General features: G+C 36.4%; 1 protein-coding gene across 1 annotated transcript; it reads left to right on the plus strand.

Moving 5' to 3' along the window:
* The first annotated feature begins 30313 nt into the window (after positions 1-30313).
* Positions 30314-105186, plus strand: LOC138708533 (uncharacterized). Its single transcript, XM_069838648.1, has 3 exons — positions 30314-30707; positions 30786-32765; positions 105068-105186. Exons 1-3 carry the CDS (start codon positions 30434-30436, stop codon positions 105184-105186), a joined length of 2373 nt encoding a protein of 790 aa, XP_069694749.1. The 5' UTR covers positions 30314-30433.
* The last annotated feature ends 38993 nt before the right edge of the window (positions 105187-144179 follow it).

Raw genomic sequence — 144179 nt, forward strand, 5'->3', positions numbered from 1 at the left:
CAGTCTTCATTGAATTTACTTGTTGATAGACATATTTCGGCAAAAATCTCGAAACCTTGAAAACTGTAAATCGGCCTTTTCCAGCGTCACAATGAAACAGCATTCAATTAATTACGTATTTTAGAGATAGGCAGATGTTACTGCCAGCAACTGTGTTCTGTCGCAATTCAGGTCCTTCTCCGCAAGTCCAGCATTCTCGAATCTTCCCTCTTTTCCACCTTCCTCTTAGTCTCCGCATATGATCCATATATTTTAATGCTGTTTATCTTGTATATATCCTCTGCCCCGAACTTTTCTCCTGTTCACTATTCCTTCCAGTGCATTCTTCATTAGGCAATTTCTTCTCAGCCAGTGACCCAGGCAATTCCTTTTTCTCTTCCTGATCAGTTTCAGTATTATTTTTTATTCACCCATTCTTTCCAATACAGTTTCATTTCTTATTATGTCTGTCCATTTCACACGCGCCATCCTTCTCCATATCCATATTTCAAATGCTTCTGGTAGCTTCTCTTCACTTCGTCGTAATGTCCATGCTTCTGCACCATACAATGCAACACTCTACACAAAGCACTTCACTAGTCTCTTCCTTAGTTCTTTTTCAAGAGGTCCACAGAAGATGCTCCTTTTCCTATTAAAAGCTTTCTTTGCCATTGCTATTCTCCTTTTTACTTCCTGGCAGCAGCTCATGTTACTGCTTGTATAGTACACCCCAAGTATTTGAAGCTGTCCGCTTGTTCTACTGCCTTATTTAGAATTCGCATTTTTCCCTTCTTCATTTTTCTTCCGATAACCATGGTCTTCGTCTTATTTGCATTATTTTCTCTTAATCCCATACTTCTCATAGCTGTAATTTAGCTCCAGTAGCATGTATTAATATTATCTCCTCATTTTTGACAGTGCCACATCATCAGTAAATCGTATGTACCGTAGAAGAGGGCAAAGTCGATCAAAATTTTGCAATTTTTTAATGATATTGAGGTTATGCAATGGAGCGAAGTTCCTCAGAAAATAGCATTTTGTCGTCATATCCTTCACTTATGAAGACACGTTACAAGAATTGAATTACAATGTATAAAAAACTATTTTTTTATTTGACTTGTGATCGAAGTTATCTGCTTAAATAGGGTAAAGTCCATCACCATTGAATTTTTATTTTAAGATCGATTTTAAAATATTGCGGAATAAAGTCCATCACTGTTTATGTTTTTAAAAAACAAATTAAGTGTATTACATATATTTTATTTGTTATAAGGGGTGTAAAACAATAATAATCTTCAATATATGCCTATAGCGTTAAATAGTGTATCTTTTGTTACTGTGATCATACTATTCGATACAATTAGGCCTATAGGTCTCTATTGTACAATCGTGACTATGATTGCCAACTTATAAAACATAAAAACACATTTTAATACTTCACATACCAACAAACAAAGATTTAAGAACTCAAAATTTACATTGAAATAACCACCCTTCAATTATAATCTAAAATGCAATTCAACATTGCTTAGGTTTATATCAGATGTTATTTGAAATCTTCCCCTCCTCATGTCACTTTAGAAATTACGTTGTTCCCATAGTCAGGTACAGAGGGGTGTACAAAATATGTTCCTTTGGCAGTGCTTCTCTTACGCAAGAAATTCACCATAATTTCGTCTTCCTCTTTCTCCACTATCCCATCAATATAAGCTATACTAGGACACTTTTCTGTTCATAAGTGTTAGTTGAAGGTATTTTGGTGAATAATTTATTCTTCCTGCTGGTCCTATCTGTTTCGAGTAGGTCGATGGCATGATCGACTTAACCCTGCAAAGGTACAAGTTTTCTTAAAATAATAAGTTTCAATACATTTACGAACTGTAAAATTATTATTTCAGGATACAATCTCAACGAAAAGTAATTATATATACTTCTCGTCTCCTTTCACTGCTGACTATAATTTAGAGTTTGTAAGACTTTGTTTTCATTTAAGAGAAAAAGTTGAAAATAATAATTTTCACTTCAACGGTAATTACACAGTGTTCCCATTGTTGGCATTCGCAGGCTTTTTCTTGTCCTCTCGCTTACATTTACAATGTAAGCCAATGAAGTAGCATAACAAAATTTTAACAAGTAACTGAGAAAATATATAATTTTCAATAAAAATCTCAAATGATAGATTTTACACCCACTGATTGACTTTACCCACTTCTACGAATTCTCCTTTCTCCTATTATCACCCCTTCCATGTTCTAAAAACAGTTTTCACTAAATTCTCAAAGTTGATGTTGAGCAGGATATGTAGGTGCTAAAGGGCATCTTTGTCGTACTCTCTCCCTATTTCATTTCCCTCTAACATTTCTTCTTCTAGGAATAGCCTTGTTCTATTCCCCTTATTTTTTCACTCGTGTAATGCTAATTTAGTTATCGTTGTAGCAACCACTGACATTTTTCTCCGTGTTCACCATTAAATATCGCACGTCAAATCTTCCATAATCTAGCAAGTCACCAGCAGCTTCTAAGTTTCCTGTGATCTCTTGACAAAGATAAAAGGAAGACCGCGTAATACGAGAGAAACTAAAAATATCGTGCGTCAAAGTGGCGTCACGAGTGTCCCCAATCTAGCAAGAAAAAAAAAAATAAGATAACGATTGTATCGAAATTTGAAGAAACTGGTTGTGCTACGCATGTGAGGAAATGAGAGAGATCTATAGTGGCAATAGGTGTAATAGTTGCTAACGTTTTACATAAAACACAGAATACAATTTATGAGAAGGCGTCTAGAGATAAGCAATACAATTGGCCTCATGTCAACATGCCTCAACAGAAGTGAACGATCATCCAATTAGCACGGGGATTACGTGTATTAGCATGACGATCCATACATTTTCTCTCCCGAGTGTCCTGTTTTGCGAACAGATGTGTCCTTAGACTCTGTGAGGTTTCAGCTGCCCCCGAGACTCGAATCATGATAATAGAAAACGGTTCCGATCACCGCTCATAAGGTTCTGAGGACTTCTAGAGATCATTGAAACTTAAGAAAAGAAATTGAATCCTGTTAACAGTTCAGATATTCAGCAGTGGCGAAGCTCTTAGAAGGCTTTTGAGACTTACTCTACCCAGAAAATTTGAGTTATTATTCCTAGTAACAGTAGGCTTTAAAGATGTATCGCAACACTTGGTTGCACTCCGATCCTTCCATATATTAAGTTCACTGTTGGCAATCATTCCAGTATGGAGAGAGCTGTGCGAGCCGCGAGGCTTATAGCAAAATCCTACAAAGATTTGGCTACTACCATAGTCTAGTATATACAGTCACGATGCTTGAGTTGTGAGGGTGCTAGAACAATAGACTGTGTCGGTACTATTTCGAATTGTCTGAAATGAGGCGATCGTAGCGATCCTAGTGGTTAGCAACTATCTATGGATGCGTATTTACTACGTATTGAGCTTCGTGACTTTATATACTAGACTGTGCTACTACCTTCACTCGCAAGCTTCAGGGGGGGGGGGGCCGATGAGAGGATATCGATTCGCTACATCTCCGTACGAGACGAGGCTAGCCTTCCGTCACAATATTACGTCGCGCTATATTGGTGTTCTCTGAAAGCGCTGTGTTCTTGAGTTTAGTTTAATCAAAAGTGCCTGCGTTTGTGCGTTACATATTAATTTTGTGTAAAATGGCTCATACTGAGAGAACATTGAGGTCATTATTTGTAGAATTAAAAGAGAAACCGTTTTCAAGTTAGACGTATGAAACAAAATGTGCGTACAAAGATAGGAGATTGACCCCTTATTTGCATATTAAAATAGCGGATGGAGGGAGACAAAACATAAATTTTGAATTTCCATGGTATAAGAAATATTCTTGGCTAACAGGGTGCTCTGACAAGCGAACGTTCAACACTGGAAGGTTGGATAGGACCTTCAAATTTTGTACACTGAAACGTCACTTTTGTAACAAATTTTCTGCGATTTTTTTTTCGAAATCGATCTATAAGACAGTTAAATAGTATTTGGAATATTAGTAGTAGTTTGGTAGTTTGAAGCCCTGATGCTTTCGCTCGGAATAAGGCATGGCCTGTGTAGTACGATGTGTGTCGCGAGGCAATGGCGGGTAAGTACGAAGTCTGACATCGAACATATCATTGTACTGTAGCTATAGTGCTATATGTTTAATTTGACAGAAATCGAATACCATACTAGTCTAATTGTTTACGTGATGGAATCTTTCACCATATACACGAGCAATTACTAACTTGAATTAAATTATGTTAATCAATTAAAGAAAATCTCAAGTTACACTTGGAAATACAATAAAATCTCTCGTAACCGGCACCCAAATAACCGGCAATACCAAAGCTATGACACTTTCGGCTAGGCCAAATGGAAATTAAATCTGCCACAGTTTGCGTCGTCAGTTTTGCCACATTAGGAAGTTCGCACGAAATTTCATTTTCAGTGAATGTTCGAATCTAAAATTAGTGTATTATTTTTGTTGTGTGATGTGTTTTAATAAAGAAAATCAACACAGTTTTTATGTTTTAGTTATCTTCGGTCCGTCAGTGTTGCTACATTAAAAAGATCGTACGAACTTTCAATTTCAGTGAATATTCTAAGCTACAATTAGTATACTATTTGTGTTGTGTGATGTGTTTTAATAAAGAACATTGACACAGTTTTTATGTTTATTTAGTTATGTTCAGGCTGTCAGTGTTGCTACATTAGGAAGTTCGACACGAACTTTCATTTTCAGTGAATATTGGAACCTAGAATTAATGTATTATTTGTGTTGTGTGATGTGTTTTAATATGGAAAATTCACACAGTTTTTAAGTTTATTCAGTTATGGGCAAGTGATAGAGAAATAAACTTCACATGGTTGCAGTTTCAACATTTCGCACCATGAAATAAGTTACGAACTTTTTTTTGTTACTTATTCAGTTATCCGGAACTAGCCTGGTCCCTTTGGTGAGGTGAAGAGGGATTCTACTGTACTGATTACTTATTAGCTATTTATTTTTATGTTTCAAAGAGAGAGGGTTAGATGTTACATCGATGCATAATAATAAAGAAGGGATAGTGAAAAGTTTTAAAAACCTATATCGGTGGGCTTTATATTGTATTTGTGTACTTATTGTAAAATATAATGTTATAGGTTTAATTTGTGAGACCATTGAACATACCTTACCAATTTAATGTACTAATGAATTTGTTCAATTCCATGAAATCAGTTCATATTTTGTTCGTAATGATGAACCCTATCGAACTCTGCTTTTACAGACGTCGAATTGCAGCCTTGTTCTCCCTCTTCACTGTTAAACACGCTACACTCAAAATGCTCCGCAACTAATAGATTCACAGCGATATTCGGAACATTGTTTTAATAGTACCTTGCATATTATTGTCGCTTTTTTTTGGCACAACATCTTACACTAATACGACGTATGGCATATATGTTGACGTATATGTCCAATGTCCACTGCCACTATACTAGGAGCGCACTCAGCTGAGTGACTTTTTTGGCCGGGATTCCGCAGTTAAGTGCACAGTGCACAGTAATCTGTACAGACATATGCACTGCTAGCTATGAGAATATTATAGATATTATTATTGTGTGAAAAATTAATAAATCTATAATAAGCTATTATATTGTTTTATCTGTATTCTGTTTGGAAGTGAAAATGAATGGTCATCATCTTCTTGTGGGGTCACAAACAAATTTGATAGAAAAGCCTTTAAACGTCTGCTATATAATAATATACAAGTTAAGCAGATTTTTACAGCCTACTCAGTATTTACAACTTTGCTTCGCCATTGATATTCAATACCAAAAACGGAGGCACAATATGCTTATTGGTGCTGAAATGCTCTTCCCACAGGAACAAGACTTCAACCGCCAATTTTAAGACAGATTCCCTACTTTCCTTTAGATACTTTCATCTTTCGTTCTCATTGCATAATTGCTAGATTATCATTATGCTATCGCCTCGTCGGCCATAAATATTCTCTGTAGTTCAAAGAATGTACATATTATTATCCAGAAATCCTGTTCCCCTTCGTCCTACAGGCCCTAACAATCAGTAAACCCCCACCCCAACTTCCTACCACCAGAAGCTCACTCTCAGTGTTTGTTTTCTTTGTGACAAGGTCAACCGTCTTCATCTTCCCGGTTCTTCGTTCAAAGATATGAACGGCTGTGTTGCCAGACTTACTCGCAACTAAAATTATGACTTATGAGTGAGGCAGAAACATTAGTCCACATCTGTGGAGTAACAGTTAGCGCGTCTAGCCGCGAAACCAGGTGGCCCGGGTTCGATTCCCGGTCGGGACAAGTTACCTGGTTGAGGTTTTTTCCGGGGTTTTCCCTCAACCCAATATGAGCAAATGCTGGGTAACGTTCGGTGTTGGACCCCGGACTCATTTCACCGGCATTATCACCTTCATCTCATTCAGACGCTAAATAACCTAAGCTGTTGATAAAGCGTCGTAAAATAGCCTACTAAAATAAAATAAACAGAAACATTCCGTACATTGCTCCATCTTAAAGCCAATTTACATGGGGATAGTTTACAGGAGTCAAGTGCTTGAAGCAACTCGACTTTCCTTCGACTTTCCCCGTATGATATGGTCGAGACAGCCAAGTTGTGACTTGGCGTTCAAGCGGCATTTGAGTTGGCGACTCGTCAACTTTTATGTCCGCTTTCCCGCCACGTGACCAACTTGACTCCACCACTTTCCTCTTGTGAATGCTAACTTGTAGCAAGTAGCAACTTGCAAGCAGATATTGTGGATAGAGTGTGATTTTTTAAAATTAATAGCTAATTAATTTAGGTATCGAATTTGAGATTAATTTAACTTTCAAAACCACATTTTAACAATTACTAATTCTGCTTACAAATTACTGGGGTTTGTAATTCGAAATTATTCAAGCAACCACCTGTTTTTAGGTTAAGTCTACAGCTGGTTAGAAGCAAGTGAAATGTGCTACAATAATTTGGAATCCTCGTTGCAAAAACAGCGTTCATTCTATCGAGTTGATACAGAATAAATTCCTTTGATTCCTATATTATAAGATATTCAAAATACTTTGTCCATTCCATATCCCAACTACTTAGATTATTGAGATGAATTTTTGGTTTCCTTTGGTTTCCATACGTTCAATGACAGAAGAACGACTTACTCGATGATATTTCTCGGAAAATTGTGAACAAAAGTAATACCGATTCCGATGAAATACTCAAACTAATTCCAATTTATATCCCTCCAAATACAGTGGCAGTCAAAAAAAATAGAGCCATGTTGAAAGGTAGTGAAGTAACACACATAATAACAACATACAATTGTTTTATTAATGCAGTCATTTTGTATAATGTACAAGACAACATAAACTAAACGTAATGACCTTTATTTGCATTAATCTTTATAATAAAAAAAATATCTGTACTATGTACGTATAATGTACCAGGTCAAAATAAGAGAGCCACTTGCTACAAAATAGGAAAAACTATTCCAACATGTCTGAATTTAATATTTGGTTCGATATCCTTTACTCTTCAAAACAGCACGACATCTTTTACCCACAGAGTGTACTAACTTCTGACAAAGACCTATTGAAAGTGAGTACCAAGCATTTTGGATTGCTTCCCACAGTTGGTCCAGATTTGTGGCCTTTGAACGATCAATTCTTTTGTCAACAATTTCCCATAGATTTTCAATAGGATTTAGGTCAGGGCTCTGCGGTGGCCACTCCAATACACGAACATTTTCCGTTCTAAGGAAGTTTTTTACTACTCCAGCAGTATGTTTCGGATCGTTGTCATGCATGAATTGCCATACTAGTGGCATATTTTCTTCGGCATAAGGTAACATGTCAGCTTTCAAAATACCTTTATACATTGCCTTATCCTTTCTGCCATCGATGCGAAATATGGGACCGACACCGAACCATGAAAAGCATTCCCATGCCATAATGTTACCATCTCCATATTTGATAGTTTTTATGGTGAATTTATGATTGTTTTCCTGGTTTGGTGGCCACCTTACGTACATTTTCCCGTCAGAGGTGAATCTGTTAAACTTAGATTCGTCTGACCACAAAACATTATGACACCTACGATCATCTTTATCCTTGTGTCTCTTAGCAAATGCCAATCTCTTTTTGATATTTTGTTTGGACACATGAGGCTTGTGTTTGGCTAGTCGACCATTGAGTTTCTCAACACACAGCCGTCGTCTTACAGTCGATATTGATACATTCAGAGTTCAGACTGTTCTCATTTGATAATAACTCTTTCAACCGTGGTGCAGTTAAGAAAGGTTCCTTTTTAACTGCTCTAGCTATCAGCCGGTCTTGGCGCAGAGAACTTTTTCGTGGTCTTCCTCGTTTTTGGGCATCGCTTTAGTTTGTTTCGATCGTTTTATTGCGTTCTGTACGCGTTTACGGGAAACATTTAGTTGCTTTGCAATTTGATTCATACTGGTGCCATTTTGCCACAAACGAAACATAATACTGCGTTGATCTTCAGTTGTATGCTTTGTTCTCCCCCTCTGCATAAAAATATGTTCTGAGTTGAAAAATATACTTAATACACTGGATATAGCATGGATGCACGGTAATAAAAAATTGGCTATTCAAAAACACTAGTATATTTACATGACATTACGTAGCTCTATTTTTTTTTAACATTCTATGTTCACCTTTCTATCTTCTGTGCTGCCTCAGACACGCAACTATTATTCCAGGACGTCAGCGTGGTGTATAGATGTTTACTGCTACATGAACTAATAACAACTGCTGCGCAGAATTGTGTATGTACGGTAAAATTAGGTAGAGTCCGCCTCTTTATCTCCAAACGAGCATGGCTCTATTTTTTTGACTGCCACTGTATATACAGTATAGAATAAATTTGGTATTTAATATCTCTAGATCGAAAAAAAATATCACAACTTTTCCCTTGTTTTGGCCCTACAATAATTTATCATCAGTTTATAAAATTTCTTATGTTTTTGTTAATACTGAATAATTTTATTTATAAGCTACGTCTCTTTCATGTTTTCATTTTTTTAAATTCTATTGCTAATGAGTTGCATAGCCCATATCTATTTTATAACTGCTGCTCATGTGAATCATTATCAATAATAAATTATAAGTTAAATTGTTCATGTATATTTATGCGAAGAAGGTGCTTTGAGGGGCATCTAGCCTGTGTACTTTGCCATAAGTCGTAATAAATAAATAAGATATACAGTATATATATATATATATATATATATACACCTTATTGTAACATTTTTAGAATTGCATGAGATGTACGAACTTCCGTGGGATATAACATACAACACGAGAAATATTTCAATAATAATGAAAATTAAAATTACGTTGTTACGAAACTTAAATAACAAGGTGTCCTTAACATTAATGTAGAAGTGGTTCGCAAAAAATAAAATAAAAAAACAACTTGAAAACAGTGTGGGCCTACCTCCAAGCATACAACATTCAGCACGCATTTTTTACGTGTGGAACATGGTTTGAAGTTTTGTATCTCCGTGTGATCACAAATATGCCGTAAAGTTTAGAAGCTTCAAGCACTTGACTCCTGTAAACTATCCCCGTGTGAATCAGGTATATCACACGGGGAAAGTCGACTTGCTTCAAGCATTTGACTCATGTAAACTATCCCCGTGTGAATTGGCCTTAAGACGGCTGGGAGAGATCGTGCTGACCATACTTTACTACCCTACTGATGGGATGATCACTCAATTCTGTTGAGGCATGTGGACGTGACGCGCCAGCAGTCGGCCTTGGCCCTCCATGCGCTGTCACACCACGAATTAAATATGAAGGAAATACTGCTAAAGAAATATACTTTGTTGCGTCTTAAGGCTTGTAGTGACTGATGTTATCCAGAATTCACACATTTGAATTAGAGTTAGACGGTGGCTGTTAAAAATAATCTTGGATAAAGTGTAATAAATAATGTCTTATGAATTTTTTGTTTCAAAATACGCCAATCTTCTAGTTTTCTGAAAAATAGTGACCTTATTTTTATAACCGTTCCATGTTCTTCCTCCTGATGCGTACGTGAAGTAAATGCTCTTTTTCTCAAGCTTTAAACATAGAGTACGTAGCTCAGCCCTTGAGCCACACACCCCTTGGCTGCCGCGAACTGTTCTCTCTTTTGTTAACGCGTGTGTTACATAACATTGTGATAAGCACCCACTTACTGTAGGGATATAATTTGGTATGATTATAATTTGGTATGATTATAATGGGTATGATTATAAGTGATATGATTGTAAATGGTATTATTATAGTCTAATTGATATGATTGTAATTGGTATGATTATAAGTAGTATGACTGTAAAGCCTGTGTGATAAATCTTGTTTCACTGTGAAAAGAAAGAGACAGGAGATATGTCTTACTTCGTCTGTGTTGTTATGGCGATGGGGGGAGTAGAGCGATGCCGTCCATCCATCCAGTGACGGAAAGGACTAGTTGATACATTCTGTAGCACAAAATAAAATCAAATAAAATCTCTCTTCGTACTGTGGGGTTCCGTCACTGAGCTTGTCTTTCAAGAAACTGAGTAAACTGAGTTCCGGTAGTCTGTACAATAACAAGGTTTTGAAAGCAATCCTGAAAATTTACAACCCTCCTATAATCTCCACCCTCATTTGAAGGGACTTGGGTTTATTGCTACTGAGACAAGCTAAACCAAAGCAGGTATAATTGGTATGATTGGTACGATTGTAATTGGTATGATTATAATAGGTATGATTGTAATTGGTATGATTATAAGTGGTATGATTGTAATTAATCTTTAGAGTGACATTATTAATACTGTAATACTAAAATTTATTCTATCCTCATAGCTGTCCACACCTGTGGAGTAACGGCTAGCGCGTCTGGCCGCGAAACCAGGTGGCCCGGGTTTGATTCCCGGTCGGGGCAAGTTACCTGGTTGAGGTTTTTTCCGGAGTTTTCCCTCAACCCAATATGAGCAAATGCTGGGTAACTTTCGGTACTGGACCCCGGACTCATTTCACCAGCATTATCACCATCTCATTCAGACGCTAAATAACCTAAGATGTTGATGAAGCGTCGTAAAATAACCTACTAATTATCAATCAATCAATCCTCATATCTAGTACAGACCTGACCTAGGGATTATAGTTTGAGTCATGTATGTACTGGGGTTAATGACTAAAGATTATCTATCCAAAGTCCAACGGCAGGTCATCGCACCCCCACGGCGTGGGTACGCCATCGAGTAGACGCGAATTACGCGGACTTCAAAGGTCACCGTAGCGTCACTAACGCGAGTCTCGGCGCTGCGATCGTTGGAGGTCTCTCACCCATTATTATACTGTAGCTCTACAGTGAGCAAGAGTGTTGGGGAGGGCGACGAGTGGCCCAAGTGGCAGCGATTAATCATCATCATTCTCACGTCATCACTTGTACTACGCCTTGTATTCCAAGATTTATTAATAAACTTAAGTATTGGCAGCCCTTGGTTGTTTAAAGGACTTAGGTCTTTTACTAACCCACCTACAACGGACTCCAATAGAAGTTATTCCAATAAACTTCATCACAACATTTCAAATTCAAATTTCAAATTTCAAGTTTATTTACAATTTACAATTGAAATGAATACATATGTATGGATACCCGAAATGAGCATATGCTCGTGCTCGGGTACAGTCCAGTAGTCTACATAAATTTTACAGGGATCAAATAATAATGCTGATGATAAAAATAATAGTAACAACAACAATAATAATAATAATAATAATAATAATAATAATAATAATAATAATAATAATAATAACAATAGCATAATCGTGACAGAAATGATACAAAGATTGTAATACAAAATAATTCATTAATGATAATAATATTAATAATAATAATATTAAATATTAAAAATATTTACAATAATAAAATAAATACAAAGACGGATAAAATAAAATATAAAACCACTAGCGAGAGTTATCACAACTTTACAATTCAGAGTTTCAAAAAGATCCTGTAATTATATTAATTTATTTCGCTTGAAGTATTTTATGTTCTTACAATAAAATACTTTCAGTAATCATTATGGTTTTTTACGCAATTTCGTCCCTCATTGTCGACCACAAATTTCAGTGTATTGTGTGAATAGTGAAATCGGAAAGATGTTCAGTTTAATGAGACGTAAGTGACAGATGTTTAGAATTGAAGGGTTCAGAACCATAGTGGGCCAAGCGCCATTTACTAAAACCGTAGAAAAAAGGATTAAAATGAAGTTATTACCGTAATTCATTGGATACATATAGCAAGTAATATAAAGTATACACATTCAAACTACATGATACATAAATCTTCAATGAACTATGGTATTCACTTAACTTTAACCTTGCTTTCTCCGTTTTTAATAAATGGTGCTTGGCCCACTAAGGCTCTGAACCCTTCAATTACGCTTTAAATAATGTTTAACAATATTAATCATTTTGTACTTTTTAAAATTAATTTATTATTTTACCAGGCTCGTTTCACGGTCAGGCATATTAAAAAGAATTAAAAACCTAGTGTGAGAATAGGAAATTCATAATGCATCTTTTTGAGTATGTATTAAAATTGTAAAGAACAAGAATCTGTATTGCAGTTATTCGTTTATTATAGAGACATTTATGCAGAAACTGTAATAATCAGAGCAACCATTTTAGAATAAAAAGGAAGATGCCGAAGGACTCAAAATTTCACCACAAAGAAGAAGAGAATAGTAGTGTGATGTAGATCAAGTATAGAGATTAAGTATGAAGATTTGGTGAGTAGTGCAAATCACAAAATATTACTTTAATTTTTATTAGAATACTTCGAACAAAGTTAATAGTGAAATAGTATATTACGATACAAAGTTGGGAAGTGCTTTTTACAAAATCGAGGAGAAGTTTGAAGAACGAGCAGAGGGAACTTTTCAATTTCCGAGATTTTGTAATGCACTTCACAAACGTGTATTGTTACAATATTTTTTGCACGATTGTATTTTTAAAATTGCAGATACAATATATTTTGCATGATCAGCCTCATAGGCTAGTGGTCAGAGTGTCTGAATACAGTTCATGAGGTCCCGGATTCGATTTCCGGCTAGACCACAGAAATTTTTTCATGTGTTTGTCCATGGTCTGGAAATTAGGTTAGGCTTAGGTTTAAGACCTCTCCTGGCATTTCATAATCATCCTATCATAATATCATCAGGGCAGTGTAACTCCGCCTTCCAGGCGCCCCAGCCTCAGAAGTGGTTTACAAATAAGCCATTGCTAGGAGAGACCAGAAATGTCAAATGACAACGTGGTGGCATTGGTAAAAATATATTTTGCATTAAAAATTTAGGCAATATTATTGCAAAGCCTTCACAAAACTGCACTGTAATGGTAAGTAACAATAAGTGCATCGTAATGGGTTTATTTCAGTATACTTTTATGTTATGAAGAAAGGTTACTCTAGCAACAGGTTTCTGTGTTGAAATTCTAACTTTCAAGGCCTAACAACAATAGCTATAAATACAACAAAAAGTACGATCGTGCAAAAACTATTCATCCAGCTTCAAAGGCTATATTTTAGTGGTTAATTAAAAGGAAACGAGGAGACTAGGCACTTCTGATAGAGAGAATTAAATATGGACAGAAAGTTTAGGTACGAAAAGCTTAATTAGATAAAATGTGGAAAATTAAATTAAATTATGATTTATTTAACGACGCTCGGAACTGCAGAGGTTATATCAGCGTCGCCGGTATGCCGGAATTTTGTCCCGCAGGAGTTCTTTTACATGCAAGTAAATCTACTGATATGAGCCTGTCGCATTTAAACACACTTAAATACTATCGACCTGGGCCGGGATCGAACCCGCAATCTCGAGCACGGTAGACCAGCGCTATACCGACTACGCTACCCAGGCCGACGATAAATTGTGGATAAATGTGGGATACGCAATGTAAAAATTACATTACTCAACAAGGTTTTCATAACATGGACAAGAATAACCATTTTTATTTAATTACGAATATGGCATTGAAAAAGTTCCTACACGTCACATTTTTTCAGAAACTTATATTTTTTAGTTAGCGAATCGTATAAAAATGTGTTAAAACCTAGCCACTTTGAAAGAGGTTCTTTTCTTTAACATAGATCTTTTACACAATTATATATCATTTCCGTTCTTTTAAGGTACCATTTGAAACATACTTTCACTTTTGTGGATTGAATGAGTGTTACCCTTAGCGATGGTTTATTGTTTTATTACCCTTATTATGCAGCTGCACGGAGGGTAGGTCACATCTGGCTATAACTGACTAAGGGAAAGGAGGAAATACGGTCGCTGTTGTATTGCGAAACAAGAAATGAACAATTTAGCGATTAGTTCTGATTGTGGAAGTGTTGTGAGCGGTACTAGTTATTCTGTAATAGTGTTAAATGGATAGCAATCGTCGTTCCTGTAAAAATTTTCCAAATAGTTTCTACTATGTTTGTGGGGAATTAACTTTGAAATCACAATGTCAATAAATAACAGGCAATGTAAAAAAGGCATATTACTTGTATTTTGGCTATAAAGTGGGTGAACAAGACAAAAATTGGGCACCACACGTGTGTTGTGTAACATGTTACGTGAAGTTAACACAGTGGTTGCGGGGAAAAGATAACAACATGTCTTTTGCTGTTCCAATGATTTGGCGAAAGCCCACCAGCCTTCTGGATGATCGTTACGTCTGCATTATCAAACCACAGGGATTTTCATGGAAAACTAAAGATAAAATTGTGTATCCTAATTTCCCACCAGCCATAATACCCGTGCCACAATCTCCTGAACTTCCTGTCCCTATCCCTCCGCCCAGTGGGGAAGATTATGTCATTCCATAGGAACATGAATTATTAGAATCCTCAGACTACCCTTCAACTTCCGCTGATCCCACCTATATTCCCGAACATCATAGAACACCACATCTGATACGATAGGCAGAACTTAATGACCTAGTTAGGAATTCAGGTCTTTTCAAGCAACACGCTGAACTATTAGGTTCTAGATTACAAGAATGGGACTTATTAGCAAAAGATACCAATATTTCCGTGTTCAGAAAACGAAACGATAAACTGACTAGTTATTTTGCAATGGAAAATTCTGTTTGTGCCTGCAAAAATGTGAACAGGCTTATGGATGAATTAGATATTCAATATAATTCAGAAGAATGGAGACTGTTCATCTATTCATAAAAACTAAGCTTAAAAGCTGTTTTATTGCACAATGGGAGTACAAAACCTTCCATCAGTGACTCATTCAGTCACTATGAAAGAAACTTATGAAAACATGTCACTAATATTGAATGCAGTAAATTGTAATGAACATCGCTTGGCAATTTGTGGAGATTTGAAAGTAATAGATTTGTTGCTTGGATTACAAGGAGGGTTTACTAAGTTATGTTTTTTTATATTTGTGGGACAGTCGAGCAACAGCACAACATTATGTAGTGAAGACGTGGCCTATCAGACAAGGCTATATTCCTGGTGATCATAATATTAAATATCCTCCGCTAGTGGAACGTGAAAAAGTACTTCTTCCTCCACTGCATATAAAAATGAGAAAAATGCTAACCCCAAGGAATTACCAGCATAGAAATCTTTTGCATCAAAGGATTTTTAGGGAATCACAAGGCAGGAAATTATCGCCAATTTATAGAGACGTTACTAAGAAACTACAAAAAAAATGGCCTGCAATATGTCACTGAAGATCCACTTCTTACTTTCACATTTGGACTTCTTTCCTGAGAACTTGGGGACTGTAAGTGATGAGCAGGAAAAGCAATTTCACCAAGACATTGCTACAATGAAGCAACGGTATCAAGGAATATGGGATCCAGCGATGATGGGCGATTATTGCTAGTTTTTAAAAAGGAAAGATTCCAGTTCTCATAAGAGAAAAAAATGAAGATATCTTCTTATTTTTCTCTATTTTATTGCACGAAGAGTGGTTTTTATAAGTCTTAATACCTGGTCAGTTATTGATGTATCAGTTTTATCATATCTAAGGTACCCTTGGAAATTTTCACCCAAGAAATGAGAACAAAATATTTTTTAATAGGTCAAAAGCCTGATTTTTCAACGTATCAAGTAAGTATCTATAACACAAAAACGTGACGTCTTACGAACTTTTCATTGTCATTTTCGTGTTCAGCGCATGCAAATTAGTTAAGATCAGCCTATTTTGTTAATGTTATGGAAAAAAAGTTCAAATTTGTTGAGTAGTGTTATGGAAGAACAAAATCATTAGAAGTCCCAAGAATGTTTTTCTGGCTGTGGATTATCAATCGGGCATAAGATTCCAACTATTCGGGAACCTTGCTTTCTAATTTTGTATGCGTCAAGCAAATGCGGATTTGTTTCAAGAGTTTTAAGTTTTTACTGATAAAGAACTCTGATGATTACCATAACGAAATTGACAGTAAGAATAGGTTTGGAAAGTGTTTGGTCAGCAGCTCTTGCCAAACTTAGAACAAAGAAATGTAATTTTTTTAAACCAATGCCACCAGGTTTCAACATTTCTGGTATTCTCTCCTGGCAGCGGCTTAGTTGTAACCCAATTCTGAGGTTGGGGCGCCTGGAAAGCGGAGTTACATTACCCCCTTTTTATGGAAAAATTTGTGTGCTCTTACTGGGAATCGAACCCAGGACCTTATGAACTATAGCAGAAGCTCTGACCACTAGACCATGAAGCCGGTCAAGAAGTGTAATTGCAATGTATAATAATTCTTTCTATCACTGCAGAAAGAGAGAAACATTACATCAAAAGGTTCATTCAAAGAAGTTACTGAACAATGGCTTTAAAATATATGTATATATATATATATATATATATATATATATATATATATATATATATATATATATATATATTCTCTATTCCGTGAGCAGTTAAAAAATTGAGTTAACAATAATTCAGTCAGCACGAAAGCGATACAAGTGTAATGAATTTAGTATGAGAAGACTAGGGTATAAGAAATTTCAGGTTACTCCCATACACTACAAATTTAAATTCAATCGAGTTAATGTGAATATATAAATATATGTATATATATATATATATATATATATATATATATATATATATATATTCTATATTCCGTGAGCAGTTAAAAATTAAGTTAACAATAATTCACTCAGCACGAAAGCGATACAAGTGTAATGAATTTAGTATGAGAAGACTAGGGTGTGAGAAATTTCAGGTTACTCCCATACACTACGAATTAAATCCAATTGAGTTAATGTGGAAAAGCTACAGGGACACATTGCCGTCACAACATTCGCTTTAATGTCGAAGAAATTGAACGTTTAATAAATGCTGCTTTCTGAGTACTATAGTACGCAGTATTGGAGTCTACGTCAACAGCAGACCCGTGACTGTTAAATGCTGGCCCACAATACTGTAAACCGGGAATGGAAACGACAACGAGAATGGAAATATTATTAAAATTTTCAACATTTTCTGTTCTCGTTCTCGTTGTCGTTTCCGTTCCTGGTTTATTGTGAACCAGCCTTAAGTTAACAAACTGGATTTTTTTAAGCAGTTCATTTGCATCTTATCGGAGTTGCTGAATTTGTACGCAATAGGACAATAATTTTTTATGTTAAATTGGAATCGTTTCTTGAAATACTCAGACCGACATTGCTTCGTAACCATCTAAAAATATTCAAACTAATAATAATAATAATAATAATAATAATAATAATAATAATAATAATAATAATAATCTGTGTATATAATTTGAACTGGTAATGGAAATTACGGGAAAACGGCTGAACGGATTTTAATAAATGACCCCTCCCTCATTTTGAAGCTTGGAACCCAGAGTTTTTCAGAAAAATAGTAACTTTGAGTGAAGCGTTAGTTTTCCTACATAATTTTCCTATTTTCCAAAATTCATCTTCCGTTAGTTTTGAGAACTAATTGCATTCCAGAAAAAAAACACGCTGCAATAAACAATGCGCTATTACACAAAGGCCATGATCTGCAGGATTGCTGACATATTTAGAGTTCAAATTCAATTGGTTATTACAAACTTCAAGACCTACTAAAATAATTTACAGATTTGATTCTGCTGTGTGTAATTTTCTGAGTACAGCTGTGTATTGGATATTAAAATCTATAAAACTTGAGGTGGTTTGATGACATTATTACCATTAGAAATGAAATATTATTATAGTTAATAAAAAACACACACACACACACACACACACACACACACACACACACACACACACACACACACACACACACACACACACACACACACACACACACACACACACACACACACACACACACACACACACACACACACACACACACACACACACACACACACACACACACACACACACACACACACACACACACACACACACACACACACACACACACACACACACACACACACACACACACACACACACACACACACACACACACACACACACACACACACACACACACACACACACACACACACACACACACACACACACACACACACACACACACACACACACACACACACACACACACACACACACACACACACACACACACACACACACACACACACACACACACACACACACACACACACACACACACACACACACACACACACACACACACACACACACACACACACACACACACACACACACACACACACACACACACACACACACACACACACACACACACACACACACACACACACACACACACACACACACACACACACACACACACACACACACACACACACACACACACACACACACACACACACACACACACACACACACACACACACACACACACACACACACACACACACACACACACACACACACACACACACACACACACACACACACACACACACACACACACACACACACACACACACACACACACACACACACACACACACACACACACACACACACACACACACACACACACACACACACACACACACACACACACACACACACACACACACACACACACACACACACACACACACACACACACACACAACTTGCGTAAGATAATATTGTTATTAAAAGTCAAATTTTTTTATAGTTATTAATCAAGTGGAGTTGGGTCTTTTTATATACTTAATGGCGGTGTGGTGTAGATGCTTATATGTGTTATTCTCTTCAGTATTGGCTCGAGAGAGCGCAAAAATTACAGTTCCTAAGAAAAGACGGTATTAGAAGATCTTTTAGCAGGATAAAATGATTTTATCTCTACATGCAGCAGCTATACCAAGATGCTATGTCTATTGTTCAAAAGCTTAGCAAACCTGACTTTTTTAATCTTCACCTACAATCCACAATAACCTAAAATAGCTATTGCTTTACTCCCACATGAAAAACCCACTGATCATCCTGACATTGTTACTTGCGTTTTCGCGTTGAAACTCGAAAACTGAAGGCGGATAGGTTCAAGAAAAAGTTGTCGTACGCCGGACTCCTGGTCGTTTCGCTCTCCGACGTGTTGTCGAGGTGGGGAGGGGAAACGGGAGTGACGTGACAAGATGGCTGTGGTTTGTGGGTGGGGTGATACGAAACTGTGGTGAAGTTTAAAGGAAAGACTGTTTTTAAAGTAACATTGTTTATTACAGAAATAACAGTGAAAGTGTAACTATGGTTCCCTCCTAGTTCTGTGGTAGGGGGGGTAACGGGGGAGTCGTGATAGAAATTGATGGTTTAGAAATTCGTCCTGAGGCTTCGATGCGGGGAGAGTTATGATGGGTGATAGTAAAGTGCGACTTGAGTGAGAGGAAGGTAGGGGTAACGGGAGTGCCTGGGGAAAATCGGCTTGCTCTCAGGTGTGTTGTGGGGGGGGCAGGATAACGAGAGAGATGGAATGAGGTAGAAGGTTAGTTCTCTAGTTCGAAGGATCAACACAGCGTGCTGTGCGACTTACCGACTTCGAGAACAAGCTCCTGGCATCGGAGGATCAACACAGCGTACTGTGCGACTTACCGACTTCAGGAGCGGGGAAGGGTTACCTCTATCATCGACGGATCAACAGAGCGCACTCGCGACTTACCGACTCTAGAGGGGGGGGGGGACTGAGGAGATGGTTGTGTTTATTCGAACAAGCCGGGATAAGAGCTGGGAGTCGAAGTCAGGATGGTAAGAGATAAGGGTGGTCAGGGGAGAGAAGTGTGCGGGTTGGAGGTGGTGATGAGGCTTGTAGCGAGACTAGAAAATTTAGAATACGTAAGAAGTGAGGCTAGTGTAGGAAAGAATACAGGAGACAGGGGCGCAGCTTGGCTCCCTGTTCCCGGAGTGGTGGCCGTGTGCAGACACGTCCGAACAAAAGACAACCATAGCGTAGGCCTGGTTGGGAGACTGCTGTCAGTGACGGAGGTCGCGCTAGAGCTACCTCTTTGCCATCTGACGAACGAGTGACTGAAGTCGCGGAGATGCGTTATATTTATACCCCTCGGAACAATGGTGGTTGAGGACGCCATTGACGTCACAGTGCCTGGGGGTATTTCTATTGCCAACGTGACTCGTCGCCGCGCGATCTTTGCTTTCTCCCTCACAAGAGGGAAAAAAAAGCGAGCCAACCTGCTTTCTGAGAGAGAGAAAGCAGCGACTCTCATTTGCGCGGGTAGGTTTGAACCGTTTAAAGTAGGACGCACGGGCATCGAGAATTGATATACACAACAAAGTATTTGGCATAAAAAAAACTATTCAGAGGGAGTATGTTTCATTATTATGGAAGCAAATAACTTTCAAAAATGTCTGATATTTTTCATTTGAAATAAATCTGAAACATTTTTATTTGAACGTCTAACGAAGTTAGTTTGCAGCATTTGCTGCACAAACCATTAGTAATAATAATAGGCCTATTTCAATCAAACAAACATTACATATTACAGGATTTCATTTTCATATTTAATCTTTAAAAGTGAAATAATAATAGTAATAGTAGTAGTAGTAGTAATAATAATAGTAATAATAATAATAATAATAATAATAATAATAATAATAATAATAATAATAATAATGATAATAATAATAATAATAATAATAATAATAATAATGGTTTATTTAACCTGGCAGAGTTAAGGCCATACGGCCTTCTCTAACACTTAACCAGGAGTAAAACTGCATTACATAAAACACTACAAATTTATAAATTACATTAAAATTTTACACACAAAATTGAATATAATAATAATAATAATAATAATAATAATAATAATAATAATAATAATATAATGTAAACAAAAGTAAGTAGAAATCAGACATAATATAATATAGCATTATAATATATAATAAAATGTGAATAGCAGGTCAAAATAAATTAGACCTACAAAGTATAAAAATATAAGGCAATAATAATAATAATAATAATAATAATAATAATAATAACAACAATAATAATAATAACAAAAACAACAACAACAATAATAATAATAAAATAGTGAAGTACAAAGCTTACAATGAACACAATATTTTTAGGTACACACAGCAAGGAAAATTATGATTATATTTTGCTCAAGTTATCACATTATAGATATGCCATTATCGGAAAATATGAAAACAGAAAGATGAAATAAGTTATATATCACTGGAATATAAAAAGAAAAAAAAATGTGATTACGTGGAAACATGCAATACAACACTTATAATAAAATAAGTATATATAAATTTCAATCATAAGACACATCTGTTTGCAAATGTTTATTTGCTATATGGATATGGAATATATTAACGTTTTCGCCTTATTGGGCATCATCAGATATAATAAAATATGTAATCTGAACCTTGATCAAATTGAGCAAATAACAAATGAGCAATGTATTATACATGGTGTTGGATCTTCATGAGCTTTATGTATAAAACAATAAATAAAATTGGAGGATAATTAATTTCAATGTGATGCAAACTTTTAAACTTCAAAATTGAAATTGATTATGTATACATATAACTCATGTTACAGTATAAATACAAATTAATCAATTAGAATTATACGAATTATCAGTAATGTTAAAATAAATTATGAATAAAATAAATAAAATGAATATGTTAGCTTAAAAAGAATTAATTAAATTCACATTGTTCGCAGAATGAAATGTCTTAAGGTACTATATGCAATATTGATGTTGTGTTGTGACTGATGGATCTTATGTTGTCGATTGGTTGTGATTATACATGTAGAATTTCAATCGTGTACTGAAAAACAAAGGTGGGGAGAATCAAAGTTGTAATTCGTAATAGTTATACTTGATATAAGCATTAATTAATAGTCAAAATAGAGAAGATGTAAAGTTATTTATTTTAGAGATGAATGTAATGAATTGTTATAAGATTACTTACGTATACGTTCGCTTGTGATCTGAATGTTATCTGACATTGATGCAAATAGTGGTTGTTATTGATCATTTAGATCTAAAATATTCTTTCTGATATTAATAACATACAGATAAATATCATTGATGATTGCTGTGTGTGATCAAAGTTTATCAGGGGCTGTATATGTAAAGATGATTTCTATAAAAATAAGAAAATGTTGGTTTTACTATTATATCTCAATCTATTTAAACAGTTTTAAGAACGAGGGAAGAAATATGAGAATTATTAAGTAATTATTAAGAAGCAAAATGCAAATGTGGGAAATATTAAGAGTTTGTTATAATATTAATAACGGTTTTCGATTACTTACATATGTATATGTCTTGATGTTTGTAGAAGTGTGTTGGTGGTTTGAAGCGAACTAAAGACTGGGTGATCGTATGTGTTCAGCTGTGTAGTGGCGCAGTGATTTTAAAGGGAACTATTTGAACGGCGTATCATGAACGTTTGTGATGTGAATGGGTCTGCTTTAAATTGTGTAAAGCGGATTTCTAAAGTTTAGTAAGTTTTCATTAATTATATTTTATCTTTATTGAGATAATATGCAATGAAAAATTCTTCAGCTGTATTTATGAAATTATTATTATTGTAAGTTTTTAAGATACTTAATGTATTCTGACGTTGACCTAATTCGTGTCCTGTATTAATTAAGTGTGCCGCGTATTTTGATTTTTCTCTGTTGTTCTTAAAGTCATTGACATGTTCCTTATATCTGGTTTTTATGTTACGTTTAGTCTGGCCTATGTACTTCTTTTCGCATGTGTGACAATTGAGCATATATATATATATATATATATATATATATATATATATATATATATATACCTTTACTATTTAATTTATCTTTAGTGTTTATTGTATTATGGATATTGTTATTTAATTTATTATTTGTTTTAAATGCTATATTTTCTTTATTGGAAAAGTTTTTTTCATTTATTAGATATGTATTTGTTGTAGGTGAGTGTTGACCAAAATTTTGGTTTTTTATTGTTAGATCTTACTAAGGTCGTGGCTGTTTGTCGTTGTATGTTATTTTCTTTTTTCCGAATTAGTTTCGAATGAGAGTTTTACTGTATCCATTTTCGTTTGCGATGTCTAATATTCTTTGCACTTCTTTTTTTGTATTTGTTTTTGGATAAAGGTAATTGTGTTTATCTATTCGGATTATTTGTTATTTTCTCAATTTGATCAAGGTTCAGATTACATATTTTATTATATCTGATGATGCCCAATAAGGCGAAAACGTTAATATATTCCATATTCATATAGCAAATAAACATTTGCAAACAGATGTGTCTTATGATTGAAATTTATATATACTTATTTTATTATATTACTAGGCATATCTGAAAATATAAAATTAATTGTAAAAAAAAAAAATACAACACTTGTCATAATAGTAAGTTAGTTTGGCAACTCGTCATAAGATAGTTTTATAATTTGGATTTGAAAGATTTCAATGTTCGGCAGCCCTTGACTTCAGGCGGCAGAGAGTTCCAGTGACGAGAGGTAGAAACAGTGAAAGATGAGGAATACAGAGATGATGTGTGAAGTGGAATTTCTAGCGTGTTATCGGGCTGTGATCGACTATTAATATTATTATAGCGAGAGAGAGTATGAAAACGGGCGAATAAATAAGAGGGGGATGAAATGTGCATAATTCGATATAAGAGAGAAAGCGAGTGGAGATTTCTCCTCTCATGTAACCTAAGCTATGACTTCTCGAAAGAAAGTGCGATATGATCATAGTATCGAACATTAAAAATGAAGCAGGGATGCACGCGTTATGAACACGCTGTAGTTTCTGAGAGAAATCAATCCTGAGATCACCGAACAAAACGTCGCAATAATCGAAGTGAGGTAGAATGAGTGTCTGTACCAGCGTCTGTTTTAATTTAGGTGGGTAATGATACAACCTTTTTAGTGAATGGAGAATAGAGAATGCCTTCTTACATGTATATTTAATATGTGTATCCCAATTGAGATTAGATTCGAAAAGCACTCCGAGGTTTTTTACGGTACAGCTAAACGGGATGATTGTTTTATTCACTTTTACATTATTATTATTATTATTATTATTATTATTATTATTATTATTATTATTATACAGAAATAAGTGTCTCTGAACATAACTTTCTTTCGCAAACTAGCACTTCCGAACCGTTAAGCATATCGACCAGTTCGTACCCAGTTTAGCAACGCCGCGCAATGGTCTCACAAAACCACAAGCATCTGCTGTACAAGTGCGTAATGAAATGACGACACAAGTCTATAGAGCTCTTTATAACTTTGCACAATGCGTTGAAAGTGAAAAATCACTATACAAGGGATGTATGTCCAGCACTCTTGCGCATGCCTTCTGGCATCAGTGACACTGATACCAACACATTGCATTAAAAAGTCGCTGAAGATACGACTATGTCTCCATTTCTCACAATATGTCGCTAAATTTAAAAACCATTATGAGTATCTCTTCTGGTAATGATAAGTGTTAACGTCCGAAGCTAAATAACATGAAATGCAATTGATATTGCATGATGTTAGGGTCTAAATTAACCATTTCCCTAGGAGTGCAAGTTAATACAGTATCTCTGCTGAAATGAAGAGGTCGGGAGAAATGTTTTCAATGTGAAACAGCTCCAGATTCAGGTGCGTGGAGAGTAGGCTCAAGGCTGCCCTCCTTTGGAGTGATGAATTCAGGGGGTGGTCCGGGCGGGAATTTCTCCCGCCCTTGATTCCAGGATGTTCCGCCCGGAGATTTCAGACTTTGTTTTAAGAAAAAAAAATGTAGTTTGCACAATATGTATTTTACAATTTGATATGCATTTTCAGTAATTAAATAAATTCTATTATTTAATAGTAGATTTTCAGGTAGTTGTTTCCTTGGAAATAGGTGTTTTTATGCAGATTATTTTACACAATTCGCATAGCTGATTCTACTGGTCGATCTTCATTGGTTGAAATGTAAACCGTCTGAATTTTCAGACTTGATTGTTAACTGTTAACGAACTGTGTTTTTAGCGCAGTTTTCAGTGTTAGTTTTGTTAGGAAATATAATAGTTTTCTGTAGTAACATAATTATATAGTATGAGTACATAAATAGAAATATTTCAGTGTACGATGCCAAAACAACATACATTGTTAAAAGACGTAGCCTACTGAGGAGTCAATGGAAAGTGCATGCGTTGCATTTAATTCAGTGACTAAAACGGTTGGACGTGAAATGAAATATAAAAAAGATGGGAAACTAAATATAATTAGTTGTATTTCAGTCGTACTGGGGGTGATGCATTTTGTAAATTGTGCCAAATACATTTAAAAATGACTTCCAAGCTTTTAAAAATCAGGCGCGATATTCATATCAATGTCCTAAAATACTTCAGGAAACTACTGGAAGACGCTTTCACGTAATATAAATTGGTGAGTAGTTACTACTTGTATTAAATTTAGGTGGTTTATATAAATAACATTTTTAAGTTAATACCTATATTAACATTTAAACAAATATAAAATGAAAGCTTTATTTATTTTATTGGCTTCATTTTTCTATGTTGCCTTTCACATAGACTGCCTCTGTTCTTGTTAGGTAAAATGTTTTTTTGTTCCCCCCTCCCCTCGCAGTCGGTCTCACCTTCCACCAACCCAGGTATAGTATAAATATCCGGGGAAAAGTCTGAAAACCTGTCTCTCCGGAAGCAACATCACCACCACAACCATCATCATTTGGTAAGTCCAGCGCTTCACCAACCAAGACGATCGACGACTTAAACACACTTAAGACCATGGCACCGATCACTGCTAATAGAGCAGTAGTGATCACAAACGCTGACCCCGACCTACTGGACGCAGTGACTCCACGGAAACCTACAACGACCTTGACTATAAACTCCACCACGAGAGCCTACGTATTTTCCTCACGAGAAAACTTACGTCAGATGACATTAATGCATCCACGACAATTCGGGAAGCACGCCCGATACCAAACTCCACCAACCGCCACTCTCCTCGGACCTTGGGAATTACCAGGCCACCCATCCCATCCCTCCTCCACCCCACCCCACTCTCTATTGGACAGTGAATCTTCTTCTTCTTCTTCTTCTGAGGAAGAGGCAGAGGTTACTTCCAATCCACAAGAGGGGCTCTCAGAAGGGCCGACTCCAAAACCTAGAGCAGAGAGGTCTCCTGTCCCAAAACCCACAGCAGAGAAGTCTCCCAACGGACCACCTCCCAGCTCTGAGGCGTCGTCTCACGATTCCTCAGAAGGGAAGCGGTCGAACAGGCGCAAACCTATTCCCACAAATGTATCCGGTTCGACTCCGGCAAGCCCCACTTCTCCCACTCCCTCTAATACCGCACAAGGACCCAAGACAAGGACAGTACTGAAAATACTGAATCACACAAAAAACGGCAACAACCCACTACACATAGAGCGACTAATGAAACAGTACCGACTCGACATCCAAACCCCACGACAGTTCTGGGCACACACTACCAAGACAACAACACTCACATTCCCCACGATTGACGACGCGGAGAAGTTCGCTAGGGCAATTCCCCTGTACAACTTCGGCCCGTCCGCAGAAATCAACATTACGTCGCCCAGTGAAACAAGACAGAAACAGACCAGAAATAAAGAGATCAGTGTCGTCATGAAAAATGTCGACACGCTGATCTCTGAGGACGAACTAATGCAGATCCTGGCTGTAACACATCCAGGTATCACACGCATTAAGAGAATTATCTCCGCACAGACTGACAAACCCACCAACTTAGTTAGAATATTCACAAAAGACATCACCACAGCAGACAAGTTACTAGGAGGAATTAAACTCGCAGGACGGTACTACAGAGTAGAGCCATCACACGAGACAATCTTCCACCGACCGTGCCTTAATTGTGCACAATACGGCCATACAAGGACAAACTGCGACAAACCCAAGACTTGTTTTAAGTGCGGCAAGAATCCCGACCTTTGCAACCACAACCGCCTATCCCAGATTAGGTATTGCGCCACGTGCAACAGCGACACCCATTATACGGGCCAAGCTCGCTGTCCAAAATATCCCAGGACTAATCTCATAACCTCCACCGATCCCACGCATGTCCCCATAGACACCCACAAACCAATACCGCCACCTATACCCAAACCATCACAGTCCGTCTTCAAACCAACACTTCCCAAACCCGAATTGTCTTATGCGGATGCAGCTAAGACTATGACAACCAAGACAACCACTACAGACGATCCACAAACAGACAAAACAACCACGGAACAGCTGGTCGAGGGGGTTCTACGTTCTGCTATGCAGAAAATAGAATCCTACATTGACCGGCAACTAAACAGACTACAGGACGAAATAGTGACATTCACTATTTCCTTACTCACTACAGACACAAACCCCACGAAACGACACACGACACTTGCCACAGCCAACCAGGCAGCCAGACGGCTTCTACGGAAACGAGTAGCCCACCACTTTGTTGATAACAGGTTACGAGTCTCCCTAGCGCCACTACAAAAACGTGACTAGGACAGAACTGACCAGAGCACTGGACTCTCCACCTCTCATTAACATCTGCGGGGCATGGTGCTAACTTCACTTCATTCATTCACTCACAATTCAACTGATAGCGTGCACATTTTTCATATAATCATTTACAGGGGAAAATACACTACTGTTAGTTGAGAGGGCAAACGGCTTTTAGCTGGGAACCTCGATCTAAAGTTAGTGAATTGTTAGTCGGAAACCAATGGAGGCATGGGATGCTTACCCTGCCTGCCATTTTAAACATCATTCATTCTTTCTTCGTCCCCTTTCATTCGTTCGTTCGTGAATTCAGCATTCTGTTATTTGTCTATGTTCAGCACTGTTCCTTTGTACACCGCTTCTGTATTTCAGCGGCGTTAACTTTCCGTCCTGGCAACGGCCCTGGTTCGATTCTCGGTTAAGTCGTGATGGAATTTATTATTAGCTTCCAGAGAGCTTTTCTCTCATTTATTTCACCAAGACACTCAACTTCATTTCATCTATAATCTGAGTACAGTTAAAAGTAGGCTCGGGTGAAGTCTTGGGGGTAGTAGAAGTTGATATAGGAAGAGCTTGGGACTCCGAGCCCCTGGTCTTATTCGGTACTCGTATAGGGATAGGAACTGGTTCTTTCAGAGTTTAGGCAGAGTGACCCATCTGTCAGCATCAGATTCACGAATGCATTCCGAATCACTTATCCAACTGGAAGAATCACCACATATAGGGTGCAGATTGGGCGAATATGAGCCTAAATGCATAGATACATCTTAGGTCCGGCCCTCGAAAAACCAGCCAACCAGTCTTTCTTTGTAAAGTAGGATATACGATAATATTATGATGTGTATTTCTGTGTACTTATTATAAAGAAGGAAATGACTTAATAGATAATGAACTTAAATAGAGCTTGATAATTTGTACTGGAATAACTGCATCATTGTAAAAAATCCTGAATCAATCCAGCGATAATAGACATGAAAGGACACGTGTGAAGCAGTAATTAGGAGAGGGAGAGACCGATTTAACAGCGAAGTGATATCTCCATATTTCTATTACATGTATTCGCGGGGATGTTCTGGCGACTTCGTTAGAATTAGCTTCCTCACACAGGTGTTTCGTCACTTGTCAGCATCGGATAGATTTAGGGCCACCTTGAGCGGGGTTTCGTATAGAGACTCGATGAAGCATAAAACCCTAAAGTTAGACTGGACCCGTGGGAAAGATACTGCCAAGCTCGGGTTTTCCAAAGAACGGGTATTCTTGTGAGATATACAAACTAATTAGATGTTATGGGAAATCCAAAGTTTAAATTTAGAGATGACATATTTCGCGCCCAATAAGAAGAGATCTTGGTCCAGCTTATGAGGTCACTTTGGACCAATAGGGAATAGATTTTAGGCCAGTTAGTGACGTAGTTTTTAACCAATAGAATAGTTAGTTTTAGCGTAGGATAGGTTTTTATAAATAAGGGTGACGGGGAGCGGAGATAACGACTACTATTCCGCTTCGGAGCGGAGATCATCAAAACAACTTTACATCGTGTCGGCGGCCCTACATACAGGGCAGAATAACTACTTCGTTTGGTGTCGACAGGACTACTATTTCGCTTCGTGTCATAGTGTACTGGACAGAGTATTGAATTTGTAGTATCGGATAGAGCTTATTCAGAGCCGCCATAGAGTCGATACAAAAGGCGACCAACGATTGAATTATATGTCAGCCGGAAATACATATTCTAGGGTTTACCAAGTGGATACGACAATAAACTTATAGTTTTGAAGTGTACGCTGCCTTTTATTTAAGTAGCCGGCTTGGTATTATTCCCGACATCAACCTACACCACAACCGTACCTCGGCTACCCTGAGTGAATCTCACGCAACATCGAGACGCACCCACCCTCAAAATGGCGCCCAACGTGTGGTCACAATAACCACTCACCCTCAAATGGCGCCCAGCGTGGGGCCCCAACAACGATACCACCCACAAATGGCGCTTTCCAACGTGGGGCTCGAAGGAAGACAGCTGTTCCAGTGACCGGCCCCGGGTGCGAACACAGCACCAAACCACGAGGAGGACCGGACGGAGCAGTTCAGCCCTGCATAGCCGAGGAACGACGCTGGAAGGCGGGAACAGAACCAAGCCATCGCGACATCACGACAACACTAGAGAAGACAACACGGGGACCACCAGAGAAGGCGACTCGGAGAGGCTGTGGCAAGTATGAATAGAAGACGTATAAATGTGTATATATGTATATGATATTTTGGGGGAATAATTATAAAGTGTATATGTTTCAATTTCTGGTGTGATATTTTGGGTGTATATATATATGTATTTTTTTTTTTGTGTGTGATATTTTGGGGGAAAGAATGAAATAAATGTATTGCGTAATTTGTTGGAAGTGAGTCGAGTGCAAATACAGGCCTAGTTAGATTATTATTGGGAAAGCAAGCGTCGGATAGATGACAGAGTAGCATATAGATGATACTACGTAGCCATAGGAGTAAGGTAGTTAGGAAAATACGAGAAAGACGAGGAAATAGAAACAAGGGAACCATGGAGCAAAGGAAGGACGAGGAAATTATGGAAATTAGGGAGGAGGTCGAGAATAACGCAGGACAAGAAATAGAGGGAGAGCGAACGGTGGAAAAGCAACAGAGTAGAGACAGTGGCAAAGGGGAAATGACGCTAGAACAGTTATGGGAGCAGATGAGACAATTCATGGAAAATAAATTAGACAACAATTCAAGGGAAAGTAGAGAACAAATAAAACAAATGGAAACTAAATTAGAGAATAACTCAAGGGAAAGTAGAGAGCAGATTCTGAGGGAAGGTAGAGAACAAATAAAACAAATGGAAACTAAATTAGAAAATAACTCGAGGGAAAGTAAAGAACAAATAAAGCAAATGGAAAATAAATTAGACAGCAATTCAAGGGAAAGTAGAGAACAAATGAAACAAATGGAAACTAAACTAGAGAATAACTCGAGGGAAAGTAGAGAGCAGATTCTGAGGGAAAGTAGAGAACAAATAAAACAAATGGAAAATAGATTGGGGGAAAGTTCGAGAGAGATTAGAGATCATATTGCAAAATTAGCGGAAAGAGGAAACAAGATGGAGGACAAAATAGAGAAGCTAGAGGGAAAATTAACCGAGAATGGGATCGGAATGGAGAACCAATTGAAGATAGCTATGGATAGGATGTCAGAAAGTATGAAGGATTTAGAAGTTAGAGTTAGAGATAGCGCTACGAGAGAGAATAGCGATCTAAAATCAGCTGTCGAGGAAGCGATAGTGGAGAAGGTTCGAGAAATTCAGAATTCGGTAGAAGAGAAAATAGGTGAGATGGATCAGGAAGTGGACGGTCTCAAGCGAGCCATAAAGAATAAAGAAAGGGCGGATAACGAATGTTTGGAAGAATTAAGAAGTAAATTAAACTCAATAAACGACGTACTAAATGGGGGTAGTCCCGCAAATTTAAGCGGACATAGCAGCTCGGACCGTGCAGTTTCTAGACAAGAGGGCACAAGTGAGAGCCCGGCATCAGGTAGTAACATAAATGTAAGACATGTCAACAATAGTGTCAGTGAGGAGTGTCAGACCTCACGTGATGACGTGCGTAGTGAGTTGAAAAGTGTAAACGACAAGGCATATTTAGGCCGTCCCCAGTACCCCACTCACATTTTGAATGAGATTGGTTACCCTATTTTTGATGAGGTTGAATTTTCAAACCCACATAACTACATAAGTGAGCTAGAAACGTACTTTAGAGTAAGAGGGGTGCCGGATGACTTAAAAATGACTGTCGTACGAAAGAGCCTAAAGAGCCGACCACTCAACTGGGCGCTAGTGGCCCTAGGGGATAATGTCACTTATGAGGAATTCAGAGAAAAATTTTCGGAGAGATACTGGGGACAAAGACAACAACAAAGAATTAGGAAGGAAATTAATCAGAGCAGGTTTGACGCGGGAAGAGGCGTCTCTATGATAGATTATTTTCTTGAAATTGTTAAGAAAGGGAAAAGCCTCAATCCGCCAATACCGGATTCAGAGCTGATCCAAACTGTGATTTCGCAGTATCCCGAGAACATAAGATATAATCTGATCGTAGCAGGGCCCCGAGACTTCGGGGAAACAATAGATTTATTGACTGCGCTGGATGGTTCGGACGCTACGCACTATGAATGTAGTGGACAGGCAGATTATGAACATGGCAAAGGAAAGGGTTCAAGCCCCACCGACCAGAAAGCGGGGAAGGGGGCAAGTACGGCCTTTTCATCCCCAAGGACAGGAGCCCAAAATCAGAGTAACTGGGGTGGTGACAGGAGCCCCAACAATGCACATAGTAGGTACCATAATGGCCATAACGGAGGGAAAAGTCCCAACAGGGAGAGGAGTGACCCGCCCTTTGGGGGTCCTTACAATAATAGTAGGAATAACCAGAGTAGTCATAACAGGATGAGGAACGATCGAGGAGGTGTTGGTCCCGTGCGTAGGGTTAACCACATACGATGGTACACGGGAAGACAAGAAAATGGAAATAATAGGCTTAGAACCCAACCACACTGGCTTAGGAACAGAAATTACAGACAGGGATTCTGGCAGCCTAATTTTAGCAGGGGACCGCAAAATCGAGGTGATTGGAGGAGACAGGAGCAGGAGAGAGATAGGCGAGGCGTCCTACAAGAAATGGCCTCACAAGGGTGCAATAGGCCCCCTACACAGTGTAACGTGGGACAAAGCAGGAATAGAGACATGAACGGACGTCAGCAAAGTCCGGTCAGAATGAATATGGGCCGGGAGCCTATAAATTGTAGAAATAGAGACGAGGTAGCAGTGGAACCGACTGCATCGCACTCGGGAAACTGCTAGACAGAAGTCTCAAGGGTTCGGAGATTTCTGTAGCTAAGTGCAATAAGTCTCTATCAAAAGAATCCACCAACGCGGTAAGCGTAAAGAGACAGAGCGAGATTACTAACCCAGAGTTAGAAAATAATGGGACTTATGTATTGCCTTATATAGATGCTAAAATATTTGGGATAAAGTGTTGTGTGTTGTTGGACTCGGGCTCCACAAATAATGTATGCAGCTTGGAATTTTTTCAAAAGGTTAGGGATTCAGGAATAAAACTGCAAACGTTACCGATATGTTCACTGTACTGTGCAGGCGCCCTAAGCAAGAAGAAGGAAAAGGTAAAATATCAAGTATGGTTCGAGTTAGAGTGCGGAGACGTGAAATTAAATGCTATTTTTCTTGTGATACAAAGGTTGACTACCGACATCATTATTGGAGTAGAAAGCTTCTATGAATGGCTCGCGCTATTAGATTTTAGGGAAAACAGACTAGGGGTTACGGCAGGTAACGGCAGTGTAGGCCATGTCCCATTCAGTAGGGATAGCGCTAGATCGGAGTTAGATGAAAGAACCGCAGGAGAGATTGAATTACAGGAAGAGTTATTTTTTGTAGAGCACCTCAAAATTTGTAAGAATGTAATTATAGAGGTTAATCCGTGGGAAGGTAATGAGGTAACTAGGGGAGTGTGTCAAGTAGGCTGCGGAGAATGCGAGTTATGTATCGGCGAATTAGTCCAGGCGAGACAAATAGGACGTAATCTCATTAGCGGTAGGGCCAGATATTGTAATGAGATTTCGCTTGGCGATCTTAGGCAGGTAGTCGCGTCTAACAATAGGAAGACTGATACTTTCGAAATAGTAAGAGATAAAGTTAACCAGGCACACGGCCTGAGTGAGAGTGAAAGAAAACGCTTAATGGATGTTCTAGGTAGCCATTTAAATGTCTTTTCAGACGCGCCGGGTCTGTGTAGAGTGTATACACACAAAATTAAGGTGGTAGGAATGGAGGAATTTCGGCATAAATGTAGACCCATCCCCCTATCTTTAAGGGATCAGGCAGACGAAGTCATAAATGATATGTTAAAAGACGGAGTTATAGAAGTATCGGACTCGCCTTACGTAAATGCATTGTGCTGGGTTAGGAAGCCCAATGGAAGCTTAAGAGTAACGATCGATGCCCGACACGTTAACTCGTTTTCAGTTAAAGATAATTTCAGGACGGAGTCAGTGGACACTTTGTTAGGCCGTATCAGTGACTGTTCTATATTCACTAGTTTGGACTTGACCAGTTCGTATTGGCAGATTCCGCTGGACGAGGACTCGAGAAAATTCACAGCGTTCCTACATAACGGGAAAGTTTATCAGTATACCCGATGCCCATTCGGCATCGCGAGTTCTGGATCTGCGCTACTAAGAGCACTTGACATAATTTTTGGTGATTCGACGAAAGGTTTTCTGGCACAGTACATTGACGATTTTCTTATATATGGCAATAATGTGGATAGGCATATTAGGGATATTGATTTTGTACTTACTAAATTGAGAGAGGCTGGTATGACAGTCAAGCTGGGGAAAACAGCATTTTTTAAAGTTGAGACAGTTTTCCTGGGTTACGTAATTTCGTCTGACGGAATTAGACCGGACCAAGAGAGAATTCAGAGCATTTCGAGGATCCCGCCGCCGCGGAACCGGAAACAGGTTCGTAGGTATCTAGGTATCCTACAATACCAGAATCGGTTTCTCGTCAATTATGCTAAGCATGTAGCCCCACTCAGAGCATTGTTGAAGAAGGATACACCCTTCAGGTGGGGGTCGGCAGAGCAGGAAGCATTCGATCGAACGAAACTGCTTTTCGCCGACTCAATTCTGTTGGAAAGGCCTAACGACAGCCTACCTTTTCAGATTTATACGGATGCGTCTTCATATGGATATGGAGCAATTCTATGTCAGACAGATGAAGATAATAAGCGACATGTGATTGCCACAGCTTCTAGGGGACTGTCGCGTACCGAAAGCAACGCATCAATCACGGAACTAGAGATTTCTGCTGTGTACTTCGCACTACAGAAGTTCCGTCAGTATATCTTTAATAGGCAGACAATCATATTTACTGACCATGTAAGCCTAGCATTTCTGAGTAGATGCAAATTGACGAACTCTAGAATATCTAGATATGTGCACGAGATTTTGGCTCATGATGTGACGATTAGACATATTCCGGGGGCAGACAATATCTTTGGTGATTGTCTCTCTCGTTTGAATTCCAAATCGGGGCTACCGGAAACTATCACCGCCCCCGCGTACGAAATTGCCGTGATGAAAATTGATTCCACGAGGAATGGAGCTCTGACGGGAAAATTTCGGAAAATTGCAGATTTGCAGCAGGAGGATTCCACGATAAGGGCCTTAATGGACAAAGCTAGAGAAATCTCACAGGTGAAAGACGAAGTGTATGGATTGCGCTCTGGTATCTTGTATAAATTGCATGGTAGGGATATCCAGAAGTGGAAGATATACATACCTGCGAGTATGGAGAATGAACTTATAAACAACTTTCACCTATCTATGTGTCACTCTGGGAGTGATAGGATCATTTTAACTATGTCAGAATCATTGTATATTAAGCAACTGTCAAAGAAGGTTGGAAGGGTAATATCTCGTTGCGAGGTCTGCCAGAGGGCGAAACCTCTAAATGTAAGGTATGACAATGTACCACAAGTCATTATCAGGGGTAAAAAGAATGAACTTGTAGCAGTGGACGAACACGGTCCAATGCCCACATCGTCCTTCGGACACAGGTACATATTTGTTACGTACGATGTATTCACAAAATTTGTAAAGATTTACCCTTTAAGAAATATCTCTAGTAAATTGTGTGCTGACAAGCTGGTTAGAGACTACATACCGACTTACGGCCCGGTAACAGCGGTGCTCAGTGACAATGTGTCGGTACATAAATCGAAAGTGTTTTGCAAAAGGCTGGAAGATGCGGGCGTGAAACTATACAATTGCTCCGCATACTTTCCCAGCGGTAGTCCCTGCGAAAGAGCGCTTAGGGATATATCATTGTACCTCCGTATTCTGTGTCACCGAAACCATAAGGACTGGTTTAGGCAATGTGAGGTGATTGAGAGAGTCATGAACCACTCTATCAATCCAACGACCGGAATAGCTCCGATCAAACTTATGTTAGGGATCGATCCCGATCCTATGATAAAGAGCTTGCCGCAGGCAATACAGGAGGGTGAGCCTCCTAGTGCGGAACTACTATGTAAACTAGCTTTCGACCGAATCAGGAAAAAGGCTGAGTATAGACTCGGTAAAGTTAAAAGATATCGCCACAAATGGGAGCCCACACCCGGCGATTTGGTATTGCTAAGGGACGTGAAGTTATCTTCCGCCCTTAGAGGACGTTACTCACGCATGGAGCTACTGTACAAGGGGCCCTACGAAATTAAAAGTAAATACGGAGACCATACTTTCGAATTGGTAGAAAGGGGAAAAAGTAAACCTGTTGGTAGGTACCACAAGCAACTCTTGCGGCCTTTCAAACAGGAGAGGCTAGGAGGCAGGAATGAGAAAGAGTAGGGTGGTTAGTCTCACGCGTACAGCTAGGTGAACCTGTACAGGGCGGCTGGTACAACCAAGCACGCAGAGTGTGTAATTGATCAATTAATAAATAAATGTAAATATGTGAATGAATGGTATTGTACATATGTAAATGTGGATATAAATTGTACATTGTTGTGCTTATTGTGTGAGAGTTGTGTACATAGAAAGGCTTGTGAAGATATATGTAATATTTATTGTAATTGTTTGTAGTGACATTGTAATCTCACTGTATTGTAAATAATGTGTTACCGGCTGATCGCGTGGGGGAACTATGAGGCTAGTTATAGGCAGAAAGCGGGGACATCTCATAACATTGGAAACTCTTTCGGGAATTTCCAATGGTTACGTAGATGGGCATTTGAAGCAGTAATTAGGAGAGGGAGAGACCGATTTAACAGCGAAGTGATATCTCCATATTTCTATTACATGTATTCGCGGGGATGTTCTGGCGACTTCGTTAGAATTAGCTTCCTCACACAGGTGTTTCGTCACTTGTCAGCATCGGATAGATTTAGGGCCACCTTGAGCGGGGTTTCGTATAGAGACTCGATGAAGCATAAAACCCTAAAGTTAGACTGGACCCGTGGGAAAGATACTGCCAAGCTCGGGTTTTCCAAAGAACGGGTATTCTTGTGAGATATACAAACTAATTAGATGTTATGGGAAATCCAAAGTTTAAATTTAGAGATGACATATTTCGCGCCCAATAAGAAGAGATCTTGGTCCAGCTTATGAGGTCACTTTGGACCAATAGGGAATAGATTTTAGGCCAGTTAGTGACGTAGTTTTTAACCAATAGAATAGTTAGTTTTAGCGTAGGATAGGTTTTTATAAATAAGGGTGACGGGGAGCGGAGATAACGACTACTATTCCGCTTCGGAGCGGAGATCATCAAAACAACTTTACATCGTGTCGGCGGCCCTACATACAGGGCAGAATAACTACTTCGTTTGGTGTCGACAGGACTACTATTTCGCTTCGTGTCATAGTGTACTGGACAGAGTATTGAATTTGTAGTATCGGATAGAGCTTATTCAGAGCCGCCATAGAGTCGATACAAAAGGCGACCAACGATTGAATTATATGTCAGCCGGAAATACATATTCTAGGGTTTACCAAGTGGATACGACAATAAACTTATAGTTTTGAAGTGTACGCTGCCTTTTATTTAAGTAGCCGGCTTGGTATTATTCCCGACATCAACCTACACCACAACCGTACCTCGGCTACCCTGAGTGAATCTCACGCAACATCGAGACGCACCCACCCTCAAAATGGCGCCCAACGTGTGGTCACAATAACCACTCACCCTCAAATGGCGTCCAACGTGGGAACTCAATAACGACACTCACCCACACGTGCCATATCAAAAACAACTATATAAAGAGTAGAGTCTACTTAAATAAAAAATGTATACTGAAACACAACTTGGAATTTCTTCTGTTCTTTGAAGTCGAAGTACAATTACTAATATTAATACCGGTACAAACATATTTATGAAATTAAAAATTTTGATGTCTTACTTACTTACAAATGGCTTTTAAAGAACCCGAAGGTTCATTGCTGCCCTCACATAAGCCCGCCATAGATCCCTATCCTGTACAAGATTAATCCACTCTCTATCATCATATCCCACCTCCCTCAAATCCATTTTAATATTAACCTCCCATTTACGTCTCCGCCTCCCCAAAGGTCTATTTTCCTCCGGTCTCCCAACTAACACTCTATATACATTTCTGGGTTCGCGTATACGTGCTACATGCTCTGCCCATCTCAAACGTCTGGATTTAATGTTCCTAATAATGTCAGGTGAAGAATACAATGCATGCAGTTCTGCGTTGTGTAACTTTCTTCATTCTCCTGTAACTTCATCCCTCTTAGCCCCAAATATTTTCCTAAAAACCTTATTCTCAAACATCTTTAATCTCTGTTCCTCTCTCAAAGTGAGAGTCCAAGTTTCACAACCATACAGAACCGGTAATATAACTGTTTTATAAATTCTAACTTTCAGATTTTTTTGACAGCAGACTAGATGACAAAAACTTCTCAACCGAATAATAACAGGCATTTCCCATATTTATTCTGCGTTTAATTTCCTTCCGAGTGTCATTTATATTTGTTACTGTTGCTCCAAGATATTTGAATTTTTCCACCTCTTCGAAGGATAAATCTCCAATTTTTATATTTTCATTTCGTACAAAATTTTGATGTCTACTTTTCAGAAATATATTTAGGGAATAATTTTCTTCTTTCTGATTTTGCAATTGCAACCATTCACAAGGCCTCTAAGTCGCCAGTATCTGCTTAAAAAAACCTCAATCCTTTATATATATGAAGCGGTCAGTGGAATAAGGGCCGAAGTCCAAGTTTTGCCGAAAATAGTTTTTTGAGTGAAATTTACTCCTAAAGGCAAGGCGAATATTATACACTATTAAAATGACCGATATCCATGCCTGTTATTATATTACAGCGGCTTAAAAATTTCAATACATGGAACAAGGTCCGATGTCCGGGACTTCGGACATTATTGTATTGGCTGAGATACGAGTATGATTTGGAGAGTGTCTCATAGAGGCGCTGCAGGTGGAAAAGTGGATATCACAAGTGAATGGATTGAACTTGTTAAACGTCACTTCCAAGTTGTTGAAATGACACACACTATTTTTAAAGACTTTGTTGGGTATTTCACAAAGTTTTTCAAGAAAAGCGCATCTCAAAATGGTGAAGTATTTCAGGTATCAAAACACAAGATCTTCCCATAGCATCATTTGCACAAACACCAGGTAGAGGTCGTAAATTAATGAGCGCAATGGTCATGAGCATCTTCCGTCTCATTAAGAATAACGTGACTCCCAACCTCAATGGACCACAGCTGTATCACGGGCCGTTAAAAGTGCAAAGATCGTGATGTATCTATTCACTCATTCATTCGTAGTGTTCTGCCCAAGGGCAGGTCTTTCACTGCAAACCCAGCATTCTCTGGTCTTTCCTATTTTTTGCCTTCCTCTTTGTCTCTTCATATGACCCATAGATCTTAATGTCGTCTATCATCTGATATCATCTTCTGCCCCAAACTCTTCTCCCGTTCATCATTCCTTCCAGAGCATTCTTCTGAAGGCAGTTTTTTCTCAACCAGTGACCCAGCCAATTCCTTTTTCTCTTTCTGATCAGTTTCAGCATCATTCTTTCTTCACTCATTCTTTACAGCACAGCTTCGTTTCATATTCTCCCTATCCATTTCACATACTCCATCCTTTTCCATATCCAAATGCTTCTAGTTGCTTCTCTTGACTTCGTCGTAATGTCCATGTTTCTGCCCCATGCAATGCTACACTCCACACAAAGCACTTCACTAGTCTCTTCCTTAGTTCTTTCTCCAGAGGTCCGCAGAAGATGCTCCTTTTTCCATAAAAAGCTTCCTTTGCCATTGCTAATCTCCTTTTGACTTTTTGGCAACAGATCATGTTACTGCTTGTAGTACATCCCAAGTATCTGAAGTGGACACTTGCTCTACTGCCTCATTTAGAATTTGCAAGTTTACCTTCTTTACTTTTCTTCATATGACCATGGTCTTCGTCTTGTTTGCATTTATCTTCATCCCATAGTGCTCACAGCTATCATTTAGCTCCAGCAGCATATCCCTTAGTATCATCTTCTCTTCTGCTAACGACGCAATATCATCAGCAAATCTTATACCCTCTTATACACTTTATTCTTTTTCCTCCTATTTATGTATCTAAACTCCTGAAATATCTATGAGAGAATGCACAGCAGTACTTGCAGAGTATTAAGGGTGATTAAGGTAGCAGAACTCAGAATGTTGGCAGTGACTAAGGACAGAAGACAGTTGCTCATTACATTGAAATAGTTTCTTTATTGTAAGTATTTTTATTATTATTATTATTATTATTATTATTATTACTATTATTACTTACAATTATTATTATTATTATTATTATTATTATTATTATTATTATTATTATTATTATTATTATTATTATTGGTGTCATATTTTTTTCTAGACAATTAGCTCAAGTGATGTGTGTATTCTGAAAATACAACATATTCAATAAATTAAATTCACTATTTCAGATTACTGTGCTTGTCTTTTACACTTGCGTAGTAAAACAATGTAATAAGGACCGAAGTCCACCACTTATCATCCTATTTATTACCCATACTATTAAATTCATACGTGAGTGTTCATTATCAGTCAGAGTGGTGCACTATGAGCTACGACTGTGCAAATTTTTGTTAGTGTTGGTCTAATGATTTAGGAGATGTGATGTTTTTTTCGTCTCCTGAAAAATGTACTTCTCTGGACTTCAGTCCTTATAATCGATCTTCAAATCCCCTAGATTTAGCAACTTTCCCTCTCCCAGCTGGTTTCACTGAGCAGCGCACTGGTCAGTGTCGTTGCATCACTGCTCGTGGCCGCTCCATCCCTCGAGAGGAGCCTACAAAGCCTCGGTCGGTACAATACGCTGCTCGGGTGAACGATGGCCGTCACTCTACCGTGGACTGGCAGGTGTGGGCTCGGCACGCACGGTACAGTGTTCTTCACAATTTCCGCATCTCTTTGTCGCAACGCGCGTGCTTCTGTGGAGACCTTGGTGGTTGAGCAGCCATCGCCCCGAGCTCTGATATCTTATCTTCTCGATGCTACAACCAAGCCAGCCGGTTCACGGCTCATGTTTTCCCACGCAAGGCGGATTAGACGCCCGCGTTTTACTAAGGATTTCGGAATTTGACTTCGGACAGATTCTCTTATGAACAAGCAACTGCGCTGTACGTTCGCTTTGTACATGCTGATTCAAAAGGATTTGTTAATACTTTCGGAGTGCGTAGACCTACAGGATCCCACGGGAGCTCACGTCCAGCGCATCTAAAACGCATCCCTAAGGATACTTAAAACACTGTTTTATCGATACTACCGTACTTGAAGCATTGTACAATAAATATTTTCATACATCTTGATTACACAACTTTCAACACTGTATCACTTCGGAATATATATGATGAGACTTTTTTGTGTTAAATTTTAACGTACCTTGTTTACATGTTTCGACCTATTTATGGGTCATCTTCAGAACTGGTCGTTGTTGGTCTTGGCGCCTCTAGTTTCTCCTCACCCTCACAGGAAACTAGAGGCGCTAAGACCAACAACGACCAGTTCTGAAAATGACCCATAAATAGGTCGAAACATGTAAACAAGGTACGTTAAAATTTAACACAAGAAAGTCTCATCATACATATTCCGAAATATTTTCAGTTACATATTACACCAGCAAGCAATCTAAAAAGAAAAAAAATAATACTGCACTCATGTTAAAAAAATAGACTGACTTTCGATTAAAAGTACAGAATCTGATGCGTTACGTGCCAATTTTATAAATATAGAAATGCATATAGAGTGTTAGTTGGGAGGCCGGAGGGAAAAAAGACCTTTGGGGAGTTGGGGAGACCGAGACGTAGATGGGAGTGGAGAGGCCGAAGCGTAGATGGAAGGATAATATTAAAATTGATTTGAGGGAGGTGGGATATGATGCTTTGGGCTGGATTAATCTAGCTGAGGATAGGGACCGATGGCGGGCTTATGTTAGGGCGACAATGAATCTCGGATTCTCTAAAAGCCATTTGTAAGTATGTAAAAGTAACTTTGGAAACGATAGTAAAAATCAGCGAATAAAGACGAGTATTAAGGAAGTGACTAGTGAAGTGCTGTATGTGGAGTGTGGCATTGTGTGTGGCAGAAACATGTACATTACAACGAAGTGAAGAGAAATGACTAGAAGCATTTGAAATGTGGATATGGAGGAAGATGGAGCGTGTGAAATGGACAGACAGAATAAGAAACGAAACTGTGTTGGAAAGAATGGATGAAGAAAGAATGATGCTGAAACTGATCAGAAAGAGGAAAAGGAATTGACTGGGTCACTGGTTTAGAAGAAACTGCCTTCTGAAGGATGTACTGGAAGGAATGGTGAACGAGAGAAGAGTTCGGGGCAGAAGAAGATATCGGATGATAGACGACATTAAGATAATTATATAGGTCATATGAAGAGACAAAGAGAGGAGGCAGAAAATAGTAAAGCTTGAAGAATGCTGGGTTTGCAGTCAAAGACCTGACCTTGGGCAGAAAACTTTGAACGAATATATAAGTAGAGGAAGTGAACAGCTTCAAATACTAGGGGTGTACTATAAGCAGTAACATGAGTTCCAGCCAGGAAGTAAAAAGGAGGATAGCAATGGCTAAAGAAGCTTTTAATAGAAAAAAGGAGCATCTTCTGCCGACGTCTGGAAAAATAACTAAGGAAGAGACTAGTGAAGTGCTTTGTGTGGGCTGTGCCATTTGTCTGGGGCAGAAACATGGACGTTACAACGAAGTGAAGAGAAACGTATAGAAGCATTTGAAATATGGATATGGAGAAAATGGAGCGTGTGAAATGGACAAACAGAATAAGAAATTAAGTTGTGCTGGAAAGAGTGGGTGAAGAAAGAATGATGCTGAAACTGATTAGAAAAAGAAAAAAGAATTGGTTAGGTCACTGGCTGAGAAGAAACTGTCTACTGAAGGATGCGCTGGAAGAAATGGTGAACGGGAGAAAAGTTCGGAGCAGAAGAAGATATTAGATGATAGACGACATTAAGACATGTGGATCATATGCGGAGACTAATAGAAAGGCAGAAAATAGGAAAGATTGGAGAATGCTGTGAAAGATCTGCCCATGGACAGAACACTTAGGCCTATGTATGTATGAAAGACGAGTAAATCTTTTGGCTCAAAACTTGTTCTTTCTCTTGCAAAAAAGAAATGAGTTTCAGATATATTAGACAATGTCTAATATGTGTAAGCGAATGAAATGAGTTCTTTTTATATTATATAAGATATTCGGTTTTGTAGTTAACAAATTAGATCATATTATTTGGAAACTTTATGCACAATCAAATTACAAAACAATACTCAAGTTTTGATTACATTTCGAAAAGTTTTAATACAAAAATATATTTCTTCTATAATACGTATAAATATACTTAATTGAAAATTTTATTTAAACAATAACCACAAATCTGACTCTTAAATAAAACTATATTTCAAGCTTAAAAGTCAATCCTTTTAACTTCTCATAAAAACAATTTTTATATATACTTACAGCCTGAATTTCAGATCCTGCTCAATCTAAAAAATTACAAATTTTTCGTGTAGTCTATCGACTCGCAGTCTGTATTATTCTGTGCTTCTTTTAACCCGTAAGTGGTGAGGTATTTTTCTAGTCACGTAACTGGTGAGGTGGGTATTGCACTTACCCCAACCTAGAAACTTGTATCGTAGCACTCAGATAATCAAACTGAATTTTTTATTTATATAATCAAGTACTTTTATTTGTTTTAAATAGGTTTTCTTCAAAATTAGGGAAGCAGGCAGCATAATAAGCAATGAAAAAAAAAATATATATATATCTCCGCACATCCACCTGGCGCAGGTTTCTTTTCTTACAATGGCTGGTGTACTCACAGCCACCACCGCACCAATTACGGGTTAAAAGAGATGTGGTGGAACTACATGACATCAGCGTGTAACATGTACTACATAATACATATCCTACTTGTTTATTTTTGTCTCGTATCACGAGTAAATTTGGATTGAAGCTTTGATATTCTCACACACCAGACACTTAACTGACGTCTGATTTGCGTCGCGTTATTTCAAGATCAAATGAAACCGAGATATACTATAGAATAACTTTAGAAATGCACACGGCACATAGGCAGTGTGTGTATGTATATATATTTATATGTGATACGTTTCATAGACTACATTTCCATAATTACACTCAAACATTTCGCAGAAAATTGTCCACTCTGATTATATTCGTCAGACGACTCTTGGGATGCGTATCGCAGTGCTACTGCCAATATCTCAAAAGATATGAAAGTTTACGTAAGGTTGAGGATTATTGACAGGTAGGTTTCTTTGTTCAGGGTTTTGGTATGCTTTGCATGTACGCTGTTTGGTAGATAGGTAAATAGATTTACCGTCCACCATAGCAAAAAAAAGAGAAATAACTTCAACTTTCTCGCATAGTAGCTTACATTATCATAGTGGTACCATTGAATTACGTCATCATTGTGTGTGAAAATGTCGGACAAAGCCATCGGTCGGGCTGTAGTTCATAAGAAATGAAGATATTTGGGGTGGGTTGAGTGGATTTATAGTTTTCGCGTGTTTATTTTGAGATTATTTTCAATGATTTAAGTATTTCTTTCTCTCCCGTGTGTGGTGTTGAGCATATCGAATTTTCACCAAAATTTGGCCTAAATATCAGTATCTTTTCTAGCTATTTTCCTATGTTTTCTTCAGAACAGCCTCCTTGCTCTCCGTTATAGTCACCATATTACTTCATTGGATGTGAATTGGTCGTGCAACCCTTAGTTACTCGGACGAAGTATTTACATACGGTACGAGTAATACTCGTCGAATGGACTGCAGAGGAGGGCAAAATCTACGTCTATACTTATCCCTCTGCTCCCCAGCCCGCATCCTCTCGCCGCACACCCCCGCTAACGTACCTGTAAGATTGAGTATGCACAGCTCTATCATGGAATACCTTTGTCTTCTTACTGATGATTGTGATTGAGTTACAAAATTATTTTATGCCATTCTAGCATTACAAACAGGTTGTTACTACATCCAATATCGTTTGTAATTGGCTTATTATGGCATGCGCGCCAATAATAGCAATGACGTATATTCGCTAAGACGTAATACCGGAACGCTTGGGTCGGGATGCATGCAACTCGTCTGACTCTTGTTTACCGCTTCTACGCGCCGTGTAACAAGAAATGAAATGCAGGACACAAGGTAGCGTATCATTTATGCCAGAGATGGGCATCGTGCCTCACTTGAGAATTTGTGCCTCACTGACCTTCACAGAGCTTATCGCTCTGAGTGACATCATCTTCACAGTCCCCGTTCCTTCCTCACGTAGCTCCTAGGCGTGGGCAGGTTCTATATCAGTTTCATAAGCAATATCAGTGGTGGCATAATGGCATTATCAAAGCAGTGTGTACGCGTTAGAAAACGATTATTTCATGAGAAATAGGAGGAAGAGTTTTTTTTTGCTGTTTAGAAGGGGAGAACATACGATGTATGTTATGCTCGAAAATCCTATTAGGCTTTAATAAATTTAATATACAACGACAATACTCCTTATGTCATAAAGAACATGCTGAATTAGAAGATAAGACAAATTAAATGTTATTTTTCGTACTATTCCGAAGAAAATTTATGATCTTAACATTTGCATAATATACTAAATACGACATTATACCTTAAACACGCTGCATTAAAAGGTAGCCTACGAGGAATTAAATGTTGTTTGTACGTATTATTTCCAAAAGAAATTAAAAAAATATATATCAAATGTGCGTAGAAAACGAAATATGATTTTCTGAAATTATTTTAGATCGAGAACGTGCAAATCTATTAAGTAATCTTGAGAAACTCCAGAATATTCAAGAAAATAAACGTAGACGACGTGATGGAATATTATTGGCTAGTTACGCAATTTCTCGCCTGTGATTTAAATCAATTCAATGATGGAGAAATAGTAAATAGGTTTATGATTAAAGCTTCCGAATTAATTTGCCAAATTGAATAAAAGTTTTCGAGTATCTCACGTTAACCAAGCGCTTTCCTAACAATTCGCCACTGACCGCCTTAGCGATTACGATAAGGTGACGCAGGTCACAGCAGTTTATATTTCCCATCCTACTCTGCAGTCTCCTCTCCTAGTAAACAAACTATTTCAAATCGAGTGCCTCACGTAACCGAAAATTGTGCCCATGTATGATTTATGCCCTATAAAATCCCAAATATGCATGCATTCATGCACTATCAAACTATGAAACATGCACGATCCAGCGAAAAATACATTAAAATATGCACTTTCATTTTTGTTCCAAATTCGTTATTTCACTTCACTTTTTTGTACTGTCGGTGACTCAGGAGAAGACGAGAGCGGACGGAAGAGGAAGGGATGTGAACAGATAACGTACGACAACACGTCAATATTTGTAATGTAGTAAGCGGAAACATTAGGTCTCCTTCTGTTCAACTTAGCTTTAATTTCTATACGCATTGTTACTCATGTTTCCTGCACGAGTAATAACCTGGATACTGGGATGCTTATCTGAGCGATGTTTATAATAATCAACAGCGATAGTCAAGAAGGTCACATTCTTGCCCCTCGTCTTCTCCTGAGTAACGGACAGTACAGTTAACGACTAACAACATTTCTAAATTGATTTATTGCGAAAATCTTAACATTTTATTTAATGTTTTCTGTCATTTAGTTTTTTTTTTTCTTTTCCTTTGTCAATCCTGATTTCTGAAGCTAAAATAAGGGTCATAAATACGAGAAACTGAGGTGTCCACTTAAAATCATTAAAACATGCATTTAAACAGAATACAATGCGTCTTATATGCATGATTAAGCTAAAAAATTCCTTAAATATGCATTATTATGCATGTTTTTATCCCCAAAAAGGCCAAAACATGCAAATATGCACCGAAAAAGTATATAGATTTGGAACCAGAAAGTAATGAAATGGATAAGTACTAAGTTTGAGCTATGTCCTATGTTTCTATAAACATATGCAATGCATGAAATTCTCGTCTCTAGTCATGACTCATGCATGATCTGTTGCGAAGGGCGATGTGCTCGTGATTTTCTCCCCTGTCACAGTCCACCAAGTTTGGTCACACTGCTATAGGCTACTACTGCACTGACCTTGCTCCACCTCTCATCTATAAGGAGAATTCTGCAGCACTTCCTATTGATCTTTATTGATTTTTTGCTCGTTTAACAACGCTGTATCGACATCTCAAAAATGTTACATGACTGTGATCGTGAATGACTGTCCTAGACGAAAATGGAAGATGGAGATCTTAACTTGTCTTACAGAGAAAATAACTATGGCGGTGATTTGAGTACTGTAGTTCCTTCTCCTTTCCAAATATTTCTGAAGACAGAACTGTGTGTATTACTGGTATTTGAGCCGGATCATTAAATTAAAGGGAATAAATAAATTGATGTGATCAGCGGTCCTCCGCTGACTTGTTTAGGACGGATTTGTATAAGGGCACAATTCTTGAATATATACCATGGTGATGACGATGATGAAATAGAAGACTACCTTAGTTGTAGGAATATAATGGTCTTCAATGATATCATAACGAGATGAAACACCTACAGTTCTGTAATATAGGTTTTAAAATTTCACCGCAATGTAACTGTTATCAGTAGATGTTATTTTATTCGAAATATAAAAATTGGAGATTTATTCTTCGAAGAGGTGGAGGAATTCAGATATCTTGGAGCAACAGTAACAAATACAAATGATACTCGGGAGGAAATTAAGCGCAGAATATATATCGGAAATGTCTGTTATTATTCGGTTGAGAAGCTTTTGTCATCTAGTCTGCTATCAAAAAAATCTGAAAGTTAGAATTTATAAAACAGTTATATTTCCGGTTGTTCTGTATGGTAGTGAAACTTGGACTCTCACTTTGAGAGAGGAACAGAGATTAAGGATGTTTGAAAATAAGGTTCTTAAGAAAATATTTGGGGCTAAGAGGGATGAAGTTACAGGAGAATGGAGAAAGTTACACAACGCAGAACTGCACGCTTTGTATTCTACATCTGACATATAACTTACTTACTGGCTTTTAAGGAACCCGGAGGTTCATTGCCGCCCTCACATAAGGCCGCCATTGGTCCCTATCCTGAGCAAGATTAATCCAGTCTCTACCATCATATCCCACCTCTCTCAAATTCATTTTAATATTATATTCCCATCTACGTCTCAGCCTCCCCAAAGGTCTTTTTCCCTCCGGCCTCCCAATTAACACTCTATATGCATTTCTGGATTCGCCCATACGTGCTTCATCACCTGACATATAGAAACATTAAATCCAGACGTTTGAGATGGGCAGGGCATGTGGCACATATGGGCGAGTCCAGAAATGCTTATGGAGTGTTAGTTGGGAGGCCGGAGGGAAAAAGACCTTTAGGAATGCCGAGACGTAGATGGGAGGATAATTTTATAATGGATTTGAGGGAGATGGGATATGATGATGGAGACTGGATTAATCTCGCACAGGATAGGGACCGATGGCGAGCTTATGTGAGAGCGGCAATGAACCTTCGGGTTCCTTAAAACCCATTTGTAAGTAAGTAACTAAGATCTCATTTTATTGTCCTCAGACCATATCGTCAGCTTACTTCTGAAATCCCGTAAGTCCAGTTTTACCAAATGTTGAAATCTATGTAATTTTAAAAATGTATCTGCTGATAACACCTCCTGAATGTGCAAATGTTTCTATATTTTGTAAATAAAAAATGCATAACTGTTGTTAGCTGGAGTATGGAAAGGAAGTTTTTTGCTTACTTGTACAATTTCCTTAAATGCAGTTACGATGTTTTAAGAATAACCCAACGATAAGTTAACATAACATCACTTATCTAATGATGGATCTGTCACATTTTTGTTTTCCAGGTCTTGACAAAATGTTTACAATAAAACATTTATATTATTGATCTTATCTAATCCTAATGTTTTAAGTTTAAAAATTACACCTTTTAGCTTACATAACTAGTCCTTATTAGGCTATCATAAATATGCTTTTGTCTCAGCTTTCTCTTCTCATTTATTCTTTATTAAAATTACATAAAAATCATAAAAATGTTCACAATTTCTTCATATGTCTTTCTTTTTGCGATCTACATAATTTCCTATAAGTTACTTTAAATTTAGTTTAGAATTTACTCTTCAATATATATTTTCATTATCGTGTCATTTTCAGGACAAGGTAGGCCTAATATATGCATGATGTTCTGCTTTTATTAGCAGAACGGACATATATCCTTTTCTATGTTTCCTCTTCTGTTCCTTAATTTCAAATTTCCAATCTCTACCATGCTAAACTCGCCTGTTCTTCCCTGAAGTTAACTCTTACGTAGGCCTACTCTTCTTGTCCCCAAAGCATTTTCATTTCTCTGTAATCACTTAATGACCGCAATTCGTTTGAATCAGTGGTCGCCAACACTCGCTGAAATGTGTAAAAGGTAAGCGGAGCCATCCCGTGTGCCGCGTCGTGCAGCAGGAAGACGTAGAGAGCATACCCGCTAGCAGCTACGAATGCAGCATAGTGCAGTGTGTTCTCCGCGGGTAAGAAACGCTAGACCCAGGATGCTCTGTGCTGATGACCGCTGGTTTAAATTATTGAATATTTCGCGCCTCGCTGTCTTATTACTCCTCTCATTTATAATTTACGTATTAAATTTATGTTCATTGAATCGATTTCCTGCCATATACAATTTAGGCCTGATCTGCTTATATTTTATTCTGATTTCCTTAACCAAGTAGACTTTATTTTCGGCGCGTGTAGAAATCTTACACATTTTTCAGGATATCATTTTCCTCTTTCTCAATAATGTAACTTAAATATTTAATTTTCTTAATCAAAACAGTCCCCTTGCTATAGGCTAAGATCACTAGTTCTGGATCGGGCACTAATTGAGAATCAAACTGCTTGTACTGTCAGTTTCTCATGTTAGCGGCAGGTGTCTCGTGTTGTTCGTTTGGTAGCAATGGCAGCACTGTTTCTTGGAAGTTTGGAATGAGAGAAACCATACGTTATGACGCAGTAGTCTTTTTTTTTTTTCCAATTACTAGCAGAAATTTGAAGAGAAAATAAGATAAACGGATTTGAAAATCTGTAAATACTTATGTATATAATTCAGACCCTCCACATTTTCTGAAAAGAGGGTCATAGGTATATATTTTGCAGAGAAAAATAAGGACTTCACTTGAAGCTTTCAGTCTTACCTTGCGAGTAAGTTTTTTTTACACCTTGCAACGAGATAATTAGCAGGCTGGGATGCGCGCCAAATTTAAATGCACTCCTAGTATATATTCGTTTCGAAGTAAAATGTTGGGGTTTTAAGTATATATAAATGTCTTCATACGTTTTGAATATCATGCATCTCATTTGTCTGGAGAAACTCTAGTTTTAGCAAGAGAAAGTGATGTCTATTTTCTCATGTTTCTTCATGACACAACGCACATATTCCAGCACTTGAATGCTGATATTTTTGGGTCGCTCAAATAGTGTTTCTCTCAAGAAAGAATGCACCAAACTGATGCGTGAAAATAAGAAAAAATATCTAAATGATACGAGTTTTGCAATGTACTAACTCAAGCATGGCAAAAAGCAATTAGTCAACTCCAGACAATATTTTGAGTGGATTTCGAGGAAGTGGTGTCTGGCCTTTGGATCCTTCTGCAGTCAATGCTCATCGTTCGAAAAGCAGTAATGACTCCACTCTTGTTCATGCTAGACACAACGATGAGACACAACCGGATGCTCATCTAATGTAAGAGAAAGAGGAAACTCTCCTGTCTCGCCAGTGGTTCAGGTGATAAAAGAACGTTTTGCACCAGAAGAAGACAATACCAAACACTCAAGAAAAGTCACCATCACAAGATGTGTAACTTTACTTGATTTCTGTAGATAAATAGAGGAAAAATCAGAAAAAAGCGAGTTGGATACAATATAAAAGGTGCAATTTATGATACCATCAAACATGCCAAAATTTGTCAAATAAAGCTTGACCAAAAATGTTTCTGTATGTCAAATGTAAACAGTAGTGAACAATGAACTGCACAGTTTAATTACGTCACTCTAATTTTTTTGTAAATTGTTTCAAACATGTAAGTAATTTTGCTCTATAAAGCAAAATGCATTTTCCTTCAGTTTGCTTTAATAATTTGAAAATGTACCATCATGGAAATAATATCCAGAATTTTGATTCTCAATTAGTTCCGGTCACTAGTTGCGGATCACATTGCTTATCTCATCTGTAGAGTGTTATATTGTAATGCGTCTTACCTTTATATGATCCTTATGCTATTATGTATTAAAATATAAAAGAAAAATGTTTTTTGTTAACTCATCCTCAACTAGTGCCGGGGGTTTAGTTGTGGATCAAATGCTACTTTTTACTTTTTGAAGAACATTATGTACTGAATTGAAATTGTTGTAAATGTAAACGACCTTAAACTATTGTAGAGAGGTCAATTAATAAATTGTAGGTAAAACTCGTACACTCTGCCATTCCCATCTCCGCAATTGGCCTATATGCTTAGGTAGATCCAGAACTAGTGATCTTATCCTAGTCCTCATAAACATTTCAAGTATGGCCGTCATATTTGAGGAGTTCCATGTAATATATATATATATATATATATATATATATATATATATATATTTTTTCACAGAATATTCCGTAATGTAATAATTTGTTAAGAAATATATATATATATATTTTAAATTTCATTACTTTTTTATTTTTTTATTTACCAGATATTTTATAAGATTAAATGCGCTATTTATATGAAGTTCGATACATATGTTCTAAAATCCTGTATTTGAAATTAAAATGTAAAGCAATTACTGCTTAAATTAATATGATTATTCATGCACTCCGTGGAGTTTGCCTAAAGCCGATACTTGGTTTCTTTCTACAGATATCCTAAAAAACGTGAAATCCCGTAATATGAAATCAGCGCGATGTCACGTAGACAATGTATTGACATGAGCAAACTTTCATGCCCTTATCCGCTTATGAACGCAAGACCTTGACTTTTACAAAAATTAAAGCTGCACGCCTTATCCGTTATGTAGTAGCAATTGAATGTTTATTGATTCAACAAATTGAAATAAAACGCTGCAACAGTTTCAGTTGAAAGTAAACTATTTTAGTTAATTATCTCTTATTAAATTTTACGATTTGCTAACACACCGTGACCAGGGAGTTCCTTTCAAAGTCTTTACAAGTGTGAAGAAGGCTGTTGAAGGTACTGTAGATGATGATGGTATTAGTGGTGATAATAGTATTGTAATTGCGTAATTATTATTAAAATAGAAATTATTATCCAATCCAATACGTGGTGCTAACTGCCCAGGAAGGGCCAAGGCCGACCCCTCATGTTTACATGCAGAAATGAACATCATCCAACCAGAGCGGGGGTATCGTGTGGTCAGAACGATGATTCTCCATTCGTTACAGCTCGTCTTCGTAACCGGATTTTGCTACGTATCGCAGCTCCCCGAATATATCACGATGCTGGGTGGGTATATCCTATGCAGGGTGTAAGGGGTATAAGTGCCGTCCTTTTCACAGTCGTCGGGGACGGTCTACAGGATCAAAAAATGTCCATGCAACATAGGGTCAAAACTTGATAGTTTTCCCAGAAAAAGAAATATTTTTTCTTATTTTATTTGCGTTATACTGCTTATATCGTTATTAAAATTACGAAAACAATTATATCAGTAGGTATATCTAGCAAAGAGTTAATATTAGATTAAATAAATATTTGTGTGTTCTATTACGTTTTCGTGAAATTAAATAAAAGTGTATGCTTAAATTTGTTAATATTCTGGCGTGAGAGACGTGGCAACGTGTTCAGCAGGCAGTAGGCCTACTCTGCACAGACGTAAGTACAAGTCAGCTGAGTTCAAGCTCCTGTCCATAGGTATATTGCCGAGGGGATGACAGTTCAGTACAGGGTATTCAATAAATAACTTACAATGTCATTGACAGTTTAGAAATATCATATGTTATTAATTTAATGGAGAAAGTTGTCATAATTCAAGTGATACGAGAAGGATGTACCGTCAACGTTTTCCTCAAAGAAGTTTACCTAATCGGCGAACTTTTGTAGCAGTTTCTCAACAATTTTTAGAAGCTAGGAGTCTCTTACCCCGTTTCGAAAATCACACAACCAGAAATTTGTTTAAAAATGGTACTGCTTTACGGAAGCGGATTAAAATTTCGCATTAGAGAAAAGTTCATGTGATTTTGTACAGAAAACTATTTTTGTTCATTTTTAGACGTACACTAAAAAATGGAGCAATTGTTGGTACATAAAATGTAAATTTACTACAATGTTCTATTAAAGAGATTGAGAGTTTGTATTTGCTGCTCGTTTTATATAAACAGTATTATCATGGTCGCTCCTGCATTAGAACAGAGCATCTGTACTTGTACTTGTATGTCTGTATCCGCTTGAGTTATACTTTGTACTTATAAACCCACTCCTTCTTATCCAGCAACGTTGCAAAACGTCTAATATTGTAAACTTTAATAATTAGTTAAATATTGCAATTAGAAAAAAAATTGTAAGGACTTTTTCTCTTTCTTATGACATGAATAATCATCAGTTAATATAATAGCACTTATATCCCTTACTCTCTGTATATTGGCTGAAATTTCATGAGAAAATGCGTTCCCCGTGAGGATTGGAACTAGCTCGCATTCCGTAACGGCAATCCTAGGTATGATTCCTTAAACCACGACGCAACGGCGCTGGACAGAAATGATTATAATTTTCTGGAATATTAAACATTTATTGCATAGTAACAGTAGGTATATTCATAGTCTGTCTCTTGGCCTTGGGATAAACTCATATTTGAACCTTTTCTTAGAAGTGACACATGCCTGTGATAAGAGGCCCATACGAATCGGGATCACCACGTAAGACCACTTAGTGTGCGGACCAATGACATACCTCAGGCAGGATTCGAAACCATGGTTTCCATACAGCATAATACGTAGTCAGCCAGCATTTAAATTATATAAATGCTTTCTAACACTTTTTCTTTTATACCACTTTCATTTTTCTATGTGGGAAAACATTCAGTGCCGTACACAGCTTTGCAGGTCCCGAGGCAGGAGTAAGGCGAAGCCCTTCTACTAAAATAGCTCCTCAAATTTCCATTTTCCCAAAATATTTTCCACCTGAAAATTGTGTTTTCAAAATTAAAATATTAATGCCTCTAGGTGAAATTAAATAACTTTACTCACATTACAAATATATTTTACTTTATTACAATTAAATAAAGTAGATTAAAAAAATGCACAAAAGAAATCATTTTATTTCATCTGCAAACTTCTTCCTTTTCCGTTTCACTTCTTTTCTCTTCATTTTCTGGATGCTGATGAGACCATGTTTTGAATCCCATACCTCCAAAGACAGCTTCGCATTCTTGTAATTTTCCTGGCCGCTGTTCTCTTAACTGCTTTAACTTTAGATACAATTTGAACTGTCCTCACGGCCCCCCTTCGAGGGCTCGGGCCGCAGGAAAATTGTCCCCCCTATCCTTCCGCCCTGTTTGCGGTATGTTAACACTCAATTTTACCTAGTTGGGATTTTTTCCGGGGTTTTCCCTCAACCAATTGAAGCAGAATTGCTGGGTAATTTTCGGCGTTTGACCTCGGACTCATTTCGGCATCATTAATTCACATATCATCATCATCATCATCATCATCATCATCATCATCATCATCATCGTCATCATCATCTATACAATAGCCCGGGTTAAGTTCACGTTTCGGCGTGCTGTACTTGCACAAGAGCGCGGCCGTTTGGCTACCCAATCATTCACAAGAATAGAAGTGGTAAACACAATAAGCCTCAGGCTGCAGTGTAAATTTTCGGGTCTCTCCTTCGTACACGAGAAAAAAAATACTGGGTTGTTCTGTTGAAGTACAAGATGTGCAGAATGAACAAAAAGCTGCTATTCAATACGTGGAAATTTCTCTTTTGTAAGACGCATCGATATAAGAAAAGTACAATCCACAGGTAGATATTGATGCTGGTTGATTTGTTTTCAATCACAAAGATAGTTTTGAAATTCTGGGCGACACATAAGCTTGCTTTGTTTTTGGGGTGGATTTTGGTTGCTGTCTTGTTTTATTTTTAAATATTTCAGCAGCATCTCTTCTACCTTCTTGTCTTAAAGAATTTCGAGAGACATAACTTAGTTCCTCCATAATATGTTACTCCAAGAGTTTTCCTGATTTTCTCTGCCTGCTCCTCTTCGAAGATTTCATGAAGGATTTGCGGGGTCGACCTCTTCTTGTACCGGAACGAGATGTTGGGACATCAGTTGACTAAATTTGAAATGTAATGTAGTCACAGTCTACTATATACAGTCACGAAGCTTAATACTTACTAAATATGCAAACATAGACAGTTGAAATATGCATCCATAGATAGTTGCTCACCACCAGGATCGCTACTATCGCATCATCACAGACTCTTTTCCTAGCAGACCATAAAATGTATTGTACTTTCGATATCGTGTTCTTTTGAAAAAATTAATACCTTCCTTCCACTATTGAAATATGAAATACATAAGGTTTATATATTATTTTCATAAAATATATATTATATTCTATAAACTCACCTTCCTGGATCTTTCGGAAGAAGGATAACTCTAACCTATTTTTCTTACAATTTATAGTACTACAAACGTCTCCTTGTCCCATATTATAATTCAAATTATTGTATTTTAGCCATTTACATTTATTACAACAGATAACGAACATTTCACAGTTTACATAGCTTTTCACAAAAATGCGAAATACGGCACAGTCAATGCTTTTTCAATCTAGACCAGGGGCCCGTTTCACAATCCTTACAAATTACAAATTAACAATTTACAAATAACAAGTAAAAGATTAGAAATGCTTGTAAATTGTGTTTCACAATGCTATCTTATTAGTTTGTAAAGTTTGACGAACTTTTCAAAATCAGCTAAAGAAATTTACAAATACGCATTATTGGTTACACAATATCGCCAACGACAGTTTACAAAAATCGCTAAGGAGCAGAGCTTAAAGTCGCTGTATTTTAACTACTATCGATACAAGTGTTTATATTTTGTACTAAAGTAGATTATTCTAAGTATGCTGATTCATATTTCACCAACAGAAAATATAAAGTATTGTTGAAGAAAATTAAAGTATTTAGATTTTTATATATTGGCGACAATGGAATTTCATGTGATGTGATTGGTCGAGTATACCAATACGTCTATTACTTAAATGACCAAAGTTAGCACCAAATTCAGTCAAATAAGTAAATAACAGATTTAGTCCACGTACGAATATGCAATTGATAAAATAATTACGATGTCTAACTACAAAATCAGGTTCATTTTTGTGTTGATCCATCAGTATTAATTAATGTTGCATCCATAATCTCAGAAGCATCCCAACAGCAGCATAAAAATTCTGTGCTATAGTAAATAACATTTTGGTGATCAAAAACCTGATCCGAATTAACTCTTAACAACATCAACTACCCTGTGGGCACATTTGCACCCTGATATCTTAGAAATTCCGTGCTTATCTGCTAACGCACAGAACTGACAGCTACTATGCAACCAATGCAAAACAATACAGTTCTCGCTTTGAGGTTAGGGCATCACTTTTCGCTTTTGGATGCTGGATATGATGTCCCATATCTTGTAGGAGAGATTCCAGCGAAACAGGACTCGAAACAACTTCAGAATACCGCATAAGTAGTGTCGTTATTGGATTACTGAATTATTTATTTTTGGTGCAGGGAACTTCTTTTTTAAGTGCGAGTATTTATTAAATACAGTCTTCGTATATAAATACTTACGGGGTATTCTGAAGTATAGCGCGGGACTCATTCGAAACCTTTAATTAAATTCATACAATGATATGAACGTGTTATTAATTCTTGGCCGGACAATTTTACGTTCGTTTGATTAGGCCTAAATTCAATATCTTCGTCTGAGTCATTAGAACTCCTTAATAACATCAAAACTGCGTTAGTTTAATTCTTAATATTATCCAGTTACTCAAAAATTAATTTAATAAGTACAGTATTTCTTTATTGCATTTATTCATAATTTGTTGCAATATCAAACTTTACAAATCTCAGAGGTATTGTAGAAAATGTGCTAAATTTACAAGTAAAGTTTACACGTTTGTAAAATTACCCTTCATTGTGAAACAGAATACTTGTAAAGTAAGCAAAATTTAATTTGTAAAGATTTGATTTCCTTTGTAAAGTTCAACATTACAAACAAAGATTGTGAAACAGAAGTTTACAATTTACAAGCGAAGTTTACAATGTACAAAGCTTGCAAACATTGTGAAACAGGCCCCAGGCCGTAATGTTTGTTCAGGTTTTCTATTTCAGTGTGTGGAGCTCAGTGAAATATTATATTATAACTTTATTGCTTATCATTCCTAAGTTTTATTTAGTGTAATGTGTCCATAAGTTCCGTTTACTTCTTGTTGCATAATATGTTGCAGAAATAATTACAAAACTGTGTTATTTTAATGTGAAGAATTTTACATGTTAATATAATTTGTTCGCGTCAACATTTCAAGTTTAGAATGGAAGCTATTTTGAGGTTTAATAAAAAAGAATTTATATTGTGATTTCAATTTAGCACATCTACCTTCCTTAATTTTAGACAAAACATTTACCATACCACTCCTATGAAATTAGTGTACGTAAAATTGTGTTACCTCATCTCTTAAGTAGTAGATAAATACAATAATTCAGTATTCAATTTTAGTATTAAAATACAGACAAATTGAATGTCCGAGGTATCATACATGACATTATGCTTAATTATAAAGTATGATTGCGAATTTAGGAATATAAGTTAAATATAGTAAACATAACCTATAATTTTCATATGAATGGCAAGGCATTGGAGATCATTAAATTTAGACAGAAAGGGACAACTGGTACAGTAAACATAACCTATAATTTCAACATATCTAAATATCCGTGCGGTGCAATTGAAAATTATTGAATCGTGCATAAATGAATGTACAAGAATTTCGCAGTATTTAATCGAAATAAAGGCAGGTATTACACATAAGAACAACGTAATTTTCAAACCATAAATAATATTACATCTTAACTCGCAAGTAAATTATGTCTGAAGTATCTCATAATCATTGTTTTAAATTTTATTAATGGAATTACACTACATTTTAGAGAAACATATGTTACTGTTTATGCATTCCAACTAATTTATATGGTTGAAACGCCGCCCTTCGTGATCGGGTTAAGCGAGTTACATGATCTGCCTTACGGCCTGTATTAGATCACGATGGCTGTGGCACAGTCTATTGTTCCTAGTACTCACAGCGCTCCAAGCGGCTAGCAACTATCGCGAGATTTGCAAAAAATCATCCCAAGTTTCGTGACTGTATATAGTAGACTGTGATGTAGTGTTTAAGCTACTGTAAATTATTTTTAATTACTTTGTTACTGTTCTGTTTACTTTACACAACCTCCTTTTTAAACTTAATAAACAATTCAGAAGCTAAGATTTAAACCTTACTTTTGATGATCTAGTGGGTCTGGAAGAGGTTAGGGAGTTTTTTGTGATATTAAATATAGAGCTTTCGTTGTATCTGTCGTGCTGAGTATTTTATTCTGTAAATATCTGTCAAAGGCCTTGAACAGATGTGAATGAAACCTATACCACCAATTACACGAATCATTATACTAATCAAAATAGCTTAGTAGTAATACGTGCAATTGCGTATATTTTTTATAACTGAAGTTAAAATTTGGAGTCTCTCGAAAATAAGTATTTTTAAATGCTACTGTAAAGAGCCTTGTATATAAATAATATAACTTAGTTGTGATAAATGTTATTTTATAAATATAAAATGCATACATTCATTTTCATTTTCCATTATAAGTTGTCCGAAAATACCGGCACAAAACTGCGTAACATAGCGAAGAAGCACTGCTGTTTAGCAGCAACTAGGCCGCGCTTGATTCACAGTAAAACTTTCCCTCACTTTGTTTGGAGAGAATATACACAGAAAGAGAGATAGACCGGTTTCCATAGACCTTTTATATAGCTTAGTTTTATAACAACGTGTTTTGATAATCAATTCATTTGTTATCAATGGTGAAAATTGTATTTTTGAGGCCATAAAATGCTCATTTGGACCACTATGCGACGTATGGATGGATGAACCGTCGGATGGATGGACGGACAGACATATAGAGAGATAGATGGATGGGTGAACATTGTTTGGGCGAAGCTATGTGGGTAGGAGTATGGGTAAATTACTAAATAAAAAAATCCATAATATATTCGTACCTTCAACATTTTAATCGATTTAAGTCGATAGATCGGCATTTTATCACAAAAGTGAAATTTACTGTATCCTCGTGTATAATCGCGTAAATGAGTTACAAAGTAACCTATAGGTACTTACAATAAATTAAATGGAAGTGAATTATGGTATGTAATTTAATGCCTGCCTTCTGGAGTGGCTAAGAATCCTTGCCAGTCGGATTTTTTTTTGTTTTAGAGTCTAACGTAATCACCACCACCACCACTACCACCACCACCACCACCACCACCACCACCACCACCACCACCTGAGCTCTAGTTCCGGTCGCATGAAGATGTAACTTGTTCGATTGAGCACTTTTTCCGATTAAACTACCTGTAAGCTAAGCCTGGTTATCAATCTACTGTGACCAAAAGTGCAGCAACAGTCCGTGTACTTACAAGTTATAACTAATACGAGGCAAAGTATGAAATTTCTTATTGTAAATCATTTCTGCTAGCGTATGGGAACAAGAATTTTCACGATACTGTGTAGAATGTAATTAACGACGAAAAAATGTATAGTCCATAATGTTTTGATAAAAGTTCGTATTCAATAAAAATCTTCATATACTTCAAATTATCAACGATTTCTCCCTTCCGTTAGTATTTCTGTAACTAGCCTACCACCGAACTGCTCTTTCCAGATATTATATGGCGACAGCAGAGGGACAGGAAAAACTTGAAAAGCCCAAGCCACCCTTTCCACCAACATTCCGGGATTCCCAAGGCAAGTGAAGTCTCCAGATTCCCCTGTAGAGTCATTGGACTCGTAACATCAGTGAATTTGAGAAGCCAAAACGAAATAAGTGGTTCCTATTTCACCTTTGCTCATTCTTTCGAATCCAGTAAGTCTTTTCAGTGTTGCCATGTCTAAACTTACGTACATATAAATTGACTTTCTAAACGGAATTCAACCATCGACTTTCCTGTTGACTTAATTTGTCCTCTTTCTCCAATTTCATGTTTTTTATCGAATAAAAATATTAAATGATAGAAGATATAATCTTCTGCCAGATTATTTTGTGTCCGGTGTTGAGTCCAGCGAATGTAAGAACTATGACTTCTTTTTCTCTCCACTGCAAAAAATTGAGTTACGTAGTCCTTGCATTCAGGTAACTATTCGATGGTGCTGAAAAGCTGCTGAATATGCAAGTTTATTGTTTTTTATTTGGCAGCATATTAAATATAGGAAAAACTATTTATCTCTAAACATTTATTTTGTAAATAATTATGTAAACCTGCCACAAATTGGTTAGGAAGGAAAAATCTGGCGTTGAAATATTTAAAATTTTCTCTACTTATAACAAAAAACAGAAGGAAAGGAGAAGAAGAAGAAAAGAGATTGTTTATCTACAGAAAATTAAAATATTAACAATATTTCGAGCAAAATTATAATTTTACTGTTTCAAGAGTTTATGTTTTTACTACACACTAAAAATATTTTCCAATATAACTATTGAAAACATGATAGGATTCCCAACAAAGCCGTAAAAGTGAATCACGAATACAGTCAGGACAAGGGAGTTATTGTACTACTGATGTCAATAATATGAAGGCTGGGGAGTTGCTAGACGAGCTCTGTATCGACCCAAAGGGAAACGAGACCTGCGAAGACCATAAAAAAGGTGGAGGAAACTGTAATGTAGAAATGGGCTGTAGAGCGTAAACCATGAAGCATGGGAAATAAGAAAAAAAAAATGGTCGACGCAGTCATTGAATTCGCTCCCTTGTAATTATGTTTACCGCTATCATAATTCTATATTGCATCGCAACCAAGATTAGTGTATCAATCCAATTCATGTGTGCTACACTGAACTATCGACTGAAAACATTTGATGGATAACGTGTACAAGAAACGATCCTGACAATATGTAACTATTTTCTGGCATGGAATTCGAAATCTCATTGATATAGTCACAAACGAATAATATCACTATATTTTGTTCCAATTATCAATCATGTCATAAAATAGCCTATTGCGTATTGCTACAATGTAGCCCCGTAGAAACGTGGAGAAAAATGAGGCTTTTCATTCTTCGATTACTGCACTGACTGGACTTGATTATGGTAGGCGAGCTCGGAGGATGGCGTTCTACCCTTAACCTAGACTTTAAAACTTTCATTCCAGCAACACACCCCATTTCACATTACCTTTTCTATTATACAGGGTATTAAAACGTATACAATATTTTTTGGAGAAACCGGGCTTATTACGCTAATCTTCCACTGTTTAAAAATCAGTTGTTATCAAGGATGACAAAGATTAAAGTTTATAAAACATTAGTTCGACCTGTAGTTACCTTTGGTTCAGAGATATGAACATATACAAAGAAAGAAGAGAACTCCTTAAGAAGTTTTGAACGGAAGATTCTACGTAGAATCTTTGGCCCAGTCAATGATCATCAAGGATGGAGGATACGCTCAACAATGAACTTCTTAACCTGATAGGAGGTCAAGATGTAAAATTTATAAAAGCTCAAAGACTGAGATGGCTGGGACATGTAAACAGGATGAGTGTACTTCTATTAAAATGTTAAAGGGGAGATTATATAACAGGAGGAGAAAGGGTAGACAAAAGTTGAGGTGGATGGATGGCGTATCCAAAGATCTTGAAATTATGGGAGTGAGAGGATGGACTAACATGGTGAAGGACAGAATAAGAGGGAAGGCTGGTGTTAAGGAGGCCAAAACCCACCCTTGGTTGTAGCGCTACTGATGATGATGATGATGATGATGATGATGATGATAGTATGCATCAAAACAAGAAAAAAATGTCTAATAAACATGGGTCCTACAACACATACTTTCTGGGATCTGAACAGTCGTTCATAGGAGGTGCTCAATGTGACGTCCATTTATGACAATGCATTTTTATACCCTACAATACAGCAGGCTACCAGATAATCATACCATAGTTGACACCCCTGGCATGGAATACTGATACGTCACAAGGAATACTGAAAACAAAAGTTTGGTTGGGGATATGAGCGGGGTTCAGCAAAGATGGTGTTGTGAATTTTCGTAATCAGCATGTGTAAGCTGATGAAAATTCCCATGCAGTTCAAGAAATAATGCATCAGCACCGATTCTCAATCAACGTATGGGCAGACGTTCTTAGCGATAGATTAAGGGCCATACGTGCTGCCACAGAGATTAACTGGGGCTCGTTATCAGACTTTCTTATTAACGTATTGCCTATCTTACTGGAGAATGTGCCATGTCAGCAAAGACTACAGATGGGTTCATGCATGATGGCACACCAGCACATTTTCTCCACAATGAGCGTAAACACCTGACACTGACATTTCGGGACCGCTGGATTGATTGGGGAGGACCCACACCTTGACCTGCTCTTTCCTCAAATCTAAACCCCTTAGACTTTTGGTTATCAAGAACAACAAGGTCAATTTCAAAGAGTGCGTGATTACTTACACTGAAGGGCAGAGGAATGCATTGCCATGAATGGACGTCATATTGAGCACCTCCTATTAACAAATGTTCAGATCTCAGAAAGTATGTGTTGTAGGACTCATATTTATTAGACATTTTTTCTTGTTTTGATGGATACTAGCACCTCCTAAAATATTGGACGCTTTTTCTAACACTCTGTATAACTTCATAAAAATAAATAATATACAAAATGACCTATGAGCTTCCGGTGATATCAAGTGAAGATGGTCAGCCAAATGTACTGCTTTGTCTGTGAAATTCTCACGCCCATAGATCAGTAAATAATCTGGAGATATCTAGGAATCCTCTGGAGGTGGTCTGTGCATCTTGTGACTTACTGATCTATGACTTTTTTCTGAGACTGAAAATTCATAATTAAACTTATGTTACCTTATCTATTTCATCCCGCAGAATTATAAGCTAATATTTCATATCGTAACAGTTGTCAAATGATAATCGTCCATTCCATCCGTGATTAAGAAAATCATCTCGACAAGAAATGTCTGTTACTGTTAGCCAGCGCTAAGCATCCTGTAGTACATACAATATGAACATCCACGAGTTGAAAACAGGTAGAACGAATAAATGTCCATTCAATTAAAATTAGAGATGAACTGGAAATGCCTTGTATCCTAGGAAAAAAAATAGAGAATTATGCAAAGGGATGGTGTGAACATATACTTAGGATGGGAAGAACGCGTCTACCACGAATAATAAGTAAATATAAACCAAGAGTGAAGAGAGAAGAAGTTACAGGAGAATGGAGAAAGTTACGTAACGCAAAACTGCATGTATTTTATTCTTCACTTGACATAATTAGGAACATTAAATCCAGATGTTTTAGATGGGCAGGGTAAGTAGCATGTACGAGCGAATCTAGAAATGCATATAGAGTGTTAGTTGGGAGGCCGAAGGGAATAAGACCTTTGGGGAGGCCGAGACGTAGATGGGAGGATAATATAAAATGGATGTGGGGGACGTGAGATATGTAGGTAGAGACTGGATTAATCTTGCTCAGAATAAAGACCGATGGTGGGCTTACGTGAGGGCGGCAATGAACCTCCGGGTTCCTTAAAAGGCAAAAGTAAGTAAATTTTCCGCCTCCTTGGTCTTGAGGTAACGTGCTGGACTCCTGATCAAGGTGGCCTGGGTTCGATTCCCGGTCGTGAAGTCAGGGGGATTTAATTCGGACCTCTTCACGGGAACTGGTTGTCTGTCCATTGTCCCAGTGTGTGTGGTGTCTCGCAGTCTCCCTGACCCAGTAAACGGGGGAGTCCTGTAGTGTGTGCAGCGTGTGTTCAGTAGAGTTGTGGGTCTAGGCACAATAAGCCTCAGGCTGCGGTGCCGAAATTAGTTAAAAAAAAGTACGGTAAGTAAATTAGTTAATAGACAAGAGAGATTAAAATTAAATGCTGTATTATAGTAGTAGTTAATAATTATTGCAAAGGATTATGGAACTATTTAAACTGGCAATATCAACTCAATGCCATTAGGCTATTTGTCAGATTCAGGAATTCACTCCAGCAGCCGAAGTAACTCGTCGACAGGTGTGTTTGCCTACTGATTCGAAGCTACGCTCGGGCATGGTTTCGATTCCCACTTGAGCTGATTACCTCGTTTGGATTTTTCTGAAATTTTCCCCAACTGTTAAGCGAATGTCATATAATCTATGGCGTTTCCTCGGCTAAGTCTCGTCATATTTAATGTCGTTATCATCAATTCCATCGACGCTAAAGGATCGACTAGTTAATACAGCGTCGTTAAATAACCAACTAAAAAAATCCCTATCCTAAGGAAATCATAATATAGCCTAAGATATAAAGAAATGAAGTATCTCAGATCGCTACTCTCAATTAAAGTCCTGAGAATGATAAGTGGATGAAGACCAAGGCAGTAGTTTTGAGATAATCGAGAAAACTATTTTCATTATTTTCTTTCATCATTCAGTAAATCGTGACCTTGGTTTGACAAGGTTCTAACTATGAAAGAGTAATGGAACGGAGAAAAATTCTCTCCGGCGCCGGGATTTGAACCCGGGTTTTCAGCTCTACGTGCTAATGCTTTATCCACTAAGCCACACCGGATACAACCCCGACGTCGGAGAGAATTGTCTCTGATTGAGTTCCAACTCTTAAGTTCCCTCTAGTGGCCGCCCTCTGCACTACGTCATAGATGTCTATGAACATAGGACCGAAGACCACACATGTGCTGAGGTGCACTCGTTATGGGTGACTAGTTGGCCGGGATCTGTCGGAATAAGCGCCGTCTTAAATCACTTCGTGATTTACGCATATCATATATTATTTCAATGTACCGAAGTACATGTGATATTTCCATGCAGATATTCTGCGTCATCATACGATGAAAGAATAATGGAACGGAGAAAAATTCCCTCCGGCGCCGGGATTTGAACCCGGGTTTTCAGCTCTACGTGCTGATGCTTTATCCACTAAGCCGTCGTATCCCGGCCAACTAGTCACTCATAACGAGTGCACCTCAGCACATGTGTGGACTTCGGTCCTATGTTCATAGACATCTATGACGTAGTGCAGAGGGCGGCCACTAGAGGGAACCCAAGAGTTGGAACTCAATCAGAGACAATTCTCTCCGACGTCGGGGTTGTATCCGGTGTGGCTTAGTGGATAAAGCATCAGCACGTAGAGCTGAAAACCCGGGTTCAAATCCCGGCGCCGGAGAGAATTTTTCTCCGTTCCATTACTCTTTCATCGTATGATGACGCAGAATATCTGCATGGAAATATCACATGTACTTCGGTACATTGAAATAATATAAGGTTCTAACTGCTTTTTCCATACTTTTGAGATACAGAGATTCAAAGTTTCAATTTATTGCAATATGAACATTTAGTTTTTTATACATAGGAGAAATGTTACGTATGGCATCTTAAAGCACTGAATTTATAATTGCATACTTTCATAGCCTAATTTGACCACTTATTCATTTCATTTAGAATATTTAATTTTACAGTTAGAACTATGTCCTTCCATAATGAATTTTCAGGGTGAGACAAGGCTCTAAGTGCTGATAGAAGTTTGTCAAACTATATTTATATTCATTACTTAAAACATTATTATTCGTTATATAAAACATTTAAACTTTGAAAAAACTTGTTCTCTTTTAATTTATAATTGGGTAACAAATTGACATCAAGTAAATTACAGAAATTAAAATTATACTTTGTGAAAACAATCAAATTTTTCTTATATCACCCTTGTGAAAGGCCAGTCTCACTTGATGTTATGTGGGGAGGATGTGTACTTCGAATTTTGCATTTCCTTGACTGCGAATTAGACACTACTTTCCGTACGTTCTTTTTTTTTTTTTTTTTTTGTATTTTATTCGTTATTTCTGAAATTAATAGTTACATAATATGAAATTTTTGTTGTTATCAGGCCTACTATAACTTAAATGCCGCTTGTATTATTTAAATGTATTTATATATTTTATGTTGTTTATATTATATTTTTAAATTTAAAAAAATAATTACACAATTTTAAAATTACTGGCTTAAGAAAGAGTTTGTTGGAAGTGAAGGTAGTCATCAAATGTAGTCTATTATTAAGAAATAAAAAATGCATATTTTAAGTAATGGCGATGTGTAAGTGTTATGAACACCTGAAAAAATGGCTAAGTGGAAAACGAAAGGATTGAATATAAAAATCATCTCACGTATTGTTTGGCTCCCCTATACTGTATACCGTACGCAAAACTTTTTTCATTGTGTAAATCTTTGTCCATCGAAATGCTCTTATTGGCATTATAACTATGTGAAATAGTACGTCACCTAATTGAAATTTTCTGAGATGTTGAAAATGTATTACTGAAGTCAAGTCTTCTTTCCAAACGCTCCCTGTCTGTCCTTTCCTTCCTCTTCATTAAAAAAAACACTTCAATTTTAATTAACTTTGTGGTCAACTTCACTCTGTTTCCTTCTCATTTAGACCTTTATTTTGTCTCATTTCAGGCACATGACGGTAAGCAGATAATTTAATGGTAAATAAACCATATTCTTTGAAAGGAAATTCACTGTAAAATTATAAATTCTTCAATGCAGAGTCTTAATTTGTAATAGCTTATCAAACCTCATAAATTGTAGATCACATGTTACGAATGAGGTTAGGTTCATTTCATTACATATAATAATTACGTTCTTGGGGTTGTTTCTTCATAATCTTCATTATCAGATGAAGTAGGAGGAATGTAATAATCAGGGTAATAATCACGGAACATATCGTCAGAACTTTGATATCCCACTTTCATTGTGCTGATAGCTGTTTATTATATAAAAAAATACCGGTATACTGATATTTTTGTTTTCAATTAATTATCAATAATCTGAACACATTACTCATATACTTATCAATATGCCATGAAAATTACAAATAAAATATGATATCATGTTTAGCTGTGCATAACACGAATTAAATTCCTGGACCTTTGCTTGCAGTTAGAAATTTGTCAAAATAAATACTTTCAAAAGTTGTCAGATATAACATTGCCACATTGCTCGTTCATTCATTTTTCAACAAATCGTGCTGAAATGTATTTATAAGCTAGACAGTATTATAAAGAGTGATTACAAATGAAAAACACATTTTTGCCAATTTTGTTAGTTAGAACCTTGTCAAACCAAGGCCACGAAATGTCTTAATAGTCAGCGAAACTTGTCGGATATTTTTTAGCAATGTACACCATTAAAGTAAATGTTAATTGAATCTCCAATGAATTATTAATAAAAAATGACAATGGAGTTATCCAGTTCTCACTCTCAATCAAAATTCTGAATTTCTTTCTATACAAGATGACAAAAATGTGAACTTAAAACTCTATCTACCTTAATAACTTTACTTAAAATGTGTTTTAGCATAAAGAAAATAATCATTTCATGTGATTGTAGTAAAAATTTAATTAAGTCCCTTTATATTATTTTTAACAAAAATATAAGCAATAAACGTATCCAGTTCTCACCACTCAAAGAAAAAACTCAAATTACTTCAAGACAACATGTGTATATAAATATAAGTACTATTAACAAAATATTAATGTGTGCTGTCAGGAAACACATCATATTCATATGCTAGTATTGTCACTCTGAGTCCATATCTGTGACCGCTTCTTTACTATCCCCATCTACTTCATGAATATGATCATACCACTGCTTATACATTGGAAGAATGAACTTCTCAGGCTTCAAAATATCACCCAGTTTTTTCTTACTTATTGGCAATGGCGAAACATACAGATTTCCAGCTAAATCCAGATTAATTTCATCCACATGCACTCCTTCCTTCATAGCAACGAAAGTATCAGAAATGAGCAAGTTGTGTGTCACCCTGAGAGTGAGAACAGGAAAAGTCTGATCTTTGTCCACTTCGCCTTCTCAACAGAAGTAAAAATCTAAAAATTGGTAATATTCAGAGCTGTCTAGTTCTCTTTGTATAAAGTATTGGACTACCATTTCATACCATTAGATGGAGTAAGAGCTATAGTTTCGTTTCGCATTAAAATCTCAATTTCATAAAAAATGGTCTTTATCCACTTATCACTCTCAGGTCTTCAACTTAATCTTATTTTGGCGAAAACGTAATACGGCGAACGCCAGTAGAGGAAGTTATCCCCACCCACATGAAATGTGCATTCGACACAACACTAGCCTATCACGTAGAGTGTGTGGTGAGCTAGTAGGGGAAAAGTGGAAAGGGGTCGTGGGCGGAGCTTAGCGTTCGCCGTATTGCGTTTTTACCCTTATTTGGTACAGTATCCCTTACTTAAGCAATAAATAGCCTATTTGCTATCAAATGATAAGTCGATAATCAAATTAATATTTTTTAAATTTAAAAAATCCATTTACTAGCGTATTGTTTTGAACGACAAAGTGATAAAAAATTCTAGAGCTAAAATGATGTTTTCCTTAGCTTCTCCTAAAAACGCTTTAACATTTACTTGAGAGAAAGCTAATAAATATATACATTTATATTTTCCTATTTGCAAAATTAGTCTTCTAATAAATATCATAGCATAAGCTGCAGCGTACCACGTTGGATGAGACGAATCTGTTTGTTTCTTTCATTTGAAAGTATTTCCCCCAAAATATTATCCACGCCTTGTCAATATAAAAGAACATTTCACCTAACACCTTCATTCAACTGCCGTCTCTTCGCCTTTGCTACTGTTATGAAGCTTGTAGTCTTAGTAGAATCAGACTAGTGCAAGCACAATAATCCAACAACCTGTAGTGCAGCCTGAGCCGAAAGCAGATGGTGTTACGAAAATATATAATACTACTGTAGTTGAATTCCATATTGTGATTCATACTTAACAATTTCGAAGAATTCTTATTCGTTTTTCGACTTCAGTATCGCCTGTAATTCTTTCTGTCCATTGCTCGCGGAGCAGTCCTGCAGGTTATACAAGAATTAATGTTTCTCGCGTTATGGAGGACAAATATCTCGATAATGCAACAGGAAGAGTTTTCTGAAAAACTTACATCATATCACGAGCAAATCTTCATAAAGGTCTTTCTCAAATATAGGGAACTAATATCATAATAATTCTTTTTATTTCCGTCAGAAAATTACGCCTACTTTTTTAATTAAGAACCGAGGGAACGGAAAGAAACAGTTGAGAGTTTGTCATATTCCGAAGATTTTTCTAAAGGACAGATTATAAAGAAGCGACCTTCCCAGTTTATCACTGTTAAATTTTTCATATGTAACAATTTTAAGGGACACGCAGTAGCGTCACGGTTAAGGCGTTGCGCTGCAAGCCGGAAGGTCGCGAATTCCATTCTCGTAATCTGTGACGCGACATCCCATGAAGGGCCAGGGTCTACCAGCCGGCTACTGGCCTCACGTTCACATGTCTCATCAGAGGTAAGTGATCCAACCAGTGCGGAGATATCGTGTGGTTAGTACGATGATCCCCCAACCGTCATAGCTAGTTTTCGTAATCGGATTTTGCTACCAATCGCAGCTTCCCAAATTCATCATGATGCTGGGTGGACACAAGTCCCATACACAGGCCAAAATGTCGTGAGAAAATTCCTTTCGCTTGAGGACTCGAACCAGCGCGCATTCCGCAATGCAAGTCCTAGACATGATGTCTTATATATATATATATATATATATATATATATATATATATATATATATATATATATAGTAGATTTATTTCTGTTGGCAGAATTAAGGCCATAAAGCCTTCCCTTCCACTCAGCCAGTAGACCACAAATCTGCGGCGCGGGGTCCATTCCGGAGATCCATCCTTCGAAGAGGTGGAAAAATTCAAATATCTTGGAGCAATAGTAACAAATATATATGACACTCGAGAGGAAATTAAATATAGAATAAATATGGAAAATGTCTGTTATTATTCGGTTGAGAAGCTTTTGCCATCTAGTCTGCTGTCAAAAAATCTGAAAATTAGAATTTATAAAACAGTTATATTATCGGTTGTTCTGTATGGTTGTGAAACTTGAACTCTCACTTTGAGAGAGGAACAGAGATTAGGAGTGTTTGAGAATAAGGTGCTTAGGAAAATATTTGGGCTAAGAGGGATGAAGTTACAGGAAAATGGAGAAAGTTACATAACACAGCACTGCACGCATTGTATTCTTCAGCTAACATAATTAGGAAGATTAAATCCAGACGTTTGAGATGGGCAGGGCATATAGCACGTATGGGCGAATCCAGATGTGCATATAGAGTGTTAGTTAGGAGATCGGAGGGAAAAAGACCTTTGGGGAGGCCGAGACGTAGATGGGAGGATAATATAAAAATGGATTTGAGGGAGGTGAGATATGATGACAGAGATTGGATTAATCTTGTACAGGATAGGGTCCGATGGCGGGCTTATGTGAGGGCGGCAATGAACCTGCGGGTTCCTTAAAAGCCATTTGTAAGTAACTTGTAATTCTCACAAACAGATGATACGCCGGAAGTGACTTTTTCGATGTCTGGCAAGATGAAAACGTAACATCACAGTGCACTCTCTTTTTTTTTTTAATGTAAAAGTCAAAGTGATAGTAAATGAAAGATTAGTAGTACATGAAACGAACACTGTACCTCCGGAATACGTAGCCAGTATGGCGATTTCCACCAGTCCTCGACTGTTGTTTGCAAAGCTATAACATTTTCAACATATTAATGGCGGCACTTGCTTCTCAACTGTTTCAGTCTCAGCTCAGCAAATTCTGTCACGTCCTGGCCATGCAGCACCCATCCGTCTGCACGAGCCTTTGTATTGTAAAACAAGTAAAAATTATCGTCCCCTCATTTGTGTCATTCAACTCGCCGACTGATACCGCCACTCCCCCGATACAGAGTGAAGCAGTTAGTCTGACTCCAAGGCGCTAGCAACCAAGCCTATTCACCTTGGTGACGTAACGATTACAACCTTGCGGAATGTTGCCACGTTGAGTGCGGAGATTCAGAAGATTTTAGAGAATATTTTTTTCTACACTCTACCGTCTAACTACAGTAGTCCCTATGCCTTTGCTTTTAGGAAGGGAATAAGCTGCATACCAGTTAAGCTGCAACATATAGTCCGGATCAGCTGACTTAATACCCTACGGGTGAAACCTAACCATTTTCCCTCCATTACTACATAAGCTAGTGGATTATGGTGATTTTCTAGTTTGTAGGTTGAATTTTGTTTTGCCAACTTCGTTTCGAATTTCGGTATTGAGAAATACTACAACTGGTAGTGATTTTATAACTGTTATTTTGGCAGCAGTGACACAAGTTGTCGGTAGTTTAAATTCTGAAAATTCAAATTGTTCTAGATTTCTGGGTGGATTACTGGAAGCTAATGAAATATGAACATACTAATAATATCAGTATTAATATTAACACATAATAGTTGTTGTATGTGTTTCTTTGTGTTGTGGTTACAATTCAAGATTATAGTGAGGTAGGCTAAGTGTAAATAAATATATTTCGTGTGATACAGGCCTTGGGTAATCGACAGAAATACCATTTCATATTTTAATCAATTTCTTACGTGTTCAGATTTTTATTACAATAATGGAGTAAATATTCTAAAACATTCAATTCAACGTGGCATTCGTTTTCGGAATTCGTACTAATCATTTCACGCGATCAAATAAAATAAATTTTTAGGTTAGGTCTCGTGAATCGTAAACTGTTTAATCAAAGCAATGAATTTCATATTGTAAGCAAAATACATTTTAATACTAGATCAAACAGTAATCTACTAACTACTAACATAATGTGCGAGACGTGCAGAAGGAAAATATAGTTACTCTTTCACAAATTAATTATTGAACCATTTATAAAACACCTCCCCAACAATAAAGATGAGGTGTGATAAATAAGCAAGTCATCGTTATTATTAATATTATATTATTATTATTATTATTATTATTATTATTATTATTATTATTATTATTATTATTATTATTGTACATGGCATTCAGATTTTACCATCTTTTGGTAATATCTAGTATCAGTTGGCAACACTAAAGAGGCGGCTAAATTAGCCTTTTAGGAATTACTATTACGTGATCCTCACTATGCAATAGAAATACGAAGTACAGTATGATGATGCTTACAGTACATCCCTAAATTTTTTAAGCTGTCTACTTGTTCTACCGTCTCATTTCGAATTTGCACGTTTTACTTCTTAATTTTTCTTCCGATAACCATGGTCTTTGTCTTATTTGCTTTTGTCTTCATCCCATACTGCTCACAGCTGTCATTTAGCTCCAGTAGCATATCCCTTAGTATCATCTCCTCTTCTGCTAACAACGCCATATCATAATTTTCATTCATTCATAAATTTTTGCCCAAGGGCAGGTCCTTCACTTCAAACACAGCATTCTCCAATCTTTCCTATTTTCCGCCTTCTTAGTCCCCGCAGACGATCCACATATCTTAATGTTGTCTATCATCTCATATCTTCTTCGCCCCGAACTTTTCTCCCGTTCACCATTCCTTTCAGTGCACCCTTCAGTAGGCAGTTTCGGTATAGTCAGTGACCCAGCCAGTTTATTTTCAATAATTTTACCTTTATCCACTCTTTCTTGTTTTTTTCTATTATTTCACATGCCCCATTCTTCTCCATATCCACATTTCAAATGTTTCTCTTCACTTCGTCATAATGTCCATGTTTCTGCCCCATACAGTGCCACTCTCTACACAAAGCACTTCAATAGTCTCTTCGTTAGTTCTTTTTTCCATAAGTTCGCAGAATATGCTCCTTTTTCTATTAAAAGCTTCCTTTGCCATTGCTATCCTCCATTTCTTTTCCTAGCAACAGCACATGCTTATAGTACAACTCGAATATTTGAAGCTGTCTACTCGTTCTACTGTCTCATTTGGAATTCGCACGTTTTCCTTCTTTATTTTTCTTCCGGTAACCATGGCCTTCGTCTTATTTGCGTTTGTCTTCATCCCATACTGCTCACAGATGTCATTTAGCTTCAGTAGAATATTGCTTAATATCATTTCCTCTTGTGCTAACAACGCCATTTCATCATTATCATCAGAATGAAGAGATGATGATGATGATGATAATAATAATAATAATAATAATAATAATAATAATAATAATAATAATAATAATCGACTTCAAGATTTTCAACATTACTGACACACTGCCGTCATCTGTTCTTCTGTTTACTGCGATTTCTTTCAAATTAATGGAAGGACTTTTTGTCTTATTCATTCTCTGCAAGTTCATTTATGCAGGAATGATGCATATAAAACGATTTTTGGTACCGGTGCATTAAATATATTTTTATTTGAAATAGAAAAACATAATGATGATTCAGCACTAATCAAATATACATAGAACTAAGTTTATCTAAATATATTCTTTTTTATTTTTTTAAAGTAAAGTAACGAGGAAGAAACAATATTTAAATATAAATTAAATATTATATACATAATTATTTGCTCATTCAGTTCTAATTTTGACACCTCTGGTCATATAACTAAACATGAAGTGAAGACAGTGTTCATTCTCAGACGATCAATGGTCACTAGTTGTGTTCTTCGCTTTACATGTACAGAAACTTCAGATTCAGGAAGTCGTAAATTTGACTATTTAAAGGAATGAAAAGAGATACGGTGGAAATGTTTTCCTATACTAGAAATATAAAAACCGTGGAATTTATTTCACTAGTAGGTCTATCCCAAAACATTTACATGACTTTTATCTTTCAATGTTTTAGAAAATCCCGATATTAAAGAAATAAAAGCCATGGAAATGCTCTGCGATGCTATAAAAATAAAAACCATGCAAATCTTTTACGATACCAGGAACAGGAAATATGAAAACTATGGAAATGTTTTGCGACACTAGAGAAATAAAAACCATGGAAACGTTTTGTGATACTACAAAAAAAAGCTATGGAAATATTTTGCGATGCTATGAAAACGAAAACTATGAAAGTATTTCGAAATATTAGAAAGATTAAAAAGACCATGGAAATGTTTTGCGATACTCTAAAAATAGAAACCATGGAAACGTTTCGCTGTAATATAAAAATGAAAACCTTGGAAATATTTTGCGATACTATACAAATAAAAGCCATGGAAACTTTTACAATACTATCAAAATAAAAGAATGGAAACGTTTTGCGATATTATCAAAATAAAACCATGGCAATGTTTTGCTATACTATAAAATTAAAAGCTATGGAAACGTTTTGCTATAGTCTAAAAATAAAAATCATGGAAATGTGTTGCAATACTATATAAAATAAAAGCCATGGAAGATTTTTACTATACTATAAAAGTAAAATTCACGAAAATTATTTGCTATAGACTTACTTTAAAATAAAAACCATGGAAATGTTTCGTTATACTTCAAAAATGAAAACCATGGAAATATTTTGCGATAGACCTACTATAAAAATAAAGACCATGGAAACGTTTCGCTATAATGTAAAAATGTTTATTTATTTATTGTTTATTTATTTATTTACTTATTTACAAATTATTCTAATGACAGGTACATAGATAACTTATCTTTGATCTAATCACATCCTCAAGATTAAAATAATAAAACTGGATACAATTTAAAATTAAATCCGAAAAATTAACTAAACAGAATCCTTAAAGAACTAAGAACTAAGCAGAGGCATGAGGTTTCTGCTTCCAATATCTGACACATTCTGTCAGTGATTTTAGAGCTGGGCAGCGTTGGAGAGGATCCCTATTCATTGTTTCTTGAACGTCGCAACGGGTGCAGGTTGGATTTTGATAAATACCAAAGCGGTGGAGATGCTGCGTCAAGCAGGCAGTCCAGTTGTAAGGCGGAAATGCGCGATTGCCAATCTTCTTGGTCTGTTAGATCTTGATAGAAGATCCCTTCTCCAGTGTTTATGTTTTTTCTTCAATGTCATGGGAGTGGATATTGTGGGCAACTTCTTTGACAGTTGTCAAAAAAAAAAAAGTAGCCGCACTCGTGAACAGCGAATATTTTCTAAGTCCACTTCGGGTCACGGCGAGTTACACGATGCATGTGCTTGTAGAAGTTGTTTCGAAGCTATGGAATTATTTCCTACATGCGTCTCGTAGAGCAGCGGTAGAGGACTTGCTTAATGATTCGAAGGTTGTGGGTTCGGCCCTTCTTCAAAATTTCATCTTATTTTTTAATCGTTCTTTAGCGATATAAATAATATTCAAATTATCATTTATATTCTGTTATCGTTCTTTATCGATATCAAGTTATTTATATTTTGTTATCGTTCTTTTAGCGATATAAATAATATTCAAGTTATAATTTTTTGTATTCTGTTATCGTTCTTTAGAGATATAAATAATATTCAAGTCATCATTTGTATTCTGTTATCGTTCTTTAACGATATGAATAACATTCACGTTTTTTTTTTATAATCTGTTATCGTTCTTTAGAGATATAAATAATATTCAACTTATCATTTATATTCTGTTTTTCGTTTTTTAGCGTTATAAATAATATTCAAGTTATTTATATTGTTATTTTTCTATCACGATATAAATAATCTGTATTTTATGAAAGTAATTATTATAATACAAATAACCATTTTTCTTTGTAAAATAGGTTATTTTCTTTAAACAACTAAATATATATTATATAATATCTTATATTAATTAAATAAACCGATATTTAGCATTTATATTCTATTATCGTTCTTTAGTGATACTGTATAAATAATATTAAAGTTATTTATATTGTTATCGTTCTTTAGTGATAGTCTATAAATAATATTCAAGTTATTTATATTGTTATCGTTCTTTAGCGACATAAATAATATTCAAGTTATAATTTATATTCAGTTATCGTTCTTTAGCGATATAAATAACATAAATTTAATATTAGGTTTGAGACAATACAGTTGCATATTACTGGTGTTAGTTTTTCTTTCTATATTATTACATTATACTATTTTGAACCACAATAAAATGAAAAGGAGTAACGAGGAATCGAGCCTGAGACGTCGACATCTAAATTCCGACGTTCTTCCGCTGAGCTACGAGGGCACAAGAGTGAAACACTTGCGGAAAAATAGGCCCAATACCCCTCCAAGATTTTCTGATGATTTGTAGAAGCTAGTCCAGGATGCGAGGGGGCAAAGGCTAATTGGGACTTCCCGGTCTCTGATAGGGTCTAACATCCTGATATAACTAATATTTAACCCTTGCGGTGAATTTCGGTGAAGTCAGAAGGCCCAGTTAGTCAAATCCACTCTCCTAATCTCCACGCTTGGGCCCCCTGGGATCTAATAAGATGCGAAAGAGACAGTGGTGTGCGGAAAGCAACGGGAAGTTACCGCATTTATCCTTCCCAAGAAAAACTGAAAACATGGACAAAGGAACTTTTAATAGGAAAAGGAGCATCTTTTGCAGACCTCTGGAAAAGAACTAAGGAAAAGACTAGTGAAGTGCTTTGTGCGGAGTATGGCATTGTGTGGGGAAGAAACATGGACATTACGACGAAATGTAGAGAAACGAATAGAAGCATTTTAAATGTGGATGTGGAGAAGAACGGAGCGTGTGAAGTGGACAGAGAGAATAAGAAATTAAGTTGTGTTGGATAAAGAGGGTGAAGGAAGAATGATGCTGAAACTGATTAGAAAGAGATAAAGGAATTGGTTGGGTCTCTGGTTGAGAAGAATAATAGACAACATTAGGATATGTGGATCATATGCTGAGAGTAAAAGGAAGGCAGAAAATGGGAAAGATTGGAGAATGCTGGTTTTGCAATGAAAGACCTGCCCATGGGCAGAACACTTGTGTATGTATGTCCAGAATGCCTGCAATGTCGTGTCTAAGAACAGTCGCTATTTGCAAAGACTAGTCGATTCCATGCCCACTCGACTGCAAGATGTGATCGAGATAACTGGAAGATAGACTAAATATTGAATCGTGGTTTTTTGTTTTCTTTTTGAACGCTTCATTGTTTGAATGTTCTAAGCCAGACGCCAGTAAGTTTGTTTCATTTATGCCACGAAATATATTTTTGTTGAGAATAAAATCTTTTTTCTTTCCATTTGCAGTCACAATGTTATAATGAAAAGGCATGGCATAATAGTCTACATTAATTACTAAAACAATCGTAAAAGAGAAAGGAGCAATTATGTATATTTTGTCTCTCTGTCTTAAAGACGAAACAAAAAAGAACATAAAAAGAACGAGATTGTATTCGAACGCAGGACCTCACGAATGAGAATACGCAACGCTACGATTACGCGAAATACTTTAATTACAATTGTGGATATCAGGCAACGTGGTCCAACAACATGTAACATCGCCTGTCTCCGAATTGTAGCGAAGATATCCGAAGGGAACTTAGGTTCAAGAGAGCTGCAGCTTTTTCTTTTGACAACTGTACAATTTTATTGTCTGGAAGGATATTCATTTAGGAGATGTTTGCACAATTTTAGCATTTTTTTTTTTTTGCCAAAGCATCGGCCTGTTCATTGCCAAATAGGTGTCCGGGGACCCACAGTAGTATCACGATTTTGTGTTTTGCTCGTAATAGTTGTATGGCATTTTGATAGTCTTGGATTGATGAAGACTCGGGATCTGAGGAACCTACAGATTCTAAGGCTGCACAGGATGACAACATTCTTGAATTTAGTTTGATGGCATATCAATTGAGTTAAGGCTACCCTGATAGCTTCAATTTCACCGTCATAAGCTGACTTATGGGTGCCTACTGCTGTATAGAAAGCAAAGATATCGTTGTATACACCGGCACCAACATTAATATCATCCTTCATTTTGGATCCGTCTATATAGACACGAAGCCAATCAGTTTCTGGATAATTGAGGTCAATATTTTCAAGAGCCAGGGATCTTAATATATCTATTCGTGTTTCTTCTTACAAACACCATCTTCCAAATCTACGGAGAATAAGATGGTGTCAGAAAGTATTGATTTAAAAAATTGTGGAGGAGGTTCTGGAGTATTAAAGGTCTGATATGTTCCCCTCAATTCTATGATTTTTTGTATAAATCCATGCTATGTTTTCAACCTTCTTTCGACATTATGATAGTATTCCCAGAATTGATCTCTTGGAATTCTCAACAGCTTTTCGTATAGAATTAGTGCCTTCTCTTCAATTAATTTCTGAATTTTATTGTTTTAAGACCTGTCAAGAGGAACATGGCATTAATTGGAGTGGTTTTGCACTTGATCGATTTTATCTAATACTGTCTCCGAAGCTGTTATTAGGGATTCACAACAGCACAATATTTGAGGTAGTATATACATTTTGAATACCGATTGTAGTATAGTGCGGTCGCAACCCCATTTTGAACCTGCAATTCGTTTAATTCTATTTAATCGTTTGGATTATGAGGATATAATTTTTACTGCCTGGTGAGAGCATTTTGTCTCCTATCAGAGGTTACTTCTAAATACATAAATGAAGTGGAATATCTTTGCATCTTAGGTTAGGGTGTATGAGTTTGATGACTTAAAAGAATAGCTTTGGAACTTAGTTTTAGTCATATTTGCGTTCATATTATTGTGGTTACACCATTGTTCCGGGATGCTGAGTGCTGTGTTAAGAATGTTAGTGGTTTCTGGCTCAGCTTTTCTTTTGGGTGTTTCGGTGTAAAAAACTAAATCATCCGCATACAATAGGCATTTTATTTTGGGTTAAAATATTTGAGGATACGAGGGATGAAGTTACAGGAGAATGGAGAAAGTTACATAATGCTAACCTGCATGCATTTTATTCTTCACCTGACATAATTAGGAACATTAAATCCAGACGTTTGAGATGGGCATGTAGCATGTATGGGCGGATCCAGAATGGCACATAGAGTGTTAGTTGGGAGGCCGGAGGGAATAAGACCTTTGCGAAGGCCGAGACGTAGATGGGAGGGTAACATTAAAATCGATTTGAGGGAGGTGGGATACGTTGGTAGAGACTGGATTAATCTTGCTCACGATAGGGAACGATGGCGGGCTTATGTGAGGGCACCAATGAACCTTCGGGTTCCTTAAACACCATAAGTAATAATAGATTTTAATTCCTGAATTAAATCGTTTATGTATATATTGAGCAAAACGCAGCTTAACACTGCACCTTGAGGAACGCCAGTTTGCAATAAATTACTTCTCGAAAGGGAGGATCCAAAACGGACTTTACATGAACGTTGATCAATGAAAGCCCTTAATCATTGAAGCATGTTAGAGTTAATGTCTAATTGAGCAAGTTTTCATATCAGTTCTTATCTCCAAACTGAGTAATATGCAGTTCTAAAATCAATAAGCATCCTTTATGTTCTGACTAAATTTAGTAACTTGTTGAACAGTCGTGTTGATAAGCTAATAATTTGTTAAATTCAATATACCAGTTCGAACTTTGAGAGACTATGCGTTATCAATTGCTATGATGTCGGCACGTTTGATGGAGCCAGTGGATGAAATACAATGTAGTTCTTCATAAACGTCAAACTTTCCAGACTTTTTGAGACATTCAGCAATTCAATTTCTAACCCAGTGATGTCGATTGTTCCGCAACAGTTTCCCTTTTCTGCAGAAACCAAGAACATGAGGAAGGGTTTCGTACTCATTGTAATGACGGGAACGGGATTCTTGGCACTACGTACTACGATGACAATTCAATTTATTTTTATAGCGTTAGTCCATTGAGAGGTGGAAAGACCTTTTTGTGTTGAAATCCAGGAATTTAATTTTGACCATTCTGAAAAATGCGAAATACCTTTACCACGGTGGTTAAGTTTTTCCATTCTTCAAACTGTTGATTTCTTCCGTAGATTTCGCACATTAGGCTGTTCCTCAGAAGGGAAACCAAGGTGTTGTATATTGGCTTTTATTTCTTGTGCGAAATATCTTGTAGTCGCAAGAAGAGGATCACCAATGGAATCTAACAGGTTGCATACATTAATATGTTGCTTTCATAATGCCCAGACCACTTGTTTGAAATCTCTCAAATACGGTTTACTCTATATAGGGCGCATAATGGGCCAAAGCGCGACTAAGTGTACAGATCGGTTCAGGAACCAGTCCCAGTAAAAATCAAACCAAGCCAAGCCTGATACAGTTCTACTAAAATCGAAGGAGAATATGGAGGTCAAACAATTAGTCCAAAGTTTTTTTTTAATCTTCATATTTGTAGGATTGATGTGTCAATAAGAAGTTCATATTTTTGTTATTTACTTCCTGAAAATAGTCAAATTCGGGCACGTTACTGTATAATCGTCTTTCCTTTGAAGAAAATGGAAAATAAACAGAATTGATGAAGTACTTAAATGTGACGTTACAAGAATTGAAATATGAAATTCAGAAAGAGAAAACGCGATGCCAAGTTAGAAACTGTAGACAAGTCGCATATACTGGAAACATGACTATGGCTGGATGCAGATGATTATCGGGAGTTGGCTTCATTTAATCCCAATGATTGTGCAATTAAATGAACATGAAGAGCACTTTTCCGCGTTTAAAATTGCAATTGTCGGAATATCGTTTACATTGCATTACCGTAGTACAAATCCAATAATTTTATAACCTAAAATCATAGAGACTGCAGGTTATTCACAATGAAAAAGTTAATACTTCCTATTGCACTTTGCCAGTAGTTATGAGTACACATCCTGAGAAAAAGTATCCGAGTCTCGCCAAGGGAAATCGAGACTTTTAACTCATCCTTTATTTTATATTTAATTTGTATAGTCAAATAATATGCGGCGGAAAGCAAAAAGGCATACATTTAAATTGTTAGTCTGTTATGGCCTTAGCAGTAGGCTACTATAAAATAAGTAGGCCTACAAGCAGGATCCAAGTGGCAGAAACATTTTCCTTGCGAAGGTTTAAAACCGTTAAAAGGTTACTTATTCTCCTGAGTCCTGACAGTATAGTATACAGGATTATGATATAAGATGTATGTGCAAAGACCCGAAGTATAGTATAATGTACCTGCATTTGTACCCTAACTATAAGCTGCAGAATTTTTTCAACATTTTTTCTCCGATCAGTGACATTTTTTTTCTTCGGAAGTGTAGAATTATATTGAACTTTAAAAATAAAACAACAAATGTCCCAGGACTCAGGAGGATAGGATTGGCAAATGGGTACGGGTGGATTTTAATAGACTGTGGAATGCTTGGCATACCTTAACAAACAGAAATAGAATGAATTTAATAAATTTGGTATATCTTAACAAACAGACGTAGAATGAATTTAATATGGTGCGAAATACAGGCACAGTAGTAGTATATTACTCATAGATTAAAGTAATGACCTTAAGCAATTAAATAATCTAGAATTCTGTTATTTTGCTTGTATTGTTGGTAATTCAGTGAAATATTCTTTAGCCGCCTATTTACTCTGGTGTAATGCGTTCTCTGTGGATCCTTTATCCTCCTCCCTGCATCCAATTCTAGGAACATCTGGTGAACATTTTCCTGCTCCTTTTTAATTGCCCTTAAGAGTGAATATAAAGATGGGTGATATTTTCCCATCATAACAGCAAAGCGATTATGCCAGCCTTCCACAAGGTTATTAGTTCTTGGTTGATTGTTAACTACAGCAAGATAATGGTTCCAAAGTTGTGGAGGGTGTCGAGGTTCAACGGCCCTCCTCCTGCCACGTGCTGGTCTTCCTTTGACATGAGTGACATCGAAGTTTCTTGATTGTTTATATGAGGCTTAATTTTTATTAGAATTTTTCTAAAATAAATAGATAAGCGTTCATTTTTTCGTTTGGCTGCCTGCCGCTTTCCGAACCTATACTGCTGCTGCTGCTGCTACTGCTTCTGTTGCTGCTACTAATAATAGTAGCCTACATGCATACACGGCTGGCCACTAATAGCTACTTAGCTGGAATTCTAGTCATTAAAGCTAAAATAATAAATGTGTGTGTATATATATATATATATATATATATATATATATATATATATATATATATAGTGGAATTACTAGTTGACATCATGGTATGCCAAATTTATTGTATACCAAATTTTTGTGAATGAAAATGTAGTATGTCAAGTAAACGTATTCCAAATATGTTTCACAGTTTTGAGTAGCCTATGCCAAATGTCCGTATGCCTATTTTCGTAAGCCAAGTGACTTGCCAAGAAGTAAAAATCTGCACAGTTATATCATTTCTGACCTGTAATATTAAACTGTCAACAAAACACAAAGCAGAAAAAAAAAATATTTTTACAGCACAGGGCAAACGGCCACAGAGATGGATCCTGCTTTAAACGAATACAACGTAAACAACAAAAGAAATTAATATCAAAACTTGAGGCAATATTCTGTCGACCATTGAAAATATTTCTACTCTGTCTCTTCCTTGGTCTTGATTTAATAATAATAATAATAATAATAATAATAATAATAATAATAATAATAATAATAATAATAATAATAATAATAATAATAATAAGTTAGAATAGGCGTCGGCTTATGAAATTTATTGGGAGTGCTAACTCAGAATAGAAAAATCACAATCAAGTTTAATACAAATTTATATTGAAACTGTTGAAAGTCTCTCTTCATTACAACAAACGACATTGTTAATTGGTTAACATAAAAACACTATTCATAATTTGTTTAATCAATAATTATTTCATTATTAACAACACTACCATTTTTCATGAGGATTAATAAAATCTTAACATGTTACACCACAGAAGGGTGGCTCTTCTGCGAATTACGTTTTCATAGCAAAATGTCTGCCTGCGAACTTCGTTTCTAGTGATGAACTCATTTGCTATTTCATCCAAATCTAAATCCAGAGCTTCCTATCTGTAAGAATGAATGATAGCTACATCATTCATTCACTGTAGACCTAGTATAGGATTTAAGTCTATGAAGAGAGGAGAATGATCGCTCAGCAGTAGAGGTGGACACTGGTATTGTAAGAACTAGTCTGAACTTAAGCAAGTTCTGGTAGCATGTCACGAAGAAAAGTTTCTTTCCGAAGGAGATCAAAAACAGTCTGAAAATCTGTGATGTGGCGCAGTTTTGATCTTCCAATATCTAATAAAATGTCCCTGTGTAAACGTAGCCTCTCCTTGCCCAAATCATCTCCATAAAATGAGAGAACTTCTTCTAGTTCCATATCACCGTCATTAAAACCAGCAATTAGAAAATTCTCAATCTTAACAAGAAAATCTGCAGTAAAAGTGTCAGTACGATCATCCAAACAGTTCACAATATTGTCAACAACTTCGTAAAACTCATTACAATACAAATCTTCAGGAGATGAATGAACATGTGACATGGATCCAGTGTCCAAATGTTGAGGTAGCTGCCGGTTACGTGGGAGTTGTGGCTCGGGCAATCCCGTTGTTGATTTATAATATGTTACTTCACTCCAGAATGTGTAAATTCTTAACGTAAGGAAGATTATATTATGGAACGCTTTCTTGAAAGACAAGGTTCTACTTTGTAATGCAGTATTGGCAACATCAACATGGCTAAATACCTTCACAAGTAAGCTTAGGTAATAAAAACAATTAAACAACTGCAACTGTACTAAAAAAACAGTTCACTTTTGCACCAACATCTGATCTTTGTATCATTAGTTAGGATAGTTGTGTGAACTGGGAAGTCTGTATATGGTATAAATAATATTGGGTGCCGAGCACCCCCAGTAATTATTTTGGGGGCGCTCAAAATACAAAGCACCCCCGAAGTCGGCGCCTATGATGTCAGATAATCTTTAGGCTCAACTCATACGACCGACAACTTTGCAGTTATTTTGCATTTTGCGTGTGGTTGTGCTGTCGGCGGAACCGACCACACGCAGACTTCTTGAAGTCCATATCGACCACAGATTACCACACCACTAGCTTGCTATTTGCGAAGAAAGCGTCTATCGTTTCCAAGGATACGGTGTCGGCGGCGAGTGATTGGCGTGTGGTGGGCGTGTCGCACGTGTGAGTTGCGCTCGACCAACGACAGCTACAATTCTGCAGTTGTGCTGTGGGTGATACCGACGTCTCACGACCACAGATTTCGACAATGACTTCAATTTGTGGTCCGTGTGAGTTAGCATCATCTGTTTCCATATAATTCAATACTAAATCCTGACCACCCACAGCACAACCACACATAACTGCAAAATAATCGCTAAGTTGTCGGCCGTGTGAGTTGAGTCTTATTCAACACAAATGTGTGCAACTTTCAACCATTTTTTATTTTTTGGAGTCCTGCCGCGGGATCTTTCAGAGTGAGGGTAATTATGGAATATGATGAATGATGACAATGGTGAGATGATAATGATGAAATTAAAGATGAAAACCACGAGAAAAACCACTCGCGCCCGCTTTGTCCACTACAAATTTCTTTGTGGTAAATAACTTAGGCGGGATCGAACGCTTTCTAACTTGGACTATTCGACCCATCACCGTAACATTCCATACTTCTTTGCCTCAACATTAAACATCTTATGCCTTCCGTCGTCGAGTCTTTGACATTCACTATTGAAACAGTTATTACATTGTGTTAGGGGAATTTTTGGAAGCTTTAATAAATTCTTAACACTTCAAAACTTGCAGTCATGTCAAATTTTATTTTTTATTTTCCTTTAACTAAGTAAACATCCTTAAAACCAACAATGCTCCTTAAACTCTAAACCTTTGATTAAACCAACATCATAGTATTTAAAAAAGGACAGCCCATATATATAAAATTACATCTGTTTAAACAATATTAAATTTACAATAAATATTAATTTAACAATAACAATAGAAGTAGAACTCATTCCCTTTAAAATATTTTTTAATAGGCCTACATATCTAAATTCAGTTAGCTCATAATCCTGATATTCTATCAGAACCAATCTTAATATCTACTATTCGTTTCAGCCTAGCGAAAACCAAGATAGCACAACCAATCTTCCAATCATAGGTTGAAATTATATCACCAAACCCGAACACCAAACCCACTCTTTAATCCCACCAGCTCTAGTCAGACATCGACTGCCTCCGCGCGCACCATCGGGCTGGCGGCCAAGGAACATGGATATCACATCGAAAGTCTTTTTTTTTAAACACACAAACTCCAAGATCATAAAGCAAGACCACTCATACATATGATTATGTTCTGGCGGATTACAAAGACAAACCACTCAGACATAGCGTTACACTATCTTGACTTCGATTCTCCAACATTCAGGAAGGTCAGAAGCTTGTTTTCTCTGACCACAGACGTCGACTAGTTCTGCTAAGCTTTGATAGTGAAGACTAACCGTCAGCATAGGTTCCATCACTCGAAGGCTTCCTGGGCACTCAATGGTACTTTCAGAGGAAGCGTTATCTCCCTACCAAGTCAATCTCGGCATCCTTTTCTTTTTTCTTAAGCCCTACAACATTACAATTGTTCCTTCTCTCCCACTTACACCGAACCCTAAGCCAAATATTCTAGATATTTACCTATTTTTTACGTGGTTATTTAACGACGCTGTATCAACTACGAGGTTATTTAGCGTCGATGGGATTTGTGATAACGAGATGGTATTTGACGAGATGAGGTCGAGGATTCGCCGTAGATTACCTGACATTTGCCTTACGGTTGGGGAAAACCTCGGAAAAACCCAACCAGGTAATCAGCCCAAGCGGGAATCGAACCCGCGCCCGAACGCAACTCCAGATCGGCAGGCAAGCGCCTTGGCCGACAGAGCTACGCCGGTGGCTTTCTAGATATCTACCTATTTCCACCACGGCACTCCAACCACAGTTTTTCCTATCACGCGAACTAGTGAGAAACCATTTACCATATTATTTTAATGATACTTCATTCAATAAGATTCGTCTAATTACCCTGAAGATTGGAAGGATATTGTATCCCTTCTATCCACCTAGACGCCAGAGGGGCGCACCGACAGGATCACGCCAACTAAGTAAAATTTTTGTTGCCAATAATGCATAAATTGACTCTAACCTCACATGATCTCATCATGGACTTCTGAAAATAACTGTAATCAAGCTCAAGGATTATTTTTTTATATTCCTTGTACGTAATTTATAATGACCCGATTTTTAATGGCGTTTTATTTTGGTACTTATATCTATTTTTCAATTAACCTCTGTATCCTGCGACTGCTGTTACGAAGCGTATTTCTGTCTCATCAAGTATTCTAGCCTAAAAGTTGAGCTTCGCATAATGACACTGAAAGAGCAATTACTTCACTACATTTTGATACATGTTTTTCTTGGTATTTCCATAACACTATATTTTGTTTTAGCTCAATATCTTTTTAGACTGCGATTTCTATGTTCCTTTCACGTCCAGCGCTATAACCTAAGTAAATAAAATTCTTCAGATGTTAAATTGTTCTGTTATCGAGGACAGTTATTTTATTTTTACATTGAAAAAGAATTAGTTTTGTTTCTGAAAATTAAACATTTTTTTCATATACTCTAGCAATACAGTGTATCATATTTTATGAGAATGAATCCGCCATGTAGGCAGATTTTCCTCTAGGACGTCTCTCATTTCGTATATGCATAAATTTAATCAAGAGAGGCCGACTTTCGTCTTCGATCCTACAAATCTCTTGAGGGACGGGCTTAAGCGCAAATCCGATGCGCGCAAAAGACTAGAAGCGTTGATCCGTCTGCACTCGGTATCGAGGATTTCGGCTTTGTCTAAGGATTTGATGGCGCGGCGAGCGGGCGGTCGGATGGACATACAAATTTAAGAACGAACACTCCAGGCTTCCTGGGTTGCTATCAAGTTCGTACGTCTGCTGATGGTCTCCGTCAACACTAAACAGTGAATCCTTTTGTGCAAGTTTGTGTTATTATTATCATTATCAATTTATCATTATCTCATTGTTGTTGATAGGTATCATTATCACTAGAGTCCGGATGTTTAGGCATTTATTTTGGTTAAAATAGGCAGGCATATAGGCACTAAAATAGTAAAAATAGGCAGTTAAATAGGCATTTATTATTCATGAAAACAGACAAAAAAAGACAAATACTTAATAAACTATCCCATGCGGTACTCACTTTCCTTGGTTAAATGCCTTTTTAAGTTGTCAACTGTCATAGTGAGCCGCCTGTCAGAGAGAACGTTTTTCATGGTGGAAAAAGATATCTCTACTTTCTTTCAGAGATCAGGAAATACCGACTGTGTGTCTCAAAAAGAGGGGTGTGAGAAGGGATTAGAGACTTCAAAGTACGCGTGACTTGTGGGTGCAAGCGACAATAGTAACGGGACCTAGAGACTTGCTTTTAATACTTCCCTCATCCCCTTTCTTTCGCTGGTAAACCCCGAAGTGACCTGAGCACTGAAGGTTATACTGTTCAAATATCTTTGTTAAGTGACATAAAAAATGGAATCGGTAGGGGAGAAAAATTTAAGACTTCTACGAAACATATGCAGGCCTATTGCTGGAGAATAAGATTCTCAGCAAATATTTGTGTGAGGTGAATATAGGCTATATTTTTAATTTGTAGAACCGTTCTTTTTTGTTTTTTGATATAATTTATGTGCGGTTTATTTTAAATGCATTAAAAATAGGCTATAGAAAATGCACAATAACGACGTAAAAAGGCTAAAAAAGCCATTTAACCTTAAAATAGGCAACGGGAGTTAAAATAGGCAAAAAAGGCAAAATAAAAATTGGGCCTATCGTCCCCAAATGTGTGAAAACGTGTTTATCTCTAATAGATCTTTCATACCTACACTTAGTTTAAAAGAGGCATTTTGCCTAACATCCGGGCTCTAATTATCACCATTAACATCTCGGCTTAGGCTATTTGGCCGGTTTCGTTTTAAGGAAATTTAAAAAATTGTTCTCTTTATCTTTCCTTGGATCGGCTCACTCCTATTCTACCATTAGGTTTAGACTGTACTTAAATATTTGTAGAGGGAGACGGTTCGATTCCATTCTTTGTATGTGATTGTGCCATTGTAATCTATATGTATCTATAATTTCAACAATGTTTTGTATTTGTAATTCTGCACGAATATCTCCATTCTTTTTATGATCTAACAAACTGCATCCTGCAGGTAGTTGTAATGATTTAATTTCAGCTTTCTTGACAAGTAAAATTTATTAATTGTGCATCGAGAATCTGTTCTAGGTTGTGTTTAGCTACCCCAGGAAAAGATGCACAGCGTAGTTTTCTGCAATAACACTTGTCGAAGGATATGAGTAGTTCTAAATGATACTAGGCTGTATTGTACAGTAGTACTTGTCTGTTTTAATAATTTTGACTTTGTCATTGTAACTAAAAGCTAAACTTGTAAATGACATAACATCAATTTTCATACACCATGTTTGGCTTACTTCTATTACTTGTTACACGATAATAGCAACACCAATCAACTGTATCACTTCCTATCTTCTTCTTCTTCTTCTTATTCTTCTTCTTCTTCTTCTTCGGCTTTTTCCCACTTATAGGTTCGCCGTCTTCAGTTTCCATATATATCTATCGTTCCAATCTCCTTCTTCCAAATTCCTGTCGTCCATTATTGCTCTGACATGGGTTTTCCATTTCAATTTTGGTCTGCCACGTTTATTTTTTCCTGGGAGTGACCATTGATATATATTTTTTGGCCATCTTTCGTTGCCCATTCTTTGTACATGTCCATACCATTTCAGAGATTGATTTTCTATTATCTTAACAACAGATGTGGCGACGTTCATTTCTTTCCAAAGGAGTTCATTTCTAATTTTATCCTGTCTTGTTTTTTGAAGACTTCTCCTAAGATAGTCGAATTCAACTGCTCTAATTTTGTTTTTTTTTGTAGTTCTGTCATGGACCAAGTTTCAGTTCCGTATGATAAAATATTCTGTATTATACTCTTGTAGATTTTAATTTTAGTTTCTTTTGTAATATTTTTATTCCAGATTATTCCATGTAAAATCTTGGTAGTATTTTTTGCCAAAGCAATTTTATTTTGAATGTCTCTCTCACATGTACCTATATTTGTGATTATTGATCCAAGATATTTAAAGGATTCACATTTTAAAATTTTTCCTGTTTCAAGTATGAGGTCACCCACATCTTTTCCTAAACACATATATTCTGTTTTCTGTAGATTTATGTTTAGTCCCCATTTTCTATATTCTTCCATTAGTTTATTTACCATATATATCATATCATCTTCATCCCCCGCAAATATCACCTGGTCATCGGCGAATAATAATGAATGTAGTGTTTTATCTTCTATAGGAATACCCATTTCAGAGCATTTGTTGTACCGGTACCATAGGTTAAGAGCCTGATCTATATAAATATTAAAAAGAACTGGTGATAAACTGCATCCTTGCTTAAGGCCTTTATTCAGTCTGATTTCCTCCATCAATTTGTTCTGTATTTTTATTTTGGCTTTTGTATTACTATACATTTTCCTAACAATATTAATCCATTTATCATGTATATTCATATTTCTCATTGCCGTCCATGATAATTGTCGAGGAACATTATCATGTGCCTTTTCTAAATCAATGAAAGTCTATTACTCTATAGAATAAACGGTTGGGCAATAGCCAACAAAATGAAAATAAATTCTCTAAAGAGCAAAGCCATCAGCTTTACAAGGAAAAGAAATAAAATAGTCGCATCGTATACGTTAGGGGGTGAAACCATTCCGGAAGTTAACAAATGTAAATACCTCGGAATAACATTTAGCAGCGATCTGCGCTGGGGGGAACACGTTACAGACACAGCGGGAAAGGCATGGAGAGCGTTATACTTTGTGATGAGGGTAGTAAGAAAAGGTTCTGATAAATCCAAAGAGATTGCATATAAATCACTAGTACGTCCAGTAATGGAATATGGTGCTGCATGTTGGGATCCTTACAGATTAGAACATATTAAGACACTGGAAAAGATTAAAAAACGGGCTCTTAAGTGTTGTCAGAAAAATTCACCATTAAAATGGGACACACTCACGGACAGGAGAACGCGAATTCGATTATGCGCACTGTTCAAAACATACAGCGGTGAGCCTGCCTGGAGAGAAATAAAAAATAGGTTGCAGCCGCCAAATTACTCTTCAAGGAACGACCACTCATATAAACTGAGGGAAAGAAGGCAGAGGACGGACACTGGAAAGTTTTCTTTTCTCAATCGTACTATCAGGGACTGGAATGCTTTACCTGCAGACTTACTAAAGGCTATACCAACAACCAAAAATGCATTTAAAAATAGGCTTAAGGACCTTACTAATATACGGTAAATATACACAGTATTTAAAGGGTGTAAATTATATGTTGTTATTGAAGTGTTGTATCAGTGAAGAATTATGTTGTGTCAGTGAAGTGTGTTGTATCAGTGAAGAAGTATGTCGTGTCAGTGAAGTGTGCTGTGTAAGTGAAACGTGTTCCTGTCAGTGAAGCTTTATAGTTTATAGTGGCAGTGCAAAGAATTTGAACAGTGAAATGTTTTTGAAGTGTTAGTGAAATCAGGGTAGAATCAGTGAAATGTGTCGTAGTTCCAGTGCAGTGAGTGAGTTGACAGCGAAATGAGTGTAATGTTGGAAGGTACTTGTGCAGATATGAACATATACTCGTGGGTTTTAGTTCGATCTTAGTTTTAAGATACAAACTAGAATATTTCAAATGTTATTTTAAGTGATCGTTTCATTTAATTTAGTACATTCCCTGTTGTTGTTGTTATTATATTATTATTATTGATTATTAGTATTATTATTAATTGCATTTTTAATTAATAAGTTTATTATTGTCATTATTGAGTGTAATTAGTTACCACTGCCACCGGGTATATACCCATTGCAGTGTGAATAAATACATACATACATACATACATACATACATACATACATACATACATACATACATACATACATATGTAGTTCTCCATTTTTTAATATGATCTTCTCTTGTAATTGCCTAATACAGAATATATTATCAATACTTGACCTTCCACATCGAAATCCACTTTGTTCCTCTCTTAATCGGCCTAGTGTCTCTTTGAGTTTAAAGTTTATGATTTTGCTAAAAATCCTTGCTGTTGAAGCTAAAACACATACCTCTATAGTTGGAGCGCAGTTTTTTATCACCTTTCTTAAAAATAGGGGTAATATATGATATATTCCAATCTTCTGTAATATCTCCAGTTTCAATTTTTGTAAAAAGTTTAGTTAAAAAATTACCAATATTTCTCCACCATATTTTAAAAGTTCAGTCTGAATATTTCCTGGTCCTGGTGCTCTCCCATTTTTAGCTTCTTTCGAAGCTCTTCTTACATCATCTTCTCTTATTTCCGGAGTGTCAATTTTGTCTTCTACATCTACATCTTGTAATTGAAACTCATTTCTATTTTCTTGAAGTAGATCTTTATAGTGTTGTATCCATTCTGCTGGCCTTATTAACTGAATATTTGTTTTCTTTCTTTCTGATTACCTGACATTTTGTAGTACTCTCCAAGCTTCTGTAGATCTAGCATATCCAATCGAATGGTCTACAGTATATTTGAACATACATTATCCCAGTATTTATTTTTTGATTTTCTTACTTCTGCCTTTGTTTTATGTTTCAAGGCAACATATTCAGTGTATGACGTTATTGAGTGATCTGATAGCCATTTCATTCTGGCTTTCTTTTTTTCTTCTACTAGTCTACCGATATCCTGATTAAACCATTCATTGTTTTTTTTATAATTTAAATCTTCTGTTCCAAGTGCTTCTAAGGCTGCTGAATGTATGCTTTCCTTTAGATGATGATACATTTCTGATGCCGTATTCTTTAAATTTAAATTAAGTTTTTGTTTTAACCTTGCTTGGAAAAGATGTTTTATACTCTCGTCATAGAGTAAGTTCACTTTATATTTCGGTTCATTCATATGGGTTAGATTTATAGTGTCTTCCTTTACTGCCATAGTATTTTGTTTCTTTCTACTTGTTAAAATGAATTTTCCTAAGAGCATATAATGATCGCTTCCACACTCTGGTTTTCTATATACTCTGACATCTCTCACGCTCATATCTCGTTTTTGTTTCACAATTATATAATCAATTATTGATTTTTGTTCTTTTTTTTTGTTGGTTGTTCCCATGTAAACTTATGTATTTCTCGACGTTGGAAGAAACTATTCATTATCATATATCCATGTTGTTTACATAAAGTTATTAGTCTGTCTCCATTATCGTTTTCCACTTTTTCTCCAAATGGTCCAATCACTTCATCTTTCATTCTACTTCGTACTCTACTATTGAAGTCTCCTGTTATTATGACTTCCTGATGTTTCTTTATTTTTTCCCAAAGTTTCTGATAGTTTATCGAAAAATTAATTTTTTTTCTGTAACTGGTGTGTCTTAATTTATTGCGTATACTCCTATTATTATAAGCTCTATCTCAAAAAGTTTGAGATTTAACTTCATAATTCGCTCATCAATTTCCTCCCAAGGTACTATATTTTTTACCCATTTATTTTTTATCAACAGTAATCTCACTAGACGTTTTGATTTATCTAGAGAAAATCAAAACTCGAGTGGGATTTAATTGACTATTACACGATTAGAAGAAAGTATATAAAGATTCGAAGTAACGAAGTACTCCAATACAATAAAATATTAATTGACTTACGAAAATACAACTGTCTTCAAATGTATTATTGTACCATCTAAACATTACAAATATTACGCTAGATGCATGCTAGATGGCAGTAGTGAGCAATGCCCTCTCGTCGAGAAGTTTTCGATCTATTATACACGATGGCAATGTTACAAGTCAAGAGGGCTATGTTGATTCAGTTTCATTTTTATTAAAATGCAACATTCCACTTCAATTATCCGAATCCCAGTAATCAACGTCACTTGACAGATAATATTAAACAATCTCTGATACGTGACTATCCATAATATCATATAGCAGAAGCTATAACATAACCTACTGTAACTAATATACACAAGTGTTAGAAAAGTTTTAATTAACGACGATGACATAAAAAATAAACATGAATAATTTTAAAAGGAATAATTATTGAATGTACAGTTTTCAAATTTGAATGTGGTTGGTGGTTCAATTGATGTTATATTGGACGTGTGCGTAATAGAAGTGGAACTCGTTGATTTAGGCCTACATGGTGTATTCAACTTATTCAGAATTTCCGAATGAATAATTTTAAAAGGAATAATTATTGAATGTACAATTTTCAAATTTGAATGTGGTTGGTGGTTCAATTGATGTTATATTGGACGTGTGCGTAATAGAAGTGGAACTCGTTGATTTAGGCCTACATGGTGTATTCAACTTATTCAGGATTTCCGAATGGTGCTCTTCATTTATTTGTAAATCGGATTTCAGAAGATGCATAGGTATGATCAGTGATTTTTATTAATTCTTGTTCTTGAATGCCAATGCGAGTCATATTTGAAACTGTTGTGCATCGACTGGAGTGGTTTGTAATTTTATATATATATATATATATATATATATATATATATATATATATATTTTGACGTTCAGACCAGCGCAGTTTCAAATGTTGGTAAACAAAGAAACAAATGCTAGGGACGCGATAAAATTAAACAAATGCTAGGGACGCGATAAAATTGTGCGATAAGCAGCCATGATTGGTTAAAATACGTCCTTTCGTAGCGTTTTATTGGTCAAAAGTAGTATGACGTAGTAAGAGTGTAATAGTCAAAATAAACACTCCTTTTTTTTTGCTCTACTACTTTTTGGAACTCCACTCCAAATATGTGTATAGTTTCCTAATTTTTCTTGTCCTTTCCCTTTCTTTTTTGTTTCCGAGAGCACCATTATATCTCCATTCATTGCTGTAATTTCTCCTATTACTTCTTGTTCTTTAGTATTCAGGCCCTGAACATTCCACGTTCCGATAGACAAAGTCTGTTTTCGTAGCCTAGGTCTGTTATAATTAAATCCTCCTACTGATGCATATTATTACTGAAGTACGTAGCGGTAAGATTTTTTTATAGGGCCAGGTTGCCAGCCTGACGCCAAATCCCCATACATGGAGGACCTGGGTTTTCTTTTAGGGTTTGCTCCCTTAGCCGACACTTCCTATCTAGACCTAAATTAATTGTTACAGTATTTATTTGTTATTTTCTTACTAGCAGTGCCAGTTGAAAATCAACGGAAAATTCACAAAATAATACGTAACACGACATTCCGTGTTATGGTCATTTTATGAAATGGAAAAACATAAGCGACTTCTCCCATTACAGCTGAAAAGATCAATATAATTTCTTTCATAAATTGGGTTACATTATGTGAAGGCTTTCGTATTCTATTCTTTATTTTATATTGCACATCTGTGCAGAAAGAATCACTTTTTAACCCAATATTGAATATTGTGATCAAACATCGCCCATGAAAAGCCATTTACAAATTTCATCTTGGATGACTCTACAATACAGATAAGTAGCTAAAACCCACGCCGAAACGTGGCGAGAAATCAAGACCAACTGTATAGAGAAGTTTGTAAATAATAATTCCAGCGAAAATACGCCCCTTTCATTCGCTAATTTTGTTTTGGTACAAGGGAAACAATTTTTTTTATTCAGAAGAAATACTGGCCTATATTTGCCGATTAAACGCATTACTCATTTTTAAGGGCGAAAGAAACTGACCATGCAACTCCCATATCTCCTGGCTTAGTAGCCTCATAAATGGTGACTTGTTAGTATCATTTGTGAGGTACAGACCTGTCTTCGGACAGTTCACTAAACAGCTCATTTTAACTTGATATTTTGTAACATCTACTAGGCTAGCCAAAATCTTTGGTCCAGGGGTAATTATTCGGAATACATTGATAGTCGTCTTCACTGATCTTCACTGTTTCTCCTCTCTTTTGATTTGAGGCTCGACACGGCACAATCACTAATGCTGGAACAGATTGCTTACCTGTAGCGTTCACCTTTTTAAATTATTCTTTTACATGAGATAAATAACACTCTAGCATATTGAATACATTACCTCATAAGGCCAGAATATAAAGGCGGTTCCTTACACTACCGATATGTTTTCGCTTAAGTTCTTACACAAATGCAATATCTTCAACTTAAAGTACTTCAGAGTAGGCAATATTCGAAGTAAAAATTCCTTTGTGATCCTTATTGTTTTTATACCTAATGTAAGTTCCTGGAAGGTTGGAATTATACTTCAGTAAAGAGAAAGAGGCCTCCAAAGAATAAAAAACATAACAATTCGAGAAGATATGACATAAACAAACTTGTATTTAAGCGGGTGTACACTTCGCGGCAAAAAGAATGGGCCGCCGACAATTTATAATTTATAGAAACATAATATTGTGCTTGCTTGTCTCGTCAAAGTAGTAGTTCACCAGATTACACATAATACAATTAAAAAGTTTAAATTTAACTGGTTAAATTTCCAACTTATTTAATATTTAGGATTTACCTTGTTTGACTAGTTTCGAAGTCTTGTGCTTCATTGTTCAAAGCCTAGTGGAGATCCTGCGCTATCTTCTGGTTTCCTGTTGTGGTGGGATGTGTTCATGATTGTGTCGAAAAGGGTGTGTGTTTTGAAATTAAGTTGAGTGTTCAGGATGCGGGTGTGTTTATAAATTTCATGTTGTTCTAGGGTGTCAAGTTTCTGGTTTTTTGGCTGGATGAGTAGTATTTTCATGTCGTCTGTGTTACTGTAGCTGTGGTTGGAGTTTGTGATGTGTTCTGCGTAGGTTGAATTGTTGTGTAGTTTGATTATGGCTGTGATAACCAAACTACACAAGAATTCAAAGATGGTTTATGAGGATGCCTGATGTCGACCTTTTCAAAACCACCTGATATATATCCGACTGAAAATTTGTGAGCTGGAGTCAAACCTACGCTCTACTTTGTCAGGACGACCACTCGTTCGGACAGCTGACGAATTGTGGAACAGAGATGCGTGGGAGGAGGTGGCCGCGAATGTAAACATGTTCCATAACCTTGTGGACTCCCTACACCACAAAATGAGGGCAGTTGTTGACGAAGGTGGTTTGTGGATGAGATATTATTCTCGTTCCATAATGTCTGGCAAGAGAAGTAAACATTGCCGGAGTAGGAGACTAGTATAATTGCTATTCAACTAATGGCAGGGATCACATTCCATGCTCGACTTGACGTTGGGCGTTCTGAACCATTCTACCTCTGCCCAACTTAATGTGAGTTAAGAGAAAACAAATTGACTAGACCTAGAGCATTAATGAGAGATCTGTGATACAGTGTCGCGGAGCTATGAGGATCCGCGTGCGCGCAAGAAGCGGTATAAGTATCAACGATTTTCAAGTCATTATATTTCGTAAACGAGAAAAAAGCGAAACGAACGACTATCACTATGTTTCTTAACGAACGAAAATTATCTTAAACATGCATTTTCATTAAATTCAAGCTACACGACCTGCAACGGTTCTCTATGACGCACTATTTTCGAAAAACAGAGCGGGACAGAAGTAGAAATTTTAATCTCTTGGGACATTCATTCATTCATTCATTCATAGTGTTCTGCCCATGCGCAGATCTTTCACTGCAAAACCAGCATTCTTCAATCTTTCCTATTGTCGCCTTTCTGTTAATCTTCGCACACGATCCATATATCTTAATGTTGTCTACCATCTGATATCTTCTTATATATATATATATATATATATATATATATATATATATATATATATATATAATCGAATACGAGGTTGGTTCAAAAAGCAAGGTAAGAGGAGCTTTCAGGGACAAACTATTACACAGGTAGATGTTACTGAAACACAGTAGTAGGTCACTGATATGCTTTACTTTCCAATATAGTCGCCATGCTTATCCAAACACTTGTTCAAATGGTAGACCAAGGCGTCGATGCCGGCATAGGAGAAATCTGCGTAAAGTTCCTGAAGTCACGTCATGACGGCTTGTTGAGCCGCCGTATTGTTGAATCGCTTACCACCCAGGTACTTCTTTAACGGTCAGAAGAGATGGAAATCACTGGGTACCAGGTCGGGGTTGTAGGGAGGATGGTTCAGACCTCCAACCGGAAGAGAAGTTTAGCACCGTACACCTCAACAATTTGATGAGGTGTTCTTCTGACGCAAAAACCGGATCATACTATGCAATTCCACGTTTGACCAAGTTTCCGTGCGGCAACCATGTTACAACTGATATTGCAATGGTGTGACCATAGAGTTAGTATAATATAGGGAGCGCATATAGCTGCGCAGAAGGATACTGAAGGGTATCAACATCGAAACACGGACGTCACGTGACTTTGGGACGAACACAGCCGATTTCTGTTGACTGACATAGACGCGTAAAGATCTTTCATAGGAAATACTGTGATTTTTTTTTTTCGATGTAGCACAATAAGTATAAATATTACGTTGTTCCTATTATACCTAGGTATAATGAAATTCACTGATTGCTTGTCTAAACTTCTGCTATTCGTTCGAAAATATATTAGTTATTATTTATTAAACTTAATGCTCATACACTTGGACTTGGTATAAGACCTCTGGTCTGTTTACTTCCCGATTTAATTCACCTTCAAAGTTTTTCATGTCGCTGCATTATTTATATGGTGACAGTTCATCGTAATATTAGTCGTCGTGTAAAACACATGCTGGTGAAGAATTAATGGAAAGGAGAACGTGACCTGATGTATCATTATAAGGAGGGGAATAAATTGAACAGTTATGCGTGTTGCATACAACAACAACAATAATAATAATAATAATAATAATAATAATAATAATAATAATAATAATAATATCGAATATATTAGTCGCCCGTCTAGAATCAAATCAAACTGCACTTTATCAAAAAATCTGATCTTTCAGGAAAGATGAAGAAAAACTAGTGCAGTTAGACTCCAAACGGTGATGTTACTACTAAAATTAAGGTAAATAAATTTCAATTTGACTCTGAATGAGCAGTTTATCACATTCCCTGCAAAAGTTTGCACTGAAACATGTCTTAATCACATATTTCATGATTTGGAGAAAGCAATACAAAGTTCTTAACTTCACTTTCTCTTCCCATCAAACCCTAACTATGAACAGATATTTACCAAATTTTTTCAAACTATTTTCACTTAAAGTTTCGCATTATTTCTTATATGCCATTCTGTTGTTTAGTTTCAGAATTTTCTTTTTTATAAACAGTAAACGATTTTCTGAAATTTTGAGCATTCTTTACATTTATTTTTATATTGGTATGGACTTCTACAAACTGTAAAATTTGAGATTGTATGTCATGTTATTAATTCGATACCTACTGATTATTTTGTCGTAAACAAAATCAAAGTAGAGGATTTATCGACATATTGAAAAAATCGTGAATGTAATATTGAATTTACTAGTCCATTTTTGTCTCAACTGGAAAGCAGCCTTAACCTTGTTCTTAATATATAAAAAAATGGCTAATATTGAACACTCCTGAGTAACTTGTAACATCAATATGATTTTAGGACTAAAAAACATTTGGGATTACTTGAGAAGGGGAAAATTCATTAAGGAAATACATTCGTACAAAACAAAAATGCACGTAGAATACATCACCCAGTCTAGGGAATGAAACTCAGTTTTGTTGGTTTAAATGTAAATGTTATTTTTTGTATTTGGTTTACAAATGGAAGGGGTCTATGCTCAGTAATGTCCATTTTGAACTTAGAAATTACAAGAATTAAAGAAAAGCTGGGACCAAGTAAGATTAACTACAGAAAACTCATAAAAATCTTCAGAACTTCAAGAAAAAATCAGCAATATTTTAGAAAAGTATCAAGGAAGAAAAAAAGAAATCCTAGAATAAATTTCTAAAATACTATAAAAACTACAAAAATTAAGAATAAATAATGATGATAAATCATTTAGTATATGTGAGAATTAGAATCTGTCTTTAATATGACATTTACAAGCGAAGTTACGTGTGTGCGATGCTTAAGAAAGGAACGATATAATATTTCCTCCTTTCATGTATTTTTCTTTGCATCCATAGCAACAGCAGTAGTTCGCCAGCACTGTGGCTATAATCGGTTCATAATAACTTATTATCTTACTTTGAATATATTTCATTAATGAATCACAATCAAGATCCCACGTATGAAAACATCACAGAATCGTCTGCAGCATTCCAGTCACGTGACTTACGTGTTCAATGTTGATACCCTGCGCTCTCTATCTATACTAACTCTATGGGTGTAACGCAACATATACGCCATCTATGGCTACGTGATATAACTGTGGTTTGCTGCCGCAGCCCTGGCGGAAAATTATAAAAAGAGGGGGAATATATCACCCGTGAGAGCTCTTCCTACTTACTTTTTGAATCACCTTCGTATTTCCAACAATTTTTATGATGATACGTACATATCAAGACAACAAAATATATTCAGCTTCCACTACACTGTAAGCAGTACCAAACTGACGGAGACATGTGTGAGCGAAAGCATTGCTTAACACAGCAAATCGAAAGTTTAAGCTCTATTCACATTATACGTCACATCAACGTCGCGTCACGGACCAGCAGCGTTGCATCAAAACATTGTACAACGCGTTTTATATGGTAACGTTCACATATACAGGCAACGTCACGGACCATAAACGTCACGGACCGTCTGGGATTCTCGTGGAGAATGTTTTGACGTGACGTGGACGGTTTTTTCTGCTAGATAGCTAGACTCTAGCAGCACCGTTACACATTAACATGTCGTAGCTGCTATGAGAGACAATCAATTGTACCGTACTGTAATTTTTAGGATTCATATATAAATGTCTAAGGAAAGCATAGAAAAAAAATTTGGAATCAAAATCTTTTTTAGACAGTGAGAAAAAAATTACTAACTTCGAAGTCACCCATTCAAAATAGACATTGACACTCTCAAAAGTGATAAGCGTCAAACTTTTCACGTTACATAGGGAGACAAAGAGCGAGAGAAATGTTTAGAAAGAATGAAAATTACTTTTAAAAGTGGCTGATATTCAAAACCTGTACCGGTTTGCGAGTTACGGCGAGTTTAATGAGGGGTTTTGCGTGGCGGAATTTCTTATGCAGAGCGACAACTTTTATCTGTTAGAACTGCGGATTCTCATAGAAATTATCGCTCTGATTCGAAATTTGTATTCAAAATATTTCCATTGCTTAAGGTTTTCGAGTTAATCGTGAGTTTTGAAATGTAATTAAAATATTCTTAGTACCGTATATAAGTAAAACCTATGTTGATTAAACACTAGTATGGCATAATTTGAAATTGAGAAAAAAGAAAAGAAATAATTTATTATTGTATTACTGTCATTATTATTATTATTATTATTATTATTATTATTATTATTATTATTATTACTTACCTACAAATGGCTTTTAAGGAACGCGCAGGTTCATTGCCGCCCTCACATAAGCCCGCCATCAGTCCCTATCCTGTGCAAGATTAATGTAGTCTCTATCATCATATCCCACCTCCCTCAAATCCATTTTAATATTATCCTCCCATCTACGTCTCGGCCTCCCCAAAGGTCTTTTTCCCTCCGGCCTCCCAACTAACAATCTATATGCATTTCTGGATTCGCCCATAAGTGTTACATGCCCTGCCCATCTCAAACGTCTGGATTTAATGTTCCTAATTATGACAGGTGAAGAATACAATGCGTGCAGTTCTGTGTTGTGTAACTTTCTCCATTCTCCTGTAACTTCATCCCTTTTAGCCCCAAATATATTTCTAAGAACCTTATTCTCAAACACCCTTAACCTCTGTTCCTATCTCAAAGTGAGAGTCCAAGTTTTAGAACCATAAAGAACAACCGGTAATATAATTGTTTTATAAAATCTAAATTTAAGATTTTTTGACAGCAGACTAAATGATAAATCTTCTTAACCGAATAATAACACGCATTTCCCATATTTATTCTGAGTCTAATTTCCTCACGAGTGTCATTTATATTTGTTACTGTTGCTCCAAGATATTTGAATTTTTCCACCTCTTCGAAGGATAAACCATTATTATTATTATTATTATTATTATTATTTTGAAAATAATTTTAAATCAGAGCAATGATTTCTATGAGAATCCGCAGTTCTAACAGATAAAAGTTGTCGCTCTGCATAAGAAAGTCCGCCACGCAAACTCCCGCATTAAACTCGCCGAAACTCGCAAACCGATACAGGTTTTGAATATCTTACTTACTTACTTACTTACAAATGGCTTTTAAGGAACCCGAAGGTTCATTGCCGCCCTCACATAAGCCCGCCATCGGTCCCTATCCTGTGCAAGATTAATCCAATCTCTATCATCATATCCCACCTCCCTCAAATCCATTTTAATATTATCCTCCCATCTACGTCTCGGCCTCCCCAAAGGTCTTTTTCCCTCCGGTCTCCCAACTAACACTCTATATGCATTTCTGGATTCGCCCATACGTGCTACATGCCCTGCCCATCTCAAACGTCTGGATTTAATGTTCCTAATTATGTCAGGTGTGTTTTGAATATCAGCCACTTTTAAAAGTAATTTCCATTCCATCTAAACATTTCTCTCGCTTTGAACCCACATCTAACGTGAAAAATAAAGTTAGTCGCTTATCAACTTTCGATATGTCAATGCCTATTTTGAACGAGTGACTTCGAAGTTAGTATTTTTTTTTCTCACTATCCATAAAAGATTTTGATTCCAATTTTTTTCTATGCTTTCCTTAGACATTTAGGCCTATATATGAATCCTAAAAATTACAGTGCAATTGATTGTCTCTCATAGGAGCTACGACATTGTTTGAGAGCAATGACTACTTCTCTATTCTTGATGACGCATGCAAACTCACGGTCACTTGCCGTTAAGTGTGAATAAGTTTGCATTGGACGTGACGGTGACGGTGATGGTTCGTGACGTTGATGTTCCGTATAATGTGAATCGAGCTTAAGAGGCGTTGTATTATCTATAGGCCTATTGGTTGTGCTTTAAATATGGAAATGAGTTAAAGAAATAATTCTATACAATTCAGACAATAATATGGCAAAAAAAGTGAAGAAAAGGACAAAGTACTCAGGTATCGAGGTCGGGAACTCGTTATTGGTCGTAAATTCGAGTTCTAACCTAATTGAGACTCTTCGAAAAATTGTATTAATGCATTACATTAACTAAACAGGCTGCAGACCTTAACTTTAGCTGCCAATAACTCGAGTTCTTACCTAATTGAGACTCTTCGAAAAATTGTATTAACGCATTACATTAACTAAACAGGCTGCAGACCTTAACTTTAGCTGCCAATAACTCGAGTTCTTACCTAATTGAGACTCTTCGAAAAATTGTATTAACGCATTACATTAACTAAACAGGCTGCAGACCTTAACTTTAGCTGCCAATAACTCGAGTTCTTACCTAATTGAGACTCTTCGAAAAATTGTATTAATGCATTACATTAACTAAACAGGCTGCAGATCTTAACTTTAGCTGCCAATAACTCGGCAAACTTTCAGTGTTCTTTAATTTGTTTATTTTTACAACATAAACTTTAATTTGATACAGTATCAGTGGTCTCAAAAGTGTATTCTCTTAAGGCAGCGGTGACCAAAACTCGAGCTGCAGTGATTACATGCGACAGACAGCCTATGAAGTAAGGAGACGGAGGATAGGTACTTGGCATGAAAACTACAACCAGTGGTGGTTCCTATCTTGATCAATCCTGCGGATAAAAATCTCAAGCTTTGCTTTATCAATAGTGTCACTGCTGTCATCAAGAGCCAGTGAATAATATACGATTTTTCCTGCTTCTTTTTTTAAACTTCCTCTTGAATATAATCAGAAATTTTCTAAATTCTTCTCTCGATACTTGGTCGAGAAATTCGTAGTTTTTCAAAATTAAAAACTTCTTATGGACAAGTTACTTAAGCTAGCCTATTTTAATCATTACTATTTTGAGAAATTCTGTTCTATTAAAAGGCTTTAGAGCACAAGATATTTCAATCCCCCTTTACTCCATTAGGTAGCTGACTTCCTTAAATTTATTTATCTCATTTTTCTCTTCTTAGCTATGATTTAAGACATGTCAATTCCTGGCGTTTAACAGTTCGTTGGCACATAATATTGAATCAGTCTTTCTAAAATATAATTTTTAAATTAATAACTAATAAATAGTTCCCTCGTATTAAAGATTAAGAAGATTAAAATTGAGAGAAAACCTAATAATTTTATCCTTCTAGGGAGAAGATCTAAAAATATCAATATTCATGGACGTTCAGAAGAATTATAGAAACACACATTTAGTGGTTAGTAATAATAATAATAATAATAATAATAATAATAATAATAACAATAATAATAATAATACATTATTCAGCGTGGCAATTAATGAACCGTTGAGCAAAGTAACATATTACATTTTGTCCGACGGAACAACAAAAAAGTTCTCATTTTTTACGAAACCGCCTCTTATTGCTTGTAGAGACAGAGTTTGTAGAGCGACACGATACCGCCACTGCTTGTCTTCAGTACGTGAATGATACACACAGTAATGTACAGGAAATTCCTCGTACCAGTTTGAAAGTCTGTGATTGCACGATGTAATCACGACACCCGTTTTGGTCACCGCTGTCTTAAGGAAATCAAATGATCGGTTAACTCTGCTTATTTTGCATTTTACATAAGTTTTCCTAGACTGTAATCCTTCGATAGAAGAGAGAGGCGAAACACACCTTCCATTCTTTATGCTTTTCTTTTTTTTCGTTCATAATTTAACAAGGGAAGCATTAACCCGGCATGGACCTGAATGCGCCTGTCGTATAACAAAATTAATAGTTCTATAGTTGATGTAACAGTATCACTGAATCGCAAATGAGAATCAGCAGGTTGGTGGAATAAGGATGGTGAAGGAATCCGAATAGTTCGGAGAACCCTGATCAAAACCACTTTGTGTACCACAATTCCGACAGGGTTGGGCTGGGATCGAACCTCTGTCCATTCAGAGAGAAACCAACAGCTGACTGAGCTACAGATGATTATTGCAGGCTTACTATGTCTGTATGCTGTAAACTACTTGGTTCCCGACAGACATAAATTACTCAGAGGTTTGGAATATTCTAGAAGAGACGGGTCGAACCAAGCGTGCGGATATCCCAGATATGTCCAATAGGATCTGCGGTCCATGCACCAGTTGTACTCCCAGTTGTGCTAATGCGTTTCGAATATGTTCTTACAGAATTAAATGTAATAAATACATGAACTTATTCTGTTACAATATTTTTAATTTAAAAAAAAAATATATGACTAACACACCTTCATACTTTGCTTATTTTCATTCTATAATCAAATGTGAATTAATATCCTGGGGCAATTCATCTGAAGCTAAACATATTTCTGCTTCACAAAAGAAATCCCTAAGAATGACAGGTTTTTTTTTCCCCCCAAAATTTACAAAAAAATATTGGCCTTCCCTTTTCAATATTCTGTTTCCTTGATATGTTTTATGTTAAAAATAAAGATTAATTTGATTAGCTACTAATCAGAACATTGATAATTGTAATAAAAGACACAAATCTGATCTCATATACTCTCTGTAATTTCAGCTGTTGTAAGAAAGGAGTTCATTATTCATATATTAGAGTCTTCAATGGACTGTCTAATTGGGTCCTATCATAAAGCTTTGAAGGGACAAGAGAAAAAGTTTAGAACAGAATTAACATAATTTCTCCATACTCATGCCGTCTACTCAACTGATAAATGTTGTTTATTTTTGTATAATGAATTTTTTTAGTTCGTTATTTAAATATGCTGTAGTGGGCTCCTGGGGCTTATCACGCTACTCGTGTGCGGATGGGACTCGGCTGTATCTGGAGGTGAGGCAAAATGGCTCACCTGTCAGCGTTGAATTCACTAATGCCACTCAGGCCACTTGAACTTGGACAATCATCGTATATATATGGCGCACAGTGGACTGAAGTGTGCCTGTGTACGGATCCGTCCCGGATCAAGCCCTCGTAAAGCCAAGGCAAGCTTACTATAATATGTCTTTACCGCTTTAATAGTGCGGCCGTAATTCAGAGCATAGTGCAGCCGAAAAGATTAGGTGAATAGAGAAAAGCCATGATCCTATCGGTAATTGAACCCTCAACCCATCGGCTTCCAGCTTAACGCCTCAACCGCGTATTACTATAGTTTGACAACTTCAAGTGAAACCCCGTAAAACACGCCAACTTCTGAAATCTCTCTTTCTTTCTTCTCTCTCCCTCGCTCTTCGTCATTCAGTCACCAATCACCACGTAAATATCTGAGAGGCATCGCGACCAGTAGAAGAACCACCACAATAACGGATTCTTCATTTTTGCCTCGACTGTCGGCTAGGAAGGTTCCATTATGCTAGTATTGCAGGCAACTAGTCAATCTTTTAATGCTTTTGTTAGCAGGTTTGACAAACTGTGAGTGGACCTGCAAGTACATAGTGCATAGTGCTCTCTCCCTTCCCCCGTGCTTTCTCACTTGCTCCTCCGCAAGACGCCAGCGCTCACGTATACTCTATTTTATTTCAAGGAGTGCATTTCGGTGGTTCCTTTGAATACCCACTTACAGATTTATGACTTCCTACATAATTACCTCTGACAATTCCATCCTGTCCCCTCGTCCCAACATTGCACAGTTGCCACAATCCTGGTGACCCTCGACAGGATTCTTGGAATTCGGAAAAGACGCGGCAACTCTGCCTCCACGTGGATTTGACGGGAGTCTGTCAATTCTTCTGAACGAGGATTGTGATTGGTTACTGACAGGAGGAGACAAGATTTCCGTCACAGTAAGAAAGACATTTATTTATGACAACCAATTAGTAGGGGACAGTAGAAGTCTGTCGGCAAAGTCCTTTCTATGAAACTGCACTCCTTGAAATAAAATACAGTATAGTACCTCGGTCAGGGTTTCAGTTCGATTTGTCAATCTATACTTGTTAACCTCTCGATTTCGAAAACTAACCTTGAACCTAGATTCCCCCCCCCCTCTCTCTCTCGTTCACACATCGTACCGTCATGGCAAGTCTAATGCTCTCCTATTGAGGCAGTCCTATTACCCCGGCTACCTTTCGCAATAATCCTACCGGATTTTAAAGGGAAAATTTTTCATCGAAAAAGGACAAAAAAGGGAAAGTTATAGCCAAAAAAGAAAAGGACTTGAAAAAGGACTATATTACTCCCCAAAACACACTTCAGCACATTCATGGATATACATGGCACACACAATCTTACATTTATCTCTTCACAACATAAGGAAAGTGTTGTATTTGATATGGTCAAAAAAAGACTATATTACTCCCTCAAAAGGGTGCTATTTTAATTGAAAAAGGGCTCTTAAAAGCATTAAATATAAAGCACAAGGCACTGATAACATAAGCATAGTCTTTATCAATAAGTTAGTCGATGTCGTGCTACCTGTAATAACCCATATTCAATTCTTCAATTATCACGTCTGTTTATCCGCAAGTCTGGAAAACTGCTTTGGTTCGCCCACTTCCTAAAGTAAATTCACCTACTTCTGCAAAAGACTATAGGCCAATCTCCACTCTTCCTGTTTTATCTAAAGCCCTGGAATGTATCATTCATAAGCAGTTGTCAGACTACCTAATAGAATTTAATCTTTTAGACCATTTACAATCAGGATTCAGAAATGGTCATAGCACTTCTACTGCTTTGTTGAATGTTACTGAGGACATACGCGTAGCCATGGATACACGACAGGCTACTGTACTAGTTTTATTGGACTATAGCAAAGCCTTTGATTCTGTTGACTTCGATCTACTATTGACTAAACTACAAACGCTACATCTTTCTGATAGTGCTATCACCTGGATGTTCTCCTACCTTACTGGCCGCCAGCAGCGTGTCATATCTAAGAACCGTTTGTCATCCTGGCGTACTGTAGACACAGGAGTTCCTCAGTGATCAGTATTAGGCCCCTTGCTCTTCTCTATTTATATAAATGGAATTTCTAAATCATTTAAGCACTGCAGATATCAAACATATGCAGACGACGTTCAATTATATAGTTCAGCTCGTCCTGATGCACTAAATGATAGCATTAATAGTCTTAATGAAGGTCTAGATTCCATCTCTTCCTGGTCTCAATAATTTGGGCTTAACCTAAAAGCATGTAAATCACAGGCTATTCTGTTCGCGAACCGTAGATTAATTCCTGAAGTCATCGACCTGAATATTCCACCTGTGAAACTGAATAAAACAATCATCCCGTTTAGCTCTACCGTAAAAAATCTCGGAGTGCACTTCGAATCTAATCTCAATTGGGATACGCATATTAAATATACATGTAAGAAGGCATTCTTTATTCTCCATTCACTAAAAATAATGTATCATTATCCATCTAAATTAAAACAGACGGTAGTACAGACACTCATTCTACCTCACTTCGATTATTGCGACGTTTTGTTCAGTGATCTCAGGATTGATTCCACTCAGAAACTACAGGGTGTTCATAACGCGTGCGTCCGCTTCATTTGTAATGTTCGATACTATGATCATATGTCACCTTCTTTCGAGAAGTTATCATGGCTTAGGTTACATGAGAGTAGAAATCTACACTCACTTTCTTTCTTATTTCGAATTATGCACACTTCATCCCCCTATTATTTATTCGCTCGTTTTCATACTCTCTCTCGCTATCATAATATTAATTCTCGATCACAACGCGATAATACGCTAGAAATTCCACTTCACACATCATCTCTGTATTCCTTATCTTTCACTGTTGCTACCTCTCGTCACTGGAACTCTCTGCCGCCTGAAGTCAAGGGCTGCCGAACATTGAAATCGTCCACACCTGTGGAGTAACGGTCAGCGCGCCTGGCTGCGAAACCAGGTGGCCCGGATTCGAATCCCGGTCGGGGCAAGTTACCTGGTTGAGGTTTTTTCCGGGTTTTCCCTCAACCCAATACGAGCAAATACTGGGTAACTTTCGGTGCTGGACCCCGGACTCATTTCACAGGCATTATCACCTTCATATCATTCAGACGCTAAATAACCTAGATGTTGATACAGCGTCGTAAAATAACCCAATAAAAAAACATTGAAATCTTTCAAATCCAAGTTAGAAAATTATCTTATGACGAGTTGCCAAACTAACTTACTATTATGACAAGTGTTGTATTGCATGTTTCCACGTATTCACATTTTTTTTTTAATGTTCTAGTGATATTTAACTTATTTTATATTTCTGTTTTCATATTTTCGATAATAGTACTGTATAACTATAATGTGATAAGTTGAGCTATATATAATCATAATTTTCCTTACTGTGTGTACTTAAAAATATTGTATTCATTGTATGCTTTGTACTGCACTATTTTATTACTATTATTATTATTATTATTATTATTATTATTATTATTATTATTATTATTATTATCATCATCATCATTATTATTATTACTATTCTTATTTTTATCATCATCATTATTATTGTTATTATTATTATTATTATTATTATTATCATCATCAATAATTGTCTTATTTTTTATACTTTGTATGTCTCATTTATTTTGACCTGCTGTTCACATTTTATTATGATTTTTTCTTTCTTTCTGTATGTTATATATTATGTCTGATTTCTACTTACATGTTGTTTGCATTTTATTATTATTATCTTATTCAGTTTTGTGTGTAAACTTGTAGTGTATTTTGTAAATTTGTAGTGTTTTTTTGTATCGCAGTTTTACTCCTGGTTGAGTGTTAGAGAAGGCCGTATGGCCTTAACTCTGCCAGGTTAAATAAATTATTATTATTATTATTATTATTATTATTATTATTATTATTATTATTATTATTATTACTTCAGCACATTCATGGATACACATAGCACACACAGTCTTACATTTATCTCTTATAAGGAAAGTGTTGTATTTGATATAGTCAAAAAAGGACTTCAAAAAAGACTATATTACTCCCTCAAAAAGTGTGCTATTTTAATTGAAAAAATACTTCAGCACATTCATGGATACACATAGCACACACAAGCTTATATTTATCGCTTCACAACATAAGGAAAGTGTTGTATTTGATATAGTCAAAAAAGGACTTCAAAAAGGACTATACTACTCCCTCAAAAGGGTGCTACTTTAATTGAAAAAACATTTCAGCACATTCATGGATACACATAGCACACACAATCTTACATTTATCTCTTCACAACATAAGGAAAAGTGTAGTATTTGATCACATTCAACATTTCAATATGGCTCAATATGATTCTGCCTTTTTGAATGCAGTATGTCTTTATAAACAGAAAATGACCGCTTAACATCAACTGAAACCAGAGGTGAAAAATTTCTTTTTCTCCTGAACTCTATATCAATACACTTTATTAGTTTTTCAATGTCTGGAATCAGAAAAAGAACGATATTTATTTCGCTTGCTCAAAAAGTTATAGGCCTATCGGAAAACATATAGAAATATTATGTAAATGTTAGCGATATTGTGTCAAAAAAAGGACCAAAATAAGAGATGTCTTAAAAAAAACGGAAAAAAAGGAATATGGACTAAAAAAGGGGAAAAAGGGAAGTCAAAACCACATACTTTGGTCAGTGGAAGATAGTTTTGAACATAGTAATTAATTATTTCATGTTTCGTTTTGAAATAAAAAAAGGGATTCCCTTTAAAATCCGGTCTCTAGTTATAACTTTCTGGTTTCTCCACGTCGAAGTCTCAGGACAAGTATCAAAATTACAAATTTCTACTGTGGCATTCCTGTTTCCTCTACCCAAAAAACCAGAGGAAAATATTTACAGTACAATATATTCTTACCAATAGTTATCTCATAACAATCTTCGTTTCCTTGATAACCATAATTATAACATCAACCCCTGCTTTAAAGCTTCGGCCCTCATGTCCGCTATCCTTTTCCCCCCCTCTCCACCTCGACGACAGCCAGAGGGACACAACGGAGATCGGCGCAGAACATTGTGTGTGTGCGTGTGCGTGCGTGCGTGTCTGCTTACGCATGTACAGCCTATATTAAGATGTGGTTCAGTCACTTGAAATTAAAAAAAAAAAAAAAAAGAAATCGTAAGGGCTTCAACGAGTTTTCATACTTGTTTCCATTTTGACTTTTGGAACCTTCGAAATAATATTTTTTCTTTCTTTCAGTGGTTGAGACTTTGGTTACAAAATTATTCTTCTCAAATATTCTTCCAATTGAAGACTAAATGTGTAAGGTAATACACTTTACTCTTCCATTTGGTGTGAAGAATCTATGACAAAAGAATTGTGCAAATGCTATACAGTTTTCTATCCTGCATTCCCAATTAGCAATCAACCCGACAGAATTAGACTACAATAAACATTAAAAAAGATAATTCTGGCTTTTTGAAGAGTTATTGTAATATCAATAGTATAACAAACCAAATTAAACTTATAATACATGTCCAACAAACATCACATCTGATGAGCGGTTAAAATTGCAACTTGTTCAAACGTAATATTCACTTCACATTACGCATTATATAAAATATATACCGTATATATGTATATACGTAGACACACATAATTTTCAGTAGGTAATGATAAATTGTATTACTATACGAATTTTAATTTATATACTTCACAATCAAAGCAAATTAGCTTTTTTGTAGCGGTTACTTCAATTTTGTTCGTCAATGCACAATGTAAACAGTCCTAATGAACGTTTTCAATTAAAAGTAAGTTGTATTAATCAAGTCTCAAAACAAATTAATAACAATTTTATTATGTTTCATATGGCGTGTCTCAGTGACTTCCACGTTTCCGGTAGAAGTATTCTAATTCATTTTGTTTCCCCACGATATGAAATCAATAGTATTTAGCTGAGTGTAATATCATTATTATAAATTATTGCAATGGTTTGCCGCAGACATGTGGTATCTAATGCGCTTCCCACCGGTTTAGTCCTGAAAGAAACCAAGGTAGGAAATAATACTGTACTTGATTCACCTTTTGTTCATTGCTTTCGCAGCATTCTCTTCTGTTCACTTAATATTAATTTTCATCGGTTTTAGTCGATAACGAGTTAATATGTAGGCATGATTGGAAGGTACCTAACTTTTAATACGAGTGTAAAATTTTAGTGTAATTTCAAGAAAGCTGGATTCTTTTATAGCTCTAAGAAAGTCTTGTTATATGATTATGTCCACGGAGAAAGAGGATTTTAAAAATAAGCACAGCTTCTACCAAAAGTTTAAGGACATCCCTTAAAAACAGATATTTCCCTTTTATCTTTATATTTATGTCAAAATCCCTGATATTTATACGGAGACCAAATTCCTATGAAAAATTAAGATTTTGCTGCAAACCCAATCTCTCTATCTTTAAAACTGTAGATTATATAACAACTTTTCTGTTATTAAAACTTATTGAAAAATTACACTTTGTGTAGGAAAAAATTAATTACCCCAGAATGGATATCCTTAGATCAATTAATTTAGATATATTATCTCAAGTCATTTTTCCACATCACAATAATCGGCTACTTCACGTCCATACTTACTGAATTTTGACCCATTTCTTTTAAAGAAGAAATCCAATCTTTCCATACTTGTAGCAAACTGCAAAGCTGCTTACTAAAAATGGAGAGAATAAATTGATTTACCAACGTTACCAACTCCCAATTTTATGATCAGGGTTGCCAACTCCCAGAAAATTCTAACCCGAAGATAAATTAAATTATGCTTCATTTAATGTCGCTCGCAACTGCCGAGGTTATATCAGCGTCGCCGGTTGTGCCGGAATTTTGTCCCGCAGGAGTTCTTTGACATGCCACTAAGTCTAGTGACATGAGCCTGTCACATTTAAGCACACTTAAATGCCATCGACCTGGGCCGGGATCGAACCCGCAATCTCGGACACAGAAGGCCAGAGCTGTACCAACTGCGCCTCTCAGGGCGATTCTAACCCGAAGAAATTATTTACTACTAAGATTTATTACAATCATCCGTCCTCAAGTGAGGTTGACCACTGGGATCCGGAATTAACAAACAGAAAAGATAAAGGGAAATGAAACGAGCAAAATAATGATTCGATTTGTACATTAAAACAAAAATTTACGTGTTAACATATAGATGATAGTGTAGAATATGAAGAGAGGCCTTCAGAATTTCCATTACAATCTTCTGAACCTCATAAAAGGGAATTTGAAAGGATTTAAGGATATTACATGTAAATTTTGGTAAACAGCACCTCGCTCCAAATAGTAAGCCTGTAACATCCCAGTTGTAAAGCGAAATGCCATATTTTTCACTGAGGTATGGAAGACAAGGTACATATTTAGCTCGCTTGTCATCACTTATCTGCAGTGCTTGATTTGTGTCTCGTTCAAAGCAAATCGTAGGGTCTAAGACCTTCGCTTTCTGGGTTCTTCTATTGATGGCAATTATATCGACTCTTCTATGAGAATCATCTTCAGACACACAATGAATCTCCTCATGTACTTCCCATCCTCTGTTTCTTAGCAGGTTGGCAATTGCTGTACGGGCACGATGGTGTCTGTTGTTACGCAGTAGCTCTCCCTACTTAGAGAACCCCAGTACGTGGCCAAGTGTTTCAGTCTCGCTGCAGCCGGGATGGCGACAACGGGTAGTACTGAAGGTTCTTCCTGGGACAGATCTCACTGCGGTGACGTTGCAAGACATCTTGATGGCATTGATGTATTCCGAGGACGAAAGACACTTTTTAGAGGAGATCCAGGAGTTGGCTTTGGGGCATTCTTCAAATGTACAAACACCTTTGCCTTTATGTGGGAGCTGGCACCATGACTGGAATGATTGTTTTCTGAGAACGTCTCTGAGATGTTTTCCTTTAGTTCGAGGAGTGACGCTGTTTGGAGCAATCTTCAGGCGCGTGAGAGATGTTTTCTTCTCCTCTTCTAGATTTCTCATGTGATGTAGATGTGCATCATTCACGTGTTCCAGTCGCCTACAGATGTTATAGTGTTGAAAACTGGCTTCCCATTCAGCTCTCAGAATTCCAAGACCTCTTACGTTATTCGATGCATACAGCATGGCATTCGGAGTGTCATCTGGGAGGGACAATATTTCCTTGATTACACTTCTGATAATTTTATCAATATTTTTCAAAAGAAATTTCAGGAAGTTGGCTGAGTGGAGCGCATTGCAAGGGATAAACAAGACTTGACCATATATATTTGTTAATAATTTTCATTTTTTTGGTCTGGTTTTAACAATATGCATCGGACGAGATTATTGAGGTCACGTGACAAATTAGTTATAATTTTCTTTTTATCTAACTTTACTTCGTCATTAAAGTAAACACCCAGGTATTTGATGCTTTCTGACTTGTTCTTCAAACTTTGAATAACAGACCCACGTAATGATGTAAGTTCTCCTGGCGACAGTTTTCCTTTTTTAATTATAATACATATACTTTTGTTGGGATTAATTTCAAGGCCTATTTCTGCTAGCTTACTCTGTGCCAGATTGTTAAGTTCAATGCTGATCTCTCGTCTTTTCCGATTAAAGCCAAATCATCTGCAAATACAAATGCCTTACACAAGGCAGGTCAATGTTAACAGCATAACCGTACTGCTTACTGATGTCATAATCCGTCAGATTTTCTAGTACATAATCTAATGCCAAATTGAATAATATAGGTGACAATGGAGAACCTTGCGGAACACCACGCTTTATTCTGTTTGGTTTACTTTTAAATACATTTGTTTCTATTTGTAGTGTGTTTTCTATTAACAAGGATTTAATTATGCAGTATAATTTTTTTGGAATATTTGATGTTAAATGTTATGTTTTATTTAACGACGCTCGCAACTGCAGAGGTTATATCAGCGTCGCCGGATGTACCGGAATTTTGTCCCGCAGGAGTTCTTTTACATGCCAGTAAATCTACTGACATGAGCCTGTCGCATTTAAGCACACTTAAATGCCATCGACCTGGCCCGGGATCGAACCCGCAACCTTGGGCATAGAAGGCCAGCGCTATACCAACTTGCCAACCAGGTCGACGGGGAATATTTGATTTCCTAAGAGCTCGTAAAATGTGTTCATGTCCAATCGAATCAAAAGCTTTCGAAACGTCCAAAAATACAATGCAGCAATTATTCTTTTCCAACTTAGCAGATTTAATACATTCATTAACTAGAGAAGCATTAATGTGTGTTCCTGGCAAGTTTACAAATCCTCTTTGTTGAGAATTTAGGATAACGTAAGAACGAAGTTTTGAATCAAAAACTCGTTCAATAATTCTTCTAATTACTGAAAAGATTGAAATAGGTCTCCACTCCTTGATGTCATTAACATCTCCTCCTTTGTGTATTAAAATTGTTCGTGCGAACCTCAGTGATTTAGGAACATAGTTAAAATGGAGAATAGTATTCACGAATAATGATAGAAACCTCTCAGTTTTTAAATGTCTTAAGACACGAACAGTTATTTTATCCGGACCTGGGGATGTGTCTGCTTTAATTTTGTATAAAGCTTTATGAATATCATCTACACTCACTATTATGTCTTCTGGAACATTTTCACTGTTTATATCACCATGAAGGGGAGAGTTGTCGTTTGCTGTACTAAATACATTTTGAAAATGTTCAGTTATTATATTTAAAGGGATTTTACAAATTTCCTTTTTATTTAAATTATTCAAAATTTGTCGAGCTACTTTACGCCTCTGATTGTCAAAATTGTATTGAGTGAGTTCATATTCATACTTCTGTTTATTGAGAGCTCTTTGCCGTTTGGATTTTCTATTTGGGTTTGCCGATAATTTATAACTATGCTTGCTTATGTTCTTACTTACTTTGCGAGCTTTGTAATATTTAACTGCAGGATGTTGCGGTCCAGGCAGATCATAAATTTCATTTGCAATAAAGTCAAAAACATCCTGTGACAGTGTTTCAAAATCTTCAATGTTCCCTTCGGACTTTAATTTAATAATTTGTTCTTCCCATTCAGATATAGGATTTGATCGATAGTAGATGAGTTCTCTGCGAAGGCTTCGTCATTATGCAGGTTTCCAGTAGACTCAAGGAGTGTATGGTCTGATACAGAATTAGGATTCGAATGCTGATTCGTAACTGGTGCGTTTTGTATAAGAGGAATATTTGTAGTAGTATTATTTTGATCAGGTTGGCTGGAAGTCGACGGAGAATTTAGTTGGGAGCTGGTTGAAGAATAATGTTCAACTATTTTACTTCTTCGATATTCAGGATATGCTTTTCCTAAATGTATGTGAACACCTGCAGTAGATTTACATATCTTCTTACACACAGGGCATTCAGCAGCAACTACATTTATATTTTCATTAGAGCACATGGAATCACAAAATTATAAAGCATTTATATATTATTCGTATCCGAACTACTAACTGTAGCAAATAAGTCTTGAATGATGACTTCATACACATTAATTGTGTAGAATGAGTAGATAATATTGATTTAGAATCAGTAGTCTAATAATAAATAATTTTCCAATAGTGTATAAGTATGTAGTTATTTCCAAATAATGGATGGTAACCAGGCACAATCAACAACCGATGAAATAGATACAAACTTGATGTCTTCACAGTTATTATAATCCTGTATCACAAAAATTAAAATTCACTTTCCTAACACTCGTACATGAACACGAACATAATATTTAAACAAAATAGTAAATATATTTGTGAAGCACTTAGCCAATATTCCCAAAATATAACTTATAAGAAGGATCACAATACTTCCTTCTCTAGGTCTCCTATATACAATAATAATATATTAATAATATAATATTAATACTATACTAATATATAATAGGCCCCTAATTAATATATTAATAATTTTAATTTTAATTAGGATATTGGTAACAATGTATATACTAAGACAAAAAAAAGAGTTACTAAATATTAAATATCCTGAAAAGACACAATGTACTTTATTCCTTAATTGTTTTTTTTTTTTTTTTTCAGAAAACTGAACAATATGACAGACATTCGACAATAACAAATGTAAATTGCTTATCTGCCTCATTTAAAAGACTTTTGCATAAATACTTTAATTTTAGAGATGTTGTTTTTCTAGTTGAAATGCCATGCTTTAGTAACGTAATACAATAACTGTACAATAAGCTAAGTTAGTAGTTAAAAGTAAAGCAATAAACCAAACCACAATGTCTATTACAATATATAGTGAAACCTCTATAACTTGGACACGTATGATTCAATAAAAAAATAATCGAACCTAGCGGGGTGTCCAAGGTAGAGGAAATTGCTGTACATAATGTTAACGAACTACAGTATTCAAATACTTTGTCATTTATTTCGTCATTAACAGTTTTACGAATTCTTTTTCTTTTCCCACAGCAATTTTGTTCCCATGCGTTAATAGTGAGGTCCTATTATTGATAATGTTTGAAACTGTTGATTTAGAAATTCCAAACTGTTCTGTAATTTTCTACAACTACTAACACCATAACACAAACGATCATTAACTTTCTTCTTCCTTTCAATGGTTAATTCCACACATAGGCGGAGAGAGAACAGTTTCCTTGGGGGGGGGGGCAATGCAAAACCATAGAATCCTCATATAACGGGGTTATGAGGAACATCATTTACCTCTCCCCAGTTATAGCTTGACCGTGGTACAGTATATTGGAATATGATCATTTAATAAAGGTATTTTCGGGGGGGGGGCATGTTTCTTACAGTGTTGCAACCATATCCGCGATGTTTCGGACCGAGTTGTATAGGGCTTGAACTGTAGGTGTATTAGAAATTATAATAGAGCACAACTTAAAACAATCTCCCTCTTTTCTCTCTCATGCAGAAACACATGCATGCAGAATGTTATGTTTTATTTAACGACGCTCGCAACTGCAGAGGTTATATCAGCGTTGCCGGATGTGCCGGAATTTTGTCCCGCAGGAGTTCTTTTACATGCCAGTAAATCTACTGACATGAGCCTGTCGCATTTAAGCACACTTAAATGCCATCGACCTGGCCCGGGATCGAACCCGCAACCTTGGGCATAGAAGGCCAGCGCAATACCAACTCGCCAACCAGTTCGACACATGCATAAATAAAACTACGTAACAGTGCTAACAGAAACTTTTTTATATGAAGCTTACCTTTCTGAAGATATAATATGAAATGTAAACTCTGATTATTTTATTATAATCTCGTCTTTAAGTTTACGCATTATACCGGGATCACTTTTCTTTTTCTGCATTGTTGTGCTGTGTGTTATTCATACATCTCCAAGTGGCTGCTGAACATCTGCAGACTTTTAACACATTAGTACAGGCTGTTACAAAAGAAACAATACAGTGCTTCCATTCCTCAAATGACGTATAGCAATTCTTATACATTCAGAAATTTAAAATAAATTTTATAGTCCAGACACATGATCTCAAGACATTAATTCGCCAAATTAAGCACAGAAACTTAATCATAAACAAAAGCAAAAAAGATCTTTTGAATTCAATATTTTCTAACGTTAATAGAAAATGAAATAAGTATAATAACTCTTCAATAACTGTCTTATTAACCTAAGAAATAATACAAAATTACATTAGGTCATTACACAATTAAACATGACTAGCGCTTTCGCCAGTTAATGGCATCTTCAGGTTTATTAGCATATAATAATTCTTTGAGCATAAAGACAAAAGGCAAGATAATAAAATATAAAGAATTACATGAAGTGAAATAGAAGGAGATTAATTAAAAACAGTATTACATGAATAACTGTACAAACACAGAGTAATGTGATAATAATCACTTAAAGACGTAGTGGTTATTACCACTTTATTCTGTGTTTGTACAGTTATTCATGAAATACTGTTTTTAATTAATCTCCTTCTATTTCACGTCATGCAATTCATCATACTTTATCTTGCTATTTGTCTTTATGCTCAAAGCATTATTATATGCTAATAGACCTGAAGATGCCATTAATTGGCGAAAGCGCTAGTCATGTTTAATTGTGTAATGACTAGACATCGGATTTTTAGGCACTAAAAATTGCAGTTTTAGGCGCCTAAAATAAGCTCAAAATTTGTAAAATTAGGCTCTATTTTAATGAAAATAGGCATTTTAGGCACATCAAGGTATCATACTTATTTCTTTCACTGAAATTTTTAGTTATACACTAAAATACGCACAAAAAAAGTATGTTTAAACATTAAAAAAGAATACTATTGTCCTGGTCGTTTCGCTCTCCGACGTGTTGTCGAGGTGGGGAGGGGAAACGGGAGTGACGTGACAAGATGGCTGTGGTTTGTGGGTGGGGGATACGAAACTGTGGTGAAGTTTAAAGGAAAGACTGTTTTTAAAGTAACATGGTTTATTACAGAAATAACAGTGAAAGTGTAACTATGGTTCCCTCCTAGTTCTGTGGTAGGGGTAACGGGGGAGTCGTGATAGAAATTGATGGTTTAGAAATTCGTCCTGAGGCTTAGATGCGGGGAGAGTTATGATGGGTGATAGTAAAGTGCGACTTGAGTGAGAGGAAGGTAGGAGTAACGGGAGTGCCTGGGGAAAATCGGCTTGCTCTCAGGTGTGTTGTGGGGGGTAGGATAACGAGAGAGATGGAATGAGGTAGAAGGTTAGTTCTCTAGTTCGAAGGATCAACACAGCGTGCTGTGCGACTTACCGACTTCGAGAACAAGCTCCTGGCATCGGAGGATCAACACAGCGTACTGTGCGACTTACCGACTTCGAGAACAAGCTCCTGGCATCGGAGGATCAACACAGCGTACTGTGCGACTTACCGACTTCGAGAACAAGCTCCTGGCATCGGAGGATCAACACAGCGTACTGTGCGACTTACCGACTTCAGGAGCGGGGAAGGGTGACCTCTATCATCGACGGATCAACAGAGCGCACTCGCGACTTACCGACTCTAGAGGGGGGGGGGGCTGAGGAGATGGTTGTGTTTAATCGAACAAGCCGGGGTAAGAGCTGGGAGTCGAAGTCAGGATGGTGAGAGATAAGGGTGATCAGGGGAGAGAAGTGTGCGGGTTGGAGGTGGTGATGAGGCTTGTAGCGAGACTAGAATAAAATAAGTTTAGAATACGTAAGAAGTGAGGCTAGTGTAGGAAAGAATACAGGAGACAGGGGCGCAGCTTGGCTCCCTGTTCCCGGAGTGGTGGCCGTGTGCAGACACGTCCGAACAAAAGACAACCATAGCGTAGGCCTGGTTGGGAGACTGCTGTCAGTGACGGAGGTCGCGCTAGAGCTACCTCTTTGCCATCTGACGAACGAGTGACTGAAGTCGCTCGAAAAAAAAAAATCGAAAAATCGAAGGAGAATTGGGAGGAAAATTTAAAAGGTACGCAAAACGCGTCCTTGCAAGGGGTTGGGGGCTGTACAAAACTAAATATGTGAGCTCCAAGCTTGTTGGCCACTAGTCTCACTCCGGGTTACGCTGCTCCCCTGAAGGAGCTCTAGAAAATTTTGAAGGGGAAGCCGAAAGACTGAAGTCGCGGAGATGCGTTTTATTTATACCCCTCGGAACAATGGTGGTTGAGGACGCCATTGACGTCACAGTACCTGGGGATATTTCTATTGCCAACGTGACTCGTCGCCGCGCGATCTTTGCTTTCTCCCTCACAAGAGGGGGGAAAAAAAAGCGAGCCAACCTGCTTTCTGAGAGAGAGAAAGCAGCGACTCTAGTTTGCGCGGGTAGGTTTGAACCGTTTAAAGTAGGACGCACGGGCATCGAGAATTGATATACACAACACTATATTATATTAATAAACAGAGCTGCACTAATTTAATATATTGAAACTAATGAAATAATGATTATTGATATCAAGATTGCTCATTTTGAGTTATTGAAATTCAGTTCCATGCTCAGACTTTATTATAATTATCTGCACAGTACACCACCAGAATTTTTTCTAAATTCTCCACAGTTAACTTTTGCCTTTTGTCACTGAGAATCATTTTGAAAGCAGAAAAACTTCTTTCAACCGAAACTGATGTGAGAGGCGCAAATTTTAAATTAGGTACAATAGAAACATCTATACTTACTGGAACATTTACACTTTCCCCCGATATCACTCTTGATACTTTTTCCAACAATGAAAATCCTACATTCTTATTTAATACGTTGTCCCACTTATTTTTAACTTTTTTCCCAGTTTCGCCCAAAGCAGAATGTATGTTCACTTGAGCTTCCTTTACTATTGCTATTTGGCTACAAAGAGATTGTTTTTCACGTTCTAATTGTTCAATGCTTGCAGGTATGAAAGAAAAGTTTGATGTTATGTAGGCAATATCGTTTTTCACTCGTGAGTCATTCAGACAATCTTTCACTGCTTTCACACACGCTGCACTATCAGTTTCAGGTAATTTTTCAATAACTGTGACCACTTCTTTAAAATACTTAGAATAATACACCACTGACTGAATCCAGGTTCCCCATCGTGTAACAACCGGCTGAGGTGGGAGTGGGATATCTGGAAAGTTCTCTCTGAATATTGAAATCCTGGATGGGGCTTTACAAAAACATTTTTTTGTGTTAGAAATAAACGAATTGACGAGAGGAAATTCATTCCGGATTGTTTCAGAAACCCTGTGAAGGCCATGTGCTAGACAGGTTACATGCGTGAGGTTAGGATAAAATGTTTTAAGAAGTGGAGCTGCAGCAACCATGTATGAGGCAGCATCAGTACAAAACAACAGAACTTTAGAATCGTCTATATTACCTGAGTATAAAGACTGTAGGCCTTTATTTACAAAATAAGCAATGGCTTGGCTATTCACTTTCGAAAGTTCCTTAACACATACGAGGTGTGGAATCGAAGGTCCATCAGGACTAAGTTTTCCTACTACCATATTTGCTATATACCTATTCATGGGATCTGAGGTTTCATCCACAGAGACCCATATGTAAGAATCACCTATATCCTCCCGAATGGAAGCTAAAGTTTCATTATATATTCTGTCTAAGTAATTTTTTCTTAGGGTCGACTCAGATGGGATATTTTGTTTGCAGTATTTTTGTAAAAACTGTCTTAAAACCGGATTTTCAATTGCATTCCAGGGAATGTTAGCAGCAACAAACGCTCTGGTTAAATCAGCATAGAAATTGCTGCTGAAATTGGATGAAGTAGGCTGTGTTAGTAAAGTTTGTTGCAGTTGATTTTTCTGCTGAGCTTTAGCCTAATGAGCCGCTCCTTGCACATGTTGCTTTAGGTGGCAGTTCTTTTCTTGCGAAATCTAAAAATGTAAAGTAAACTGAATTAAAATAAAATCCTAATTGTTGTATTGCCGTAATTCTATCACAAAGTTAGTGGGTTCGAACAATCAAAATTTTAATGACCTGCAAATACTTTAACTATCGGAATTTAAAAGGTTAAAGTGTAGTGGTCTTAAAAAGAATTATACCTCAGGATAGCTCAGTCAATGTATAAATATTATAGTCCTACTCATTAAAATTAATAGAATTTATATATTTCAACTATTGTTACATACCTGCTTGCTACAAATCTTGCAGAATATTATTTTTCCATCATAAGTGAATTCTGAATATTCTGTCAGCCATTGCCAGATCAATGTAGATTTTGCACTTATATTTTTCGGCATTATCGCGTTAAACTTCACAGGAAAACGTCCTACCGCTCAAAACTTCTCAACACAAATAAGGTGAGGGAAAGAGCAACTGTTAACGAGCATTCAAATGAACCGTTGTTATTGAGATTCAATTGGACAAAAATACAAAGTTCCACTTATTGTTGCATTTCCTGGTAGCGTTAACACTAGGAGGGCCATTCTTTTAAATAATTTGTAACGGTTTACCCTACTAATTCGCAGTTTTACGACTTTTCATAAATATTTCAAAATCACTCTTTCTCCAAAAATTGTGATTTTATGACACTCTGAAGGGCAGTACAGCTAATCGGTTTCAGACCGAAAACAGTCATTTTTATAGTATAGTATATCTCTGAATCGGTAGCAGCACATGTTGTGATTGTTGCCTGCTTCAAAACTAAGGTTGGTTCTTTGTCGGCATTTATGCCTCCAAACATGTTAAATTCGGTGAAATCTATTGCGAGTGTCGTGAGATTCAAAACATTTTGTTTCCTTTATCAATGGTTTCATGGCCGGTGTGAAGCAAACTTTCCACTTTTTAAATGCCTTAAATTTCGCAGTGAATGCATGTATAAATTACAAAAAGTAAGAGTAAAATGCGAAACTTTACAGTGAGTTAGGCATTTTTAGGCGAATATTAACAAATTAGGCTCTAATAACCGTTTTAGGGCATTTTAGGGCACTATAAAACTCTTTGAATACCTTTCAATTTCCATGAAACACAAATATTAATAATTATTTTTACTTTTCTCCTAAAGAAACAAAATAGGCATTTGCCCTAGAATCCGATGTCTGGTTATAACATACTTTGGAAGGTTTCCGTGCTCCAATTCTAAATATTCAAAACAAGAATTTAATTCTGCAGTCTTCTTAGCACTGCGAGAAAATTCTTCATAAATTTTCAATACTAAGCTTTGAACATCATACTATAACTTTTTTGCAAGAATATCTAGCCATGTTTTGTTTTATTATCCAATTTAATAAACCCTAGTTCACCCTGAGGTATATTAGGGTTATAGTTGGCATCAAAATATATATTTTATAACCAAAAAGCTATAGTAAAATTATAATATAAAATTGTGGTCACAGTTACAATTCACATGAATTATGTAGAAGAATGCACCTTAATGAAAAAATGGATCCTGTTAAAGATCAATGAAATGTTTGAGGAATAATCAATGCAAAAGATATACAAGAATGTCTAACCGTTTCAGAGTAAATACACGACTTTAAAAAGATAAACAATAGTATATTAATATAACAAAGTTTGACTTTCACTTTCAAATTAATACTTAATTCATGAACAATGGAACAGTTAAGAGTAATAAAAGGATATTACAAGCAATGATTTACGTTTACAAGTTAAATATGTGATTCAGGAACAAGTACAATGATTAAAATAATAACACAAGTAATGACTTATAACTGACGAAAAACGAAATTCTTGAAGGGAAATATATAATAGTAGGGGGATTACAAAAGATTTAAAAGCAAATGTAAACAGTAAAGAAATTATCTAGCCATGTTATGGAGAATGTGGCAAGTACAATTTGCTTCAATCCTGGAGATATTTATTTCCCCAAGTCTCTTGAATACAGACGTCTTGTTTTTGCCATAATTTACTGCAGCAATGTTCGCAGTATATGCACTGACACTCTTTATATCCGGTTTTAAATTTTGCAATATACCACAGTTTTGCAGTAATGGCATCAGAAGTCTCATTGTTTTCTACAAAGAAATCGAGCAACTTATCCTGAACGCCATTTTGTGCATTAAAATATCTGACAGCAATAGGAAACACTTCTTGTTGCCCTTGTTAGACGCATCAGTGATAAGAGAAAAATAGACACGCCATTTTCTTCACTGGAACTTCGCAGATCTTCCAGCACAATCTCCAAAGCTTTAGGAGACAGAAAATTTTCAATTATAGCTTCTGCCTGAATCCTTCCTAGATGCAACTTTTTTTTAACATGAATCTGAAAATTGTTTGAGCTTCATGCTGCAGTATAAGGCTTAAATAGCTCTGATAATGATTGACACAATGATATACACTGGCGGCTTCAATTGCAGCTACCTTATGTTCTTCTTGTGAATCTCTTCTTGTCATGAATGAAGTCATCAGTGTGTTGATTTTAGCTAATGAAAAAGCATCCTTTTGGCGCTTGCTTGTAATATGAGTTCTTAGAGCTTTCTAGCCATCATGTTTTACAGTGGAAGTAACATCATAAAGTATACATTTCGCAGTAAAATCATCGATCTTAGAAAGGTATAACTTGTATTCATCTTTCTTCAACCAGTCTTCATTGAAGGATGTTAAATAGTTTTTTCCTTCTTGGGACGACATGGAAGATGTTCTCTTCCAATAGTCTCTGCAATGTTCACTAGAGCGACATCAAATCGGACAATCCTTCTGTGCTGTTCCGCTTTCCAGTCAACTTAACCTGTAACATTTTAAGTATAAAATTTAAATTCCAAGTCTTTAAGTTACATTGGCACTGCGTAATTGTATGTAGGCCTAATTGTTGCAATATTTATCATAGTGGCAGAAATCGCAACTAAAACCAATGTGCACCCTGTGGTTTAAATTAATAAAATTAATATCGTGTACAACAAACTGTAAATAGGGTATTCGCGAATAAACGTTGCAAGTTCACCATCCACTGGCTGATGTCCATTGCCAAATGCTCAACATTATAGCGAAGGTCTAAGAGGCCGTGATTCTTTGCAGAAGTTTGCTACCATCCCAGATCACATATAGATTGCTCATTCCTATGTTAAAATCGGTTGCACTTTGTAGAGAACAACCGCCAGATCGCCACCCGTCCGCCGTAAAGGAACACGAAATGGCAGTACAGTCACTAATGCAATTCAAATGGGAGTTATGACGTGACTCCTTATATAACTGGATGACAGCATAGCAAACCTGACAAAAATTGTTACCGTCAAAGCCTATAACGCCGAGCAATCTGGGTATATATGATCTAGGCTACGATCATAGCTGCCGTGTTAGAGCTTCATGTTGCCAAGCCCCTACAGTCCCGGCTATGCAGAACAGTGAGCTGGTGCAGAACGAGAAAACCGCACAGGGACAAATTTAACGCTGCGCTCGCCGCCATGTTGATAGAAAGCATACGCATAATATTAGTATACGTAAAGCACATAATTTAAGGCTGTGATGATAACAAAATTGACAGACTATGGCCAATTTGGACGTTTAGTGTAGAGTTGGAACGCATTAAATACATTCAAAGTTTCATTGATGCGACAGAGGATTAAAGAAAAAAAAAAAAAAAACGCACGCGCCAAGTTATAAAAGACCTGTTCATATATTCATACATTGGCCACAAAATACACATTATAAAATTATTTTACGATAGCCAGTAGGTATATTGTCAGGTTTTAGAGAGTCGAAAATTATATTAACCCATTATATCCCGAAATAAAATATTTTTTAATTTTTGTACTAAATTTGAGTTATAGTATGCCCTTAGATCACTTATGACATGTAATGGTTTTATTTTGAGGATAATGTAAGTTACATGTGTTTTTGAAGCCGTATGAAAAATCATACGCTGGGCGTTTGTGTGTAGTACAAATAAATTTTCTGTTCATATGAGTAAACATATGCTGCACGTGATATTTTATGTATTTTACACTACATATGTACTAATAACAATAATAAATTGCTACATTTTGTAAACAATGGCACTGTCTCGTGTTAGAATTTATATTGTTATCGCAAATAGTATTGCAAGAAACTGTTCTTTGGATGTAAACCAACATTACATCTCACACGTCGAAACTTAGAACACTTTCCACACTTCTTTTGATTTTTACTCCCTCGAGAACATTTTCCTAGTCCCAGAACATTGTCATTGCATATGTTGGTAGCTATAGTAACTACACTGTTGCCATGCCACTTGATAAGTGTTATCCAATTTCTGTCCTCTTGTAGTACGTGGTATGAACCTCTGGGATCTCTCTTCATATCGTGTAATGGAGCTGTATCCACTCGATCATTACGTGTAGTTCCTATGCAGTTGATACCATTTCCTGACAAGGTTTTGAGAAGAGGAAGAGAATTGAAGTAATTGTCAATATAAACTGTACATTTCTGAGGAAGGAATTCAATATATAGTTTTTCGGAAATAGCAGTTCCAAGTGTTTTGCCTTCTTCTCTATCACTTGCACCAGTATAGGGTTGAAAACTAACGAGGTAACCCGTGGATGAACAAGATGCTAACTTGTATCCATACCGAATGGACTTTCCACGAATAAATTGTTTCATGGAGTGATGCCCATATTATGGTTCCATTGCTTCGTCCAGAGAGAATTTATTCCCTACTGGGACAATGATGCTTCCAAATTTATCATTGAGATGTGTAATAAGTGGCCGGATCTTATATATTTTGTCTTCTGGTATTGTTATCGTTCAAGTGAAAAAATCTATGTATCTGATCGAAGAAATTTCTTTACATTGCGTTGCTCGCAAGAGCATTGTTGGTGTCAGGTCGTCTCTACCAGAGGTACATACGACGATGCATAATTTTCAGTATCCAGATAAAAGCAAAATCGCTTTGTATTTGTATATATCTTCTGATGGCAACTGGATCATGAAACCCTTTTTTGATGCATATTTAACACTTTCTCTAACAGTGTGTTCAACAATTGCATCAATTATATGTCTGAATACATCAATAGATGCGGCCTTATTGTGTAAACTACTTATATACAGTATGTAGGAATGAAATCAGGTATTTTTGCAATACTATTATCAGAATCCAAATTTTTTTCAGTATATTTTCTCTGAACTTCATCTACTTTTATTTTCTAGGTCTTTTGTGTACACTACTTTTGCTTTTTGTTCCTTATGTTTCGTTATGACCTGAAAGTGAATCTTCTTTATATGTACAAAATTCCAGTACCTTGGAAATATTATCAAATACAGATTGCACCTCCATTTCCTGACTCAGAACACCTCTCCATAAATCTAGAAAATGTGCTTCCTCCCCTCCTGGTCATTTCCAGCATCATCTTGGTCGCTATCTGGACAAACACATGGTGGTACAAGAACCAATTATTCTGAGATACTTTTCTTATGTCTTGCGCTACTTCATCATTCCCATCCAAATTCTTCTAATACACTAAATATCTCTTCACTGGTAACTTTCGGTACTGGATCCCGGACTCATTTCACTGGTATCATCACCTTCATCTCATTCAGACGCTAAATAACCGGAGATGTTGATAAAGCGTCGTAAAATAACCTACTAAAATTAAAAAAAAAAACCTTCTCTGGTTTCCAGAACTCTAAAACAATACGAAACTCGTTACTTCCCATCGTATGATTTATCATCAGACATCGGATTCTAGGGCAAATGCCTATTTTGTTTCTTTAGGAGAAAAGTAAAAATAATTATTAATAATTGTGTTTCATGGAAATTGAAAGGTATTCAAAGAGTTTTATAGTGCCCTAAAATGCCCTAAAACGGTTATTAGAGCCTAATTTGTTAATATTCGCCTAAAAATGCCTAACTCACTGTAAAGTTTCGCATTTTACTCTTACTTTTTATAATTTATACATGCATTCACTGCGAAATTTAAGGCATTTAAAAAGTGGAAAGTTTGCTTCACACCGGCCATGAAACCATTGATAAAGGAAACAAAATGTTTTGAATCTCACGACACTCGCAATAGATTTCACCGAATTTAACATGTTTGGAGGCATAAATGCCGACAAAGAACCAACCTTAGTTTTGAAGCAGGCAACAATCACAACATGTGCTGCTACCGATTCAGAGATATACTATACTATAAAAATGACTGTTTTCGGTCTGAAACCGATTAGCTGTACTGCCCTTCAGAGTGTCATAAAATCATAATTTTTGGAGAAAGAGTGATTTTGAAATATTTATGAAAAGTCGTAAAACTGCGAATTAGTAGGGTAAACCGTTACAAAATATTTAAAAGAATGGCCCTCCTAGTGTTAACACTACCAGGAAATGCAACAATAAGTGGAACTTTGTATTTTTGTCCAATTGAATCTCAATAACAACGGTTCATTTCAATGCTCGTTAACAGTTGCTCTTTCCCTCACCTTATTTGTGTTGAGAAGTTTTGAGCGGTAGGACGTTTTCCTGTGAAGTTTAACGCGATAATGCCGAAAAATATAAGTGCAAAATCTACATTGATCCGGCAATGGCTAACAGAATATTCAGAATTCACTTATGATGGAAAAATAATATTCTGCAAGATTTGTAGCAAACAGGTATGTAACAATAGTTGAAGTATATAAATTCTATTAATTTTAATGAGTAGGCCTATAATATTTATACATTGACTGAGCTATCCTGAGGTATAATTCTTTTTAAGACCACTACACTTTAACCTTTTAAATTCCGATAGTTAAAGTATTTGCAGGTCATTAAAATTTTGATTGTTCGAGCCCACTAACTTTGTGATAGAAATACGGCAATACAACAATTAGGATTTTATTTTAATTCAGTTTACTTTACATTTTTAGATTTCGCAAGAAAAGAAGTGCCACCTAAAGCAGCATGTGCAAGGAGCGGCTCATTAGGCTAAAGCTCAGCAGAAAAATCAACTGCAACAAACTTTACTAACACAGCCTACTTCATCCAATCTCAGCAGCAATTTCTATGCTGATTTAATCAGAGCGTTTGTTGCTGCTAACATTCCCTGGAATGCAATTGAAAATCCGGTTTTAAGACAGTTTTTACAAAAATACTGCAAACAAAATATCCCATCTGAGTCGACCCTAAGAAAAAATTACTTAACACAGAATATACAATGAAACTTTAGCTTTCATTCGGGAGGATATAGGTGATTCTTACATATGGGTCTCTGTGGATGAAACCTCAGATCCCATGAATAGGTATATAGCAAATATGGTAGTAGGAAAACTTAGTCCTGCTGGACCTTCGATTCCACACCTCTTATGTGTTAAGGAACTTTCGAAAGTGAATAGCCAAGCCATTGCTTATTTTGTAAATAAAGGCCTACAGTCTTTATACTCAGGTAATATAGACGATTCTAAAGTTCTGTTGTTTTGTACTGATGCTGCCTCATACATGGTTGCTGCAGCTCCACTTCTTAAAACATTTTATCCTAATCTCACGCATGTAACCTGTCTAGCACATGGCCTTCACAGGGTTTCTGAAACAATCCGGAATGAATTTCCTCTCGTCAATTCGTTTATTTCTAACACAAAAAAATGTTTTTGTAAAGCCCCATCCAGGATTTCAATATTCAGAGAGAACTTTCCAGATATCCCACTCCCACCTCAGCCGGTTGTTACACGATGGGGAACCTGGATTCAGTCAGTGGTGTATTATTCTAAGTATTTTAAAGAAGTGGTCACAGTTATTGAAAAATTACCTGAAACAGATAGTGCAGCGTGTGTGAAAGCAGTGAAAGATTGTCTGAATGACTCACGAGTGAAAAACGATATTGCCTACATAACATCAAACTTTTCTTTCATACCTGCAAGCATTGAACAATTAGAACGTGAAAAACAATCTCTTTGTAGCCAAATAGCAATAGTAAAGGAAGCTCAAGTGAACATACATTCTGCTTTGGGCGAAACTGGGAAAAAAAGTTAAAAATAAGTGGGACAACGTAATAAATAAGAATGTAGGATTTTCATTGTTGGAAAAAGTATCAAGAGTGATATCGGGGGAAAGTGTAAATGTTCCAGTAAGTATAGATGTTTCTATTGTACCTAATTTAAAATTTGCGCCTCTCACATCAGTTTCGGTTGAAAGAAGTTTTTCTGCTTTCAAAATGATTCTCAGTGACAAAAGGCAAAGGTTAACTGTGGAGAATTTAGAAAAAATTCTGGTGGTGTACTGTGCAGATAATTATAATAAAGTCTGAGCATGGAACTGAATTTCAATAACTTAAAATGAGTAATCTTGATTTCAATAATCATTATTTCATTAGTTTCAATATATTAAATTTGTGCAGCTCTGTTTATAAATATAATGTAGTATTCTCTTTTAATGTTTAAACATACTTTTTTGTGCGTATTTTAGTGTATAACTAAAAATTTCAGTGAAAGAAATAAGTATGATACCTTGATGTGCCTAAAATGCCTATTTTCATTAAAATAGAGCCTAATTTTACAAATTTTGAGCTTATTTTAGGCGCCTAAAACTGCAATTTTTAGTGCCTAAAAATCCGATGTCTATTTATCATACACAACAATTCAATTTGTCCTAGTACAATAATGTAATGGAGCTACCTGTCAATAATGGGATTATAGAAGCAGTAGAAGATCATTCTTTACATTATTACATAAGAAAGCGAGAAAATTGCAGTATTATATATAATAAAGCCAAACTTGTTTACCTCGGTGCGTTTTTTCTTCCATTGATAGACATCTTGATGTTGTCTACTGTACTAAAGGACAAAAGACAGTTTCACAAACGGTGAAAGTTTCTGTGTGGTAAATTCAAACATCCTTGTATAATAACAACAGACAAAACCCTCATAACAAACAATATTTACATTGTTAAGTGAATAAACAAAATTACGTATTTCTCGTATGATATTTCATACACTGGGATATAATGGGTTAACATACATTACTTTTAGATCACAATACACAAATATATGAACCTTGATTACACAAATTCTTATTATAATAAAATTCTTCAGAGAAATAGAGATGTGATAATCACTATAGCCTTTAAATGCTTTAGAGAATCGAAAATTATAATACCGGTACATTTAGACCACAGGGCATAAATAATTAATCTGGCAAAATCTAATGCTCAAAGGTAGCCAAATTACACTGCATTTATAAGTCATTCTTCAATTAATGAAGATAATTATATCAATCATAAAAAGTACCGATACCAAATACATTGCAAATAATGGATAACATGAAAACCTAAGAACTAAATATAGGCTAATCACCTTATGCAAAATAAAAAAAAACATACTTTTTATGGGTGGATTTCTTTCCACACTGTATTGTTATTTTTAATACATAATTATTATAATTTTTTGCGGAGTGATGGTATCTAATTTATATGCACATATGTAATATCAATATCAATAAGATGGCATGCCTTGTTTTTAATAAGATATGTCTGGCAAAATATAAAAGGGTTATTTATAGCTGAACTATATACATTTATAACCTCCAGAGAAAAATAATACACTAGGAATATCTGCAAAACAACAAAAATTGCTGTGCAAATGACAACATAGACAACTCACAAATATAAAATAATTTTAAATAAGCACTTCAACGCATTATGGAAAGATAACATACCTACTTCTTGATTTTTCAAAGGATTGTTTTAGGTAGATGTTACCTGATGATGACTTACATATTGACACATTAAAATGGAAATAAATTATAATAGGCCTTTATATAGGTAACTATTTACAGTATATAATCCCAATAAAAGATAATATTGGAAATGCCTGCAAAATAAATTGATGTGCAAATGAGAACATAAACACCCCCTAAAAAAACTAATTTTAAATGAACACTATAGCCTAACCCTGAACCTGTGGACAGATTGATGCCTAATAAAATTATAAACTTTTTAAACTACCTAAGAAGTCTATATAGCTACGTATGCTACAGTTTCAGTGTAGCCTCCAAAATTTAATGTTACTATTTTAAAATCTGCGTATTTACTTGTGAAAAGAAATTCCTGGTACTTCAAGTCACGTGTTCTTGCAATTATATGCCGCACAAGGAAACACGGTTTTACACTGTTTACAAAGCACATAACTTCATACCAACTATCATAATATTTACAAAACATATAAATTCATACTATTAACACATCAATTTACATCACTTTCACAGTATCCATGAGAAACACCCGAGACGAAACAAAAACACAAGAATGACACTATTATGTTTAGGCCTACCGTTACTGTTTCCAACAACATGGCGGCGTAAACATGCGCAGAATGTACAGAACACCAGCGCTATAATATGGATTTCAATGCGTGAATGAAGCGTCACATTAAAAAAAAAAGTAATTATTGCACAGGAAGCCTTTTAGATATGTCTAACTCTATCACAAAATCCATTGTCTAGAGTAATCATTTTTCGTAAGAAAAAATTTAAATTTTTAATTACATTTTTATAACAAAAAATTGTTATATATTCCACAGTATGAAATGTAGAGAGATTGGGTTAGTATAAACTATTGTAATGAAAGACTTTGAAAGAACTTTAGGTAAACTCAGAATATTTCGAAAAGGGAACCAAAATATCAGGGATGCTGTAAAAGACAACCCGTAAAGGACTAGTTCAATTAAATAAAGAATGAATGTGATGAGCATATAACGAGAATTCAGGCGGGCCGGGTTCGATTTCCGGCCAAGTCGGATGAAATTTTTGGCGGGAAAAGCAGGAGTCTCAGAGAGGGTTTCTCAAGGTACTCGCATTTACCTCTATCATTCCACCAACACTCTTCACCTTCCCCTCATTTCATCTATCATCTGGTGTCTTCGTCTTCAAATCACTCACAAAACTGCACACGTCTATCAATGTCATCACCATGAAGTTCCTGCACAAAATGCAAACGATATGGATGGAAATGATTCGAGGGTAATATCCTCACACGGAAGCTTGACTGATGGCACATTCTTGTGCCACTTTTCTTGCTGACCGTGTTAGACTATCAGCTTAGCTAGACTTGCTGTACGTGACCGTCCCGAAGGTGTTTTTTTTCGTGGATACTGCCTGTGTCCTTGAACCGTTGCAGTAATCGACCAATGGTTGCGTGGTGTGGCTTAGGTTGACCTGAATCCTGCCTGTGGTATATATTCCTCTGCTAAAAACCATTTCAGACTTCTCCTGAATTGTGTAGGCTACATTACTATTTGCTGAACCCAGCATTCTCCCTAAAACACACAAATTCACAATTACCTCTGCATCACGCTACCGACTAAATTACTTCTCTGAGTTTGTGATACTGAGTCACGTGACGAACTCACTATCCCGCGCATCGTCAGTCTCATTGGTGCCCACAATGTACACTGCATGATATAGTCTTAATCTGATTTTCATTTGTGTTTTGCCTTTTCTAGTGATTGGAGGTAGAGGGGCCTCATATGCTACGTCAGTATTTATGATTTTTACAGTATTCATGCTTTTTAATTTGCCTCTAAGTGTAATTATGTCAATTTATTCAGTGCAGGAAGCTACTGCGATAATTAGCTTCAATAGTGCGTCCTACATTGAAAATTTCAAGCGCATGATTTAAAACTACTTCTTTTCGACAATTTTCCCTTCTTTTTTTTGTCGCTATCTGCATTAGTAAATAGTTACGGACTTGTCCTATGTCACCGGACTTCAGAATCACCCTATTTATCTAGCCATAGTAATCAACAGTATTCTGCGAAATGAATAATTTCAAGGGAAAAATTGTTCCGGGGCCGGGTATTGATTCCGGGACACTTCGCTTAGCGCACGAATGCTCTACCGACTGAGCTACCCAAGATCTACACCCGACACTGTCCCAATGTTTCTCTTTATATCCACATAAAACAAAGTGAGCTGAAAAGGCGTCAGAAACCCAACTTTGAGTGCACACAAACTCTGTGTGACTTGAATTGTGGTTTTCTGTTAACGTACCTACAGCGGCGTATATATTATGCAAATCTTGTCTTGTCAGCCGTCTTGGGACGGTGTCGGATGTAGCTCCTAGGTAGCTCAGTCGGTAGAGCATTCGTGCACTAAGCGAAGGGTTCCGGGATCAATACCCGATCCCGGAACAATTTTTCCCTTGAAATTATTGAAGTCTGCTTCACAGGGAGCTTTACCTGAAATCCAGATTTGCATTCTGTGAAATGTTTAGTGCAGCAGGATCTCATTAAATTCAAATGTTCGTAATATAATAATAATTATTAATACTTATTCTCCGTTATATTTTGGGGTTGGTTAGGTATGAAAAACTAGCCACTTAGCTGCGAATAAATATGCATTGTTAGAAATATTATTATTCCTTTTCTAGTTGAAAAGCCGAAGCTGGGGCGACTGTGATAATTTCGTTACCATCAACATACAAGTCACGCATTAGGTGTATTGTACTGTTCGGGTTACAATTAACAATTAGCTTCTGTTATTTATGAATGAAACGCCAATTTCATTCGAGTGATCTTTTTTTTTTTTTTTTTTTTTTTTTTTTTGCAACACACGTTTTAAAATTTACACAGTATGTGCCTTATGTCTTTATTAAAGGCAAAGAATACTTCACATCCGACTAATTGGAATTGTAATATTGTTTTTACTTTCCCCAGATTGTTATTTTTGTCTGTACTGGACATTTGCAAGTCTAAAAGTTGTATTTTCCCTTAAGTAAATTGTTTTCATAATTATGTTAATTATGTAAGGCTATTGTACTTTCTAGAAGTAATGTGGTCATATAATTGTGTCTCCAGATTCGCCAATATTTTCCATAGCAAATGATTAGAATGTTGCTGGGTTTGACGCAGGGATGGTTATATGAGCGTTGAGGATTGGGTCGATAAAGCTGCAAGTTACAGTTTAGCTACTTGCAGTTTAACATCTTTTCACAAGGCTGCAACTGTGCCTGAGATGGGTTGGGATATGAGAAGGAATGACTCTATTCAAGCTGCATTCTATGTGAACTTAGAGGCTCGAAAACTGAAGGAAAAGAACTACAAGTTAGTTACCTGAGTCATTCACTAAATACTGTACTAAGTATTTTCTGGCATTTTGTAAGCTTCATTTTTATTTCTCTATTTTTTGTATTTGTCGTAGTCTTTGCCGTGAAATAATAGATTAACTTTTTATTCCAGACGTTCGGTATCTTATAAGAGATCTCAGTTCTTTCCGATGGAACATATCGATACAAATTCTCTCAATAGTCCCTCAGCTTTAACATGTATATTAAATAAAACGCTTTAGGAACTTAAATTAGCTCCAACTGAAATAAATGCGATCATTATGTTTTCGTATGCGTTGAATGTGAAAATAAATTATTTTTTTTAAATCGCATAAGGTTTTCGTTATACGAGTATCTACTATAAAACGCTCTTGCCGGCAACCAACCGCTCCTGAAGAGAGCATCTAACGTTTGCATTGGGTTGTAAACTTGCAAGCAAACGTTCTGATGGGGACAGATAAAAAATGTTAAATATTTTTCTTCCACCATGTTAATAATGTCAAAAGAAGTACTTATACAAATTTTGGCCACTCCACCGCAATTGCGAGGGCTGTAAAAAATAAGTTCGCCAGGAGACGTTAACTAAAAAAAAAAAAAAAAACAATTTCATTAGACAAATTTATTGGAATAGACACAGCAATTGTTGAGCTATTTATCAACATATTTTCCATCGCAATTGAGATATTTCTCATATCATGTGATCGACAGAGAGAGGTAGGCCTACAGACGCAGTCAAACTCTGGTTCCGATCTGAGGCGGCTGACTTTTACGGCACAAAAATTGATCCCATGGTATGACAGATGTATCAGTTCCAGTGGGGAATATGTTGACAAACAGCGCAACAATTCCTGTATCTCTTTCAATAATATTTCTATGCAATTGTGCTTTTTTCTATAAACTTCCCCGGTGAAAGTCACTTTCTGGACGGCCTCGTAATTGCGGTCGAGCGGCCAAAATTTGTATAAGCACTTCTTCTGACATTATTAATGTGGTGGAAGAAAAAAAATTAATTTTAAATTGTTTTTCCTTAATGCAAAACATCCTAGTAAATGCATGAAAATCTGAAATTTTAAGATACAGGTCCCCTTAATTTAACAAGCAAACCCCCATCAGAACGTTTGCTTGTTAGATTAAGGGGACCTGTATCTTAAAATTTCAGATTTTCATGCATTTACTAGGATGTTTTTCATTAAGGAAAAACAATTTAAAATTCCATATAAATTGACATGGTAGTTTTGGAATAATTAATATGTAAATTAAGTTAATTAATAATGCATAATCAATTTGATAGGTACACTTTTCAAAGAATGTACTAACCCTAGAGACTTGAAACTTTGTAGGCCTACTAATAACGCTTTTGTTTATAGTTTACCACCTCCTCTAGAATGCTGGCTTACTTCTTACATTATTTAAATCAATTTAATTATTTATAATTAATTTACATAAAACTATCACTTCCGGGTGACTGATAATGAAAAGAATAATGTTAAAACAATAATTGTGATAGTAAATTATTACTAACACAATAATAAAGCACTGTTCCAAATTTCAGACTGATAGCTATAATAGTTTTTGAGAAAAGTGTACTTCAATTATAAAAAAATATAGTTTTGAGAAAAAAAGTCGATAAAGTTCAAACTTACAGTTACTGTAGTTTTCAAAATGGTCCCACCGCACATATTGTACTATAGTAGTAATAGATGTATATGCACTATATCCACCTATACAGGGTCGAAGTGAAATAACTCCGCAGTTTTTCAGAGCGAATAGCTCATGTTGTATGTAACAAAAAAGTGTAATACCATATTGGTGGAAAGTTAACAGTTTTGTCAGAAAAAAATGTTCCCCCCCCCCTAAATGTATAATATTCTCTTATTCGTTAACTATTGCGAATAGGATTGTGATTTTTTGTGCAACTGGATAGAAAATCTAATAAAGAATCATTTATTCCCTTGGCGAGTTTCCATAGAGTGGACGGTTTTCTTGGAAATTTAATTTTAAAAGCATTAATTTAAAGCCACTCAACGATGCGAAATAGATTGCAATATTAGAGTCACAGAGGGAGAGATTCACCACAGTCTTGTATATACAGTCACAAAGCTCAATACTAGTAAATATGCATCCATAGATAATTGCTAACCACTAGGATCGCTAATATCGCCTCATTACAGACGATGCGAAATAGTACTGGCACAGTCTATTGTTCCTAGCACCCTCACAACGCATGCTTCGTGACTGTATACAGGGTGTTTAAAAAATACGGGGCATAATTTCAGGTATGTATTTCCCACATGTAGACAATCAAAATAGTTCATTACAACATGTCTCCGGAAATGCTTCATTTCCGAGTTATGGCCTTCACAACATTGAAATTCACCGGAACGTTTTTCTTTCCACAGCTCGTTTTCATTACAGAAGATGTTTAAAATGTCCACCTCCTGCTTGAATACAGACCTCACATCGATGTCTCATTGACTTGCGAACACGATCCCAAACTCCAGGAGTATTGCGTATGTCCTCAGAACATGCCACAATTCGATTCCGAAGGGATTCCAAATCAGGCACCGGAGACGAATAAACCAATGATTTTAAATGGCCCCACAAGTAGAAATCGAGAGGGTTCAGATCAGGTGAGCGTGGAGGCCAAGCAATTGGGCCACCTCTACCTATCCATCGATCAGGAAACCTTCGATCCAAGTACCGGCGAGCCGTACGACTGAAGTGTGCAGGAGCGCCATCATGCAAGAAGTGAATGTGTTGACGATTGATCAGTGGAGTGTCTTCTAAAACATGAGGTATGGTGTTTTCCAGGAAGTTTGTGTACGTCTGCCCCGTAAGTCTGTTTACAAGTACATGGGGTCCAACTAATCGATCACCAATGATACCGGCCCACATGTTGAGGGAGAACCGCACCTGGTGATGAGATGGAACAGTTGCACGTGGGTTTTCATACGCCCATACATGCTGATTGTGGAAATTTGTTATGCCATCTCGTGTGAACTGTGCTTCATCTGTAAATAATACTAAGGCAGGAAGGTTCGGATTTACACCACACTGCTGCAAGAACCACTGACAGAACCTAACTCGTGCAGGGTAATCTGCTGGTGACAGGGCCTGTACACGTTGCAAATGATAAGGATACAATTGATACTCTTTCAACAGTCTCCAGACAGTCGTATGAGGAACATTGACTTGCAACGCTACCCTTCGTGTGCTGATAGAAGGAGTCATGTTCACAGCCTCCAGAATCTCCTCCTGTACTTCTGGAGTTGTAGATCTTGGTCGTCCCCTTCCCAAACCAGGAGAGTTAAATTTTCCATACTCGCACAGACGGTAATGGAGACTTACAAATGTCTTCCGATCTGGACATTGTCGCTGTGGGTACCTCTCCTGGTACAAACGACGAGCCAGCGAAGCATTGCTGTCCGCCTTACCGTACATGAAGTGTATCTCTGCCAGCTCTTGATTTGAACACATGTCGCACAGTCTAACACCTGCACAACACTGAATGTAACCTTCGCCTCGGAATGAACTGTCAGAGTGCCCTCTTAATGTCTCCTATGACGGCAACGACCTGCGGAAAGAAAAACGTTCCGGTGAATTTCAATGTTGTGAAGGCCATAACTCGGAAATAAAGCATTTCCGGACACATGTTGTAATGAACTATTTTGATTGTCTACATGTGGGAAATACATACCTGAAATTATGCCCCGTATTTTTTAAACACTCTGTATACTAGACTGTGGATTCACCTAGCGCAGTCTTGTCAAGGTCAATGGCCACTACGAGAGATTTGAGGCTCGCGTGGCAATCGTAACAGCTGTCTCCTATAAAAATAATCTACTACGAACTTTGATACCTACTGTACATACGTTACAGCGTTCTTACGTTAAATGCGTTATGATACTACGCGTAAAATCCAGAACTCTGTGTACAATATGTTCGTACTGAAGTAGATTCATAGAGGCAGTTTACTCCGAAACTGTAATATTAAACATTCTTGTTGTAAAATATCTAAGTAGCTAATTACATAATATATTGCCCCCCCCCCTCACGTAATGAATAATGCATTTCAAAAGTATTGGTATTTTTAATACGAGTATTTTGAAGTATGGAAAACAGGTTTATAAACATTCGATTTATTAAATCGTTGAAATGACATTATCTCACACTTCAAATATTGCACAAGAAAATATCTACTTCAGTCATTAAAAAAAAACTTCGGTATTCACAAATTATCAAGTTTGTTCTTCTTGCTTTCACTAGAAAACTGTATTATAATATTACAATAATGATACACTTTAAAAAAAAAGTAAACTCATTCAGTAGTAAAACAAAAAGAAAAAAGACTTTATATCTCCTGACACAGACTACAGCCAATGCTTTTAGTATGTTTACTATGATCAGAGACTAGCAACTAACTTTCGAGCAATCGAACTCTCAGCTGAGCTGTCAATCATCTGTCCGCTGTAGAAACGTCGAATCACGGCTATGACAAGTAGCATTTATGGCTCATTTTGACATACCTGACCTAGGTGACAGATCTTAGTTCGTTAACCTCTTATATTACGAGAAAAATAGCAGTGTGTTAGCGGCGATATTGCCAGATTGCTGAAACTTTCTACTTAATTTTCTAATTAACTGTGTAAATCTATTCATTTAAGTGTATCCTGTCGTCCCTTTCAATCTGCAGAATTATTTCACTTCCACTCTGTATATCAATCTGTTCAGAATTGAATAACGAATACTATTGAGTAAAAATCGATATTTTGGTCAATTTTAACATACGGTTTCCCTTAATGTAACACACTTTACCAATTTGTGGCATGTTCTATGGCATGGTTCCGATTTATACTGTTTGAGAAATTCACTGTTGTTCTTGTACTGCAAATACTTTGAAAATTCAAAACTGTATTATCTTGCTACAATTCACAACATTTTGGTGTGTTGTCAGGATTGAAATCCCATTATTATTTATTATTGCACTTTAAAAGTTGAAGTTAATAAAATTGAAGTTGTGATTTAATATTGACAAAGAGTGAAATATTATATTAGCAGCTGGCATTATGCAATAATTTTAGGATTCAGTATGTCACATTTATTGACCATTCAATACCGCGATATCGTATCAGAATGCAAGTTCTCCGAACCTATTTTGATATGTTGTTGTTGTTGTTGTTGTTGTTTAGTCATCTGTCCAAAGACAAGTCTGAACCTCACAAGTGATACAAATGAGGCACCGCTTCCGAGGCAACTAAGTCAGGAGATAATGGGGTAGGGTGATCACTTAGGCTACTTTTCCCTCCATTGCATATATCGTCGACTAGCTACATATTACACTAATCAGATTTCAGATGTAGGCTATGCAAACAATTGAAGGTTTTTTTTTGGGAGGGGGGAAACAACCATAGTTCTAAAACATAAATTTTCAGGGGAAACAAAAAACTACCAGTATCTGGCATGGAGTTGTTGACATTTCAAGTGTGAAATTCATGATACCATTTCTTAAAGTGTTGTAGAAAGTTGGACAAACAGAAATACATTTATAACTTAAATTGTCTCATAGAAATGCATGTGTAAATATAGGTAACTGTGACAATGATTGTTTTACGGAAAAAAAAAACTCTGTTGTGGCTGAAATGTGCCTCTCCTTTGATCTTCTTTTCCTTCATTATATTCTGATTCTTCTTCTTTCGTTCCTTACGTTTTTTCCATGGGGTTACTTCTACACCTAAAGATGACTCCATAACTAATACAGCAATTCACGTGCTGAAGTATCTTTCTCTGAAGTGGCATTTGCCTCGTACATAAGGAGTACTGTCAATCTACTAAAGTTTGAAATTGTATGGATAAATGTTTCAAAATGAATGTTTTCACAAGAAAAGGTCTTTGGACAATGGCTGTTTTATGAAAACCACTGAAAATTTCTACTTCTTTAACATAGGACTAGTGTCTTGCATTTCATGCTCTATGTTCGGTTCAAGTTTGTCGAGCGTGACAAGAACCGAAGTCTGCTTTGAAGAAGCGGATCTGTCTCGCTCGCTCGGTATGACCTGTGCCCTTTAAGTTCGCTGGCCTCTCCTACACTCCTCTCCCAACCCTTCATGCTTTTAGCTGAGTAAGGATTTTAGAACAAATCTTGTGAAGTTTTATTTAGATGTAAGAACATGTCATTTTTATTACAAAAATATTATTAAACTTCGACAGAAATATACGTACACATAAGTACATCACATTATGTTTTTTAAATTACATGACAGTTGTTACTATAACAATTACCGAAAGAAAATAGCTATTCTTGACATAATATTCAAATAAATCACAGTTGCTCGGTAACAATATTTGTGTGACTGTACGGATGATGGAAGTATTACAGGCACTATGTTCGATTCAAGTTAGTCGAGTATGACGAAGTTCGACATTCGTCGATGTTCGCTCTGCAGAAGAAGGCCTGTCGTGTTTGTTCCACTTTGTTATAAAAATATTCGCTGTCTTCCACTCCCTCCCCTTCATGTTTTAGCACAGACCTTGCGATTAATTTTTAATGTAAAATAAGACGAAATTTGTAATGTCTTGGTTGCCTCTCTCATGTTCGAACATCGCAGGACACTATTTTAAGCCGCTTAAGGATTTGAGCACATATCTTGCGATTAGTTTTATCATATGGAATAAGACGAAGTTTGGAATATTTTGGTTTCCTCTCTCATGTTTGAACTTTGCACATACTAGTCGGTACTTTGAACATATGTATTTTCTAAATAGTTATATTTTGTTTGATTTATTTATACGTATATTTATATGAATGTTTAGTCATATTAATAACAAGAAAAATTACCTATACTCATTACTATGCGTAACTCGCAAGATGTGCCTGATATCCTTATGCAGCTAAAGCGTAAAGGCGCTGGGAGAGAAAGAACTAAGAAGAAAGGCACCGGACATATGTAAGGAAGAGGAAAGATTGAACAAACGCAAAGTAGGCTTCAGTTCTACAAAGACTCGGCAAACATTAACCGAACATAAGGCCTCTTACCGATTTTCAATGGACTCGGTTGTTTTAGTTTACTTGTTTCACTTCCACGAACTGTTGGGATGCCTGTGGAGTATGGCGAAGTTTGTAGTATCTTGATAACCCCTCTCATGTTCGAACATTGCACGACACTACATAAGACTATGGTGTTTTATTCCACTAACAACTAATTCAGTAGATGGCCCCTACAATACGCTCACCACATGATTAATATCTCAAATTTGCATTTTTGGACTGTGATTCTTATTATTTTTTAAGCTTTAATTTTTCTCATTCTGACACATAATGTTAAGTGAGCTGTACTGCCTGATAACAGATGTACACATCGGCCAGAGCCCCAATCAGAGGTTTTATGATATGTGTATGGTGAATTTACTTCCAAAAGCCTTAAATAAAAAAAAAATCATTTGATTAAATAAGCATACGAATTGTATTTCAAATATAAAGTGGGTGGTCAAGACATAAAGTTGCATCCCATGTGAGTTGGACAAATATTTTCAAAAATGGCGAAAATAATTAAATTATACTCATGTTTTATCATTTGCTGTTCCGATGGTATGGTGAGTACCGAATGGTATGTCTCGGACTGCTATTTCCCTTTAATGTGGGTGTCTGACTTTTCTCAAAAACAAACAGATTACTAAACAAATTTTATTCCAATATTATTTTAACCACGAATCCTCTCCAAATTAATAAAAATAAAAATAAAAATAAATGTATTGGATTTATAGTTTGGATTTAAACATATTAAACACTTTTTAATCTGTATTCACTCTCAATTTTAATTTTATTTTTGTCTGTATTGGAATCCCCTCCTGAGCACGAGTCTTACTCATTCAGGAGTGGGCTAGTTTATCTTTCATTGTATTTATTAACTTGTATTCATTTCAAACTTACTACCAATAAAATAAATAAATATATATATATAAATAAAAAATAAATAAATAAAATGCTCATAATATAAAATTATTCAAAAGTAAGTTCCCATTTTGAAACAGCTGTAGGCCTATCTTCTGTACATATCAGCAGTTTGGTTTCATATAGTTAGGTACCATTACTGTTTAGAAGGTTTGGGTTTTTATATCGATGCGTGTTTCGTTGCTATGGTAACTGTGTCACGCTTGTATAAACAATAATTGTTGTTCAGAATACAGACGGCAGTTGTAGGAGAGCAATTTTAATAATTTTTACAATGGTTTTATTTGTACATGATATCAAGGTTACTGTCTGGTGTGGTTTTACGTCGCATTTCATAATAGGACCGTATTTCTGTGAAGAAATTGAAAATGAACAAACAAAAATAGTGATGGTAACCGGACAGCGATATTTTCAAATGTTGCAAGACTTTGCAGTTCCAGCGTTACGGAATCATGGAATCGAAAACACCTCACATACACAATAATGTAAAAATATTTTCCCAACAGTTGGCCTTCTAGGACACCAGATATAAATCCAGTTGGCTATTGGTTATGTGGTTATCTAAAAGATAAGGTATTTCTTAGTAGACCTACTACACGTGAGGAACTGAAATAGTCAATATTGGATGTCATCGAAAACATCCCTAGGAATGTGCTTACTGATGCCGTTTATGGCATAGAAGAAAAAGTATTTCTTACTGAACAACACAGTGGTGGTAATAATTAATTTTTTTCGTGTTTTAATAAAATCCCATTTCTTTATGAACAAATTGGTATTTTTATTTTTGTGTAATCTAAAGATTCGATACATTTTATTACCCTTTCAAAGTGGGAACTTACTTTTGAATAACGTTATATATTCAAATTTGCTTACACTCATAAGGCCTATTAAGCACAGCGATTCTCTTCTGATTCCTAAGCCACCGAAAGTTTGATCCCAGATAAGGGACGACAGACGTTTCATGAGCCTAGAACTTCCTCCACAATCTCACAAATCTATCTGAAGTATTGAGTTCGGAGCTGTAAGAATTACATTTTTTATAGCCGAGTATTAATGTATTGGTCTATCGGAAGCGTCATCATAGTCTGTCAATATTTGTTCCTAAAAATAGTGAATAGAGGAATTCTTCTCTAATGACCAACAATTGAACAAAAAAATGCTTTATTACTTTAAATTTCATCTTGTCCATACCTGTGGAGTAACGGTCAGCGCGTCTGGCTGCGAAACCAGGTGGCCCGGGTTCGAATCTCGGTCGGGGCAAGCTACCTGGTTGAGGTTTTTTCAGGGTTTTCCCTCAACCCAATACGAGCAAATGCTGGGTAACTTTCGGTGCTGGACCCCGGACTCATTTCACAGGCATTATCACCTTCATATCATTCAGACGCTAAATAACCTAGATGTTGATACAGCGTCGTAAAATAACCCAATAAAATAAATAAAAACGTCATCTTATACTTTTTGTAGTGATGCAACTGAACTTACGTCTCTATATTCTATTAGTCCTCCATTGAGGGAAGGGGCGCGGGCTGGGGACTGCCCTCACACGTAAGCCGCTGGGTGGCTCTACTGGGTGTTCAGTTCAAAGTGTGTCATGGCTCGCTGTATGCCGTCATGTAGCTAGTCGATGAGCCTAGAGAATTCAATCTTCCTACACTTCCGCAGAGGTGTATAACTTATGTGCTAGAGAAGTT

Source organism: Periplaneta americana, chromosome 11 (assembly GCF_040183065.1).
Source record: "Periplaneta americana isolate PAMFEO1 chromosome 11, P.americana_PAMFEO1_priV1, whole genome shotgun sequence".
Lineage (NCBI taxonomy): Eukaryota > Metazoa > Arthropoda > Insecta > Blattodea > Blattidae > Periplaneta > Periplaneta americana.

Excerpts from the sequence above, each read along its gene's own strand:
- LOC138708533 (XM_069838648.1), top strand. The coding sequence starts at position 30,434 with ATGATACTACGTAGCCATAGGAGTAAGGTAGTTAGGAAAATACGAGAA. Across the intron at positions 30,708-30,785 it reads AGACAACAATTCAAGGGAAA|GTAGAGAACAAATAAAACAA; the intron begins GTAGAGAACAAA and ends TTCTGAGGGAAG. Across the intron at positions 32,766-105,067 it reads GGGCCGGGAGCCTATAAATT|TGGGCTCCTGGGGCTTATCA; the intron begins GTAGAAATAGAG and ends AATATGCTGTAG.